At 47.6% G+C, this 143,757-nt stretch overlaps 2 protein-coding genes across 4 annotated transcripts in view; one reads left to right on the top strand and one right to left on the bottom strand.

Annotated features, from left to right (window-relative positions):
• The first annotated feature begins 68,352 nt into the window (after window positions 1-68,352).
• On the top strand, window positions 68,353-129,926 carry Rimbp2 (RIMS binding protein 2). 3 transcript variants are annotated; one of them, XM_035444395.1, is made up of 19 exons: window positions 68,353-68,454; window positions 74,498-74,548; window positions 76,096-76,116; window positions 83,439-83,643; window positions 86,516-86,652; window positions 88,108-88,184; window positions 89,754-89,863; window positions 93,226-94,038; window positions 100,006-100,157; window positions 101,463-101,918; window positions 103,241-103,387; window positions 104,807-104,965; window positions 109,364-109,481; window positions 116,536-116,720; window positions 117,273-117,441; window positions 119,119-119,222; window positions 120,690-120,761; window positions 129,298-129,432; window positions 129,900-129,926. In XM_035444395.1, exons 1-19 carry the CDS (start codon window positions 68,353-68,355, stop codon window positions 129,924-129,926), a joined length of 3,240 nt encoding a protein of 1,079 aa, XP_035300286.1. The 3 variants fall into 3 exon arrangements, with proteins under 3 accessions (XP_035300286.1, XP_035300287.1, XP_035300288.1); XM_035444396.1 differs by lacking the exon at window positions 76,096-76,116; XM_035444397.1 differs by lacking the exons at window positions 74,498-74,548; window positions 76,096-76,116; window positions 129,900-129,926 and having other exon boundaries at window positions 129,298-129,450.
• A 9,860-nt stretch (window positions 129,927-139,786) lies between these two features.
• Piwil1 (piwi like RNA-mediated gene silencing 1) overlaps window positions 139,787-143,757 on the bottom strand; it is a 16,761-nt gene continuing 12,790 nt past the window's right edge. Inside the window, exons 17-20 of the mRNA XM_027414227.2 lie at window positions 143,565-143,718; window positions 142,234-142,359; window positions 140,024-140,171; window positions 139,787-139,903 (exon numbers count right to left, since the gene is read on the bottom strand). Coding sequence (XP_027270028.1) covers window positions 139,787-139,903; window positions 140,024-140,171; window positions 142,234-142,359; window positions 143,565-143,718 — 545 coding nt within the window. The remainder of the gene's footprint in view (window positions 139,904-140,023; window positions 140,172-142,233; window positions 142,360-143,564; window positions 143,719-143,757) is intronic.

Raw genomic sequence — 143,757 nt, 5'->3', positions numbered from 1 at the left:
ATGAGTGGTTCTCTGGCAAGGACAGATTTGTCTTTCAGGGGAAAACCTGTCATGTGAGACAGAGAGCTGGTAGCATCTGGTTTTAGGGTTACTGCTCAATTGTCCACTCTGAGAATTATCTGCCTAGAATGTAGATAGGATGGTCAAGTTGTTGCCTTGCTCAAGCCAATAGTTAGCAATGAAGTTGTTGGCATGTAACATATTAGCTATAGACCCAGCCAGTGGCAGGGATTGCAGTTCTTCATTGCACAGCTTTTAAATTTTCTTTGGAGTTACTCATCCCCTCTCTTTTTAATTATGCCATCTTCAATCTACATATTAATACTCAATGCTTACACCATGCCTGGCAGAATGCAGCCTTCCCTCCTTAGACCCTCCCTAGATCTCTAGTACCCCTCTCCCAACCACATACAATTAAGATGGAATTGCATACAATTGGTTGGGATGAGTGGCTAGATGCTCAGGTGAGGGTCCCAGGACTCTCCCTTCAAGAGAACATCAAAAGTCGATGAGCCCAGCTGGTTGATCTTTTGTGAGCAGGTCCAGCTGAATTCCAGACCTTGCCCTGACACACACAAAAGTGTTGGCGATATCAGAAGGGTTTTCTCTTTTTCTTTTTCTTTTTTCACACCCACTTCTGCTTTGGATAGTTTGTGGAGGTCAGGGGACAGCTTTTGGGAGTTGGTTCTCTCCTTCCACCATGTGGGTCCCAGGGATGGAAATATCTCTTACCCACCCAATCGTATCCCTGAACCTTGACCTCTAGATGGGAGATTTGGTTTGAATGAAGTCTTTCCAGGGGGGGGTGGGGGGGCTGTTTGATCCTAAAAAGCTTTGTAGGTGTCAGAGGTAGGCTCAGTCTGGATGGCTGGAAGGGAACTGTGGAGGCTTCTGGGGATATGGTAGGGAGGCCTTTGCTCTGGATCAGCCATTTATCAACTTGGTATTTCCGGTTTTGTGCCTAAGTGAAGCTGCTCTGGGGTGGTATTCAAGAACAGGACACCTTCTGAGCCAGGAGGAACACCCACAGAAAGATTCATTTCTCTGTTTATTATATGGTGACCTCTTGTTGGCTCTGTCTGCTCCCTCTTCATCCGGAGTACTCTCATTAAGTATCTCCAGAAAGCAAGCCTTGCTCTCCTGTCTAGACAGTCTTCCCGAACGTCCTCCTTGTATATCCGCCTAATCTTATTAGAGTCCAGCCCCAGTTGAATTTATACATGAACATTCCACTCTTCTCCACCAGCCCCTAGTCCTGAAAAGACCAGATCTCATTCACCACTGGTCTTGGGACTGCCAGGGCAGAGGTGTGTGGCAAGAGCTTGCTTAATTGAAATAAATTGAATCTCAGCCACACAGATGGGTTTTCAATTCTGAAGTCTGAGATGAAGCCTGGCTGTCTTTGTTCTTTATGTCACTCACTCCATTTTAATTCCTGCCCTGGGTCACTTGTGTGCCTGCTGATGAGATCCAGGGCCATTCAAGTTGTCATCTTATCCCCTTGACTCTAGACAGTTGAAAATCTTGTTTTAGCAAAATAAAAGGGAAAAGAATGTCTCAGACTTTGTTTATCTCAATTAGAGGGTCTGGAGTGTAAACACAGAAACATAGCTCTATCTCAAAGGGAAAGAGATAGTTTATTCTGGAGCCAAATATGAGTGACCATGGCCTGGGAACAAAGACTCAGGTTACCGTAAGTTACTTGTTCCAACAAGCTCACAGTTTCATGAAGTTTTATAGTAACAAAGTCATAAAGCAAGTCGATTTTCAAACTCGCTGGTGAAAGCGGCAAAGCCAGAAAACCTCTACTGTGGGCCTTGGGAGAGACTGCATGGATGTCTCTCTTAGCCTTTTGGTTGGTAGAAAGGAGGGGTCTGTTTATATATTCCAAAGGATTTGCTAATGATTGCCATGATGTTAGCTCATGTATAGAGGTAGGTTATAAATGCTTGTTTATGAGGGGACTAAAGATAGACTAAGATAAATTGTAACTGGGCTCTGGACCTGCAACATTCCAACCTCCCCCCAATTATGGGGCTCTAATCAGTTAACCAGTCTTGCAGAAGGCCAGTGCAAGGTGTCCTTCTAGTCATGGGTGACACACAGACTTTCTGCTCTTTGATACCTGATGGGTAGGTAAATGGGCATTCCCTCATATTTGCTGGCTTTTCTGTTGGTTTTTATTTATTAATTTGGCTGATGGAAGTACTTTCTGGATGATCAGTCCTGTTTTGATAACAAGGGCCAAGAGTAGAGCAAGCCCCAAGTTGACTTCTACCCCCTTCCCCCAGCTGTCATCAGCCCTGTCTTGGAATGAGCCTAATGCTGGTTAGGTTTTTATTGCCAGCTTGCCATAATCTAGAGTCACCTAGGAAGAGGAGGCCCCAAGTGATTTGATCAGATTGGTCTGTAGGCATGTGAAACAAGTTTTTATTGATGATTAATGTGGGTGGGCCCATTGTGGGCAGTACTATCCCTAGGCAAGCGGGCCTAGGCTGTGCAAGAAAGCTTGCTGAGCATAAGCTTGTGAGTGAGCCAATGAGTGGTGTTCCTCCATGGCTTCTGCTCCAGTTCCTGTTACGATTTCCTTCAGTGTTGATGTCTTAGTTACTTTTCTATTGTTGTGACCATGACCAAGACAACTTATAGAGGAAAAACTTTATTTGGGGCTTACAGTTTCAGAGGGTCAGAGTCCATGACCATCATGGCAGGGAGCACGACAGCAGGCAGGTGGGTACAGCACTGGAGCAGCAATTGAGTACTTACATCTGATCCATAAGCAGGAGGTAGAGGGAATACACTGGGAATGGCACGAGCTTTTGAAATCTCACAGCCCACCCCTGATGACACTCCTTCTTCATCTCCACACCTCCTGATCCTTCCCAAATGGTTTCACTGATGGGAACCAAGCATTCAAACATATGAGCCTTGGGGGGGGCATTCTCATTAAATCACTACAGTTGGACTGTGACTTCAAAGTGTGAACCAGACAACCCTTTTCCTAAGTTGTCTTTGGCCATTTTTTTTTATTTTTATTTTTGTAAATCACAGCTAAGGAGAAGCAAACTAGAATAAGCCCTAAATACATTGCTCTTGTAGAGCCCCGAACCTGGAAGACTACTCAAGGGTCACGGAGGAGGGGCTAAGGGTGTGGCTTAGTTGGAATACTACTTGTGTAATATGCAACAGGTCTTGGGTTCAATCACTGGTACCACAGATACCGGGCTTGGAGGCACCTACCTACAATCTTAGTACTTGGGAGCTGGAGGTAGGAGGACCAGAAGTTCAAGGTTATCCTTGGATGCAGAGTGCATTCAAATCATCACAATCTACATGGGACCCTCCTGGGAAGGGCTATGGCTGGAGTATATGGTTTTTCATATTTAACAACCAGGAAATCTAGATGAAGAAAAAGAAAGTTCCAGACTGGGAGGACTATGAGTCAAGTCACTCAGCTGCTATTGATGCTGACAGAGTAGTGTCACCCCTGACTCCCCGGCCCTCAGGTATGGAGGAAGGTGGAAGAGACCGAAAGCTGACCGGAAGTGCTTCTGCCTGCAGAAACTCATGCGTGCTCTTTCCTGCTCTTTAGAAATGGCCTGGCACACCTGAAGACAGCAGGTGCTAAAGACCATTTGACAGATCTAACACCAGGAAGACTCCTACTGTATCCAGAGATAGGGAACCCAGCTGTAGTGCTTGGTGGTAAGTGGTCCTCTGGCCCTTCAGAAACTCTATCCTTCCTGTGTCATATAAGGGCTGTGACCAGTCTTCATGGTTCAATAGTTTAGTCAAGACAAATTTGTCATCTCAGTGCATGTCTTTTGTTTTGGAAGCTGGAGTGAAGAACACACTGAAGATGGTCAGTGCTCTTTCGAAGGTTGTATCCTGGGAGGTAGTAGTGCAAAGGTTCTGACGTTAGATGCATGGGGAGTGGTCTGTCTGGAACACCAATCACGGAAAAGTAGGCCAGACCAGTTTTTTTTGTTTTTGATTTGTTTTTGGTTTTGTTTTTTTTTTTTTTTAATTAGGACTTCAGAGTCTAGGTTAGGATGCTGATTGCAAGTCATGTTTTGTATCTGCTAAAATCACCCCATGCTCTGAGTGTTGTGTCAAGTCAGTGTGGAGCAAGGAACATTCACAGACAAGCATGGCCTCCAAGTGTTTGGCACAGGAATGTGTTGGGGAGTGGTGTTCCTCAGAATGAGTGAGAAGACTTGGGAAATTCGTGTTCAGGTCTGCACTGAAGTCCATTCTGACTCTCTGTGATTTCTCTGGGCGGTATTTAATTTGGAGCTTCCCATGCCAAAAGAGGTGTGGCTTGAACAAATGGAAGTTCACACTGTGACCAAGAGATGGAGTTAAGAGGTAAAAATGTCAGTAGCTTCTACTGCCACATGCAGGATGATGTGGTTGGCCAGGAACTGACTGCTATAATTGTTGCATTTGCATTTGGATTATGAAGCAGGAAGTGAGCCGGTGGAAGTTGATGTGCATGACATAGGGTGAGTGGCAGAATCAAATGGTGGTGAGCCTCAGACTCTAGGAAGTAGGATGTTAGGAGAGGTGATGATGTCACATGGTAGACATAGCAATTGCAGATGAGTAGGGGATGGCCATGGTGGGGGTGGTGATGATAATGACGGTGATTGATGGTAGTGGTGCTAATTGTGGCAGTATGAGGATGGTGATGATGGTGATGATATTGATAGTGATGATATTGATAGTGATGATGATGGAATGATGCTGGTGATATTAATACTGGTGATGGTGATGCTACTGATGAGATTGATGGTGATGGTATGATAATATTAGTAGTGATGGTGGCAATGATATTGATGGTGATGATGGTGACATTAATAGTGATAATGGTGGTGGTGACTGTGATAATTTTGATGGAAATGACAGTGATGGTGATGATGGTGCTGTTGAGGTAAGGACTCAGACAGTATGTTTTCTATACAATTGATTCCTCACCTAACCCTCCAATTTCTTTTGCCCAACAAGGAGGCAGAATGGTCCCTTATATGCCTAACAGCTGTTTTGGATATAGGATGTGTGCTTCGTAACCATTTAGCTCCCATGAAGAGAGAGCCACGAATCCTCACTGAAAAAGTAAAGGAGATATCCTCAGAGGAGGGAGCTGCCTGGAAATTACAGTGTAACTTTTAATTTTTAGCACTATCTATATAATGGCATCAAATTAATTCCACAGTGGATATCATTTATAGTGAGCAGCTGTTTGTCCTAAAAAGTCAGAAGGAGTCATGAAGAACGCTGTGGAGGAGGGCTTGGGGACTGAAGGAGGGGGTCATAATTTCTTCATGTTTTTTTTTTTCCAAGTGTGTCTATTACATGTCAGCTCCAAGACAAGATGTGTAACAGTTACCCTGTTATGTTATCTTAGGTATCGCAGAAGAGTCTTTTAAAGGCTCATTACTTTGGAATGTTTTTCAAATTCTGGTTGTTCTGGGGCTGAGAGCTATGGAATAGACTGCTAGCATGTATGAATTTTTGCTGTGTTTGGAATGGACTGATGTTTTTTGGGGGGGTGCCAGATTGTTGCCAGCTTGAACTGACCAAACACCAATAACAACTGGATCTACATTTAGCTCTTCTCTTACTTTGGGAGGGTATAATGTTTGAATTACTTAACCATGAAGGGAAAATGAGAAGAGAGATCTCCCAGCTCTTTGAAACAGGAGGTTTTGCCCATCGACCTAGAGTCCCAGAGAAAGGATGCTCAAGAGACTGAAGAGTGCCTCAGCCCCAGGGATGTCATAGACTGTCACCTTAAGCATGCCTTCAAGATCACTAGGCATTAAGGTCTCTCAAGGCAGAGTTTTATTAACTGTAAAGAACATGATTGTCAACACTGTTGTAAACATTCCTTCAAACAGAGATCAGGGCTCCCTGGTGGGTTGAAAAAAATGTTAAAATGTTTATTCACGGGCCTGAGCTGGAAAAGCTGTGGCATCCACAACCCTTTCACGGAAGTGGGATGTTTGTTGTGTGTCGGCAGCTTTAAATAATTTACCCTGTCTTATTTCAAAGGCAATAGATGCTCCAGAAAAAAAAATCATGTTTTATAGAGAGGCGTATGAAAGGAAATGTTAAAACGGCCCCAGATAACTTCCCGGTTGCTAATCCCACTGACTACCACATTTAGACTTTGGTATTTCTTTGCTGAAGTTGTAGCCCCAAAGGCACAAATATGCAAGTGGTATGGTTGGTGCTAGCTTCTAAAATGTGTGAGAGTTAATCTTTCAGGTTCCTGCTTGGACGTGTGGTGTACACAGTCTAACATCTGCTGGTGTGTGTTACAGGAGCTGGGCAAATATTTATTGAGATAGGGATCTCTGACGCCGGCAGGAAGGGCCTCCATCACTCTGTGCCTGAGAACCTTGAGGCACACCATCTGTTATTTTACCTTCTAGATAAGCCTTATAGAGTCAGTCTTCTGGCTTGGTAGACAGCCACTATCTGTGTGATTGTCATGAGCTATGCAAGCAGAGGTTAGATACAAGCATTGAGTTGTAGGGAGAGGGAGAAAGAGGGAGAAGAAAGGAGGAAGAAGGGAGGGAGAGATAGATAGATAGATAGATAGATAGATAGATAGATAGATAGATAGATATCATTTATTCTGTCTCTAGAGAATTTGAGGGTTTCATGTTTGGTGATGACATTGTGTATATCCATCCCTACAACCTGACATTTTCTGGAATGTTCTGCAGGCAACAAAAGAAACAACAGTGATTAACAAACTTCCTGTTGTGTTAATGGAGAAAAATATAATCCCTTCAATCATGGGGATGTGTTCTGAGCACCCCCCCACCCCCAGCAGAGGGTCATGGATTTCTGGACCCTACACACACCCTGTTTGTTCTGTGTTGGTCCATGACAAAACTTAATTTACAAATGAGTAACAGGAGCCCAGGTGCAGCTCAGTGGCCCAGCATTTGATCCCCGGCACCAAAACATATCAATTAATAAAGCCCAGTGAGAGACTAACAGCTGATGATAAAATGGAACCGCCGTGGGGCCGGAGAGATTGCTCAGTGGTTAAGAGCACTGGATGTTCTTCCAGAGTTCCTGAGTTCAATTCCCAGCAACCACATGGTGGCTCACAACCACCTTGAATGAGATCTGGTGCCCTCTGCTGGCGTGCAGGACGAAGATTGTATACATAATAAATTAAATATTAAAAAAATGGAACCCCGCCGTAATAACATACTACAGCAAATGTTATTTAAAGCTTTACTATTTCTAGGATTTTCCACCTAATATTTTTAAATTGTGGTGGATGTGAATAACTGGCTGTGTGGGGGAGGGGTGAGGGGCATGACTGTAGAATTATTTATTAGGAAAAATTCTAACCTTCTTGGGAGGTGGAGGAAGAGGATTGAGAGTTCAGGGTGATCCTTTGTTATGTGGCCAGCCTGAGCTATGCAAGACACAGTTTCTAAAGGCCAAAGTGTGTGTGTGTGTGTGTGTGTGTGTGTGTGTGTGTGTGTGTGTGTGTGTTGGGCATAGGGGGTGAGGAGGTAGAGAGTCCTAAGTAGCAAGCTAGCCAGTGTTTTCATCCAAACTTTCCTCTTTCCATTTATTTGCGTTTAGAAAGTATCTCATTAAACAAAGTGGCAGTTCCCAGTAGGCATGCTCCAGAAACTATGTCTGAGAAGAGGGAACCCTGTTTCTTCTGTTCTCAGAGATGGACCCTGTGATGCCTTGGGTTGCTTGGTACACGGTGGCTACTTCCTGAGACCCAGGACCACCAATCTAAGCTGAGTTCTTGGTGAGTGGTTTGATGAGAACCCCAGATCTTCCGGTCTGATTATAATGTTGTTTGGGCAGAAACATCTAGTTTAAGTGGCACTTTATCTCATTATTCTTCCTAGCTAAATCAATTATCCATTTCAAATCAGATTTTGTTTACTCCTTTTACTTAAGTAGGCAAGACAACATGGGGTGGCTGGGTATATATCAGAGACAGTGTTGGCCATAGGCAGATGGGTTGCTTGTGACTTCCTGTCAGGTCAAGTGCATGAAGTTGTCTGGCTTGCATGATCTGAGCCTGGGGTACTCATGGCTCCCTGTTTGCCTCAAGGACAGTAAAGAGTAAAGGGAGAGGGAAGGAGGAAGGGAGATATGCTGTTTTAGTAAGGTTTCTGTTGCTTTAATGAAACACCATGACCAAAAAGCAAGTTGGGGAGGAAGGAGTTTTGCTGTTTATCACTGAAGGAAGTCAAGACAGGAACTCAAGCAGGGCAAGAACCTGGAGGTAGGAGCTGATGCAGAGGCCATGTTAGAACTGGCTTGTTCTTCATGGCTTGCTCAGTCTGCTTTCTTATAGAACCAGGGACCACTAGCCCAGGAATGACATCACCCACCATGGGCTGGCCCTCCCCTACCAATCACTAATTAAGAAAATGCCCTACAGCCAGATATTATAGAGGCGTTTTCGTAATTGTGAGTCCCTCCTTTCAGATGACTCCAGCTTGTATGAAGTTGACATAAAACTAGCCAGGATGCATCCTGTGAAGAGAAAAATACGTGTTGGCAGGAATGGTGGCCAGGACTCTGAAGTTGGCAGAATACCATGGCAAGAGGTCTTTCTGTGCTTTGGAGATAGGTTCTCAAGTAACCCAGGCTGGCCTTGAACACATGACTCTCTTTGCCTCTACTGCCAAGTGCTGGGAGAACAGATGTGTGCTACCCCATCTGGTTTCATGTGGTGCTGGATGGAATCCAGGACTTTGTGTATCTAGTGCTAGGCAAGTACTCTACAGACCAAGCCACATCTCCAGCCCAAAAAGATCTTGATGTCATACTCTCCCACTTGCTCTTGACAAGGCAGATCCCAGGCCACGGATGACTGACTTGTTCTTCTTTGTTCTGTAGGCTAGAAAAAAAAATGAGGCTGCAGATTCAGCTGCATATTTAGGTTTCTGGAGTCACAACACCCAGTGACATGACCGATGTTAAGGGCTTTAGCTGGCTAATGGTGGGACACCTGCTCAAAAGTCCCCCAGGTAAGGACTGTAGGTGTGGGAGTTAATTGACTTCTTTAACTAAAGTGGGGGTTCTCTGGTTCAGGGAGAACTAAAGTGGGCTTGGTCCAGGAGCTCTAAGACTGTCTTAGAAAAGCAAACTCCTTCATTTTTCAGGCTGGCTTTGGTTTTAGTTAGATACCAATAACGAATTCTTTGCACACAGGCCAGGCACACTGTCACCTTCTGTTAACAGGCAGGGGAAAGGTACTATCATTGTGTGGTCTCCACAGTTGTCCTTCAAGGGACAATGTTCCCAATCTTAGCAGACATCTGTCAAAGATCTGTCCATGCAGAAACTCAGGCAAGTCAGAGTGTGAGACCATTGGTCAAAACCAGGGAGGCCATACTTCCCAGGGTGCCATGGGGGATGGGGAGCTCCTCCTCTGCTTCCTCTCTAAAGGTTATTCTATATCTTTATAAAACATGGCGTGTGTGTGTGTGTGTGTGTGTGTGTGTGTGTGTGTGTACACTGTGGCTCTTGCTCTTGCTCCAGGCTCTTGCTCTGGAGTTAGAGGACAACTCATGGGAGTTGGTTCTTTCCATAACACATATCTAGGGGTCACACTTAAGGGGTCATGCCTGGCAGCAAGCTCTCTTAACTGCTGAGTATCTTGCCAGCCCCTGGCTATCTGTCTTATGAAGGGAACTTGTTGAAGAATCCAGAAGGGCAAGTACCAGAGAAGCCTCCAGAGAGCCCTGTCAGCACAGGGACCTTCAGGGTGGTCCTGCAGGAGGGGCCTCCTACCACTTTCTGTCTTTGGGTCCTGCTGCTCAATGACTATGTTTAAAGGGGCCTAATTTAACTCAGGCATCCTCCTTGGGCTGGAGGAGGAGACCCGGCTGCATTGTCACCAGACCATCTCCAAGCCAAAGGAGTGAGCCAAGCCTCTGATGCTGCCTCCTGGATCCAGGAGCTGCATGCTCTTGTAGGATGCTATCTTAGTTAGGGTTACAGTCACTGTGATGAAACACCATGACTAAGAGCAACTTGGGGAGGAAAGGGTTTAGTCCGCTCACAGTCCCATATACCAGTTCATCATCAGAAACAGTGAGGACAGGAACTCAAGCAGGACAGGAACCTGGAGGCAGGAACTGATGCAGAGGGTATGGAGGAGTTCTGCTTACTGGCTTGCTTCCCATGGCTTGCTTAGTTGTACATGTATACATACATACATACAGCAGGCTGGTGGTGCTCTAAGGACATCTCTGGCCTACATGGCAGAGTGGAAGTCCCTTCATATGGTTGTGTGTATGGAGGGGGTGTGTGGGTGTGTGGGCTCGTGTCACATGGTTGATGAGTAGCCTACAGCACAGGCCTACATCCTGTTCTTAGAGAGGGTCCTGCATTCTGGGGCAGGAGTGTGCAGTTCAGAGGATGTGGGAAATGAGGAGGAGGGGCACATTTTTGCTGAGCTGTAGTCACCTTAGCCCTCTGATGCCCAGAGTCTGGTAACCTGAGGTTTGTAAACCTCCTTGCATAAGTGAGAGTGGCGGATGTCATCCTCCTGGCATCTGTGTACTTAGGGAATCTGTTAGGAGAGTCACAGGCAGCTCTCAGTAGGGAGCTTGCCATTTCCTAAACAGTAGCTTTGAGAAATGGGAGGCCGCATGGTAGCTGTGGCCTGGTCAGCTTCTCGCTCAGAGGCCTTATCCCTCAACAACTTTAGACCTCTGCTTCTGGGCATCACTGTCTTTATGCATTATTTAAAAAGGGTAATTAACACCGCCTGTGACATTTTAGGCTACTGTCTCTTAAAGACTTTGTGTTGATGGCATTCAACTGGAGGGAGTGTAATGTGGCTCCCTGAGGGCTGTAGGTGACAGAGACAAGGGCTTCTTAGACATGGACAGACAGGCTGGGTGCAGGGAAGGGGGAGGAGGATTCAGTTATCTTAGCAGTTGCAAAGTTGCTCTGGGAACCAGGGAACCTCCCAGGAGAGCCACACTGGGCACCTATCTTAGAGTTCTAAAATGACCAGGAAATCTGTAGCTCCACCCATCTGTTCTTGCAAGTCTTCCCAACAGTTGACCATATCTATAGGTCACAGAGACAGCTAAGCTCCTCCTGTTTGAAAGGTCATCGATACAGATTCAAGAATGACACTGAGTCCGGATATCGGAGTAGTTGATTAGAAAGAATAGTAGCATGACAGATGGATAAATAGCAGCATGGTGTGGGGGCTCCGAGGAGAGAAACCAGGGCCCTCGTGATGAAATGGGGGCTCTTCTAACTTCCCGAGGAAAAGGTTTCGCAGTAGGTGCCTGCAGTGAGGTTCTCTGATTCCCAGGCAGGAGACTGGGCAGGGGTGAGGAGCAGGTATTGTGTGACTACCAATACCTACTGTGATGTAAACTCACTTCCCCACGTGAGAGACCTGATGCTGGAAGTGTGATAGCTAAAGCTGCACAATTTCTCAGTGAGTGCCCGTGAGAGGGGAAGGGCTGCGGCAGGTATTGCAGCCTGAACAACAGCCTGATGCCGATACTACATTCTTTCACTGTTTGCCCAAAATAATGCAGAGCTGTTGCCTTGGAGGGTGCCAGACCAGGACATGCATGCACTCACTGGCCTTGCAAATTGCACCCCTCTCTTCAAGCCTCGTTGGAGCAGGACAGCTGTCTTCCTTGGTGAGGTTTTGTGTCTTCAGTGCCAGACATTACGGGTGGCAGAGGCCTATCTGTCACTTCTGGTCCCAGATGCAGCAGGGGGTTCTCAGAGCGGGCAGTGCCCTGTCTTTGCCCTAGGGCCACATATACTGGAAGACACTGGCAGTCAGAGTGAATGGTTTATAAAGCTGTTTTTTTTTTTTTTTTTTTAAACAGCCGTTGAGAGGTACAGGGAAATAGCTCTGTCCTGTGGTTGGCTTCCAAGTGCCATGCTTGCTTGCTTAAAGATTTATTTGATTTTAAATTACATGCATGTGTGCATGTTTCTGTGTGGGTATGAACACACGAGTGTAATTGCCCATGGAGTTCAGAAGAGGGTGCTGGACCCCCGAAAGTAGAGTTACAGGCAGTTGTGAGCTGTCTGACATGAATGCTTGGAACTGAACTCAGGTCTTTTGCAAGACATACTTTTAATTGCTGAGCCATTTCTCCAGCCCTAATAGCCATCTGGTTCCCTCATGACTCCAGAGGGTGGGTCTGGTACACCACCAGCCCAAGTTAGTACCCTGAAATTTCCTGTGGAGCTTCAGAGCTGGAAGGACTAAGGCCCACTAGGTTTTCATGAGGGCAGGAGGGTCCCTGCTTTCTCATCTGCTGAGGAACCATAATGAATGCCTGGTCCAGCATCCTTTGTGATTGTGGGGGTTAATGCCTGCCATGTGTCTGTTATAAATTGACACTATGTAAAATGTTCATTAAATAAAGAAATCTCTGGAAACCTTCTATGGCCAGAGGCAATGGAGGTGTAATAGACAGCACTCTCTTTAACCCCTCTCAAGTTATACACCATTTACTTAAGAGGAGAGCCATAAGCTTCTCTAGGGAATTATGCCACAGTTGTTTGCATTCTAAATGCATAGTAGCTGCTGAATTAGATGTTTAATTTAATTAATGAATATGCGTCTCTGAAGAACCTTTCTCTCAGCAATGGATTTGGCACCCCCATCTTTCTCTTTGAGCCTTGACTTGCTGGAGTGAGTCTTTGAAGATGTATATAGATCAATAACTGTTTCCATTACGTGTACACACAGAGAGCCAGGGTGGACTCAGAGTGACTCTGGAGATAAGCAGCCTGTGTGCTGGGAGCTAATTGCATGATAGAGCTTGCAAACCTCTTGCCCAACATTGAGGCCCGGCCTGGGCTGAGTCACAGCAGCTCAGTGCTACCCTCACAACAAACTCAATTAAGGCATCAAGCTAGAAGCCAGGCTAGGTAGTAAATTAATTTTTAATCTGTGGCCGTAGCTTGCTTTCAAGTACAATGGATGTCCTGTGGCCTAAAGGATGCCAATCCAACAAGAAATAAAGGAGATAAACATACTGGCCAGCTAGCAAGTTGGCCTTTGCTCTGGCCCTGACTGGTCCATCCAGAGAGTGCCTAACCTGGACTAGAGGCTTGAAGCCAGCTGATGAAATTTGTCTAGTTTCTGCAGACAGGAGTCCTGGTGGCCTGGACTGGTTCATCCCTGCCAGTGATCTTGATGGTGTTGCTGGTTAGATTTGCTGAATTGCACGGAGTTTACCTTGACATTGAGATTATAATCCCTTGTGAGCTTTCTCACTGTGAATAAGTGTGGTTCTGAGGAAGAGGTCTTTGTTTGGGGTCCTGGCAGGAAAAGTGGGCAGCCCTCTGGTGTGATTTGGTGGTGATGCTTGATTTGTAGAGATGTGGGCAGGGCTCAGGAGGTGGCGAGTCATCTAGGTCTGGCCACACAGGGAACTGATGTCAATCCAGTTCTTGAAGGGTTCAGCTCAGATGAGTGTCCATCTAATACTCTTAATAGTCTTTTACAAATACTGTTTTTCATCTGTTTTTTTTTTTTAAATTAAGTTTCTATGATTTTTTAATGCAAACAGTGTATTAGTCAGGGCTCTCAAGAGGTAGAACTTGATAGAATGAATCTATCTATATTAAAAAGGGTATTTATTAGAGTGGCTTACAAGCTTTGGTCCAGCTAGTCCAGCAATGGTTGTTTCCCAACTGACAGGTCAAGAATCTCAGTTGTTCCATCCAGGAGGCTGGGCATCTCAGCCAGTCTTCATTCTACATTGGACTCCAAAGAAGTGGATTTTAGTTCCAGTGAAGAAATGCCTCAGCATCAGGATAGATGAATTTGCCAACAGGAGTGAGGGCAAGCAAATGCAAATGCTTCCTTCTTCCATGTCTTTTTATGTGGGCTGCCACCAGAAGTTATGGTCTAGAGGTAGGGTGGGTCTTCCCACTTCAAATGATCCAATCAAGAAGTTCCCTCGAAGTTGCCTAGATACCTGGGATTTAGCTGATTACAGATGCAGTCAAGCTGATTAACCATTACAAACACACGTTTGAATGTCTTTTCCCAAGCCATGTGTGCTTCTTAACAGTTGCTATCCCAGTGCCCAGGAGGCTGAGGCAAGATGGTTTCCAAAAGTCAGATGCCAGCCTGGGCTACTCAGTATGACCCCACCTCAAAAAAATCCTTTCTTCAAGTAAAATGGTATTCCACTACTCAGTAAAAAAAATATTTGTTAAGAAACAAACCATGTGCATTTAAAGTATATAATTTAGGTATTGACACTTGCATGCATGTGTCTCTGGAACCATGCAGCGCAGGAAGATGAGGACTTTCAGACTGAATAAGTGTTGCTTCACACCCATCATGTGCATTTCTGGTCCCATCAGCAGGTGGCTGCGGCATCGCTCTTATTCTGTAGGGTGTATGTACACCCGTATTTTTGCAGACATGGAGTCCTCTGCATTATAGCCTACCCACTTGTGGGACACTTGTTTCAAGATTCCCCCAGGGTGGCAGGTATGAACAGCTTGTGGCATGCTTGCCCAGCAGTGTCCACTTATAAACATGTCCCCACTAGCAGAAACCTTCACCTGGGGAGGGACTCAGCTACAATGGATGAGCTGCTGGCAATGCAGTGCTGTGAATCCTCACCTGTAAGACTTCCAGCTCTCTAGATCAGTGGTTCTCAACCTTCCTAATGCTGCAGCCCTTCAATACAGTTCCTCATGTTGTGGTGGCCCCAACCATAAATTATTATTATTATTATTTTATATTAACCATAGAGTTTATTACAGGGCGGGAAAGGGAGAGCGAGAGAGGGAGAGCCAGATAGAGGGTAAGAATGAAGACCATAAAATTATTTTTGTTTCTACCTCATAACTGTAATTTTGTTACTGTCCTGAATCTTAATGTAAATATCTAGTATGCAAGATATCAGATAGGTGACCCCCCATGAAAAGGTCGTTCAACCTCAAAGGGGTCATGACCCACAGGTTGAGAAACAGTGCTCTAGGGTGAAAATCAGGAGTGAAATAGATTACTGGCCTGGGAGTTGTCTCCCTCCCACAGGTTTCGGGAATCTGCTGTGCATTTTCACCCAGGCCCTTCTTGCTCTAGGCCGACCCTCTCCCTCCCATAGATACCTTCTGGCAAGCTGTCCATGAAACACCTCAGCCAGTCATGGCCAGTTTGTTTTGTAGATGGGACTTCCAGCCTTGGCCTTTTCTGGTGGCTTTTAAAAAACACATGATGTGACGACGAGTCAATCCAAAGGTACAGTGAAGGCTGCATTTTCTCAGGGGCTCCTGGAGGAGGAGGTCTCCCAAAGTTATGGAGTGTGCTTTGGGGACCTGCAGGGAACCCATCCACAGACCTGTCTGGGTGAAAATCTGGTATCTTCTAAAAACATCTGTGGCTCCTCTTTAGCCAAGGGTTTCGATGTTTTTCCCAACTAAAGATAAGTATACTTCCCCTGATGGGTGGGGTTGGAGTTAAAAGAGAGCTGTGTGTAGTTTTGCCAGAGTTAATTTTGTAATGGAGTCTGAGGGATAGAGCGGGGTAAGGGAGAAAGAAGGCCTGTCTGGTGCCCTTGGTTCCTGACCATTGGGGAAAGAGGATGCCTAAGGAGGTGGGGGGGCAGTTGTGCACCTTGCCACTCAGCAGGAGCCTTGGCATCCGCCTTCCTCACGGTTAGTGCTTGGCAAGTGTTCTTCCACCAAGGCACACCTAAGCTCTAGTCCCACTCAAGCAGTCCTACATGCCTTTAAAAAACTTAATTGCACACAGTACTTGGGCATCAATTTCCTTACAGGGAACTGCTTCCAGGGGCCACTCAGTCATCCCTAACTTTCCTTTCTCTAGGAGTCAAGCAACAGCTACAGCTCATGTGTCTTTCCCCTCTCCTCTGGCCCTCCCTAGTCACAGGAGGCTCCAGAGACAGAAGGACAGGGGTTCTGGGCACAGTTATGGACATCTGGTTGGCATCCTTGCTCTGCCTGAAGTAGGTGTGTCTGTGTCTGAACCTCTGTAGGCCAGGTTTACTCCTCTAAGTGGGAAGCAAGGACAAGACCTGAGTCACAGATGGTGGTGAACATAGGGTGAGGGACAGTACAGAGACTGCCCTGAACACATGCCAGGCACCCAATGAGGGCTGTATCACTCTGTGCCTATGGGTCCTATGGCTGTACCCTGGAATGGTCATGATGGCACTTTTCTGAATGCTGCAGGCAGGTAGGGACTGAAATGCAGTCCTGTTGGAAGGGCACCGGAGGCTGTTCTTCCTATCAGAGAAAATGTACCCATTGTAGGGAGACACCGTAACCACGCCTCCTAAGGGCTGGCTACAGGTGTGCCTGACCACGCCTGTCAGGGCGTGGTCAAGGTGAGGTCAGGATGACTTGTGATGGGTTTTTAAGGGGCTGCAAGGCACAGTAGAGCCCTTCTCTCTGGCCTGCCTGTCTTGAGGTCCCTGGCACGCTCTGGCTTGCTTTTGGCTGGTGTTAAGATATCTGAATAAAGATATCTTAACCTTATGGACTACGGATCGGCTTTCGTTATAACCCACCTGTGGGTTTACCAAACACAGCTAGAAAGGACCACTTGTTTCCCCCTCCCTGTTTCCTTTCCTTCTTTCCCTCCCTCCCTCATTTCCTTCCTCCCTCTTTTTCTTCCTTATTCCCATCCCTTCTTCCTCCCCTCCCGCTTTCTTGTGGGGAGATGAAGCCTAGAGCCTCCTGAATGCTAGGCAAGAGCTCTCCATTTTTGGACCCCAGTTCTGAAGGAAGAATTGTGGGAATAGTGTTAAGCCATGCACCTAGGTTCTGGGCTTCTGGGGTTCTGAGATGTTGGTTCTTTTCCCTCCTGCACCCACTAGCTGGGTGCATTTGGCTGGCTGCTCTGCCCAAGGGTCCTCTGACTTAAGTCTTCGTCAGGGTCCTGGGATTCTTGGTATCTGAACACCAACAAACTCTAAGTCCGTCTTCTTCTTCTGCTGGCTCAACTTCTGCTTCAGCCTCCATGCTAATGAATTAGGCTATTGGGGGATATTGGTAGGGCTGACCTCACAGCAAGGGTCATGGAAGAATGTGGAGTCTGCAAGCATGCCTAGCACACCTTCATTACTGGTGTACATAGAGATTTGATATCTGGAGTTTTTTTTTTTTTTTTTGGCTTCAAACCCCGGGATCATTATATAAACAGAGCTGGGCTCAAGCACCTGTCATGCTAACTTGAAAAATAATTTGCTGTTGGATCCCATCTCTGGATCTTACACTGAAATAAATTCCAGATGGACTAAAGGTCAGAAGGAGCCGGGTAAAATGCTAAGCCCATAAAAAATGGTGAATGATTTACTGGGTGGGTGCCACAGGCCAAAAAAGGAGATGGGAGGGCTCAGGTTTTTATTTGGATGGACACTCACCAGAGAGACAGCCATCTAGGACTGGTGTCTCTCCATGATGGCTGCTGGTGAGACTGACCCAGTGGGGTGAGCACTGAAGCCTATTCAGGTGGAAGTTACTGCACTGCCACCAGAGTATTCACTGTGGGGTCGGTTCTGCTGTCCATGTGCCAGCAGCCATAATCCACAGCTTGTGTACTGTCCTGTCACTGACCCATACTGCAGCTGAGATTTCAAAGAAGACTTGTAGGAGAAATGACACTCATGGATGACAGACAGGGACAGGACCAGTTGAGAGCATGGATGGTCAGTTGCTACTCAAGGAGAGCTGGATCTCCAGTCAGCTTCTCATTTCAATCACAGGAAAAAACATTAGATAAGTAGGTGTATGCTGGTGAACACATGGGTGTGAGCAGGTGTGTGTATAGACATGTCTCGGTGAAAATCTTCCTTTTTTGCATGGGTGTCTGTTTGTATGTATGTGTGTTCATGTGTGCAGGTGCACAGGTGTACCTGTGAGTAGAGAATCCAAGGGACAATCTTGGGTGTCATTCCTTAGGTGCTACCCAACTTGTTTTGTATTTTAAGACAGTTTCTTACTGGGCTATAACTTGCCAAGTAAACTAGGCTAGTTGGCCCAGGGTTCTTCCATGTCTCTCTCCCCCTATCATAGGAGTTACACTCACATGCCATTATGCCTGGCTTTTCCTGTGAGCTCAAGGGATTGAATTCAGGTTATCTCACTGTCTGAGTGATCTCCCCACACCAATGTGAGAACCTCTCATTTAGCCACAGTCTTCTGGATAAGAATCAGTGGGGTGTGTTGCTATACTGTATGTGACTAGAATATTAAGATATATCCCAGGAGGTTTAGTGTATTGATCTTTTGGTCACAGGGTAGCAGGTGTGACCAGCATGGAGCCACCAGCTTTCTCAGAGGCCAGGACAGAAGACAATCTCCAGGCATCCAGCCCAGGGGCATTGGAGTCCTGGAGAGATTAATTTCAGAAGGAAATCCTGATTCTATCATTGCAGATCAAATCCTGATTCTATCATTGCAAATCCCCTCCGGGGGACTCATGGGCTGCAGGGAAGAATTTCAATTATGGCTATTTAATAGTGTCCACTGGATGAATATCCTTTATGAGCAGTGTTGATCAAGGGGCACCTTTGCAAACCCTTAGGGAAGATGCAAGCTGACTCTCATTTACAGAGAAAACAAAGAGTGCCTATTTCTTAAAGGGCTTTGAACACAACAGTCTAATATATTCTGGTGACAAGCATGAATTTGATGTATAGGAATATATCCCAGTGTGTTAGAATACATCAAATCCCAAGGTATCAACTTTCACTTTCCTAAGACCTCTGTCATGAGGGAGATGTACAGTATCTCTGTGGCCACCTGACAGAACTCTGCTTCTCTGCCCCTGTGTCTCAGCTCCGATAGCTCATGTGACAGCAGGTCCTAGTGACATACAGTGTCCAGCAGGACATGGTCTGTTCTGTTTGTGTTTTTATTTACTCTTTAGAAGGAGATGATACTGGTGGTCTGCCTCACTGTAGTAAAATTTAGGGTCCTTGAAGGTGAGTTTATCTGATACAATATTATAAGAACGTGAATTGATTTATGTAAAAGTATTCCTACATGAACAGAATAGTCAGGGTGTGGACTATTTGGCATTGGAGGGAGGGGAACCTGCTTATGTGAGGGTTGAGAGACCGAGCTGGGGAAGAGCTGGAGGCAGGACCAGGAAGAAAGACTTCTAGAGTAGGCAGGGCCCAAGCTGGGTTTTGAAGCTTGAAGAGGAGTAGGATGATGGCCTGGGAGGGAAGGCATTACAGGCAGGGTGGAGAAACGCTAGGAGTCAAGGTTAAGAGTGTGAATGGCCCCAGATGTTCTGAGGACTGAGGAGCCTGCACAGGTGGTGGAGGCTCGGTGGGGGTGTGGGGGCGCATGAGAAAGAGGAGGAGGGAGAAGGAGGGGAGAGATTCAACAAGGTGCTCCAGACCTCTGAGAAGCCTGAATTGAAAGCTGCCACCCAGCTCCATGGGACAGGGTGAAAGGGGAGGGAGTCTGTCCTCTGAGTTTTCATCCTAGTCTGCAAATTCCCCAGGGGCTAGACAGCAAGGAAATGCAGGGATAGTATGGGAGACCTGCCCACTGAGTGTTTCCTGATTGGTTACGAGGGCAGTCGGTCCAAGTAGCCACTCCTATACTTTGCTTGGGTCTTTTCTGGAGACCCTGTTCTTCGAATCTCAGGGCACAGGCTCAAATCCTATGGTGGAGAGGGAGCCATGAGGAAGACACACAGACTAGACAAGAAGAATGTGTCAGCTCGCAGGGCTACACTATTTGGTTTTAAACAGAAAACAGGAAGTAAGACTTGGGTAAAATCTATTTCCCAAAAAATGACTAGTTAATTAAAAACAAAACTCTCAACTTATAAATCAAAATGTGAGTGAATGCTGAGTTTATTATCTGGTTTTAAATGGAGGTGTATGACCTCTAGTTGTTCATATTGGGCCCAGCTACTAAAACAGGAAAGATAAGTCTCTCCACTACCCAATATTTTAAATAGATTTTTAACAAGGCACTACTTCACAGTGATGAAATTGATGGTGAAGATGGTGATGGTGATGACAGTGGTGATGATGTTATGGTGCAACTAATACTTTAAAAGTGCCTGATAGGGGGCTGGAGAGATGGCTCAGAGGTTAAGAGCACCGACTGCTCTTCCAGAGGTCCTGAGTTCAATTCCCAGCAACCACATGGTGGCTCACAACCATCTATCATGAGATCTGGTGCCCTCTTCTGGTGTGCAGATATGCATGGAAGCGGAATGTTATATACATAATAAATAAATTTTTAAAAAGTGCCTGATAGGTGCCAGGGACTTTCTGGGCAATATTCTGTCATTAACTCGTTGAATCCTACCAACAATCCAAAAAGGAGGGCCCCATTTTGCAAACCAGTAAAGCTGAAGGCAGGGGTGTTCTGTTCCTGACCACAAGGCACACTGTGTGGGTTTGGGACTTAGCATTGAAATCTGAACTAAATGGATGAGACACAGTTCCTCATCCTGCACAGCCCACTCAGCTTGTGTTCATATTTTGATGCAGAATACACATGATTAAGTGAGGTCCCAGTAGGACCCTGCTGGGATCATTGGTTATGAACCGTGTATACCTTATGTACCAGGTATTGTGAACCCATGATGGTATATGGGCTGTGATTGTGTTATTATCTGTGCCATGAAGAGAAAGTACAGAACAATGGTAGAGAGGGTGGCTGGGTGTCTGATGTGGAGGTAGGCCTCACTGAGAAGGTGACTGTGGCGTTGAGAAAGAACCCAGAAGGGACAAGGTCTCCAGAAAGAGCACTCAGGCAAATGAGAGGGGCTGAACAGAGGCCCTGGGGCCACTGTAAGGCTGTAGTACTTGAGAGATAGAATACAGGTGATGTGCTGGCCAGGGCTAGGAGAATGAGGGTAAACATGGCTGGAGACATGGGACAGGGGAGGATGGGGCAAAACTGTGTGATTTCAGAGGTTGGATAGGTTTGTAATTTCTACTGTTGTCAATGGGAGCCATTGAGGACCCTTAGAGAAGTGGCTCTGTAGGTGTGGTGGTTTGAATGTATTCGGCCCCCATAAGCTTATAGGGAGTGCCACTATTAGGAGGTGTGGCTTTGTTGAAGGAAGAGTAGTTTTGTTGGAGAAGGCTAGATAACACATGCCTTTAATCCAGACCTCGAGGCTGGAGGGCACACCTTGAATCTGGGCTACAGCTTCTGTTGGAAGTGTGTCACTGTGGGGGTGGGCTTTGAAGTCTTTTTCTCGAGCTTCACTCAGTGTGACAGTCAGTTGACTTCCTCTTGCCTCTGAGTCAAGATGCAGGACTCTCAGCTCCGGCACCACATCTGCCCGCATGTTGCCATGCTCCCCATCATTGATCATAATGGACTGAACCTCTGAAACTGTAAGCGAGCCACCCTCAATTAAATGTTTTCTTTGTAAGAGTTGCCTTGGTCATGGTGTCTCCTCATATAAGAAGCCAAACTAAGACAACAGGGATGCTTTAGAAAAATGGCTGTGACAAAAGGACAGGTTGAGAGGCTGGTAGCCATGAATGGGAAAACATGGCACCCCAATGCTGGCTGCCTTTATGGACCTACTCTTCTGACCTTCATCTGCTCACCCTTCCTGTTCTGTAATGGATACATAGACAATGAGCTGGGGGTGCTCCAGGGGGACAGTAGCTTTGTGTGAATGGCACAGGTGATTCCCTGTGGTGTGTGACACATTACCAGCATCCAGCTTGCTAGCACTAGGCTTCTACAGTACAAAAGTGACACCATTAGTGTCTCTGTTCCCTGTACAGTCATTCCTCCTTCCTCTGCCTTCCTTTCTCCCTTCCTCCTGTCCTTCTCTCTGCCTCTCTTCCTCTTTTATTTATTTCTTTTTGATAAAGAATCTCATTATAACCCAGTCTAGCCTGAACCTCACAGTGTAGCCCAAGCTGCCTAGGAGCATGTGGAAATTCCCCTGCCTCAGCCTCCCAAGCGCTGGAATTATAGGAGCCACCACCCTTGCCACACCATTTCTTTAAGGAAAGTGTCTGAAATCATCTTTGCCACTGGGAGAAGTTCAAATGGGATGTAGCTTCCAGTTCATGGTCCCTTTCAGTGTCTGGATTGTTTCTGATTATGACAACTATGATACTGAGACCAGCGATGGCCATTGCAGGCAGCTGTGGCCATAGCCAACATGAAGTACCACTTTCTAGTCTTTGTCTTCAGAATTCGAATCCAATCAAACCCATTGCTGCATCTGTCTCCAGAGTCAGGTGTGTCATTGTCCCTGTTTTATAGATGAGAAACAGAGTTGGGGCAATGCCCGGATGAGATGTCCCAGTACAATGTGGTGTTCAACAGGCCACAAAGACTGAGGTGCACTGTGGCCTATCCTGGCCTCCATGCCTGTAGAGTGGACCTCTCTCTCCTTCCTTAGAGGTTCACTAGTCACTTTTTTCTTTCTTAGACTTATTTTGTGTCTACGAGTGTTTAGCTGCATTGACTTCTGTGCACCTCATTCATACCTGGTGTCCGAGGAAGTGGTGAGCCTCCAGGTGGGTTCTGGGAACAAATGCAGGTCCTTTGTAAGAACAAGTGCTCTCAACCACTAAGCCAATTTCTCCAAGCCCCCATTAGTCACTTAAAAAAAATCTCCCCCCTCCTGCTTTCTTGATAGTCTCTCTCTAGCTCAGGCCAGTCCTGAACTGACTGTGTACTCAAGGCCGGTTTAGAGCTCATGGCTATCCTCCTGCCTCAGCCTCCGAAGGATGGGGATTTCAAGCCTGGCAGTCTACCTGGCTCATTCTTCAATCCACAGCTAGCTCATTCTTTAGTCTTTGGCCCTGGCAGAGCACAAAGTGCTTATTCTTTCCTCCTGGCTGTGGTGTCAGCTCTTTTCCAGGAAGGTCTCTGCATCTTGGCCCTGAGCCTGCCAGGCTGTGATGGAAACCCATCGTCTTGCAATTTCTCCCCTGGTGTGATGTGTTCAGGACTCGGGACTTCGTTTATGCCATGTGGTGCCTGCATCTGCCTAGGCAGCTCTGACTGCTGCCTCCAGCAGCTTGTGCTAAAGAGCTTGCGCCATCCTCTCATCCTGCCAGTGCCTCTCCTTGCCTTAATCCCCCTCTCTGCAGCTTTCCAGACCCAGCGGGACTCTTGGCCAGGAGGAGCAGCACTGTCTGGCTCGCTTCTCTTTTTTTCTTTTTGGGCGATGACTTCTGTCTGAGTATGAGCAAGTGCATGCGCACACACCCCAGGCACCATCTGCTTCTGCTGGAGGAGGTAAACACCTCCATTTTGCTTCAGAGACTTCACTACAGGGCTTGAGCCAGATGAGCTGCTCTTGGGACTTGGGAAATGATTTACTGAGACCACAGATTTGTGGGGTGTGGAAGCCACAGTACATAGTGGGCCCATGATAGTATCTGAAACCATTTCCTTTGTGGGTAGGTGCAATGGTCTTGTCCCCTGACACAAAGTCATAGCCTTCCTTTGCCTGCTGGCCCAGCCTCCCAGCCCCCTCCTTCCTCCCTCTCTCCCCTTTCCACTCCCTTCCCTCTTTTCTTTGTTATCTTACTTTGCTTTGGCCCTGTGGTATTCAAGTCTGCATTAAGAGACCCAGAAAGCTCAAAGAGACATGCTTAAAGTGAGATCCAAGGTTCTTAGCATATCCACAGGACACGCCCATCAGCAGCTCCTCCCTCTCCCCCATGATCCACCCCTAGGCTGTCTAGCCTAGTCACACCAGAGGTTCACTGTCTTCCAGTCTGTCTCCATTCCATGCCTTCATCAGCACCACTTCTGCCTCATCAGCTCCTTCCTTATCTCGCTTGGCTTCCATCTTCCCTGGCATGGTGTCCTGGTAAGCTGCCATCTGGGGGAGCAAGACACAGGAGGGTTATTTTCAACCACTAGACTCTCGTGGACCTGGGCCAGACAGAGACTGTTAAGGCCATCCATCCCCAGGGCTGATATGAGCTGATACAGGGTGGCCTTTGCTGCCCACCCATCTAACCCATTCTTTCGTCCCTCTTCCCTGTTCAGATTTTGCAGTGTTCCCCCCTGGCCTGAATGTTGTACCCACTATAGTTGGTTTCTTCCACACAACGAGAGTGGCACTTTTTCTCTAGTGTGGTGCTCAGTGCCTGGAACAGGCCTGGCAGTTGTGGGTATCCAGGGAATTCCAGACGATAGTTGCATATAGAGGCATCCAGTGCAGCAGTGTCTGTGATGGTGGCAGCAGATTGGGACAAGGGTGTGCCCATTACTTGGCACAGGACTCTGCTTCTGTTGTTTTCAGGGCTGTTGATTCTTGGATCTATCTGCACCACATATGGCATGCTGTGGTGATAAGTGACCCCCTGCCTCTGCTGCTTTCATAGCCCTGAGGAAGCTTGCTTCTCACTCCCACCACCTGTCCATTCTGATTGGCTGGAACCTATGCTCACTGCTGCTGCCCCACAGGGACCCAGGCTCATCTGCCATTTTTCACCAGGGGAGAGAGGCATTTAGATGACCTGTACTCCATATGGTCCATCCTGTGAAGGTGTCCCTGGTGAGTGGAAAGACCCAATCTAGGCTTTGCAACAGGGTGACTGTCACAGAGCCTGAGCTGAGTGTGAGGGTGGGGGTGCAGATGGAGCTGCTGGAGGCCACCAGGTGTCCCGTTCCACATCCAGCAGGAGAGATACTGGGGTCTTCCCTTGAGCCCAACAGCCACAGTCGTGTTTGTTAGAGATGAGTTCACTTCTGAAGCCCTCAGAGGCCTGCTGCTGGTGCCTGTGGCCCAAGACATTTGTGCTTTCCTGGAGGCCACCTATTCACAGTGTTCCTTGATATAAAACAAAAACAGCAATCATAGTAACTGCCTCTTTTTAAAAGGAAGCCACATCCCCGGAGTTTCCTTATCTTTTAGTCTTGGACTCTCTAGCCTGGAGTGTCACTAATGAGTCAGGGAGAAGCCTTCTTCCGCCTTAGTCTACAATTTGACACCATGGGTGCTTCTCCACGTGGGACTAGTTAACTTAGAACATGAGGAAATTCGCTGTGTGGCTGGGCTAGAAGACTGAGACAGGAGGCTAGTCTGGGGTTCAGGGTAAGTTCAAGGACACCTTGGGCAACCTTTCAAATCTGTTTCAAAATAAAAACAAATAGAGAATTTGAGATGTGCCTAGAATGCATGAGACCCTAGGTTCAATTCCCATTACCCCAAAAGAAAAAAAATAAAAAGACTAACGAATTTAGGAAGCCCATTCTCTCCCTGAGCTGGATCTCTATTAATCACACCTGGGAAGGTGGCACAAGGCTACTTGCTGTTTATAAGAAGAGTCAATCTGCTGAGATGGTGGTGGGATCAACTCAGATACGGTAATGTAGAGATTTGTACCCAACACCGAGCCATTATGCATTCGGAAGAGGTGGGCTGCAGCATAGACTTAAACAAACATTATGGAAAAGTTGATTCTTCTGGGGACCTGTCACAGCAAGGTGTTTGTTTAAACTTTCAAATGTTATTGGCACTGAACGAAAAGCCAACACAACCTCCATCCTGGATTGGGTCGACGCTTTCATAGGTCATTCCCCATGTACTTTGCCTCTTTCTGTCTTTGAAAGGCTTCATTAAGAGCTGGACAAAGGGGCTGAAGAGATGGCTTTGGTGGTTAAGAGTGTGTACTGTTTTTGTAGTAGACATTATGAGTTCAGCTCCTGGCACTAATGTTGGTAGATGCACAACTGCCTCTAGGGAATCTGATGCCCTCTTCTGGATGCCGTAGGCACTGCATGCACACATGCACTTCCTTATACACATAGTTAAAAATAAATCTTAAAAAAAATGAATTGGAGAGACTGAACCTTACCATAGTGACCTTTTCTTTAGATTAAAAAAGTGTTTTTTAATTATGTATGCCTGAGTACTATGAGCAGTGCCTGTTGGTGCCTGCAGAGGCAAGACAAAAGTATTCAGTTCCCTGGAATTGGAGTTAGAGGTGGTTGTGGGCCACCATGTGGTGACTGGGAATTAATTCAATTCCTCTAGAAGAACAGCCAGTTCTTTTAACTGCTGAGCCATTTTTCCAGCCTCTGACTGACCTCTGATCTGGTATTCAGGACCACTGACAATGAGGTACCCTTTTCTTTCACAATGGATTTTGCAAAGCCCTCAGACATAGGCCCAAACCCTGGACAGTGATGTTTCACTAGTAAGTTCCACATGGCACCAAAGACTGCCAGCTTCTGATTTTCCCTTTAGAATAAAGGATACAGGGAGTAGAGTGGACAGGACATGGGTCTGTGCCCACATCAGTCATGCTGACCCAGCTGTCACAGACTTCTGCTTGAATTATGTACAGGGCACAGGGAGTCTGTGCAAGCTCCACAATATTCCTGTCTTCCCCATTTCCTTCCTTTTTGGAAAGACCAAAGAGTTGTGACAAGCCATCACATGCAGACAGCTCCCCAGAGAGAAGACTCATGTTTACTGTGGCCATTGCCTTCTTTGCTCCTGTCCAGCAGAGTCCTATGTATTTTCAGACATCCGTCACTTTTCCAGGTCTCCATGTGTACTGAGAGTGGGGAGAAGAGGAGCCAGAATGTCCTTGAACAAAGGTTTTCTCTTTCTTCTCTGGGACCTTCCAGCACCAACCCAGCCCCTCACTTCACATATTTCCATGCAAAGATGCCTAGCTCTGCTGAACCCATTTAACTCCAGCCCAATTGTCAGTCTCATACATGGGCATGAGTAGAGGCTGGCCACTCCCTATTCCTGAGGCTGATCCTCTTTGGGTTCTTACAGCTATGTGTGTGATCACAATTCTCCTGGTATAAACTGATTTGTTGTTTGTCTCTTATGGGCTATTCCAAACTCCCTCAAGGGCTTAGTAGACATATAAGCACCCCAAGTTCCTTGGTGGGCAGCTTTGAAGTAATTTCATAGCCTTCCTTTTCAGGTTAGACACCCATTTGACTTCCTGAATACTCAAAGAAGACTGGGAGAATAAAAGACACATGCTTTAAGATCTAAGAAGGAAAAAAAAATCTAAGAAGTTTCACAAAGTGATGTTTCTTCTGCTCTATCTAATGATGCAAGTCAGAATGAACATTGCTCTAGCAGAGTCAGTAGAACAAGAAGAGGGTGGGCTTGATAGATGACTTGACGGGTAAAGGGGCTTGCTTGAAATGGATTTCTAACCTTTGGGAGGCAGCGCTTGGATGGATATTAGCCTTCAGGAATGCTGGAAGGTGTAGCCCATCTTGACTTCCTGTCTCACGCTCTCTGTTTCCTGTCTCTGAATAAGAGCACCTTCATACTCATCTGCCCTGAATGTGGTTATGTCTTTCCCACTAGGATGGACTGAACCCTTTGCACTGTGAGCCAGAGTAAACCCTTCCTCCCTCAAGTTGCTTATGTCAGATATTTTGTCATAGTGATGCAAAAGTAACTAATACTAACTGTGAGAACATCAACCCCAAACCTCCTTCTGGCACTGGTGGTAGCTGGCAATCTTGAGCAGTTCTTGCCTATGGAGTCCCACCCCAGTCTCTGTCTCAGTCCCCATACAGTCCTTTTGTGCTTTCAAACTGCCTTCTTTAATAAGGTCAGCATGTATATGGCTGCAGGCTATCTTCCCCCAGGGTGATCTCATTCTAACTTAGACTGGCCCAAAAGCAGCATAATGAGACTCTGGAATCTTGATGTAGGAATCTGGTGGTGTGGCACAATTCACCTCTCACATATACATATGATTATGAGGAACTTTTATTGGGTTCTTGGGTGCTAGGTGGGATAAGATAGTCTAGGTCCTAGGGGTCGATTCTTACCAGTGACTTACCCTTTCAGAAGCAGGTTTCCATTTGGTAAATAGTCACATATGACGTGAGTTGCTCTCCTGGCTCATTGTGTGGGTCATGGCAAAGAACAGACACACAGAAAAATCCTGTTGCTGTGTGTGTGTGTGTGTGTGTGTGTGTGTGTGTGTCCCCTGCCCAGGTTATTCCAGGTGAGATTGGGTTCTCAGAAAACCCCAGAGGACACTTGGCCATGCCTGGTAAAGGGTCTGGTTGCCACTGCTGGATGCAGCTAGGGACTTTGGTCAATATCCAAAGACTCATCCAGGCAGAAGTTCAAGGGGCTAGGGCTTGCAGAACCAAAGATAGAGACAGGCAGGACAGGTTAAGGAAGGGATTGATAGGAGTCATGGCCCAGAATCTGGAATGTACTGAGAAGAGCAGGGAAAGCAGAAAACCATCTGCCACAAAGCCTAGCCTTGGAACGACTTTCTGTCTTTGGGATCACTTTTTATCCTTATGGTAGTTGTCTTACTTGCCTTTCCCAGGAAGTGAAACCCTGGATTTGATACCTTATCGTCTCAGTCCCAGGGAGGGAGTGACCTCCTGTTTGCTGTGAGCAAATACTGCTTTTCGATAAGCCTATTTTTTTTTGTATTATAATTGGGGGGAGGGGTGGAAGACCAGTGAGCATTAAGGCTTTCTGCTAAGTGAGCTGTGAGGGGCTCACTTGGGAGGGGCATGGTATCACTCACTTGCCTGGAAAACTCAGAACCATAGAGCAGGTAGGAATGAGCTAGGAACCAGATGGCTGCATGGTGATGGGGTCGGACTTCGACTTGCAGTCTCCAGGGTGAAGTGGCCCATAGCTAGCATCCTCAGCTGCCATGCTGCAGCCTCCCCAGCTGACAGGCTGGAGGAACACCTGTGAAACAGGCACTGGAGCTGGTGCCCTGTGCAGTCTCAAACTACCTCTGACACTGAAAGAAAGCCAGCCTCAGGCCTTCCATAGCCATGCTCGCAAGTCATTTGGGTGATAGATGTTGTTAGCAGCAACATATAAAGTGACAGTTTCAGGAGGGAAAGTGTATCTTGGTAGCTCTTTAGGAATCCAAGGTCAAAGTTTAGGGCTGTAGCTCAGTGGTAGAGCACTTGCCTAGCATGCATGAGGCCATAGGTTCAGTTCTCATCATTACTGGGTAAAAAGAAACCCAGAGTCTTGGGATATCCCTGGACTTCAGAAATCAGCATTTTCCTTCCCATTTTGTCATCTGTCTAAGCTTCAGGAGTGCTGCCTCCAGCAACCTCTTAAAAAGGGCCACATGCCCTTGACTTTGAACCAGCCCATCCAGGTAAATTCTGGTTGACTACACTTTTGCCATCTCCCTTTGTTTGTAGGAGTCTCCCAGCTGGGCTAACAAGTGTCCTCCTCTGGGGTCCCAGGGATGGTACCCACTGTTGTCAGTTCTCATACATTCTGGAACTGGCTCATGTAGAGGGTGCCAGCGGTTGATGTGAGTCTGTCTCGGTCACTGGCGGAAGGAAACCAGCTCCCAGCAGCTGTGTTTGTTCACATGGGGAGGTGCGTCTGTTGGTGATCATAAAATATTATGATTCCATATGTCCCACCAATCACAACTGTGGAAGTGTCTGTTTCCACTTTCATCTGGTGCGCGTGTTGTCACCCTGTTAAGAGCTGTCCTCAGGGAGACAATGAGGGAGGGCTCGGTGGTGGGCTGACTCCTTTGGATAAGTGTTCAAGTGCAGCTGCAGGAAGCCTGGGCTGGTGTCTGGCTATTGCTGGTGAGCCTTATCCCTGGGTGATCTCTACTGTCGACATTGTGTTCAAGGACGATAGATGTGTTCTCCCCAGGCAGGTGCTCTGCACAGGGCACCCATGGTACATATGATGCAAGTATTGCCACCCCATGAGGCTGGTGCTCTGTCACGCTTACTTTACAAATAGGGAAGATGAGTCACAGGAGGTTAAACAGAAGCTTAGGTTTTAATCTTTCATTAAATAAAAAGGTGTGTGTGTGTGTGTGTGTGTGTGTGTGTGTGTGTGTGTGTGTGTGTGTGTCTGCCATAGCATACATGTGGAGGTGAGAAAAGAACATGTGGAGTTGGCTCTCTCTCTACCACATGGGTTTCAGGCATGGGTCTCAGGTTGTCAGGTTTGCCAGTGGTGCCTTTACCTGCTGAGATGTCTTGAGGCCTTCCTTAAACAGCTTGCTTACAGATGACTCTGGGGTACAGGAGCTGGAAGGAGGCAGTTTGGCTCAGCCCATGGGATTGTCCCTTTGGTATTATCCTTCCATGAAGGCAGAGGTGACAGTATTGTCTGTAGATAAGTCCTGGGAAAGGGGAGGGGCTTATGAATGATTAGTTATTATTCTTTAAAGACAACTGTGTCTGGTGCTATTTCCATGTCCTAAGTCACTCCAGGCTTGTGTCTTCATAGGATTCCCACTCCTTGTCCCTGTGGGTCAGGAGTAGTGACACCTTGAACAGGGCCTTGCTCTGGGTCTGATATAGGCTTATAGGCAAGGTGCCACCTGGAGTTGGCCGTGTCCTGAGGGGGTTCTGCTCAGAAGTGACCCACCTTCCACTCATATGGCTGTGGCAGCCCTGAACACTCAAGGCTGAGGTGTTGATTTCCTTACTGGCTCTGAGGGAGTGTTCCATCCCCTCATGGAACTTCCAGGGGTTGCTGGTTTGTAGACAGGTTGCCCATTCTCTAGCTGGTCTTTGTAGTGACTTACTGGCATGTGGTTATGTGTCTATGTCCAAATGTCCCTTTTGCAAGGAATCTTGGTGTATTTGGCGGCAGTGGGGTGAGGAGAGCTCTCTTGTAGGACTTTCATCTTAACAGTCACGTTTGCAGTGGCCTGACCTTCCAAATAAGGGTGGCTTCTGGGAGGTGGAGGCAGGGAACACAGCTCACCACACAGCAGGCCATGTCTGATCTGTGTGGATAAGGTCACAGAGTCTGACAAGATGACAGGCATCTCCTGGCCTCGTGGTCTGTCCTATCACTCAGGCATTGACCCTGTGTTTTCATCTCCACTCTTTGTCCTGAACCGTGCTTGTCCAACCTTGCCAGAGGCCCCACCGACCCTGTGGATGTTATCACTGCTTGCTCCAGCACTCTGCCTTCCGGGGGACATAGTCAGTGAGTGGCATCCTAGAGCTGGGATAGGAGAGAGCTGGTGGGAGTGCCTCTCCTTCCTTTCTAGGCGTATGGTCTGGAAAGATGCACTTTGCCACGGTCCTGTAGTGTACAGCCATACAACTCAGCTCATCCTATTTCCCAAGATTCTCCACCTTCCAAGCTCCTCACTCTCCCCAACTCTTCTCTCTTCTCTGTCTTCCTTCCCTGACTCTCCCCAGATTCTCACTCCTGGCTCATCCCTCATCCTAGCTCCTCTCTTTGTTCAGCTCTTCCCTCACCCAAGCCTACCCCTCACACCCCTTCCTCACACCAGCTCCTCTTGTCTTTGATCTTCTCTTACCCCAGCTACTCCTTCACTTCAGCTTCTCCCTCCCCCAAATCCCCCCACCCCATCCTCCCTGCTTCCAAGCATCCCTTACCTACTCACTCCTCCTCAGCCCCTTTGTGCTCAGCGGTGTAATCACTTTCCATAGTTGCTCAGCCAGGAATCTCTGGTACCTGCGCATTCCTGCTGGGACCTGAGCTCTGCCCACGCCCTTGAGAATAGCTCCTTCATTAACTGTCTGGAATCCCAGCTGCAAGTGCCATCTGTCCCTAGATGGCATCTTCGGATGCCACTTCCTGAATTCCTGTCATTTGTGGGAGACAAATGGCAAGAGGGATGTTTCACAGAGTAGCTCACAGGTCTCAGGGCTCTTGGGCGCCACCTGAGTCACTGGATATGGAGGTATTCTGAGCTTGTTCCTTGTGTTTTAGCTCTTAATGAAGGTCTGGCTACACAAAGAACATGATACCACGTGTTGCCAGAGGAGGCCTGCCATGGCATGATTCAAAAGGAAAGAAGTATTTGCTTTAAAAATGGAACTGTTTAAAGCCAAAACCCACGTGTAGCAGCATAGCCAGGGTGGGGAATCTAACTCCACATTACCACCTTGGAATCTTCTTTGCCCAAAGTACAGGACTGATAGGTGCACCTGCCTCGCCAAGTGGTTGTCATGACAACCATAGAGTTTCCTTTTGGATGCTGCTTAGCCTGGCTCGCCACCACCACCACATTTATAGAAGTGGCCTTCGTCTGTTGCCTTTTGTGGTTATTGTTCAGATTGCAAGTAGACACCAGTGAAGTTCTACCAGATATGAAGTATGCTATTTCCAGGGTCTCTGACAAAGTCTCTTCCATGGCTCTAGTGATTGACTTTGGTTGGCATGAGCTGTTTGGTAGAGCAATCTTCCCAAATCAGGGCCATAAAAATACTGCTAAAATTCCTTCTGCAAAGCAGAGGCCAACTTGGGGACCCACTATCCTCTATGGGTAGACCTTAGCTTTAGATTTTGAAAACCTCTGTATCATTTCTGAGAAGTGTTGTTCTCTGGCTTTTGTGAATCTCACAGAAAGTGTTTTCTCTAGTAGAGGTGCAGCCCTGCCTGCAGACGAATGCAGTATATGCACAGGAGCTGTGTATAGTTTTTGTTTGTTTTGGTTTTGGTGTTTTGAGACTGAGTTTCTCTGTGTAGCTTTCTAGAACAGGTTGGCCTTGAACTCACAGAGATCCGCCTGCCTCTGCCTCCCGAGTGCTGGGATTAAAGGCGTGCACCACCACCGCCCAGCCTGCTGTGTACAGTTCTTGACCACATAAGGTGCAGTTAATCTCAGAGGTCCAAAGATGAGGTAAGGTCGCTGTGTCCAATACAGCAAGAGGCAGGCATTGAGAAGTCTGGCTTGCCCCAGTCAGTTACTGCTGCTATGCAAGATGTGACGGTTGTGGAAATGCTTGTTTTCTTTAGAAGCTTTCACACTGCATCCTAGTGTTCAGTGGGTTGTACTTTCTGTGTTAGTAGAGAGAGAGGTCTCCAAGGGCATCTGGAGCACAGAGTAAATGGTTCCATGGGCAAGCTTTGGGGTCACAACACTTTTTTGAATACCGGCTCCACTGTCTCCTTCCTGTGTGACCCCAGCAAGTTAGTGAACTGTTCTACATTAGTTTTCTCTCTATCAAATGGGCGTGATGATGATGCTGGATCCATAGGGTCATTGCAGACTCTGAGCAAGTCAGAGTTGAAGAAATGCCTAGGGCCAGCAAGATGGCTTAGTGGGTAAAGGCATCTGCTGCTAAGCCTGACTGCCTGAGTTCGATCCCTGGGATCCACAAGGTGGAAGGAGTGAACCAGCTCCTGCAAGTTGTCCTCTGTCCTCCACACATGCACCACGATGTGCATATGTGCACATGCTTGCATGTGTGTGTGCATGTGCACACCCCCCCCCCACACACATTGTGCTTTTGCATTCCTTTATAGTCAGATTCCTTTGTATATGGCTCATTTGGTGTGTGTGCATGTGTGTGTGTGTGTGTGTGTGTGTGTGTGTGTGTGTGTGTGTGTGTGTACATGTGTATGCAGGTACAGATGCACCTGCATGTGGGGGTATATATGTATATGCAGGTATGTGGAAGTCAGAGGCCAATCTTAGTGTTATTTCATAGGTGCCATCTGCTTTAGATCCACTTTATATCTTGAGACGGAGTTCCTCACTGTCCTGAGACTCACCAAGTAGGCTATGATGACTGGTCAGAGAGTCCCAGGGGTCCCCCTTTTTTCTGCCTCTTTGGCTCTGGGATTATAAGCATGTGCCACCATGCTGGCTTTTTTTTTTTCATGGGTGCTGGGGATTGAACTCGGATCCTCCTGCCTACAAGGCAAGCAGCTCCATAATTGAGCCACCTACCAGTCCTTGGTTCTGGCCTTTATCTTCTTTTGACTGAGTACCTATTGGGCATGCTTGTGAGCTATTTGTGATGCTTGCAGGGGCATGCTAAGAGGGTTGTAGGTTTTAGTCACAACCATGAGATTTCACACACACCTCCTATCATCTCCCTACCTATTCTGCTGGCCTTGGCAGAATTGCTGAAGATTCTTCTGTAATGGGCAGGGTACTGATAACTTCTGGCATTTTTTTTTTCTGGGCACTTACTGTACTGTGAACTTAGCAAATCTGGATTACGCCACATTGTCTCTAGAAAAGCTCTGCAGGGTAAGTAAGACCTGTGGGAACTGAAGATCACAACAGAGTGATGGAGGAGCCCTTGGGTGGGGGCTGTTTTCCAGTCACCACTTAGACAGTGCCCAAGACTCAGTAAGTCTAGCATAGAGGTTCTTAACTTTCCCAATGCTACAACCCTTTAATACAGTTCCTCATGTTGCGATGACCCCCCCCCCAGTAACATTATTTTTGTTGCTACTTCATAACTGTAATTTTGTGACTGTTATGCATCATGGTATAGATATCTGATATGCAGGATAACTGATATGTGACCCCTGTGAAAGTGTCAGTCGAGCTTCTAAAAGGGTTGCTACCCTCAGGTTGAGAACCACTGCTCTAGGCACTTGCAGATCTACTAACCACTGTTAAGGGTCAGTGCAGACAGAAAGCTGACATTTGTCTACTGAAGTTTGTGCTGTTCGGTCTGAGTCACCAGGGAGAATTGCTCTATCCATGACCTCACTGTCTGACAATTTAGTCAGGACTGCGAATGAACTGCCCACTGCACTGTCAAGATGCCATCATGGACAGAGAGGACTCTCATTCCCAACTCTATGCTATGGACATCACCACTATCGTGGGAAGCTTCACTTATATTTTAGACAAGCCTTTATCTGAGAGTGATTTTATCGATGTCTTGAAACGGAGTTTTCTCTTAGGAGTATATTTACTTTTAGAAAGACAAGATGACTTGTGCCGAAGGTAGCTTGGCATTTATGGTGGGAACATTTGGCTTCTTTTTTGGTGGGCTCAAATGTCTACTGACAGGGCTGGAGAGATAGCTAAGTGGTTAAGAGCACTGGCTGTTCTTCTAGAGGACCCGGGTTCATTTCCCAGCATGGCAGCTTACAACTGTCTGTAATTCCAGCTCCAGGGGATCCAATACCCTCACAAAGACATACATGCAGGAAAAACACCAAGGCACATAAAATAAAAATAAATAATACATAAATCGTTTTTTTTTTAAAAGTCTGCTGACATTTACTCCTTGTAACCAAACAAATCCAGAGAATGTGGTCTCTGAGTCATTTGGCCCCACAGAGGCAGCAATGACATCTGTTACATTATATATGCAACTCTTTGAAATTTCACTCCATGGGCATGGCTTCTAATCACATGGGTCACGAGGAGAGAAGCAGGGATGGTTGGGTACAGGCCAGGCTGGGGCAACTTTTTTCAAATCTCACCTGTACCATGATGGATTCCCAGCATTAGTTTAATATCTAAAAAGATGTGTCTGTGTCTTGAGGACCCCATTTCAGGATACTGTGACAGCTTCATTTAGTAACTTCCCTTACCCTGGAGCAGAAGCCGTAATCCCCCTGCCTAGCTGCCCAGCCAGGAGCTTCTGTGGGCTTTGTTGTTTCTTGAGGACTTACACAGAAGCCTAAGTAGTTCCATTAAGAAATGTTGGTGTGAGACGAAAACCTTGGATGGACATAAATTGAGATTTATCTTCCTAAACAGTTCATACAGCCATGCCCAAGAGCCCCACCCCACCCCATAGCCCGACATCTTTATTTGGCCAGAAAACCAACTCCATTATGTAACACTAAAGGAATTCAGGGCTTGGAGGATGCTGCAGGGGCATACATGGGCATACATAGACATGCTTAAAAATGTAGGTTGCTGTCTTTACACAGAGCCTGGCTGCTCTGAGCTTCTGCTGCCTGAGGGGAGAGCAAACAGACCCTGCTCCCTCAAAGGCCTTGGCAGTGATGGCTTGGAAAAAAATGCAGAGTATTTACAGCCTGCACTCCAAGTCACTTTCTCTGCAAGAGCAGGTACAAGTAAATGTTTCTTCTACACATGGGACTCTCACAGCACACCACTCCTCAGTACCGTGGGACCAACATGGAATAGACAGTAGTTCTCACCTTCCTAATGTTGTGACCCTCATGTTATGGTGACCCCAACCATAAAATTATTTCATTGGTACTTCATAACTATAATTTTGATACTGTTATGAATCATAATATAAGTATATGATATGTGACCCCCCCAAGGGGGTTATGACACACAGGTTGAGAACCACTGGAATTGAAGCAGTGTGGGCCTCCAGGGCTCCCTCTTTTCTAACAGAGATTACTGGACTGGGGAACATTGAGGTGGCTGGCACTTTCAGTTCCCCTGGAGTGGCCATGTTATCTTGTTTTGGAGTGTGGGCTAATAAATTAAGTACCGAAGGAATCTTTTACACCAGTCATCATGGTGTGTGTGTATGTGTGTGTGTGTGTGTGTGTGTGTGTGTGTGTGTGTGTGTGTGTATGCTCAGGTACAGCTATGGCCACACACAGATAGTTTTGCCATGCGTGAAGATTGCCTCTGGAGCAGAATAAAAAGACAAAAACCAAACATTCTGAGACACACATTTAATCCTGTCACTCAGGAGGCAGAGGCAGGCAGATCTCTGTGAGTTTGAGGCCAGCTTGGTCTACATAGGGAGTTCTAGACCAGACAGGGATACGTAGTAAGACACTGCATCCCTGAAAAAACACAACAAATATGAAAATAAGAAAGTTGGCAGGAAGAAACCAACTGTGATTCTGTGAGTGATTAATGTTGTCCCCAAAGGGGACAGCCCTATTCTATGAGGAAAATATTTGGTGTGAATGCTTCCCGTCCCCTCCCCCTCCTCCCTTCATTTTCTCTTCCTCTCTTACCCCTTATTTTTTGAGATAGTGTTTCTCTGTGTATCCCAGGCTGCCTTGTGCTTGTGACTCTCTTTCCTCATTAGGAGTGCTGGGATTATAGGTGTTCAAAACCATGTCTGACTCAATTTCTTTATATAAACTTGTTTAATTTTTTCTTCTTAAAATTGTCTTTCATAATTTGGAAAAGTCTATTATATTTTAAGCCCTGTGCGTTTATTTATAATGTGTATGTAGCATGTGCATACATGTCATAGGTTATGTGTGGAGGTCAGAGGACAACTTTTGGGAGTTTGTTCTCTTCTTCCACCTTGTGGGTTCTGGGGATTGGACTTAAGCTTGGTGGCAGGAACTTTTACCCGCTGAGCCACGTATTGACCCCCCTAACTCTTTTTGCTAAACCCCAAACCTGTGGCTTTCTGTTTCTTCCCAAGAGCATGAAGCAGGTAAGAACCACAGAGCTGCAGAGTATGACACCCCTAATGTCTGCATAAAAAGGAGCTAGATGTGACACACTGCTAAGGCTGGATACTGCTTGGCACCATGGCTCAGGGATCCAAGGACTCTCTGGGTCACACCATCTCTCCCTGCCAGCTCTCCACCTGTCCGCACTGAGCTCAAGCACCCGGCAGACAGAGCAGCCTCACCCCTCTCCCTCCAGTCCTCTCAGTGTGCTGCCAGAACAAAGGACTCTGTTTATATCAGAATTGAACTCCTCAGACTGGAACACTACCTGCTTTGGTCTGAGACGCTCAGGAGTGAGCAGCATGCTAAGGGGCTGAGAAAAGAGAAGGGAGGGGAGGGAGAGAGGATCCCCAAGGCAGGCTTTCTGTCGGGTCAGCTGGGCTCGTCATAGCTCACTACCTATGAGAATTCTGCACCAGCTTGTCAATGGCATCCAAGGAAGCAGCAAGGTCACTACTGTGAGCCTGTCACTGACCATGCAACTGGACATCCCAGGGTGGCAGTATCATGGAGTCCCAGATAAAACACATAGCATGTCCTCACTGCAAGGACTTGGAGGGTCTGGTGTGAGGTAGACAGTCAGTGAAGGAGATTGGGTTAAAAGAGGAAGGAAACAGGATGGAAAGGCAAAGGAGTAGCCAAGCTTCCTAGATGGCTAGAACCAGCATGGCAGGTTTTCCTGGTGTTCTTTGAGGACTTCAAGATGAGTGGTAGGTCAGCAGGTGGTTTGACAACAAAGCAAACTCTAGGTCATGACAACCTTGGCAGGTTTCTCTGTCTTGAGAAATGTTCTAGAAAAATACACTGATTGATAAACAATGACAGTTTCTAGAGTCCAAGGGCTATGAAACTGTTTGCCTTTGTGGTCATATTGGCAATAAGGATGGCATGCCATCCTCTTTTATTAAAGATTTATTTTATTTTTGATTATGTGTATGGGTGTCTGTGTGTGGATATGTGAATATTGGGTGCAGGTACTCATGGAGGCCAGAAGAGGGCACTATAGCTGGAATTACAAGTGATTGTGAGCCGCCCAATGTGACTGGTAGAAACCAAACTCAGGTCTTTGGCAAGAGCAGTTTGCTCTCTTAGCCACAGAGCTATAACTACAGCCACCACTTCTTCCAAGAGGCCCCACTGTCAGGAACCCTTGAGGATAAAAGTGTGACTTGCTTATCTCAGTTTTCACTTTTAGCAAACTTTGTGAGACTCTACTATGTTGTCTACTTGGGGGGGGGTGTCCCAAGACCTTGGAAATGGGGAGACCTTTATTTAAAAGACTATAAATTCCTCCTTGTTCAGTGTGGGGTGAGCCTTTTTTCTCTGTAAGCTCATGGTCTCTTCACCTATTGCTGGTGTCTTTGCATCCTAGTCCTATTTCTCAGCAATGTGGTTGCATGTTCTCTGATGTGCAATGGCAACCCCATTTCCTTTCTGCAAACTAGTAATGCAAACTTTTGAAGGTGCCTCTTCTCATAAGACAGTTCCCCCAAAGCAGAAATGATAAATGTATGGGCACTTGGCTGATAAAAGTCTGAAAAATTTCAAACTTATAAATACTAGAAATTAATTACATCAACAGGATAATGCTTTCTGTGTCTACAATGTAAAACTTTTGGTGTTGGCAAAGGTGTGGGAAAATATGGAGCTTCTGAGAGAGAGCAGGTGGAATCATTCTGCTGGAACTCCAAATAGCCTACACCTCCCACGGGGCGGAAGACTGAAGAACAGCCCCAGGGGTGGGAGACAGTAGTGAGAACCCTGAGGGACAGAAAGACTAAATCATCTGGGCTTCATTGAACATATGGCTGAGTTTTTAAATTTTATTTTTTATTTAAATTCTTAAGTTAATATACAAAGTTGTGGATGTCATCATGACATTTTCATACACACATGCCATTATATTTTGTTTTTATTTGTCCCCTTTGCCATCCCTTCTGCCCTCCCCTTGCTGGCTCCCTTCCTCTTTCCAAACAGCCCCCCTCCACTTTTGTGCTATATAGATCTCATTATCTCCCCACTTTTCTATTTTTTTAAAGTTTTGTTTTATTTTCTGAATGCCAGAGTGAAGGCCCAGTGGTTAAGAGCACATACTGCTCTTGCAGAGGACCCCAGTTTTGTTCCTAGCACATATCTCTGTCTGTCTGTCTGTCTGTCTGTCTGTCTGTCTGTCTGTCTGTCTGTCTCTCTCTCTCTCTCTCTCTCTCTCTCTCTCTCTCTGTGAGTGTGTGTGTGTACATGTACATATATGAATGCAGTTGTACACATAGACCAGCAGAGGGCATCAGATTACTGATAGCTGCAGTCGAAGGCAGTTGTGATCTTCCCTGTGAAGGTGCTGAGAACTGAACCTCAGTCTTTGGAAGAGCAGTACATGCTCTTAACCACTGAACTGTCTCTTTTACCTTTCAGAAGGGGAGGCGTAGTGCAGGTCTTTAATTCCAGCACTCAGGAGGCAGAGGCAGGCAGATCTCTGAGTTCAAGTTCAGCCTAGTGTATTGAGCGAGTTCCAGGACAGTCAGAGAAACTGTGTCTTGAAAACAACAAAACAAACAAAAGAGGTTGCCCTTCAGATCCTTTCTTCCTTTTCATGGCTTTCTTTCTACTTTGACCACACACATAGGCACCCCTTGTCATCCCGAATCTGGTTTATTTTCCTTGCATCTGAATCCCTCCAGTTCCATCTGTTTCCCCACAAGTGCCATGATTCCTTTCTTTTCTATGTATCAAACTTCACCACAAACCCACCTACACTGTCTTCATCCTTCATACCCACTGGTTGGACATCACCTCACAGGTCAGTCCCACAGGCATCTTCCCAGACCCACATAGTGTTGCCTTAAGGGGATGATGAAGAACAAGGGCAGGACCACCAAGGTTGTGCATTCTCACCTTCCTTATACAAGCTGTTGACTCCTGTCTGCCACAAGATCCCAATGAATGAGCCTTGAATGACAGCCCTGGGCCAGTTAAATGTGGTCACTAGCTGGGATGGCTGCTGAATGAATGAGAATGTGGGCTGTGGCCTCGGATCTGAGCATTGCCACATAGAGAAAATGGATCCCATATATATAAAGAGGCTCATTCCTCATTCCTTTAGTAATTACTTGAAACTGTGGAGTTCAAGGACTCTTTCTTGCCTACCACCCTCTTTTCTCAAATCCATTTTCTATTTTATTTTCTGAAGAGGAGGATTAGGTTGTTCTAAAACAAGGGGATTAAACAGATCCACAGTGATGGAGACCCACGTGGGCTTCTGAGCTGGGACTCTGAGATGGCGGCAGTGTGAGGCTGAGCAGAGGCTTGCAGAGTTGAGGTGATGTCTCAGGTCCTGTCTTCCCCGGAGCTCAGTTCTTCAGGAAAGGGACTGTACCTGGGGAAAAAAATCAGGCTTCTGAGCCCCAGTAAAGCTACAGTATCAGAGAGAAAGACTCCAACTGGGTGCATGGAGGGACTGTAGCTCCCAAGGTGGCAGCTCACTTTGTCACTGTCTCTAGCTGGGGGATGCTGTGGCTCCCCATGAAGCCATGCATTTTGCCTGATGCTTCATTCTGGGTCTCAGCTGTGACCAGTGGCATCCTGGTTGTCACTACATTGCCTTTCTGATCATCAGTTAAAGCTTCACCTGCCTCCAATTCTCCAAGAACCCCTGCTCTCATTTCCTTGGGGCCCCTGCTCTTGATACAGCCATGGACTCTTTTTGCTTGCCCGGCTTAGTTCATGTCATATCCCCAGACAGTCCTGCTCTCTCACTTTTTATTATTTTGATTTGTTTTTTCCTAAAACCTAATCCGTCTGTCAAACTGTGGTCCTTTGTATGTCTCCCCAACTAGGATACAACCTACAAGAGCAGGATTTGTCTTGGGGTTCCTTGGGATGCCTCAGTACTGTATTTGGGGTTTCTGAGAAGATTGGTATAGTCACAGAGTCACTGACAAGATATTGGGACACTTCCTTACCAATAAGAGAATCTTCAGTTTGCACAGAGCATCCCGAGACAGGCACCTTGTAAGCATCTAAGCGTTTGTTAGACTCATGACGTACACAACAGCCCAAAGGCGGGTCTGAGGCACGGTTTGGTCCTTGGCACACTGTGTCCAGAGGCACAATGTGATTCACCAGCAAGAAGGGACACTAATAAGACATCCGTTAAGATAAGCCTTATAAAATATATAGATAGATTTATGATAATTAAGACTGAGCTAACAGATGAGAAATCCTAGTCATTGGTCAAGCAGCATTGTACCTAATACAAGCTTCTGTGTATTCATTTGGGCCTAACTCGGGCGGGTGGCTGGCGTAAAGCGCACACATGGCAGTGGGGCCCGGCGGCTTTTGGTGGAAAGATTTATTGTAACAGGAAGCAGGTGGGCCCTTCTGAGCACTGGTGAAGTTTTCTCTGGTAATGAGGATGGCATCATATACCACATCACCTCCTCAGGGTCAGTTTGCCACATCAGCATCCTTACCCACTGGTGTGCCTGAAACAGCCATCTTGGGGAATTTTCAAGGCAATGCTGGAGGCTCAGGGCTTGAAGGAGAGTGAGGGGGAGGCTGGTGGAGTCTTAATGGAGAATGTCATCATTTCCGAACCATTAATCAATCCTCTCTGCAAGAAGCAGCACCTTTTAAAAAAATCACTTAATGTCTTCATGGCCTTGTTATCTGTGGAGAAACGCATGGAGGCTCATCTTTTACAGCAACAGATATAATTGATGCGCCTTCCTTCCTGCATTAGTGGCTAGTATGCTCTGAGCTTAGCTGTGCCATGTAGCAGCCAGTCAATATTCTAGGTGTGGGATTCCAGCTGTACGATTTCCTACACATTGTCCCCTTCCTTCTCTCAGCTTACTGTCCCAATGAGCCATATTTCATGACCATTTTATTAAAGGTACTCTTCAATCCTTTTTAGGAGTTTGGGATAGTTCATGTGTTCTTGTGTGCAGTTCAGACTGACAGCCTATGGGGTCACATTTCCTGCAGGGATACAAATGCAAGTCCACAAGTCATGCTGAGGTCACAATGAGTGAAAAATAACCCGGAAGTTCTCTCAGGCACTAGAGTCTCAGAGGGGCTAAGCACCAAGGGTCTCAGAGGGGTTCTTGGCCAGCTTTCCCAGGCATCTATCAGCATCAGAGGCTCTTCATCTCTATGGAAACATACACCTGCTGTGAATTTTTAATATGAGTGGAATTAAACAATGCATGACTTTTGGGGCCCAGCTTCTTTCATGTAGCAGCATGCTATTGAGAATTTTCTCAGAGTAGAAGGAAATGGGGGCTTAGCATTGCCTCCCCTCCCCATCATTCTGGGAAGGCAGACGGTAGCTAGGGCCACAATCCCCTCACTCGTATAATGGTATTTCATATTCAAATGCTCGCACAAAACTCACCAAGAATTGAAGGTTAAATGATTTTTCCTAATCAAACTTGGAATGGTTGGGGCTAGACTTCCAGACCAGGCTCTTTGAGTTGTGATTACCCAGATTATCTTGCAGGCAGCAAATTAGCTGGCTGTCATGGTATCAACTCTACTAGGCAGATGTGGCTGGAAATGGTCAGAACCCTGGACAGAGCAGACTTTCCCTTCTGTTTGGCTTTTTTTTTTTTTTTTTTTGAGAATTTCGAGTGTCACATATTTTATTTACATCACATTTCCACCCCTCCCACTGCTCCAATGCTCCCCACTCCCTCTCAAATTCATAACCTCTTTTTTCTTTAATTCTTATTGTTATGTACATTATATATAAATAAAACCTTATTGTTGCTCATTTGTACTTGTGTTTAGGGCTCACTATTTGGGACTGGATAATCCATCAGGGGGCTTGTCCCCGGGGAAGAGTGATTCTCTCTCTCTCTCTCTCTTTCTCTCTCTCTCTCTCTCTCTCTCTCTCTCTCTCTCTCTCTCTCTCGGCAGCCATTAATTGCCTGTAGCTCTTCAGCTAAGGGTGGGGCCTTTGGAGATTTCTCCCACCCACCCTGGCAAGTCAGCTGGTGCTGTTGTTGTGAAGGTCATGTTAAGGCAACCATACTATTGAGATTTTTTTGGGCGTAGCTTCCTTGTCACATAGAGAAGACAGTCTCACAGTAGCCATCTTGTCCTGGTCCTCTGGCTCTTATAATCTTTCTGTCCCGTCTTCCTCTTTGTTCTCTGAGCTTTAGATGGAGGGGATTTGTTGGATGCAGCAACTGAGGGCGAGCACCAGCACCACAGGGTTAGCTGATTTGTTCTCTGAAGTTTGGCCAGCTATAGCTTTCTGTGATGGTCTCCCATCTGCTTTAAAAAGAGACTTCATCATGAGGGGTGAGAGTTACACTTATCTGTGTATACAAGGATAAGTGTTAGGAATGCAATTGGGAATTACACAGGTTTCTCCATTGTTCATTCCTTTGCAAATTGTACATTTCTCTACCTCCAATATATCTTCAAGACCCCTTCTCCTTGCAGCAACTCCATCCTCCCTGTCAATGTCACCAGGCTGGCACCACTTGCAAAGTCTTCCTAGAAAGAATGAGATAACAAGCACACCCAGTGTTGGCTTATTTTGTCATTGATGGTATTATTCTTGTATGGCAATATTAGACTAGACTTCATGTAATAACACAGTCTTTATTTGAACCCAGTGCTGTTGTTCTTTATCACTTGTAAACCTTTACACATGTCCAAATATGAGAGTGAGTTTAAAACTTCTGCAGCTTTTCTCAGATGAAAAACCAAAGTGAATGACTCATAAACAATTTCACAAAACTAACCAAGTTCAGAATGCAAACTTATACTCCTTTGGTATGTCATTACAATCCTTAAATCAAGTTTCCCTTTGGAGATAAAGAAGTCACAGTCAGGGTTGGGCCAATGGTTCAATTGGTAAAGGGCTTGCTGTATTGGTAAAGGAGCCGAATTTGATTCCTGGAACCTACATAAGAAGCCAGACTCAGAAGAGTGAATCTGTAATCCCAGCACTGAGGACGCTGTGGCAGGCAGATCCCAGGGACTCTCTGGTCAGCCAGCATAGCTGATTAAAGAATTTTAGGTTTAATGAGAGAAACTGCCTCAAAAAAAGAGATGGCACTCAATGCAACCTCTGCTTTCTCCACCCCCATGCGTGCACACATGTATACGACAGACACCCACAGCACATACATGCATATGACAGACACCCTCAGCACACACATGCATATGACAGACACCCACAGCACACACACACACACCCCCTACACACACGGACAAGCACACTCACATACATCCTTCCACAAAAATGTTGAATTTGAAAGTTTACATTGCTGTGGTTGGCCTCTTTCAGGCTCCTGCTGAATCTTTGCTGCTTAAACCCTTGTAAAGTCATTTTTTTAAACAAAATCACTGTTGAGACTTGGCCTGGCTGTTAACCCTGGACAGCCAATGTAGCAGTTGCTTGAGTCCGTGAAGTAGGCAGGCATCAGCTCTATGTGGAGTTTGGTAGTGTGTATGTATGTCTGTTTTGTGATTTCGTGGAAATGAAGGTTCCCCCTGAGATCCCCAGGTTGTGCCTGCAAGTCCCTAGCTTGGGAGTAACTGTGCAGCCTTCTAGAACCTTCTGGTCAGAGACACTTCTGGGCTTGCCACGTAGGAGCCTGTGGTATGGCAAGAATAGGTATGTCGGGGTGTGGGGGGCTGGGCGGGGAGATCTATACTGCCTGGCTCAAACCCTGACTGTTGCTTACTATGTAGAGGCTTCTTTCTCAGGCTGTTAATGAACCCCTCCTTGTGCCTTAGATTCTGCATAAGGCAAGAGAGGTGCCACCCTGCAGTGCTGACCTGGCAAAGGTTTGGAGGACTGGGGAGATTTTTACCAAGCAGAGGGTTAAAGTAGCCTGCTCAGACAGTACAGCTGTTACAGAGTGACGCTTTCTGGGCACCTGGCTCTCAGTGTCTCCCTAGAGGCTAAGAACACAGTCTCTCCATCTCTGGTATCTTCAGCAACCCCTTTTGTTCTGTCTTCAGCAGCAGATATCTATGAGAAGTATCTTTTGGGTCGGTAAGTGCTGCTGGGAGCCTGGCATTTGGGTTTCCCATGGTGTGTGTGATGTGAGGTCCCTGAGATAGAGGCACCATGAGACCTTCCACAAGCTCCTATTTTTGTGTCCTTACTCTGAGGGACTCTCATTTGTCTCTCACTCCACATTTCCCTAGGTTGCCCATGATTGCCTTATTTCTGCTTCTGTTGATGTTTTATGTGCCCTATCTTGTCTTCCTTTCTCACTAGGCCGGGGATGGGGGCCATGTCTAGAACACACGTCTGTCGGGCACCCACTGAGGCCACAGCATGGAGGAAGCAGAACATACAAGTTCTCCATACAATTCTTTCCCTCTTGCTTTAGTTTTCCCTTTTTCCCATCTTCCCACTGAAAAGTGGTTATGGTGAGCATTCATGGGGGGTGGGAGACATCCAAAGGGCTGGTTCATTCCTTGTCAACTTCTTGACACACTTGTGCTCTTTGGGAATTAGGAAAACCCGGCTTACCTCTCAGTGCTGCGGCAAGGTGATAGACCAGCCTGGGAGCCCTAGGCTGGGCGCTCTGAATGACAGATACTCCAGGAGACTGAACTCCAAGGTCAAGGAGCTGGCTAGTGCTATACTATTGCAGTTCCCTTTATGCTTGCAGGAGGCTTTGTCTTTACTTGGCAATGTGTATGAGAGGGGTAGAAGAAAGAGGGAAAGGGAATGTGTTACCTTTATAGCATCATTTAACTTTACGAATCTCCCAAGAGCTCTGTCTAAAAATTGCCATGTTGAGGCTCCAGGATATAAATGTAGACTGAATACAGTTTCACCCGCAGAAAGTGCATATGGTCTCACCAGTCTCAGAGCTGCCCAGCACCCTGCATCGCCTGCTTTCTCCCTGCACAAAGGGAACTCCTACCCAGCAGATCTCTATGCCCTCACTTGCCAGGATTTGGATTCTACATCCGCCTGACTTCTCTAATGAAGAGTCTCACTTTCAAGCCCGAGGAACCTGTTGATGTGTCTATTTTGGGAACAAGTATACTATGCCGTTTTTTGTTTTGTTTTGTTTGTTTTTGTTTTTGTTTTTGAGTCACTGGACCATACATCAAAACAGGAGTAATGGAGAGAGAAAGCCATGTCGACAACTGCTGAAGGCACAGCAGCTCCGGTGATGCTGGGTACCCTTCTTCCCGTGTGGCTTCTACACTTGGGTCTGTGCTGCAGCTGCGTCTGTGCTGACTGAAGTGGGCACATTCCATTCACCATCAGTCTAGAATGTTCTTGCATCTGGGCCCATTGGCCAGGTGTATCGCTTACTCTGGAGTGGGTCTTTCCTTCCTCCTCCATCCTCATTGGAATTTTTTCGTCCATAATTCTGCTTGACATGTCAGAAAATCAATCCAGGCTTTTCTTAGTGTATCAGTGAATATTGAAGGCTTGATAAAGCCTTATATACTAGACTTTCTGCTTTGGCCCAAGATTTCAGGATTGCATTCCCAGGAGATCTCAAGTCTGGTCCTGGGACCTTCTGGTCACTTGGCTGTAGCTACCCCTCATGGCTGTGTGTCCATCTGCAGGGTGTAAGTAGATGGTGCTTTCCTGTCTGCTGTGTAGACCTGGGACTTCACATACTCACTTGTGTCAAATGGATGTGCTGTTTCTTAGGCATCCTCAGCCTGGTGATCCTGATCCCTGTTCCTTTGCTGGGCTTTGGAACTGCAAGATCAAAGTCTGCAACTACATGCATCACTTAAGAGTTAACTATCCCAGGGCTAGGGAAATGGATCAAGGGTAGAGTACTTGCTGTGCAAGTGTGAGGTTCCAAGTTTGATTTCCAGAACCTGCATTTAAAACAAGCCAGCTATATACTCTGGAGAGGTAGAGACAGGAGGTTCCTTTAGACTTGCTGGTCAGACCAGACCATTAACAAACTACAGTTTAGTGAAACATGCTGCCTCAGAAAAACAAACTGATGATGTCTGATGTGTGACAGTTTCAGTCATTCTCTGGCTTCTACATGCATGTACACATGTGTGTAAACACAGGTGTACAGGTTTAATGATCTGAGGCAGCAAGGAAGTCTGTGCAAGCCAGATTGCCTGTTTTTGCAATGCTATTCCAGGCCAGAAGAGACTGGGAAGGAGGGACCCTGTTCCCCGAATCACTCCTCAACATAGTTGTGACAATAAGTGAGTCACAGTCTCCCTATCTCTAGGCTGTGGGCGTGTGTCACGGAGCTTAATTACTGAGCCCTCAGATGCGGTCAGCAGTCAGTGGTATCCACCTCCACAAGGGTCCTGCTCTGACACAGAGGAGAGTCACATGATCTATGTGTTGGGTGCCCAGGACCTCAGACTGTAGAAATACTGTATCAGTCTGTGTCAAATCCCCAGTCCTCCCTGCCATGTCCTTTTGTCTATCCTTAGCTTGGTTGCCACCTGTGCTGGCTGGTAGAGATGAATTTGTCATGTTGCGGCTGCAAACCCACACATTCTAGAGGCCTTCTGGTCTCAAGCACGCACTCGGTATATATACAGGCATCTTTGTTTGGCATTTCTTAAATGGGGATTGTTAATGTTGCCTATGATGCCTCTTAGGGTGCATCTCGCCATCTATGAGTTTGGTAGGATAAGGGTGAGCGCTGAGTACTTGCTGGGTTGTCCCCGTGTGCAAACCGCATGTGTGCTCTGCTTAAGCAGCCACATTGAAGTCATAACCAGGGCACCTCCCTCATTCACTCCTATCTGTCACTGGCCAGGTTCTTCAATATCACTACCCAGGACTACAATCTTGTCTGGTCTATTGGTTATTCCCATCACCTCTTTCTGTGACTGACTCCTTGCCATGGGGACTGATGTCGTAAGTAGCCCCTAAGTGCTGTTCATGATTGGACTGTTTGGACTGATTTGGAAACACGGCAATAGTAGGAAGAGGAGGTGACATGTCTTTCTCTTTGCCTGGAGCTGTCTTGTAGTTGTGTCTCCTGCCTTGAATTAGGCAGCCTGTTTTTGTTTTTGCCCCCTGGCAACACCAACTGTAGCCACTGAACTCAGTGAAATGGAATTTAATAAGGGAAATAAATTTGACCTTTCTATAGCTGCTAAAAGATTGATGGCAGAACCTTGCCACCTCAGTACTAAAAGCAGCTCCATGTTCACATGACATCACAGTACAGGTCACCAGTCCTATTCTGCAACTGGGGAAATGCATGGCTTAGAAAAAAAGATGGGGTCCCACCTGGCTGAGGTTCCAGAATCAGCACCAAGCCTAGATCTGTCTCTAATCCAGAACTTGGTGTCCCCAGGCTCTGCCTCATCTCACCATGCCCTTTCCTTCTTTTCCAGAAAGATGAACTGAAGGTTGATGTGTAGAGGGAGCATCAACTGAGGCCCCTGGAAAGGCCTTCCCTGGAGGGCACAGCAGCATGGCCAGGTAATAATGACACTGTTAACCCACCTTGGGATACCTCAGGAGGGCCTGGGAGGGGCCACAAGGAAGGGAGAGCATGTGGAATGGACAGACTCTACCAGCCAAATTGGCCTGAGACTCCAGTCTGCTATATCACCCAACAGTGTCTCTCCAATATGAGCCTCTACCTAGACATCTACCAGACACTAAGTCAGGAGCCCAAACCAGAGTGTGATGGCCCATCCTGAATTCTGCCTGGTCCTCTATCCTATGCCTTTCTTTCTCTTCTATGCTGTGGGGATGCTGGCCACGCCCCAGCTCTCCACCTGGCTTCCAGAGCTGCTGGTATTCATGCCAGGCTACTGTTTTTGTTTATCCAGATGCAAAAATGGTTTCTTAATTAGACTCTCTTCGTACTTGCTATCCTATCATGATCCCCATGGCAGATGGGGTGATCTTGGCTTCCTCAATGCACTCCCTTCTGTGCCTCCCATAAATACATGCAGTTCTGGTGACCTTTGTGACCTTGGTATCTGCTACTCTACCTCATTCACCAAGCTTCAGCCACCCCAACTTTTTTTGCAATTTGGAACCTCAATTTGGTCTCAGCTCCATATAGTTTCTGGGCTCAGAATGCCCTACTTCCCCTTCTTCCCCAAACCGCATAAAGCCCCAAATCCTTCCCATAAAGCTGCCTGCCACCACCAGTCTGAAGGCTCACTTCTCCTCTCCTTCTATGGGATCTTATCTTATCTGGTTTTTATGTCTTTAGTCTGTCAGTCCTTTCTTGGTTTCCCATATCCTCACTGCTGTGTCTGTCTGTCTGTCTCCTCTGGTCTGGTCTTAGTCGTCACCTCCATTGAGGAGCCTCCAGCATGTGGAATGCAGAGATTCCTTTAGTATTAGCTGAGTAGTGGATTAGTGCTTTTGGATTTTGTTTTTTTAGAGCGCATGTTTCATTATGTACATCAGATGGTTCTAGAACTCCCTGACTCATGGTTTGGCCTCCTGAGATATAGAATGACAGGCCTGTCCCACTGGGGCAGACTTTAAAAATTCTTTGTTTTCCCTTTCAGTTTGGGGAACTGAGCCATGTACATGGGGCCACATGGCCAGTGCCTAGTCCCAGCTAGATGGTTTTGAGCTGCCGATGTCACAGCTTCACCTAAGTATATGACAAGGAATAGCCAAACTCTAGCCATTTGGCATCTATGTCCCAGCTTTTCCATATAGCATCTTTTTTAAATTAGGATTTTGGATTAAGGATATAGCTCTATGGTAGAACACTTGTGTGTAAAAGGCTCTCAAAAGGAGAAAAAAAAGTTTGGGACCAGAGAGATGGCTCAGTGATTAAAAGTGTGAACTGAGTAAGGACCGGAGTTTCGTTTTCAGCACTGTCTGGCTCACAGCCTGCAACTCCATCCAGTTCCAGAGGATCTGTCTTCCCCTTCTAGTCTTTTTGTTTGTTTGTTTGTTTGTTTTTCGAGATAGGGTTTCTCTGTGTAGCTTTGGAGCCTGTCCTGCCACTCGCTCTGGAGACCAGGCTGGCCTCGAACTCACAGAGACCCACCTGCCTCTGCCTCCCGAGTGCTGGGATTAAAGGCGTGCGCCACCACCGCCCGGCACCCTTCTGGTCTTGATGGACATTGCACTCACATGTACAGCCTCCCTATGCTTGTAAACACATAATTAAAAATCTTAAAAATGTGAGGTTTTTTTTCTCCTGTTAATAAATTGCAGTGTCAATGAGAGTAGGACCCATAAGTATTTCCGGTGGGAAGTGGACAGCCACTGGGAAAAGCAGGCTGGAGGTCTTTCCAGAATTTAGCTAGGGCTATGCATGATCCAGCAATCCCACTTGGGATCTATGTTAGCTCCTTTAATTGCTGCTGTGGTGAAATACTGTGACAAAAGCACTTAAGGGAGACAGGGTCCCCTTTTATGGTCCACCATGGCACGAGGAGACAGAGGCAGGAGTCTGGGGTAACTGGTCATATTGCATCCATAGTCAGGTAGCAGAGAGCAAGGGATGATGGCATGCTAGGGTCCAGCTCACTTTCTCCATCGCACATAGACCAGGGTCTGCCCGTACAATAGTCCTGGTCTATGTAAGTCCCAGCTGTAATCAAGATGAATTTTCCTACATTAGTTAACTAAATCAGGTCACCTGCCCATAGGCATACACAGAGGCTGGTCTCCCAGGTGAGTCTAGATTCTGTCAAGTTGACAGTTAACACTGTCACAGCCAAACAAATCAAAAGCAGGGCCCCAGACCTGGGTTTGTGTGCCCATGGTGTAAGCTTACAGTGGCCCAAAGCTAGAAGAAACCTATGTATCCCTGAAGATAGACAGACACACGAGGAACTCACAGGTAACCCAGCTTGACTTTTTCTAAGACCAGAAATGTCTGCTCCTGCTGCCTGCTCTCCCTGCTCTTTTAAACAGGCTTTTGGGTACCCAGTGATTGTACCCCCTCCCCCACTTTGCAGGGGTGCCAGGGGAGCCTGGTGACTCACAGGGTACAGACGGTAACAGCTCACTGGCAGGGGTGTGCCCAGACCCTTTCCCACCCCCACACAGCCTGGCTGGGCTCTGTTTTGTGCTCATCCGTAATGAGAGGCCATTCCAATACGATCTGTGGCATGGGTAGACCTTGGGGACATCAGGAGAAGCCGGGAACAAAACAATGGATACTGAACAATTGAACTTTTTATCTGTCTCTTATTTGAAGTCTGGGGGTGGAACCAAGGACCTTGTGCATGCCAGGTAAGCATCTACTACTGAGCCATACCACTCGCTCTCTTTTTACTTTTCATCTTGAGACAGGTTCTCAAGTTGCCCAAGGTGGCCTTGTCCTTGTTCTGTCACCAGGCAGACTTTGAGCCACCAACCCCCTGACTAAGTTTCTTGAATAGCTGCCATTATAGGCCTGGCTTTGATTGTACTTAAATGAGGTACCTGGAATAGCCAAAGGTGAGACAGAAAATGGAGCGGTGGGTGCCTGGGGCCAAGGGAGCAGAGGTTGGGAGTCATTGCTTAAGGGGACAGAGTTCTAGACATGGGTGGCAATCATGGGGGTGGGGAGAAGCAAGCTTGATTAGTATCACTGGACTTGAAACTAATTGAGGTGGCATCGTGCATAGTTTAATTATGTCTTAAAAATGGATGTGCTTTTCAGTGCCCCTTTCCCTGTTCCCATCAGCCTCTCTTCTTCAAAGCAGCTCTAGGGGAGACTAAGAAACTCAGGCATGCACACACCAAGGATGCACACAGGAGGAGAAGCTCTGCGACCTTCTCAGCCCAGGAGTCACATTTATTGATGGTGACATTTGTTTTACATGCCCGATATAGAATGATTGGGCTGGTGGGGACCTGGGCCATGGGATAGCCTTCTTCCTCCTTTTCAAGTCACTTCCCACCCCCGCTTGGTGTGATGGGGTGGGTTTCTGGCCAAGCCAGTGCTCCCCCAGAAGCAGGTACAGTCTCAGCTCTGAGGCAGCCTCTTTGCTCAGCCTCTGAGATGCACTTGACATCCTTATTTCTGAAGTGTAGGATCTAATTCAGTTTTGTGTTTTCCTTAAGGCCCGAGACTTATGGGCCCTTTCCCAGCATTCCCTGTCAAACAGGCTGTTAGGGGCCTAGAAAGATGACTCAGAGATTAAGAGCACTTAATGCTCTTGTAGAGGACCTGAGTTCAGTTCCCAGCATCCATATCAGGCAGCTTACAAACACCTGTTACTCCAGCTTCCAAGTGATATCTCATGCCTCTGGTATCTGGGGATACCTGCACTCATGTGTATAGTCTCACACACAAATAGACACACATACACATAATTAAAATTATATAAAAAATAAATCTTTGGGTAGGTTTCTGAGTGCTGAGGGAGAGTGCCTCCCCTCTGCTTTGCAGGGATGTCAGAGGAGCCTGGTGACTCACAGGGCCCAGACAGGAACAGCAGGCTGACAGAGATGTTCCCAGATCTGTCCCGCCCCCTTGCCAGCCTGGACGGGCTCTGTTCTCTTCCCAGTTCTGGGTGAGCTAGCTTGCAGACTTAGAGCCTTCCACAGAAGACAGAAGCTCACCAGACTGCCCGTGGGCTGAGCATCTTGTGTCCTCGAGTAGCTGGGAAGTCCCAGGACAACAGTGAATGTTACATCTGATTCACAGCAGGCAGGGGCTTGTCAATACAAACCTGGCTCCCGGGAAGACTTCAGGGGTCCACTTTTTTCCTTCTTCAATTCTTGCCTGGAGTTGCAATCTGCTTTTTAGTAGTCCTCATGAAGAGAGCAATGTTAATTATGGATGAGAGGGGATGTGTGGCCTCACTCTTCCTAAGCTTGAGCAAAGGCAATAGATATTGAGACCCAGATGTGGTCCAGACTAATAAGCACTGCACTGAAGTCCCTCTGGCAGTCAGTCTTGTGGAGGAGCATTGAGCCTGCAAATCTGGTATGTGGTACAGAAAATGTCCCCAGTGCCTTGAGGCTTGCAAAGTCACCTGTTTCCTGATCTCACAAACTAATTCTAATGTCTTCATTGGCTGAGCTAGACAAAGCTGTGAGCTGCCCCCAGGCGGGACAGATGTCCCATGGCAGGTTGAGATTTGAGGCTTTATTTGCTTCCGGTAGAAGTGTTGTGTCCTTCTCCCTGCCAGGCACCTTGTGGCTCCCCCTAGAATCAGCTGTGAACTGGAAATGTTCGAGCAGATACCTGGCAGCTAGTGTTGCTGAGTGAGTGTTGCCTGATGGGACAGCATGCAAGCCTGGAGGTGCCAAATCCCCAAGCTGGGTGTTGTATCAGTGAATCTATAGCCCAAGGACTTTTGAGCTGCAACTTGTAAATCCAGTGACCCTGTTGGCAGAGTTCACATCCAACTATAAATGCCAGTATGAAAAATGGCGGCATTAATTTAATTAAGAACATGATGGAAGTTTGTGGGGATTTAGGATTTGATAGGCTAAGCAAAGGAAAGCACATGACCAACCCCAGTTTTTATTTCCAATTTTGTTCCAAAGATATTTGCATACATGCAGGGACCTCAAGGCATCATTATGTTTGGGACAAAGGAGAGCGGCATGGCCTTGTCCTTTGGCCATCTGGATCCTGTACTGTCTGTCCTGGGGAGGTCTCTTTGGGTGCCTTGTGGCTTTGAGTACTTCTCTTTTGCAAGAAGCAGCTTGGCTCAGTTCCCAGGAGAACTTTCGAGGCCAAGTACATCTCTGACAGCAACATGGAGAGTTTTAAGGTGTGCTTTATGGTCATAGGAACATGGGCTGTGAGCCTCACATCTTTGTGCAGAAACACACCTGTTCTTCCTTCCATCCCCACCTACCCCCATGTGCTGGGGTCTTCTGGGACCCGTGAGCCAAAGTGCTAGGTTCCTGGTATGTGCTGGGCTCTTGCCAGTTGTGCCACTTCCACTCACTGGGCCCCAAGGTGGTAGCAGGGTTCAGAGTGCTTGCATGGAGAGACAACAGGTCCCTCCCATGAAACCAACGGTCACTTGATAGAGCCCTTCTCTGGCCTGTCAGCTCCAGTGCCCCTCCCCATCTTTACCCAGTAGAAACAGGAGTCAGCCCTCTGAGTAAGGCAGTGAGTTCATGGGTGCATTTGAGAGGAGTGTCCTGGGTGGGAATACCAGCTAGAGAGGGACATGAATGCAAGTTGAGCCCTGCTGAGCTCTGCCCTGCATGGACAATGGCTTCTGGGACATGGTTACAGGGCACTGTATCCTCAGTATGGCTGAAGAGGACAAGCCAGCACCTTCCTTACATTTTTTTTTCAAAGCAGTCATTGTCACTGGCCACCAGTGTCACTGCGGATTGTGTCACATGGATTTCTGAGTCCTAGCTGTAGGGTGAAGCAGAGTCCCATCACTCAATAAAAGCAATGGAGGAGATGGAGTCAGGGCCCTTATGAAGAATGGGTGGTTACAGGACAGAGGGTCAATAGCTGTGGGATGGGAGTTGGGGGTATGTTAGCAGTTGGGGTACAGCCTTCAGAAGTAGCAACAGGGATGAGGCTGGGTAAGATCCCACCCGAGGACAGGAGCCCACATGGGCAGTAAGCTGTGTCTCCATGAGTACGATCTATGATAGCTGGCCCTGCAAGGTCTGATATAGGATGCTGTCTGGGGACAAGCTGAAGAAGCAAAACAGGGTGCTTTCTGGGGACAGTTCCAATGACATTCACCAGGAGTCAGCTTCCGTGCAGGATCATCACCCACATTGCAAAGGCCTGGAAAAAAGAAGTGTGGTAAATTGGCAGTGGGTGGAGACAGGTGGCAGGATGAGGCTTTCATTCCCTTCTGTGGGCAGGGCAGCCTGCCAGAGGGGCTCTGCCCCATAACAGGGCTGGACCGGGATGGGGGCGGTGCAGGATGGGTAGGTGATCACTACAGGTAATGGAGTCCCTAAGTGAAAAAGCTCAGGGGTGGGAATGGGCTTGATTTGTTTAGGGAACAGAGGCCAATGTATCCTCAGCATGTGACATTCCAGGCCAGGCTAGCAGAAGAGAGGTAGATCTTGTAGAAGCTAGTTCTCCTAAGGAGTTTGGATTTTATTTTGATTTCTATGGAAACCCCAGACAGTTTCTAGCAGGCTCTAGCAGGGAGGGACTGGGCTTGAAAACACTTCATAAAGCTGTACGAGGCTCCAAATGAGACCAACTTCTGAGTGCTCAGAGTGGGCCCCCCTCCATCTCTCTTGACAAGTGGGAACATGAGACATGGCAGCTTCCAGCAAACCTCTGCTTTGGGGTTGAGGCTCAAGAGTGAGGACCGTTTGACTGAAATAGACAATGACATCTTCTTCTGAGTCTGTTGCCAAAGGCCTCAGGTGGCGACAAGATGACTTGCATGAGCTCCTGCATACCAGACAACCCCATGACCCCCAGTAGTAGCCCCTGTAGCCACCAGGAGTGCCACATGCCTGCCCCCTTTTGCTTGGAGTCAGGGAAAATGTCTAGTATAGCTCACAAAATCTCTGAGGCAACAAGGACTTTAGAGGTGGAAAACACAGCATTGTGACAGTCTGTTCTAACATCTGGGGAGGAGGGAAAGAAGCTAGAAGTTGGCCTTTGGCTTGGAATATATTGTTTCCTCCTAAGAATTAATAGGAGCTCAGTGCAGGGTCTTCTCTCATCAATGGCAAGCCCTGACCTGCTTTAGAGAAACAAGAGAGACAAACAAGGGCGTGTGTGTGTGCGCACATGCCATTTTCATCCAATATCAATACTAATCAAATATTTTAGACAGAAGAATTAGTACTTTCAGACAGTCTGGGTAGCACTTTCTTATCTATTAGGATTCTCATGGTATAAGGGGCAGAAATGACTCCAGTTGGCCCAAGTAACCTTTGATAGAAAGACAAACAGCTTCAGGTACAGCTGGATCTAGGTGCCCAAGCCTTTTCCCTCTGTGTGTCTTGGTCCTGTGTCCTTCTCATTGACTCCAAGACCAGTTCTTCTCTTGTGGCAGCAAATTACACAGTCGCTATAGCCCTTCCCCTCAATTTACCAGGCCCACTGAGAAGAGAGTCCCCTTTTTATTAAATTCATACACAAGGGTCACAGGACTTCTCCAGCCAATGACTACATCTAGGGAATAGAGTATTGCCCATCTGCCAGGACTGGGTCTCATTCCAAGTTGGAACCAATCACTATGGGTGTGGTGATGGTGGGAGGGGGCAGGAGGGATGTCACCTCTGGGTGCCTGATGGCCCTGACTTGTATGAACAGCTGCAGACATTCTGTCCAGAAAAACTCAATGCTCTTTATTATTCCAGAAGAGATTGCACAGGTGCTGGAGTGGACCAGTGTGGTACCTTTCCCATTCCAAGCAGATCCTAATGGCCTCCATGTCTCCTGTCCTGCTCACAGGTGAAGGCTGAACATGCCTGGCTCCCCGTGGTGACCTGAGAGGAGAGTTTGATTCACCGTGAGGGAGAAACGCCAGCTCCAAGCCAAACTGGAGAACTTGGAACAGGTCCTGAAGGTAGGATGGCTTCATGTGCTGTGATGACCCTTCTGGAGCAACAACGGGGTGGGGTGGGGACTGTTGTAGAGGCTCAGAAAACCTCTTCAAAATTCAGGGCTCTTGGGGTCACAGTAACTCCATCTCTGGTGTAAATGTAACAGCCGAAGATCATGTCTCTGGAAGCCACCCTGACTATGCATTCCACTTCTGAGGTTGCTAAACACAGCCTAGTACCCTGAAGGTGGGAATGGGGATGCTTTAGCTAAGACCAGAGGCATCTTCCCAGGTTTCTAATCTCCATGAATTTCCTATTGTTCTGGGAGGTTTGTAAGGGATGGTCTGTAACCGCTGTTTCGATGGTTAGAACAGCAGCATCCTTTCTGCTGATGCAGATCAACACCAACTGGGTGCTGCCTGCAAATTCCTGATATGGACAGAGACCCCTCTGTAACTAATAGGAGGACGGCTTTGCTATTGTCCCAGAATGACACTGAGTGAATTCTTTATCTTTTTATTGCTTTTGTGATGTTCAAAATATATTTACTTCTGATCACAAGATGTTAGAAGGATACTATGCTGGCTAGTTTTGTGTCGTCTTGACACAAGCTAGAGTTTTTTGAAACTCTATTGAGAAAATGCCTCTGTAAGGTCCAGCTATAGGACATTTTCTTAAGTAGTGATTGATGGGGGAGGGCCCAGCCCATTATGGGTGGGGCCACCCCTGGGCTCTATGAGAAAGCAGGCTGACCAAACCATGGTGAGCAAGCCAGTAAGCAGCATCCCTTCATGGCCTCTGCATCAGCTCCTGCCTCCAGGTTCCTGCCCTGTTTCAGTTCCTGTCCTGACTTCTTTTAATGATGAACAACAATATGGAACTGTAAGGCAAATAAACTCTTTTCTCTCTAGCTTGCTTTTTGGTCATGGTGTTTTGACATAGCAATAGAAACCCTAACTAAGTCAGAAACATAGGGTGGAACACCTCCAACCCTACTGGCCTTTTGGTCATTTGCTCCTTTTCTGGTATGGCCCTCACCGCCACACTTCAGATCCAAGCAGCACCTTGAAACCAGTGCTAATGCATTTGGAGACTCACAAGAAGCATATGCCCACACAGCACTTTGATGGAGACATACCCAAGCTACTCTGGGGAGCTGGCTGTTCTGTGGGCTTCCAGTTCAGGAGGCTCTGAAGACAGAGAGTATCACATCAATCATTAAGTCACTGCCTCCACCAACTAGGTACTCTTCAGGACACAAGCTGCCCACCCCCTGGCTCACCTCTCTTTGTAACTAAGAATGTGGTATATTTCATAGAGGGTAAACCTTGAATCCTGGCTATCTGGAGCTCACTCATGAAGTGACCAGGAGGGAAAGTTTAGATTGATCATTCTTGGAAGATCTCAGGAGTCATTTGGTGATGCCAGAGGTACATTAATTGATATAGGAAAGGGAGCCACTAATGGTATGCGAAACCTCCTCTCATACAGATGAGGACTCAATAGCAAAGAATTGTCCCACACCAAATGCTGGCAGTACTGAGACAGGCCTGTTCCTAGATACCATCTGTGTCAGCCAAGGAACTGGAAGTAATGGTTAGAGGGACACCTGGATCCCCATACCACATCCTCTACTGTTTAAACATATGGTTGTCAAAACTGAATCTTCATGAAGCCAACATGACCAAAATGGGAAGGTGGGGCTGGGGACACAGTTTCCGTGAGACTCCAGTGAGAATAACACAAAATGGATTGGAGTCCTTCTTGTGGGTCAGGCCAGTCAGGTAGACTTCTCTTTGGCCTGGGTCCCTCTTAATTCCTATGCTTTTAAGATAATAAAATCTGGGTCTGGAGAATGGCTTATCAATTAAGACCAATTGCTGCTTTTGCAGAGGACCCAGGTTTGGTTCTCAGCACCCAAGTCCATGTCACTTAAAACACCATGAGATGCTGTCCATTTTCCTTTGGGGACAGTAGCTTGTTTAAGGAGACTGTTTACCTACCCTTTCTTTCAGGGAATGCAGGGTCCTTAGTGTCCTTGTCAAAGTGATAGAACCATTGCAGTGCTTCTGAATGGGATCCACACAATAAGATTTCTCAGTGGTACCATGCATGTCCTGTGAGGGTACTGTGTGACCACTCCCAGATGCCACCAGGCAGTGACTATCACCTACGCACTGTAATTAGTAGGCTGACCAAGAACCTGGGACACAGAGTCTCCCTTGGTGATGGGTGATGGTGCCATGAAGAAAAGCCCACGGGTAGGTAGGGTGATGAGATGCATCTTAAAAATGTGCTTGGGACCTTCATCTGCAGAGGGAGATGTTTCCAAGTGAATCGAGAGAGGGTCTTGTCAACATCAACAGGATAGCACTCCCATGAAGAAGTGTGGGGAGCCTGAGACATTTAGATCTTGTCCTCAAAGTCTTAGGACACCAAGGATGCTTTTTACTATTACTATGCAATGCACTGTCCTCAGGCTTGGTGACTTAAAGCAATTAATTGTTCAGCTACTCATTGTTGCTCTCCAGTCCAGGTGGGCGAAACTGCTTTTCAGCACGTTTGGGCTTGGCTGGAGGACCTCACTGTCCAGCCAAGGTTCCTACTCATGTCTGGGGGCAGTTGGGCAAGATGGCTTTGCTTTAATGACCAATTAGCTCCTATATGGCTCCTGGTCCCCTGTCCTCCAGAGGACTAAGCAGGGCAGGAACAGTCATGTTCCCCACAGGGACAAGCTTGAGTCTGGCACAAGGCTGGCTCTGACACCATAGTCTGGAGCCCGAAGCAGGTTCCAGGCTGGCAAGGTTCCAAAGAATGTGAGAGGACATCCTTATCACCAGGTATACAGGTGCTGTGGCATCTGAGCACCTTCAACATTGTCACAGCTGCTCCTGAGGGCTGAGTGGATGCAAGGTCTCTCTGACGTCAGCTGGCAAAGAAATCAGGGATCAGGCATGATGGGCAGTCCAGTCAGGAAATGGTGGCAGTGCCCATCAGGATGAGAGGAGGCCATGTTCCGGATCTCAGTTCAAGCTGAAGACTACATGAGCTGCTCATGGCTGGAGGTGGCAGTAGGAGTCAGGGAGGAGTTAGGATGTTACAAGGCTTGGGCATGGGGTTTTGCTGAATTTAGAGACCGTGCCCTGTGACAGGAATCCTAGGGATGGACAGCTGGACCAGACAGTCACTTTGTGTTAGCAACTGTTCATGGTGACCACGGGGTCCTCGGTGCAGAGGACTCTAGGCTCACATGCTGGGACATCCTCACTAACCACAGGAAGATGTCTTCATGCCCTGCTGAGTGGAGCATAAGGAGGAACTGAGCCCAATGCTGGGAAGCTGATGGCAGGGGCGGGGTGGGCATTTATGTCTGTTAATGTGACTTATCCACCAGGTGTCTGGTGGTCACGATTGTCTGAATCCTATAGCCGTACAGCTCACAGTGCCTTCCGAGTGTGATGGTGTAAACCTGATGTTCAGTAAGTGAAGGATACCATCTTATGTTTTATTGTTTGACATCAGTCTGTGGCTAATTATTCCAATGGCCGCGTTCACACACTGGCTTTTGTGTTAACTCTGATCATTTAATTTAGCTGAAGACACTAGATACTGCTTCCCTGATGGCTTCCCTGATTGATTAGTGGAGCAAATAAGAAAAACCAAGGCCAGAGAAGAGTGTCCCCTATGCTAGAGCATACAGCTGGCTAATGTGCTTCAAGTGGCATTTGAAGGCAGTCTGGCTCACTTTGCCTCCCTCTCCACAATTCCTGGTCTCTGTCCCTGGGCCTGGGGCTTGGGAACCACTGATGTGGGATGTGAATTGTATTGAGAAGAGCTTTTCCATACTTGTGAGTGATGGTTACGCTATCCCTGGTTTTCAGGGTCCATTGGGGGATAGATGGAACAGAGAAATGCTGGGCAAAAGAGTGGCTGGCAAAGCACAGAGATTTTGTTTTAATTTTCCCACCTTACTTTATTGTATTATGTATGTTTGTATGTGTATGAACTCATGTGCCATGGGGAGCACGTGGCATCAGAGGACAATTTGGTGGGAGTTGATTCTCTTCTTCTACCATGTGGGTTTCAGAAATTGAATCCAGGTCATCAGTCTTGGTGGCACATGCCTTTATCTGATGAACCATCCCAGCAGCCCACAGGGTGACTCTTAAGGGTCCCTACCTATTTCCTTCCCCTCAGTTTGAGATACTAAGCTACTTTTGGTGAAAATCGATTCCAATTTCTAGAACTCTCGTGACTCTCATTGTGGTGAGTAAATCTGATGTATAGATGGGACAGGAAGTCATGCACACTGAACACAAATAGCCTGATGTGTTCCCTCCCATGTCTGCAGATGCAGACTCAGAACCTGTGTATGCATGCGCATTTGCACAAAAAATGATCCCCCCAATTCATTACCATATGGTATGACACTGGTCCCCAGTGTGGCTTTCCAAACCATCACATTGAAGATCCGCCAAGGGGAACTGTGTTTCCTTCATGCCTCTGCTCAAGCAGGCCCTTGATTCCTAAGGAGGAGAGGAGGGGACAGCTCAGCTACCTCTGTGTCTGCTCCTTATGGCAGCCATGCTTCCTCAGGAGGTCACCCTTGACATTTGTAGGCAATTTAAGCTTCCTGGTTAATGCTGACATCCAGCTATAAATACCATTGCTTTAAAAATAAATCCTGCCACAGGCAGGCTGGAAAATGGTGATTTTTGTCCCTGTATGGTGTGTAAGGTTTTTGGATCATAAGGTTTTCTCACTGTGTAGCACAAGGCCTTGGGATTGAGGTATGGCACTGGGTAGATACCACCTTGGGGGGGGGCAGGGCTTTTAGTTGTCCTTCAAGGGGCCTTCACCTTGTGTGTTCAGGGACAGCCAGCATTGTTACCATGTGGACACTGTATTAGTTACTTCTCTATTGCTGTGGTAAAGCACAAGGCAACTTACAGAAGGAAACCTTTGCTTGGGTTTATTGTTCCAAAGGGTTTAAGAGTCCATGATGGCTTCAGGAATGGCAACTGAACACTTATGTCTTGAATCCGTGCATGAAGCAGAGAAACCAAACTTAAAATGGTGAGAGTCTTCACATTATCAAAGCCTACCTCTAGTGATATAATACTTCCAATAAGCCTACACCCCAAGCCTTCCAACTGGAGACTAGGTATCCAAATACCTGAGACTATGTGGGACACCTCATTTAAACCAGCATGGGTGCCGTTTGTGCGACAGTGAGAACCACTTGGTGAGATTCCGTGGCTATCAGTTTGGCCACTCTGCATGCTCCACAAGAGGAGATGCTTGGTGGTCTGGGATAGTCTAAACTTTTCCTAAGCTGGGTGGTGGCTACTGAACCATTTCTGTGAGGGGAAGAAGATGGCTTGACTGGGAACTGTCTCTCAGTGACCACAGAAGGAGAGACTCTGGGAAGAGCTGAGTCTAGGCTTTGTTGACTCCGAGAGGCTCAGAAGTAACCCCTGGCAATAAATAGAGGGAGAAGATTCTTCTGGAAGCCAAGCATACAAGTGGCAATAAGGATGGGGAAGCAGCTCAATTCACCTAGAAATGACAGGAGCAGAGCTGTGGCCATTCCCATTGTTATGGACCCACAGGAGCAGCAGGAACCCCACAGATAGATGTCCAGGGACTGTGTCCAGCATGGGGTCACCTCTGTTGTTATATCTGTGGGGGATTCCAGGTAAAGGATTTAGGAAGAGAAATGATGGGGAGAGTTCTCAGTGGGTGTGTGAGTAGAATCCATTCTTTCTGGAGGTTCTATGACCAAGGAGCCAAGTATGAATCAGTACTGAGGGGACCTGGGTTGGCTGGAGAGGGGGACACTGAAGCAAGGACAGTTACCAGCTAGCCACTTAGCCACTTCCCTCAGCTGCTTATAAAAAGGTCACAGTCTATTGTCCTTTGGGGATGTATTTTCTACCTCATCTGTGTGTGTGTGTGTGTGTGTGTGTGTGTGTGTGTGTGTGTGTGTGTGTGAAGAGACACCATGACCACGGCAGCTCTTATAAAGGAAAACATTTAATTGGGTCCAGCTTACAGTTTCAGAGGTTTAGTCCATTATCTCCATGGCAGTAAACATGGTGGCATGCAGGCAGATGTGGTTTTGGAGAAGGAACTGAGAGTTCTACATCTTGATTGCAGGCAGTGGAAGTGAATTGTGAACCACTAGGAAGGCTTGAGTTTCTGAGACATCAAAGCCCACCCCCACAGTGATACACTTCCTCCATCAAGCTCACACCTACTTCAACAAGGCCACACCTCCTAATAGGGCCACTCCCTAAGGACCAAACAGTCAAACACATAAGCCTATGGGGGCCATTCCTACTCTAGCTACCACACTAGTTCTCTTTGCCTGCTCTTGCTCTTGCTGGCAAGTCTATTCCTTCACTGGCATTAGAGCCTGATTCTTTGGGATTCCAGCATATACTGAAGATCAGCTGAGCCTTCCAGTCTCATGGACTGAACAGCTACTGGGTTCTTGGACCTTCCTTTGGTAGACAGCCATTGTTGGATTAGCTGGACCACAGTCTGTAAGCCATTCTAACAAATCCCCTTTCTATATATCCATAGATTCATTCTGTAAGTTCTGTTCCTCTAGAGAGCCCCGAGTAATACAGGCATTGCCCCCCACTTTTTTTTTTTGGTTTGAGACAGGGTCTTTAACTCATCTGGAGCTCTCTGATTAGTCTAGGCTGGTCAGCAAGCCCTAGTGCTGGCATTATATGCAAACACCACTGTACTTGGCTTTTTAATGGGGGTTTTGGGGTTTGAACTCAAGTCCTCAGGCTTTCGAGGCAAGCATTTTACTGCTAGAATCATCTCCCTAACATGAGGGAGGTGAAAGTGACTTATGTCAGTTTTGCACCTCCCAGCAGGAAGCCGATGCGTCTGTTTCCCCTGCAACCTCTGAGGACTCACAGTCTGCAGCCCCACATCTGGAGTTGTGTGTGCATTTGGCTAATATGTCTTCTGCATCCTCGTGAGGAGTGTGGTCTCCTCCTCTTCACTAATCACTTCCTTCCTGGCACTAAATAAAGAGTGCCCAGGCTGCATTTAGCAGCTCTCACTTCCAAAATAAACAGAAGCACAGAAATTAGCTGGGATAATAGAGCAATTAAACAGCTGCAAGGAGGCGGCTGCTGCACAGGGTCCATGGCATGGGAGGAAGCCCACCTGCCCCTCTTGGAGTTTGGACATGGCCATGGTGGCAGTCAGGGATGCACTAGCTTTGTACTTGGACATTCTTGGTGGTATCCAGGCTCTACCATGTTCTAGCTGTGTGGTGTTAGGCAACAAACTTGGCCTCTCTGAGACTATTGAAGAGTAGCCACCACAATGGCACTGGACTCGGCATCAAGTTGGTATAATGCTGGCATGTGGCTGGTCCAGCCTGTGTCTCACTTCCCATCATTATCTTACCAAGACCACTGTGGTTACTCATAGGACTAGTGGCGGGGCCCCTGATCACCTCACTAGTCAATATTTGGGGGGTGCCCTGGGTTGGAAGTGAAATATCCCTCTCAGGATCATATGCTTGAACCATTGATCCCCAGATGGTGTTTTGGGACATCGTGGAGCTGTTTGTTAAGTTCCACTACTTGGTGGCAGTGTGCCACTGTGGGCCTTGGAAGGTTACAGTGTCACCTTGCTTCTGTTCCTGCTCACTATGGATAGAGTCACCTGCTACTTTGCATTCCCCTCTGTGAGAGTCTGATGTCTTTGAAACCAGGATCTAGGCTAAACCCTCCCATCCTTAAGCATTCTATTAGGAAGTGGTGATGGATATAAAGGGTCCCAACGCTCCCTAGGAACCCAGAGAATTCTGATGGATGTGTCCAGGGACTCTGCTTGTGTGGGATGGGGGATCTGCCATACCTTGTGTCCTAAGAATTCATTATGCTTTGTGCTGCTGGTCTGTAAAATTGTACTGAAGCGGAGGGGAAGTGAAGGCTGCAGTAGTTATGGTTAGGTATCTCCAGGCTCTACTGGGAGCCACAGCCAGGCAGAACCAAACAAACATACACACACTGACAGACAGAAGGACTCCATGAAGACACACCTACCTGGCCTCCACCCCCAGGAAGTCAAATCCGAAGGACTCAACATTAGAGCAGGCAGCAAGGGTCCAGATGGCACACTGCCTATGAGTCTCCTGTCCAAGGATTCAGCCAATATGGATGGAGACAATCTGAAAAGCATGCACCTGTACCAGAGTGCAGCCCTTTCCTCTTGTTCCCTTAACACAATGTGACTGTTTACACAGCATCAAGTGTTCTATGTCATCCAGAGATGGTGGGAAGGATGTGGAGGAAGTGTGCGTCAACACTGCCTTGGTGTGTGAGGGGTCTGAGAAGCTAGGGTTGGGTGTCCCTGAGGTTTTGGAAAAATCCACAGGGTACCTCTCATGGCTGCCTGGTGGTCCTCTATCTGCCTTGTTTTTAGCCAGATGGAATGACCTAGCCCAGTCCCAGTGTGAGCAGGTTATAGTAACTGTTTTATGGGATTGTGTTCATATCTTGGGGAGTTCTGTTTTCCCAGCATCCTGAGTTCCTGTGAGCATTTCCATAGCAACAGTGAAACCGTCACTTTTGTCTGCAGAGGTGCAGGATAATTACAGCTCTGGAGTTCCCTGGGAGTGACTTATGGAGACAGTAAAGGGGATGAAGAGGTCATGGTGCCTGAACACTGCACCCGGGGAAGACTTTACTTTTCCAGGCTGAAAAACAGCCAGCTGAAATCCTGTGTCCATTGAAAACAGAGGCTTAGCCCAGGCCAAAGGCTTGGCTCAGTGGTAGAGTGTGTGCCTAGAATCCACGAGTGAGGGGCTAAGGGTGTGGCTTAGTGGTAGACAACTTGCTTAGAAACCTCCCAGTAAGGGGCAGGAGGCTTAACTCGGCAGTAAAACACCTGCCTAGAATTCCCCAGTGAGGGGCTTGAGAGTATGGCTCAGTGGTAGAGCCTAGAATCTCCCAGTGAGGGGCTGGAGATGTGGCTCAGGACTAGAGAACTTGTCTAATATACATGTTAGATTCTGTCAACTTGACACAAACTAGAGTTCAAAGTATCAATCAAGGAACTGCTTCCATTGGATCAGCATATGGACAGGTCTATGGGAATTTTCTTGACTGATTCCTGATGTGGGAGGACCCAGTCCACTATGGACAGTGCTACTCCTGGAAAGGTGGTCTTGGTTTTTTTTTTTTTTTTTTTTTAAAAAGCAGGCTGAGCAAGCCATGGGGAGCAAGCCAGAAAGCAGTATTCCTCATGGCTTATCTTCAGTTCTTGCCTTGAGTTCTGATAGACTGTAACCTATAAATCAAACAAACCCTTCCCTTCCCAAGTTGGTTTTAGTATACTTCATAATAGCAACAGAGAAGCAAACTACAACACCTAGAATCACCAGTGAGGGGCTGGGGTGTGGCTCAGTGGTAGAGCACCTGCCTAGAATCCCCCAGTCAGGTGCTGGGGACATGGCTCAGTGGTAGAGCCCCTGCCTAGAATCCCCCAGTGAGGGGCTTGAGTGTGGCTCAGTGGTAGAGCACCTGCCTAGAATCCCCCAGTGAGATGCTGGGGGCATGGCTCAGTGGTAGAGCACCTGCCTAGAATCCCCCAGTGAGGGGCTGAGGGTGCAGCTCAGAGGTCTACAGTGCACTATGGCAAACAGGGTCCACAATGTTTCTGAGGAGAATGGATCTTTTAGTACCATGAGAAGGAGATGTTCAGGGAACAGTGTCAATTGCCTTCTCCCAGAGACATGTCTCTCATTTCATGATATAACTTTAAAACATCAGGGAATGGGGGTATATAGCTTAGTTGGTAGGGTATATGCCATCATGCATGGGTCTCGGATTCAACTCTAAGTAATTCATGAATCAAGTGTGATGGTTTACACTTGCATCTTAGCACTGGGGAGGTGGAAGCAGGAGGATTAGAAATTTAAAGTCATCCTCAGCTACATAGCTGATTCCAGGCCAGCCTGATACCAAACTGTCATGGTACAACATGTGTATAATATGAGCACTCTGGAAGCTGAGGTAGGAGGCTCACAATTTCATGGCCAGCCTGGCTACCTATCAATCCTATCATCAATCAGTCCATCCATCCATAAATCAATCAATCATCAATCCAAAACCAACTAAATAAAGACAGTAAAACAAAACAACAACCAAAGCCCAAGACTCAATAAAATTGCCAGATTAAAAATAAATTACAATAAACCATCAACTAGTTCAAGCAAAAGAGGCAGGCAGCCATGCTGAGCCTCTGTCCCAGGTGCCAGGGTTCCCCTTCATCACACACGTAAGTCAGAGGATGCCTGGGAGGAGGGTAGCCGCTCTTCAGGGTCTTTGTGGGGATGCAAAGTCACCACATGCCTGTGTTTGAGGGAGCACTTGCACTTGCTTCTGCCTCCAGTACCCAGGTGGTATTGTTGAAACCTTCCTGCTTGGGAAGGAACCCAGACTTACAAGTAAAGGATTTAGACTTTAAGGGATTAGCTCAGTGGAGAGAGTGCCTTCAGTGCAAGTATGAGGACTTGAGTTCAGATCTTGAACACCCAGAAAAAGCCAGGCATGGCTGTAATCCCAGTCTTGGGGTTTAGGGTGGGGAGCAGATACAGAAGGATCCTGAGGACTTCCTGGTCAGATAGCCTAGCCAATCAGTGAGTTCCAAGTTGATGAGAGACCTTGTCTCAAAAAATAATGTGGAGAGTTATACAGGGAGTCACCCAGTGTCATCCTCTGCTCTCTGAGGGTACATGCAAAGGTGTAAGCACCTGCATATACATACTACATCTCTCTCTCTCTCTCTCTCTCTCTCTCTCTCTCTCACACACACACACACACACACACACACACACACACAGCACACGCGCACATGCACACATGTATGAAATTTAAACTTTGGAAAAGTTTGTCATAGATGTTTTTATTATGTTTTATTATGTATTTATTATGTTATTATTATTATTATTATTATTATTATTATTATTATTATTATTATTATCAGGAAGGAAGGAAAGAAGGAAGGAAGGACAAATTAAATGTGAATGTTTTGTTCCTGGCAACCTCCATGCTGGGAAGCATCTCACATATGAGGTTCTTCACTCACATATGTGCTGCTGTGGCCAGGCTGGTGGTTGGTCAAAGTGACGGTGCTTGGGTTCTGTAGCTTCTGACATTCTTGTTGATCCTCATGACTGGGATGATCAGAGGTCAAAGGCAAGCATCAACCCCTGAGTTCTTGAACTCGTCTTTCTAATGAAGATTGCTTGGCGGTCCCCAGGCAAATGAGAAGCTATCTCATGCATTGGGACCATCTCTGGAGGACATACTGGAGGACAGAGCTAGCAGTGAGTGTAAATTGGGACTCTGAGGTTTGTGGTAGGCGTGAACTCTGGTGTTGATCCTGGAGAGATATGTACTTTACCTGTTGTGTGAGACCATGCCTCAGTTTCCCCATGGTCAAAAAAAGGAGAGTTATAGCACTCTCCTCCAGTGTTAGTGGAGGGTCATGTGATTTTGATGCAGGTAAGAAGCTGGAAGCAGTGCAGGATGGGCAGGAGAAGAAAGGAGCCTTGTCTGGTGTTTGCAAAATACCTGAGCTAAAGCAGAGGAAGAGGAGCGAACGCCTTCCCACGCCACACTGGGGGAAGAGGAGGTTCCCTCTGCCTGAGCCGCAGCTCTGCCAGATCTCCTGTGCTGTGAATATAGACAGCCAAAGCAGGGGAGGGTGCCTGGGGACCAGGGTTTCCCAATCTCTCTGCCTCCCAGTGAAAAAGCCTGGGAGAGGAGGCGGGTGTGTCGTGCAGCTCCTCGGGGTGGGGGCAGAGAAAGCCTGCTGTCCGTGCATGGTGGTGGGCAGCAGGTGCTCAGGGGCCTCCCTGTCCCCACAGCATATGCGAGAGGCTGCTGAACGGCGGCAACAGCTGGAGTTGGAGCATGAGCAAGCCCTGGCTATCCTCAATGCCAAGCAGCAGGAGATCCAGCTTCTGCAGCAGGTGAGCCCAGGAGTGTGTGTGTGTGTGTGTGTGTGTGTGTGTGTGTGTGTGTGTGAGAGAGAGAGAGAGAGAGAGAGAGAGAGAGAGAGAGAGAGAGAGAGAGAGAGAGAGAGAGTATCTGCATGTCTCTCTGTGTATCTGTGTGTGCTTGGCTGGGTGGGGTATATGTATGTGCTAGACCTGGGAGCTTAAAGTACGTGTATGTGTATGCATGCCTGCTGCACCTGGGGAGGTTTTTGTAACTGTGTACCAGGCTGTGTCTTGGGGGCTGCAGAACCCTTTTGTGGCATTTAGTCCACTCTGGGCCCTGGTTTCCCTTAGGCTTCCTCTAGGCTCTATCTTGTAACATGCAAAGCTGTCCCATCAGATGCTGGGCTGTGGCAGGAAAAGCATGCAGACAGTTCCTGCCAGGGGCGTGTCATGCTTTAGCTTTGGGGAAGCAGGTTGCACACTGATTTCATCCTGGCCTGGGATGAAATCCTGTCCCTGGGAAAGGCAAAGGTCAGACATGTGGTGGAGGGAAGGGAACCTAGGCTGTGACTGTGAGTTTGGCACATTCCTGTTGTGGCCTGTTATGACATCACTGGATGGAAGGATTTGAGTTCATAGCTGCTGTTGTTATTAAGTGGTATTATTACCTGTGTTATTAAGTGGTAAACCTGGGTATATTTATGGCAGATTCCATTAAGGGGGTGGGTAAGGGATGGGTGAGAGATGCAGGGCCAGATGATTCAGGGTATGGCTTCCACACTGTGATGGGTGAGGCTGAGGAAGCCCACACCTACCTCAGTCCAAGCTTGCTTTGCTAGCCTGTCTCTTTTCCAGGTAGGAAGATCCCTATTGCAAGAACAGGGGCCAGGAAGGAGGGGCATGAAGAATTAGAATATGGAGACCAGAGACTGGCTGTCATCTCTTTCTTCTCTTTCCTGAAGCCCAGGGTCCCCATCTTCCTTGTCTCTCATTCTCTTAGCAGGGCAGTTGGCCCCTGCAGGCAGAGCTTATCCACTGTGTGTCAGGGGTATGACATCACCCACACCTGAGCTTCTATGGGATTAGAGGCTAGGCTGTGGGCATGGGCTCTGGGTGTTTGAGTCCTGGTTCAGTGCCGGCCAGGATGGGTAGTAGGTGACTCCTGTGCCTTCTGTATGGTCCCATGCCCATCTGATGATCGTCATGGGTCTTTGATCTTACAGGGACACTTAGTTGCTTGACCCAACTGGTTGGTGATAAAAATCTGTCTGCTTTACCCAATCAGGGTTATCAGCCAGAGGCAACAGGTAGCTGAATTTTGAAGCCCATTTTTGTAGTCAATATCGGAGACCTTGCATTAGGTATAGATTTCATTAAGCTACTGTTCATGGGGACTGTCACAACCATACTATTGTCTGTCAAAACAAGTTGGCCAGCACACTGAGAAACAATATTTTGTCAGGATATTATTCTTATCTTCCTCCCCAGGGCTGGGAGGAGCAGGATGCTGTTCTCATCTATTCATTACAACTTGAAAGCGGCATCCCCAGGCCGGGTCCATCTGAGACAGATAAAGAGTCTGCAGACATACACATAATATCTAATAAGGGTGACAGGATATGGCTTCTCCACAGATGGCTCCCTGGGAGCCTGGGGTCATATTGACAGAGTAGCTATCTGATTAGAAAAGGAACAAGCTCCACCTGTTTGCTCATCTTTTGTCTGTCATCCAATTTCCCCTGATCCTTTTGTCCCTTCATCATGCTCTTTATTTTGGACATATGGACACTTCTCCATTTGTGAGGACAGAGGAAAAGTAACTGTATAAAATCAAATGCCAATTTCTGTAATTTCTTAGAAACAACAGCTCAAATGTAAAAGCATTAGGGAGGTTTCAGAAGGTGGACTGGAATGAGACAATGAACTCTTCCCCAAGTTCATGGTCCATTTTGTCTTCTCTGGATGGCACAGTCTGAGCACTGCCCATGCTGACCCCTGCCTTCCACCCAGAGTTGGTTCTTTTGTCAGACACTGAGCCAATCCAAAGTGGCAGATATGGTGTCCGGGGAGCCCCAGACTCTGCCATCTCAGGATGGAGGTAAATGAAGAACTAAGTGACAAAACAAATCAGACTCCATGATGACTAACACCTTGAAGGTACTCAGAACCTCTCAGGGTCCCCAGGCCATTTCATGTTGCATAACTGTCATGTTGTGTGAGTTTGCTCCTAGCCAAACTACACTGTAGGTACCACATGGGACAGTATCGAGATGTGTCTGCTTGTTGGTTTGGGAGCATCAGGGTTCGAGGAAAGGTCATCTTGTAGTGGGTACTCAGTGATGACTGGGTGAACTCAAGAGCTGGGGATCCAGGTTAGCACAAAGAATAGGTCAGATGCTGTCCCAATGCAGCCTTCATCACAGTGCCTCTGTGAGACAGAGGTGGTGAGTTCTTGCCATTGCACACCCCGTCACATCCCGGTAGCATCTGCTGAGTGACTTGTGACCATGGCAATCAGCCCCCCTGAGCCCTGGGGTATGGAGTCCTCTCTTCTACAGCTACAATCAAGGAGCTTGGGGTTGCAAATGGGCTAGAGGTCCTGGCATGTAAGTCTGATCCCATGATGACCTCTTCAGAGCTATTCTGTGATCCTAGAATACCACTTCCGTGGCTACAGACTTTCAGAGTCTCAGGCCATCTGTGTCCTTGCTCCACAACACAACAATCTATTATATATACAAAGGTGGGGCCATGTGAGGCCTTTGTGCTTTGGAGTGACAGCTTTCAATCCTGGGTCTGCTTCTGAAGTGGGAGGTGCAGAAGAGCCAGTGTGCTACAGGGCATATTTTTTGTTGATTTCTTCACTTTGAGTGGAGTCAAGACTTTGTTATATGTAGAGATTAGGGTATGCACAGACTAACACTACACATAGACTCAGGACAGCATGGGCCCTGCTGTTGTTTGTGCTTCTGGGGATGGAAGCCAGGACTTTGTACATGCTCATGCTAGGCAAATGTTCTGTCACTGAGAAGTACCTGAAGCTTCGGCATCATGCTTCCATTTTCCTAGACATGTCTCGGGGATGTGGTCATGTGTTTGTCAACATCTCAGCCGTGATGGAAGTCAGCTCAGGGCTCCTGTTGGAGGCCTTGCAGCTCCAATAGTTACAAGAGGCTCATTTAAACTAATTTAAATAACAGCAATAAAGATGACTCTGCTCAGCTCCATGCCACGCCAATTGCCCTGGCAGAGGATGGCTCCTGGACCGAATGTCCTATGCCTGTGTTATGAATCCCTCCTGAGTGCATGTCTGTCTTGAATCTATCGCCACAGCTGTAAACTGTCCCTCTCTCTTATACATCTGACCCTGCAGGTGATAGGTCCCTTCTGTTCTGCAGAGCGTCGTAGGCATCATGGGAGCCATAAGTCTTCCTCCCTGCTTCTCCATCTGCAGGCATCCTGTCTCCACGAAGGTCACACTTCCCCCATGTTGGCAGTGGCCCCAAAATGAGCCTCGCTTGAGTTACTGCTGAGATTTTTTTCAAGACTCTGGAGCTGCCAACATGGAGTGTTAAATTTAACAATCTATTCCAATCGCCCAAATGGCCCAGCTTGGAAGTGGCCTATGAAAATGAACTCCTGATCAGCATCCAGAGGCAGAGATGGAGTCACTGCTGCCAAGTTGGCCCGGCCTCCCGGGCCTGCCTGAGTGCTTTGTTGATTGAATCCTGACAGTTGAAAATTGTCTTTGACTCGATGACAGAAATTTATAAAAATCTCTCTGCTTCCTGGATGTTCTTCTCCCTCCCCTCCTGCCCCATTTTGTTATTTCTTCTGTCATTGTTGATGTTTTGTTTTGAAAGGAACAATTTCAAGTGTCAATTCGTGAGTGGAATTCAATAACTGTGTGATTAGTGGGCCGGGTTCTAGTGGCTGGCCTGGCTCTTACACCCTCATTGGGAATCTGTGTAAATGAGATACGTGGTGAATGTTCTTCTCAGAAATCTTGGGCTTAGTCTCCTTTGAGTCCATGCAATGGAGCTGAGTTCTTGCCTCGACCCAGCCCACACACAATCTCATAGCGGAGGAGATGAGGTAATGTTCCCTTCTCACCCGCAACAGTGCAAAGTCCAGGCTGATACTCTCCGGAAATGGAAAACCCAGTGTGAGCCCTGATGGACACGTGGCTTCTTAATTAGAGCAGGTGATGAGGCAGGAGACTGGAGTGCCCAGAAACAAACTGATTCACAAGCTAAAGAATGAGGCATTGGGGATGTACCTCAGTTGGTACAGCACTTGCCTAGCATGCATGAGGCTAGGTCCACCCTTGGTATGGCAGACATTTGCTGTGACAGTATGTGCCTGTCACCCCAGCACATGGGAAGTAGAAGGAGAAAGATCCCTAGTTTATCTTTAGCTACATGGTGAGTTGGAGGCCAGCCTGGGCTACACAAAACCTAATCTCAAAACAAACAATAAATGAAGCTAAAGAATGCTTGGGGCCACTGATGAGCCCAGCTTAACCAGACACACAGCCTGGTAAGGCAGAGGCCTGGGCTCTCTCTTCACTCCATCTCATGATGCAACCTTAGGCCCCCTAAAGCTCAGTTTATCCACTTTTGGTGGGAGCACCATTCTTACCAGTGGGTAGCATTTATTCTGGGAAGTTTATCTGCCTATATTACTACAGTCTGACTTTGGGTATAGTCAGGCCCAGGACCTTAAGCAGCTGCTTCAGGCACAGCTGAAACTCAAATGCCATCATAATTCATTTCTCTCTGCCTTCCTCTGGGCCAGCTTCACCTTTAGTTTTAATGTGTAGACCTGTGGCCATTCTAGCCTTTCCCCTCATGGTGGTAAGATGGCTGCAGTTGCTCCAACTTCTCATCTCTAGTCCCAAAGGAAAGGGCCCCCCTATTTGCCCAGCATCCACCAGCAGAGCTCCTGGCTGGAACTGGGCACTGTGGTCATAAATAATTGGAGAGAGTCTGGGATTATATTTAATCTCTTCCTTCAGTAGTTCAACTCCAGGCACTCTCCTCAGGTGATGAGGCCACAAAGACAAATATGACGTGGACTGTCACTGTACTGGGACCTCAGGAGGCGTGGGGACAGGAAACAATGAGATTGCATTTAAATTTTCTGTGTAAACTGCCTTTTGCCAGACAGGGGCTCTCATGCAAAATTTCTTCAGTAAAACTCGAACATGTCTTCTTCTGTGTGGTGTGGGACTTAACTATGGGAAAGGGGCAGGCCCCTGCCACAGGCTGAGAGTATGGGACTCTATGCACCACAGTGCCTCCTTCAGGCCAGGGTGACCTAAGGAGGACCTGGAGCGTAAACAGGATAGTACCACATTTCCCAAGCAGGAGGATGGATGAGAAGACAGTGCTCTTCAGGCTTAGCATGGAGATCCCATTGCTCTGGTTCAAACTCACATGGTTCCTTCTAGCTGCAGGGTCAGAGCCATCTCGGTGTAGCCCTGGCTGTCCTGGAACTCACTCTGTAGACCAGGCTGGCCTCAAACTCACTGAGACCTGCCTGTCTCTGCCTCTCCTCTGCTACACTATTGATGCTGGGCCCTCATTGGAACTCCTTTGAGATATCCTGTTGTTGCCCTGTGTTATGGAGATCCTGGAGCTTTGGGTCTGCAGGACCGGCTCCTTCACATGCTCCAGCAGATGGTAGATGGGGTGGGCCAACCCATAACCCTGGTTCTTGGTCTTGGTGGTTGCTGGGTTGGTCAGCCCACCAGCTCTCCCCAATCCTTACCACCAGGGTGAGCTCTCCAGCATTGCCCTGACTAGTTCACACCTTTCAGGGATGAACAAGGGGCGGGGCCAGTTCTCCTTCCAGCTGCCATTCTTAAGTGTCCATCCTTTCTCTGACTGACTGCCCGAAGATCATCAGAACCAACCGAATCCTCACACCTGGTGCAGCTCAGGGGAAGACCTGCAGAATCTACCCTCGTATTGGGAAACCAGGACCCACGAGCACACTCTGGTCATGCAGCTTCCAACCCGAGTCTCTCCTCTCCTTCCTAAATACTCTTTTCTTTCTCCACCATGAACAGGCTCAGGTTGAAGCTAAGAAGGAGCATGAAGGTGCTGTGCAGCTGTTAGAGGTGAGCAGGGTGGGTGGGTGAGGCTGGGAGGACTATAGAGTTGTCAGAAAATAAATGGTATCCATTGCATGTCAGAAACTAGACATGACCACAGCACCCCCTCACTCACATTGTCCTTGCAAGTTTGCTCTCTCCTAGGAACTGTCACCATTTCTATCCCTACCACTGAGGTAACAGCACAGAGAGGTGAATCAACTTTTTCTCAGTCACACAGCCCGGGTCAGAGCTGTATGTCTCAGTGGGCTGTGCCTTTTGGCTAGCTGCTCTCAATGAGAAATAAGGAGGGGTTTCTTCTAGGATCAGTGTTGGGTTATATTCCCGGTGGCTCCATCCTCTGAGGGATGGCATAGGGGACATTGCTGAAACTTTGTATTCTTGCTGGAGAGACATTTGCGGGATCAGAGAAGGGAGGGTCTAGGACATTGGTTCTTAAGCTTCCTAATTATGTGACCCTTTAGTATAGTTCATCATGTGGTGATCCCAATTCTAAAATTCTCTCATTGACACTTCATAACTGTAATTTCTGCTGACATGAGTTGTAATGTGAATATGTGACATGCAGGACATCTGATTGTGACCCTCAAAGGGCTCGAGACGCACAGGTTGAAGACACTGATCTAGGAATGAAGTGTTTAATGCCACACCAGCCACTTCGGGGATCACTGTCGCCATGGAAGCGGCCATCTTAGTCACATGCAGACCTTCCTCAGTGGTCCTGAGGGTGTGGAAGCAAAACATCCACCAGTTCCCATCATCTGGGATGGCACACTGGGAGTGACCACCCCTGGTCTGTGGCTTTGGTCCTGTGTCAGTCTTCTTAGAGAATGACAGACAAGTAGAAAGAAATTGAGCTCTTGGTGTCCTTAGGAGCCTTTGCCATTCATTCCTAGTGCATAGTGACCACTTAGCCAGTGGCCACACTGTGATTGGCATAGTGGCGAATTGTACTGACTGTGTGGTTCCCCAGACTGCCTGTTACCAGGGAAGGGGAGCTTTCCAAGTAATTGCAGGATGTCCCCTTCCCTGGGGGAGTAGCTGCTACTGAATACAGAGCATGTGCTCCTCTTGTGTCATCCTCTAGAATCTATCCCTCCCACAGGGAAGGTCCTCTGGCCACTCTCCTATGTATTAACGTTGGTCTTTGGAAAGTTTCCGTTAGTTAGTATCAGAAGGGACATGTGTATGTTGCAGGACAGAAAGATACACATCATGGGAAAATGGGAACAGGGTACCTCCAGATGGACATCCACCTCCCTGGGGAACAGTTTAGTCTGACCTCCCCTGGTTAGGAATGAGTCCCTTTCTTCATTTTCCTGGAAGCTTACAGACTTGGTCGCCCATGTCATTTCCATCTCCTCCTGAGTTGTCATTGCAGCCTGTTACAGCACTGCTGGGTAGCCTGTGCTTTTGAGCTATGCTAACATCCATGACACAACATCCCTTTGTTCAGAAGCTGGGGAAGGCCGCTTGGCCATGGGCTGCACTGGGCGCTGTCCACTTCATTCATGCCGTCTTTCTGTAATTGTCTTGTCTGGCTCTCCACCCAGAACACTCTGGAGTGCATGCAGGTATTCAGTGTAGCTTTCCCATCCCCAAGTGTACCCTGTGGTGCTTTCCCTATGTGGGCAGTTCTGAGCCCTGGGTCTGCTCCTCCTCCTCCTCCTACAAAGCACCCTGAGGATCTGACCCTGCACAGGTGCCTGGTATGGGTGTGGATCAGGGCTCCTCAGGCTGGTGCCAGCTGAGGAGTGGGCAGAGGAATACACAAACACTTTCTTGCAGTGCTGAGCTGGCCCTGTGCACACGTCTTCCTGTTGCTTGCCAGTGCTGTGAATTCAGATGATCGTGGACAAAAGGCTGGGACTGATGTTCTTGGGATTGGTGCACGGATGGGAGGGCCTGTAAATAGGCCTAGAATTCCATTATGGGTCATCAGAATTCACTGTGTGACCCCTATATGCTTGCCCTCTTATCCCATCCATCTAGAGCCAACAGCAAGCTCCTTCCACAGGGGACAGGTTACTCTGCTCTTTCTTTCTAACTTCCCCTGATGTGGTCCCTGGCTCAGACCAAGGACTGATAGATAATAAAGTCAGAGAGGGGTAGCCTTCCTCACTTGGAGGTGAGGGGCTCTCAAGAGGGATCCTTAGACTGACCATCATGGCATACATCTCTGGGAGCTTGTTATAAATATTGATCCCCAGGCCCAGGAAAGGCACAGATGGAAGTCTGTTTTATGCAGCCCTTCAGGGTCTCAGGTGGCTGGGACTGAGCCACGTGTCAGAGGAGGCATCAGGCTATCTGATGAGAAAGAGAGGCACTTGAAGTCTTGACCAATGCACATTCAGACATTATAACTGAGAACTCCTGCTCTTTGCAGTCCCCCCAACCCCACCCTAGCTCTGTGGAGAGACAGGGAGGCAAATCCCACACACTGGTTGTTGGGATACCTTCTAAGGGTGGTGATCTTTGGAATATGTGGAACACCCTAGATGTCACCTGGGTGACTGTCTTTAGGCAGAAACCTGCTAAGAAAAGTGGTCTGCATCCCTGTGGCATCAGCAATATAGCCACTAGAGGAGGCTGAGTTGGGACATGTTGCAGCAAAGCTGTCTGCATATCCACCGGCTCCACAGATATTTGTAATTCCCAGCGGGTGCATGGTCAGTAATTGGGGTGAGGAGGCTGCTGCCCAAGACACCCAAGAGAATGCCAGTTTCAGGAGTTGATCAGAAACACAGTGAGCATCCTTTAGTGGGGACCCCAAGGTTAAAAGGTTGAGTCCCCAGCACATAGCTACATCCCTCTCTCTATAGAGCAGGTGAGGTGGGGACAGCTGTCCTGCTGAGTTGCAGGGGGGGCGGGCTTTAGAGAATGCTGGCCCTTAGCCCGTGTGCCCATTTGTTCCTGAGAGAAGGGAAGAGTGTGCCTGGTGACATCACCTCTCTGCCACTGAGAAAAGTCTCAGCCAGGAAAATGCATGGTGGAGACCACCATGATTGTGGGCAATGTCAGGATGAGAGCAAGGGGTCTGGGCCTTGAGGGCAGGGCAATTTCCACAAGATCTGTTCCTGTGGCAACCATGATGGATGCATGGGACTCCATGTGCTTGTGGGTGACTCTGCAGGTGACTTCTGCGTGTCCCATTGTCTTTAATTAGAGAAGTGTCCTTTACCTTCAAAGCTACCTTAATTTGGACACAAGCCCAGCATGCAGCCCCACACCATGGGAAACAAAAGTCAGAGAAACTCTTGTGGAGGCGGCAGGGAAGCCGGCAGTCACGTCTTCGGATATTTGCCTCTGGCTTTTAAATGCTCTGCCTGCATTTGTAAGCTGCTGCACTTAGTCCAATTATAGAACACTTTGCCATCTGCCACAGCCATGGTCGTGGTCACAGCACAGACCCCTCCAGCCCCCGCCTGCAGGTGGTTGTTCTCTGAGAGGCTTGGGCTGGGCCAGCAGAGAAGAGTGGGTGGGTATACCCATGAGGCTGAGTGAACACACACAGGCAGGGTTCCCACCATGCAACAGAGACTCTACAATGCTCTAGATAAACTGAAGTAAACACCACAGAATCAAAGCAGTAGCCAGGAGCAGAACTGCTGTTCCTGGGAAGTGTCCTGGAAGTGGGTGACTTCAAGCTAACCAATGAGTGGTCCAGACACTCAGCAGCTACAGCCAGGGAAGACTGGGGGCCATGGTCATAGAGGCTCCTGAGGAAGGACCAACAGGGGCACCTAGGCATTTGAGGCTGCTGTGGGCCCTTTCTTGCTGTTGGAAGTTGCTGAGGCCTGAGTGGGTATCTCATCTTTCAAAGCTGTTTTCTCGGATGTTTGAGGAGATGCCAGCCAAGGGGTTGGAAAGAAAGTGTTTGTCAGGGGGTGGCCGGGCCTAGAACTCAGATTCTCTGTAGTAACCTTGAAGACCACGCTCTACCCACTGCTACCTTTCAGTTCACTGTGAGTCACCCTCAAAACTAGGCACACTGCAGCGCCCCCTTGTGGACATACTTTATAAAGCAAACAGTTACTGACAGCACAAGAGGGGCCATTGGCCTGCATGCCTCATGCCAAGAAGCCCCAGGCCTCTTGATCATGCACATGTCTGCCATCATCTCCCTGTATGCTTACTGGAGGGAAAGCTGCAAGCCCAACATATTCCCAGGCAACTGGGTGCTTGGAGCATTGTCTAGACACAAGAATATTAAAAATCCCAACCTTGGCCACTAACTCAAGGACAGAAAGCTTTCATCTTCCTGTTTCTTACTTATTCACTTATGGGACAGTGCTTAGGTATATGAGCTAACTCCATGTTTAAATACTTTAATTATTTTATGTGCATGGGTGTTTTGCCTGTATATATACGCACCATGTACATGCTGTGCCCACAGAGGCCAGAAGAGGGCGTTGGACTGACTGGAACTCAAGTAACAAACAGTTGTGAGTTTCCATATAGGTACTGGGAATCGAACCTGGGTCCTCTAGAAGAGCAGCCAATGCTCTAAACCACCGAGCTCTAGCCCCATGTTCATATACTTCCATTTTCACTAACCAACACCATCTTTTCCCATTCCTCACACTTGGGAAAAAGTTAGTATGGCTGTAACTCTGGCATACAAACTACTCCACTTGACTCTGGGATCTCTGAACTGGCTGGTGGTGGCCTCTAGGGGCCAGGGAGGACATAGACCTGGAGAGGCAGGCTCAGATGGTCTGAGCTGGTCATGCTCCTTGGATGCAGAACCCCAGTCAGTGCTCTCTGACTACACCTCACTTTGGTTCAGTGAATCAGGTGTTCATGTATGAGGTCATAGCTCCTGTCATATCTGAACAACACTGATGTCAACCTTTTTATTCAGTAATAGTTTTGGACTTGCATAGCTACAAGCAGATGTATGGAGTCTGCTGCCACCTGAGGACATATGCTCATGTTGTCCTTGAATATTCACACCCTCTCCCAAGCTGAAGGCTAACAAGCACTGGCTAGATCCCTAATGCATAGTGTTGACATTTTGTATGTGGATGGAGAGTCCTTTTGTCTCTCCTTAGTTAGGTCTGGTTGTTGTGCAAGATGCTCGATGCTTTTCAGAATGTAGGATTATTCAAATACTGTTTCCTGCTCAACCTCACACACAGGGGACCTCACTCACCTCTGTAGGTACCCATGGCACATTTGATAATTCAAGTGATCTGATGGCTTTTCCCTCATCAGGACATTTGGTGCTGGTTCCTCTGATGACCCTGATGTCACCATCCCACACATGGATTCTGCTCTTGAGGTCATACCTGTCCTGGCTCATGAATCTCCCTATGTTCTCCATAGCCCACTGTGCTGCAGAGCCCAGAGGTTTGGTCCCTTGCCTTCCTTTGAGGTGAAGGCTGTCTCAGCCAACCTCATTCAGCTTTTAAAAAGAGGAACCCTGCTGATTTTTTTAATGAATTGAAGAAATTAATTATAGGCTTGGGATCCATTGCAGTTATTTTTAGAAACCCGTGATCACAGACATAAATAGCACTCTGTTCTGGATGAAAGAGCTGGGATACTTAATGCTTATGGCATGAGGAAGAGGGAGAGGAGGTAGAGGAGGAGGGGGAGTGAGAGAAGGGGAAGGAGGTGGGAGGAGAGAAAGAAGAAGGGGGAAGGAGAAGGAAGGGGGGAAGGAGAAGGAAGCGGGGAAGGAGAAGGAAGGGGGGAAGGAGAAGGAAGGGGGGAAGGAGAAGGAAGCGGGGAAGGAGAAGGAAGCGGGGAAGGAGAAGGAAGCGGGGAAGGAGAAGGAAGCGGGGAAGGAGAAGGAAGCGGGGAAGGAGAAGGAAGCGGGGAAGGAGAAGGAAGCGGGGAAGGAGAAGGAAGCGGGGAAGGAGAAGGAAGCGGGGAAGGAGAAGGAAGCGGGGAAGGAGAAGGAAGCGGGGAAGGAGAAGGAAGCGGGGAAGGAGAAGGAAGCGGGGAAGGAGAAGGAAGCGGGGAAGGAGAAGGAAGCGGGGAAGGAGAAGGAAGCGGGGGAAGGAGAAGGAAGCGGGGAAGGAGAAGGAAGCGGGGAAGGAGAAGGAAGCGGGGAAGGAGAAGGAAGCGGGGAAGGAGAAGGAAGGGGGGAAGGAGAAGGAAGGGGGGAAGGAGAAGGAAGCGGGGAAGGAGAAGGAAGCGGGGAAGGAGAAGGAAGCGGGGAAGGAGAAGGAAGCGGGGAAGGAGAAGGAAGCGGGGAAGGAGAAGGAAGCGGGGAAGGAGAAGGAAGGGGGGAAGGAGAAGGAAGCGGGGAAGGAGAAGGAAGCGGGGAAGGAGAAGGAAGCGGGGAAGGAGAAGGAAGGGGGGAAGGAGAAGGAAGCGGGGAAGGAGAAGGAAGGGGGGAAGGAGAAGGAAGCGGGGAAGGAGAAGGAAGCGGGGAAGGAGAAGGAAGCGGGGAAGGAGAAGGAAGCGGGGAAGGAGAAGGAAGCGGGGAAGGAGAAGGAAGCGGGGAAGGAGAAGGAAGCGGGGAAGGAGAAGGAAGCGGGGAAGGAGAAGGAAGCGGGGAAGGAGAAGGAAGCGGGGAAGGAGAAGGAAGCGGGGAAGGAGAAGGAAGCGGGGAAGGAGAAGGAAGCGGGGAAGGAGAAGGAAGCGGGGAAGGAGAAGGAAGCGGGGAAGGAGAAGGAAGCGGGGAAGGAGAAGGAAGCGGGGAAGGAGAAGGAAGCGGGGAAGGAGAAGGAAGCGGGGAAGGAGAAGGAAGCGGGGAAGGAGAAGGAAGCGGGGAAGGAGAAGGAAGCGGGGAAGGAGAAGGAAGCGGGGAAGGAGAAGGAAGCGGGGAAGGAGAAGGAAGCGGGGAAGGAGAAGGAAGCGGGGAAGGAGAAGGAAGCGGGGAAGGAGAAGGAAGCGGGGAAGGAGAAGGAAGCGGGGAAGGAGAAGGAAGCGGGGAAGGAGAAGGAAGCGGGGAAGGAGAAGGAAGCGGGGAAGGAGAAGGAAGCGGGGAAGGAGAAGGAAGCGGGGAAGGAGAAGGAAGCGGGGAAGGAGAAGGAAGCGGGGAAGGAGAAGGAAGCGGGGAAGGAGAAGGAAGCGGGGAAGGAGAAGGAAGCGGGGAAGGAGAAGGAAGCGGGGAAGGAGAAGGAAGCGGGGAAGGAGAAGGAAGCGGGGAAGGAGAAGGAAGCGGGGAAGGAGAAGGAAGCGGGGAAGGAGAAGGAAGCGGGGAAGGAGAAGGAAGCGGGGAAGGAGAAGGAAGCGGGGAAGGAGAAGGAAGCGGGGAAGGAGAAGGAAGCGGGGAAGGAGAAGGAAGCGGGGAAGGAGAAGGAAGCGGGGAAGGAGAAGGAAGCGGGGAAGGAGAAGGAAGCGGGGAAGGAGAAGGAAGGGGGGAAGGAGAAGGAAGCGGGGAAGGAGAAGGAAGCGGGGAAGGAGAAGGAAGCGGGGAAGGAGAAGGAAGCGGGGAAGGAGAAGGAAGCGGGGAAGGAGAAGGAAGCGGGGAAGGAGAAGGAAGCGGGGAAGGAGAAGGAAGCGGGGAAGGAGAAGGAAGCGGGGAAGGAGAAGGAAGGGGGAAGGAGAAGGAAGCGGGGAAGGAGAAGGAAGCGGGGAAGGAGAAGGAAGAAGGAGAAGGAAGGGGGGAAGGAGAAGGAAGCGGGGAAGGAGAAGGAAGCGGGGAAGGAGAAGGAAGCGGGGAAGGAGAAGGAAGCGGGGAAGGAGAAGGAAGGGGGAAGGAGAAGGAAGCGGGGAAGGAGAAGGAAGAAGGGGGAAGGAGAAGGAAGGGGGGAAGGAGAAGGAAGGGGGGAAGGAGAAGGAAGGGGGGAAGGAGAAGGAAGTACAGGATGAGGAAGTGGTAGAAGAAGAGGCGGAGGAGGATGGGGAGGAGGAGGAAGAGAAAGAAGAGGAGGTAAAGAAGGAGGAGGAAGGAAAGGATGCGCAACTCTGCAAGAGGAGAAAGAGGAGGTAGAGGAGGAAAAGAAATGAAAGGAGACGAAGGAAGATGATGGAAGGGAGGAGAGACCGAGGAGGAGGTGGAGGAGGCAAAGGAGGCATAGGTGGAGGAGGATTGTCCACTCATGAGCCCCGATCATGCCAGGTGACAGACTGACTCACAGCCGTTTTCCTACATTCCCGCATGCCTGTAATAAACAAGACTCTATTGAACACCCATTAGGTGCTTAGGTCAGGGTCAAGTTCTCGGGGAGCAACAGGAAGTGCACAGATTAAACCCTTCCCTCACTACATGCTGCTGAAATTCCAATAGAGAGCCCCACAGCACTCAGGAGCAAACTACCACACCTGTCCTGCCCAAGGAGGGAGCTTGCTGGTCACCCTTTTCTTCCATGTGTTTTCCTGGGAGGTCCTTGTCTTTCCCTAGGTGTCTTGGTGGTGTTGGTTAATGACAGTGGTGTTTCTAACCCAATAGCAAGTAGAATTTCCCTGGTGCTGCTGCAAGCCATGTTCTTTGGGGGTCTGCAGGCCCATGGGATAGGCACCCATTGAGATGGTATTGCATGATGGGTTGGCAGCTGGGCTGTTCCCTAGTCAGTGCTGTTTCAGCCTCATCCTCCAAATATCAAACAAGTGTGCCAACCACAAAGTGCCCAGGCTGCACGCAGAGCCTGGAACAATCCACGCTTGGCTGGGAGCTGAGCGATGGCAAGATTTCTTGGCACCTGTTGTTCCCCATGGTGGCCAGCAGCCAGGCTGCCTGTGAGGCTGGGCTACCAGACACTGCTGTTCTGTGGAGGTGGAAGCAGCCCCTGCCATACACAGGCACACAGCTTGTGTGTGTGTGTGTGTGTGTGTGCGCGCGCACGCGTGCGCATGCACACACACACACACACACACACACACACACACACACACACACACACACACATACACACTCTTAAAAGACGCATGTGCCCCCCTGCACATCTGCACCACTGAATACTCCTCTTTGACCACTTGTCCTGCCTCTGCTGTGCAGTCCAAGGTCCGAGAGCTGGAAGAGAAATGTCGCGTGCAGAGTGAGCAGTTTAACCTTTTGTCCCGGGACCTGGAGAAGTTCCGGCAACACACTGGGAGTATTGACTTGCTGGGCAGCAGCCCAGTGGCCTTGCTGGATGTCCCGTTGGCCCCTGGCAAGCCTTTCCCACAGTACATGAATGGACTAGCCACCTCCATACACAAAGGTAAGTGGCAGATGTTTGCAACAGCTGGGGAAGGGGGCCTGTGGTGGAGAGTATGAAGACCTACTACAGCAGGACTAAGGACAGCCCAGGCTGCTATGTCCTTATCCATTCATAGAGTGGCTTGAATACTCTAGTATTCGGGTGAACTGGTTTGTGTGGGTACAGGTGCACATGAATGTGTGGGTGCATGTGTGTAGAGGACAGAGGTCAATCTTTGATGGTGTTCCTCAGGAACTGTCCACCCTGCTTTTGAGACAGGGTCTTGCTTTGGCCCAGGGTTTGTGGATTAGCCTAGGATGGCTGGCAAGTGAGCTCCAGGGATCTGCTTGTCTCCATGGCTCTAACACTGGCATTCTGAGAAGTGCTGCCATGTCTAGCTTTTTGCATAGATGCTAGGGATGGAACTCAGTTCCTCATGCTGGTGTGGCAGACACTACCAACTAAATTATCCCCCAGCCCTTCCCTCCAGATTACAGGCTTCATACCTTGATAAGCCAATGCCAGAGAATTGCAACTACTTCTTAAACAGCCTTGGCCATAGTGCAAAACAAAACAAATCCCCAACTTGTTGATATATTTCAATTAGGGGAGCAATTAGGGAGCTGAATGCTAGATTTCCTTTTGTAACAATGTTAAGACAATTTCCAAACTCTCCTGGTTCTTATCAAAATGGAGTGGTATCCCTGGTAATTTTTTTTTAAATTATAAAAACAAGGCAGTGCTCATCCCTCTGTGTCAATGGAGTTCTCTCCCCCAGCTCCTCAGCTATTATTTCTTTCCTTCTAGCTCTCAAATTGCAGGAACTGACAGACAGCACCAGTGACTGTTGCTATGAGAAACAAGATGGAAGGGATGGGGCTGCCCAAGGCCTTCTGACTGTTTACTGTTTACTGGCTGTTACAGGAGGTGTCTGGGTGCCAAGGTTGTGATGTCTGTTAGATGTCAGGGTCATGTAGTAAGTCCTTCTCAGATGCAAGAGATCAGATAGGCTTCAAGGTAACCTCTGGCCCAGATCGATGCTTGCAGATAGATGGTGAGGTAGAAAGAGGCTGGGGCTGTTCTAGAAGGGGTGGTTGGGCTCAATATTCAAGCCGTGAAAGGCACAAGACAGCTTCTGTTCTCTCCAGAGAACTTGCAGCTTCCTGCTTTGCATCCTAGCTGCAAGGGAATCACATAGATCACCCCCTCAGCATGGCAAAATCCTAGGACGCCACCTAAGGCAGAGCTGAAAGTTTCTTTGGGGGAGGGGTGGTTACACAGCTACCTCTGCCTGGCATGTGTCTAGTTCTGACTCCAAAGGAATGCAAGTGTTTGGCACCAGCCACAGGTGTGCACCGCTCTTCTCAGGCATGAAGTGGCTGGTGCTCTCTTGAACTTTCAGCAGCTATGATCATCTATAGGAGAGAGCTGCACAAGATTGGGGCCATTAATTTCTTGCCATGAATGGGCTCATGAGGCCCTGCCTCTCTCTGAGGCTTTATAGACAGTTCATGGCTGCTGTGGAAGGGGCTTATGAGGCCCCATCTCATTTGGGAGACACTTTCTTTTCTGGTGTAGCTGCTTGTGAGCACCCCCGGCTCTTCTAGTTAGCTCTATTTAAACCAATCTAGATAGTCCCTTAGAGATGTGCTCGTGTGCCATGGGACCCAGAGCATATGCTTCCTGACTGTGTTTGGGAACAATATAGTATGACACACTGTAGATGAAGTATTAAATACCAAGACCTAAACCTATTCACCTTGAAGCCCAGGACTTCGCCACTAATGTTTCTGTACCATCCTGCTTCCTTGGCCAGCTGGCCACCACTTTCCCTCTCTGCTTCTAGAACTCTGGCATCATCAGAGTCCACATGTGACTGACCATTGTGGTCTGCATCTTCTGGTGCCCAGATTATTTTATTTTGAATAAGGCACTCCAAGTACTTCCATGCTGGTGGGAGCAGCAGGATTTTCCTCTTTATTTAAGGCATTTTCTGGGTCGCTAATTGCATTGGCTTTAGTCCCTTTTTATTTCCTGACTTGGTCTTGGGGGTCTCCTGTCCCCCAGTAAGGCAACTGGAAGTTGGGGAAGTTCAGGAAGAGGCTGGATGCCCCAGACAAGAGGTATGCTGACCTGAAAGCAGCAGAGGGTGCCAGGGAAGGCCAGGCCATACTTTACGTTTAGAATCAGATTTGAAAGAGTGTGGTTTCAGAGTTCAGATCAGGCCATCCTGGGTCAGTGTGCTCCAGGCCTGGCCTCAGTAACATCCTGTGAGGATAGGGTGCAGGGACCTGCCTTGGTATTGAGAAACCTATGAAATCATTTCTAGCCAGAAACTTGGTAACTGGACAATTGGGACTTTTTTTTTGGTCAGATTGACAACAGATTTCAATGTAAACCAGTACGAGTAGTAAGGTCATTGTCATCCAAGAGGGGAAGAGCTGGAGCGTAGCTTCAGGTACAGCTCCACTCAGGGACCTTTGATGATGTCATAGAAGATCCAGGCTCTGCCTCTCCATATTATAGTGCCCAGCTCTGTGGGCCCACTGGGTACTTTCTATCCCCATCAGAAAGGCTGTAGGGTCACTGGGCCTAACAGCCTCCTGATTTCAAGCCAACAGAAGGAAAAGACCCCATGCTCTGGATGCGCCAACCCTCCCTGATTGGACCTTCTTGTGCCTCATATCACATGTCACCACCAAACCTTCAGTACAACTAGCCTGTATGCTACCCATGATGATCTAGTCCAGGGCTACAGTGAGCCATGAGGGAGGAGGACATGGGTGAACCTCACGTGGACAACGGAGAGAGCAGAGTACAGGGAAGGAAAAAAGCTAGCATGCTGATCCAAGGACCTGTCTCCTTCCCTCATCTGCTCCTGTGTCCTGGCCAGGTCACGAGGGCCCCGCTGGACACTACTCTGTGATTGGTGACTATATCCCATTGTCTGGGGACAAGCTGGAGTCTCCGTGTGTGACACCCTCCTTCCTGTTACGATCCAGCAGCCCAAGATGCAGATTTGAGTCCGAGGTGAGTGCCACTTAGCCAGCTCCAGATTGAATCTGGTGGGATGGATGTCTACACCCCACCCCTTCATCCTTCTTTCCATGCCCCCCTCCTTTCTCCCACCCACCCAGGTCCTGTTTCATTCCATTAATTTTCTACATCCATCACCATGGGTCAGGAATTAGGGACCTACTGTTTACAGGCAGAGGAGACCCTGGATATTATGAGGAGGCAGGGGATACAGGCAGTGGGAGGACTCAGCAGCCCATCAGTATCTGGACAGCCAAGTGCTGTGAGGGTTCTACAGACAGCAGAACTGGCTACATGGACTTCTGATCAGACAGGAAGGGGCTGTGAAACCAGGAGGTTCCTCAATTGGTGTTACTGTATACCTGAGAAGCCAGGCATTTGGTTGACTGAGTACAGCTGGGAGGTGGTGGGGTGGGGATAGGTGTGGCTTTGATCCCTTGAACAGCACTAGTCTCTGTGTAAGTCACACAGGGTGGTGCTGGAGGACTCCCAGGAAGGAGTGGCATGAAGGAACACTCTGCCTTCCACACACACAGGATGGGAGGGGAACTTGCCTTCTCTAGGGCACTATTACTCAGTCTCCCTTTTATCTGAGATGAGTGATAGTAGGTCCTTATCTCAGAGGCATATCGCCACATGCCCCGGGATTGTTGCAACAGGGACTCTGGTGGCAGTGTCCTTAAATTCTGTGGATGCCGAGACCCCAGGGTGAAAGAGGGGAAATGAGGTGTTTAGGTGGGAGCTCTGCTTTGGCCCCACCTCTCTCTCTCTCCAGGCCTACCCCCTGAGAAAGCCTGCCAAGCAGTGGCCATTACCCCCCAGATGCTCAAGACCACGCCTACAGTGTATTTAAGACCAGGCCCATAGTCCTGCCACGTGATTTCTCTCCTGCCTTCTTCCCCTGAGAATCACCCAGGAGTTGCTTTGCACAGATTAAACCTGGTTTTATTAATTCGGCTGGATTTGGCTCACTGCACTAGCAGAGAAACCTACAACTGGGGATTTTTCAAAATACTTATCAAGAGGGTTCCTACTTTTTCTTTTCCCAGGGGTCTCTGGGCTTACTGAATGCCACTGGAGATGGCAAATGGGGTCCTCCCTAGCAAGAGCCCTCTGGAAGCAAAGGGTGTGGTCACCTCTGTCTTCCACAAGCTACTTGGCATGGCATTCAGGTGTCTCAGGCTATAGTACTTGGGGAGGGCACCCAAGTCTCTGTTGATGTTCAGGCTAGGGTTCCAGAAAAGGTCTGTGGAGGTGGTTCCCATTTTATGAGAGTTTCAAAGACTGGGCTTCTTTCCCAATGAAGCCCAGTGAAGCTGTGGGCAGATTTCCTGAATGTCACCATGGATGGTGTTATGTCACTGTATGTGGGGGGGTGCACATACGGGGGTGTGGGGACATGAAACCTTTAGTATCACTAACTGAAAACCACCATCACTGTCTTCACAGATGGACAATGACCGGAATTCTAACAACTCCAAGCAAAGCAGTTCTGGGAAGGTGCACCTGTGTGTTGCCCGCTACAGGTAGGGTTACCACACCACATTCCCCACCCTGAGCGCTGGGGCAGAAGAAGCAGGTGAGAGGCAGGGGGTGCACAGGATGAGATCACACTTTGTGTGAGCCTCTGTGACCCAGTGTCTCAAGCTGAGCACCCAAGGGCTTGCTCCCTCACACTCTGGAGGTCAGCAGCCAAATTAAGGTGCCCCATGGTCATGGCCCTAGGAAGACTCTGGGGGAGAGTCTCAGGTCTTCCTCAGGTTCTGGCGGCCCCAGTGGCGTTGGTTTACAGCTGCATCTCTCTAGTTTATGTCTCCACCTTCTCATGGTCTCCTCTTCTGTGTGTGTTCCTGTGTCTCATGCATTAATGTTCACCTTGGCCAGTGTGATATTTTCTCACCTGGGTGACATGTGCAGGGACAGACTTCTTGGCAAATGAGGACACATTCAGAGAGATCAGGAGCTGAGATTTGTGACAGATCTTTTGGGGGGACATCATTTAATCCACAACAGGTGGCAAACAGAATGTCACAGGGGAGACTGTGCCCAGAGCCTCCATCGACACCTCCCATTCCCCACCCTCTATTATTTTGCTGAAATCTCAGGCATTGTGTCTTGGAAGTACTCAGTAGGGCATACAGTTGATCAAACACAGTTTCTGGATTTTTTTCTTTGTGAAAGTGTGCAAAGATATATCATAAGGACATTTAATAGGACACTGAATACATAAGCCAGGAGTTAGAAGTGGTGTCTAATCTGATATTAGAAAAACAATTCCATATAGTTTGGTGACCTAGACAGTGGAATATTATACTAAAACTAAAAAAGCAATGGCAGACTTCATGAGGTAGAAATACAGTATCCTACATTGCAAGGTTAAAAGAAAAAAAAAGGTAAGTAACATGTATAATGCTGTTCTACCTCAGTTAGTTAATACATACTCAGAGGCAATATAATTGGGCTGGAGAGATGACTTAGTTGTCAAAAGTCCTCAATGTCCTTCCAGAGGATGTAGGTTCAATTCCAAGCACCCACAGCTCACAATTGCCTGCAACTCCAGCTCAAAGGGACTCAGTGCCCTCTTCTGGCTTCTACAGACACTGCGCACACATGTGCACATATATGCACCCAGACACATAAAGAAATAAATCGTAACAAATAAAAGCAACAGTGTTCACTTTGTTCGTAGTAGATATTGGAGTTCAAGCTGAAGATCAGAAAAGCAAAGCAGCCAGCTACTAGAGCTCTTTCATCTACAAAATCTTCAGACTGAAAAGAGAGAGTTCCTGTCTCAGCCCACCTTATATTCCTCTCTAATGTCGGGATTAAAGGTGTGTGCCACCACTGCCTGGCCTATATGACTGACTAGTGTGGCTAGCTTTGCACTCTGAACTTCAGGTAAGCTTTATTAGTTAGACCATAAACAAAATATTACCTTTAACCATTGGTGTGAGCTAGCCAGAGGAGGCTTGAGAGGAGACATAGGATCTCACTAACATGTGCTATGGCACCATTTGAGATGTAATAGCTGTGAGGGCCACATGCTGGCAGACCATGGCCAGGGCCACTAACATGCAAACTGCTTCTTCCCACAGTTACAACCCTTTTGATGGGCCCAATGAGAACCCGGAAGCCGAGCTGCCTCTCACGGCGGGAAAGTACCTCTACGTCTATGGGGACATGGATGAGGATGGGTTCTATGAAGGTCTGTGGATGTGCTGCGGTTGATGGGCACTTGTTCCAGGCAGAAGACCAGCCTGCCCGGGCCCTGGGAGATGCACCAGGTTCCCACATGTTCCTGGCTGCTAGCCCTCTGTTCTGTCCCTCCCTATCCCTAAAGGTCCCAGTCTCCCTCTGTGATGATTGCCAGGACAGTGGAGCTGGCTTCCCGAGTGTTAATGGCAATAGATGGCTGGCACTTGGGAGCCTCGAGTGTTCATCTTGGCAGAGCTCCTGGGCAGCTGTGTGCTGACATTGATGCTGATGGATGCTCTACAGTCACCTCTCGTTATCCATGGGGAACAGGTCAACACTCAACCTTAAGGATGCTTGAGTCCCTTTTAAAATCATGAGGTGTTTGCACATAGCCTGGGTGCCTCCTCCTGTGCACTGGAACTCCTTCCTAGATGGCTTCTAACACACAATGAAAGTACTTCCCAATGACAATTAGACTGTAGACAGACTCTGTACATGTTCTATACAGATAAAGTTATTTTTCATTAATTTTTTATTAATTTTATATACCAGTCACAGTTTCCCCTCCCTCCTCACCTCCCAATCCCTCCCCCAACCTCCTTTCTACCTCTATCCACTCCCCAGAAAGAGTAAGTCCTCCCATGGTTAGTCAATAACACCTGGCATACCAAGTTAAGGCAGGACCAAGCTCCTCCCTGCTGTATCAAGGCTAAGCAAGGCATCCCACCATAGGGAATAAGTTCCAAAGAGCCAGCTCATGTGCCAAGGACAGATCATGGTCCCACTGTTAGGGGCCCCACAAACAGACCAAGCTATGTAACTGTCACCCACACACAGAGGATCTGGGTCGGTCCCATGCAGATTCCCTAGGTGTTGATCTGGAGTCCATGAGCTCCCCTGAGCTTGTGTCAGGTGTCTCTGTGGGTTTCCATGTCATGATCTGGATCCCAAACTTATTTTTTTAAATCTTTTCCATATTTTGAGGCCTGGGGACTGGTGGATAATAAGGACCACTGTGTTCCCCAAAGTGCCCATCTGTGGACCCATCACATGACCTGACTGGGTGTGACTTTCCTGTTCTTGGGGGCCTTGAGACTCTTGTTAGCTCAGAAGTTCAGCCTCATTCCCTGACATCCCCTTCCCATTCTACTCGCCCTTAGAGTTTACAGAAAGGAACTGGGCTCCATCTACCCAGAAGGCCTCAGCTTTATTGCTTTTTAGCCTAACAACAATGCTACTGCCCACAATCAGCTTTCTGGTTTTATTTCATTTGTATTTTATATGTATGGGTGTTTTACCTGCATGTATGTCTGTGCCTCACATGTGTGCAGTGCCTCGGGAGGCCTGAAGAGGGCATCAGATCCCCTGAAACTGGAGTTGCTGGTAGTTGTGAGTCATGGTGTGGGTGCTAAGAATTGAACCCAGGTCCCCTGGATGCTCTTAAGCACTGAGCCATCTCTCCAGACACTGCTTCCTGATTCTAGATGGAGTTGTCCATCTCATGGCCCTTCTGCTCTATGGGAAAGCCTGGTCTTGTCCTAGTCTCCTGAGCAGGAGGGATGTTTGTTGAATTAGTTTTCTCTTGAATGAGCTTGGATTGCTTCTCAGAGTACATGGGAGCGTTGGGATTCATTTCCTGGATGCCCACTTATAAGAGTTGCATTGCTCCTGTGACATCTATAAGCTGAGGCCAAGTGAGTGGGCAGCCCTCTCCCTGGATGTGCAGCCCCAGGAGATCTCACCTTAGGGTCAACAGAATGCCTAGCTCCACCGCCAGATGACTTCGTTGAAGTCCCTGAAACTTTCCCATCATGCATTGTGCCCACCTAAAGGCTCCAAGGGCCTCACTCAAAGGGGTTCCAAACTCAGGCTTTGATGGTGTGTGTGACAGTGGGACTTGTTTCTGTTCTCTGTGCCTCCATCTTTCCCATTGCAGGATGGCAATAACAATAGCACTCACTGTTCTCAATGTCTGCAAAATGGGTTGGATGCTAGGAAGTGCTTGGAACATAGCCTTGTACATGGTCATTCCTCAGTAAATATTAGATACTGTCATCACTATCCCCATCATCACCTCTGTCTCCAATACCTTCACCATCATAGTTCCCATCACCATCACCATCACCACTATCATAATCACCATCACTGTTATCAATCACCATTATCATCACCAGCACCATCATTATCATTATTAAATCATCATTACCACCGCTATCATTATTACCATCATCACCAGCACCACCATTATCATCACCAATGTTACCATATCACCATCACTACCATACTATCAATATTACCACCACCACCGTCATCATCACCACTGATACTATTACCTCCATCATTATTATTACCAACTTCACTACCATCATCACTTCCATGTGCCAGACTGTCTTTGGTGCAAAGGATTGACTGCCTTAAGACCCATACCCTAAGTAGAGGTTAGGAATAGAATACAAATCCTAATTTGCTCTCTGCATGCCATGTCACAGATCCCCAAGGCAGGGGGATCTGGGTAGGGAAAAAAATCCAATGGTCATGGTACCACAGCCTCCTGGGGTCACCTGGCCTCTCTTGGAAGGTATGCTATGATAAATGGTCGTGTGTGTGTGTGTGTGTGTGTGTGTGTGTGTGTGTGTGTGTGTGTGTTGGAGTTCCTAGCTTCTGTACATAGTCTCTTTTGGCAATGCTAGCATCCATTTGAGTCCCATTAATCCAAGAGAGCACACACACACACACACACACACACACACACACACACACACACACACACACAGAATTCAGCTTCTCTCTAGAATAAAAAAGGCCACCCACCTCAACAAAAGCTAGGAAGTGCTTGGAACATATAGCATTTGCTTATGTCACACAACTTAATGGCAACTCTAATTGTCTCTGACACTTTGGCAACCAATCCAGTGTTTTTATTTCACATCAGGTGGATACTAGGGACATAGGTGCTCTGGTGATTTACCCAGTAGGGAGCCACCTTTAAATCCCTATTAACATGATCCTATGGTCAAAAAATGATAGTCATTTGCTAATCTCCAAAACCTATGGCTTTGATGTGTTTGTTCATCTTGACATTTATTGAGCACCAACTGTGTGCTGGAGTTTTCCAGTGCTGGGCACGCAGTCAATATGAGCTTTAAATCCCTATTGAACAGCTTCCATGTTACCAGCATGTGCTTGTTGTGCACAGCCAGATTCTCATAGGACTGACTGAGGAAATCAGACTTGGTGGTGGATGGGGCTATTGCAGTCAGAGGGTATGGAGGGGACAGGTATGTGAATTTCTACGATGCTTTGCTTTGTGCAGTGCTGTGGGGCCCAGGGTCCTGAGGGATGGTGAGTAACATCTGTTCTTGTATCCAACAGGGGAGCTGCTGGATGGGCAGAGGGGCTTGGTGCCCTCCAATTTTGTGGATTTCATCCAGGACAATGAGTCACGGTTGGCTGGTACTCTGGGGAGTGAGCAGGACCAGAACTTTTTCAACCACTCTGGCATCAGCCTGGAGCATGACAGTATCCTTCATCTTCACTCCCCAACTCAAGTGGACTCGGGCATCACCAACAATGGTGGGGGGACTCTGGACATGAGCATTGATGACATCGGAGAAGACATTGTGCCTTACCCTAGGAAAATCACCCTTATCAAACAGCTTGCCAAAAGTGTCATTGTGGGCTGGGAGCCTCCTGCTGTTCCACCTGGCTGGGGCACGGTGAGCAGTTATAATGTGCTGGTAGACAAGGAGACACGCATGAGCCTTGCCCTGGGTAGGAGAACCAAGGCATTAATCGAGAAACTTAACACAGCTGCCTGCACCTACCGCATCTCCGTGCAGTGCGTCACAAGCCGGGGTAACTCGGATGAGCTGCAGTGCACACTGCTGGTGGGCAAGGACGTAGTAGTGGCACCGTCCCAGCTGCGTGTGGACAACATCACACAGATCTCTGCCCAGCTCTCATGGCTGCCTACCAACAGTAACTACAGCCATGTCATCTTCCTCAATGAGGAGGAACTGGACATCGTGAAGGCAGCCAGGTACAAGTATCAATTCTTCAACCTCAGACCTAACATGGCTTACAAGGTGAAGGTCTTGGCCCAGCCCCACCAGATGCCCTGGCAGCTGCCGCTGGAGCAGAGGGAGAAGAAGGAGGCCTGTGTGGAGTTCTCCACACTGCCTGCAGGTGAGCCATATCCTCGGCGGGGTGGGGGGTGGGGATGGGGTGAGGGGGAGTGTCTATGAGGAAAGGATGCTAGAGCTCACCCTGTATTGGTAGGAAAAGGCAAGAGGAAGTGATCATAGGAAGTCTGTGCTATTCTTGAAATCCCTCAGATCCTCTGGGAAGTTCAGAGCATGGGTGTCTCTTCATGGGTTTAGAGTTGGCTCTTGGATAATATTTGGGGATGTACCCTTAGCACTTGATCTGTCAGAGGCTGTCCTATAATAGACAGGAGGGGAATGAGGTCACCATTGGGACTGGAAAGCCACACTCTACACCTCATACCTCCTCAAACAACACAAGGGGAATCATGAGTTGAAGAGCCCACTCTTCTTTATAATGCTGTCCCTTCTGTCTTGGTTTTGGATATAAACATTTACCGATGGACCATGCAAAAGATGAAGTAGTCCACCAAAGCTGCCACAGGGCAAACCTGTCTCTCCTCTGCTTTCTTGACTGTAACTGGGAGAGAGTGTGCCCTCTTTCACCCTCTCCAATACTCTTGGGGACAGGGCATGTCAGGCTTCTGGAGGTCTCCTGGTATAGATAGGATCCTGTGCTCCTATGTCAGTGAGTTGCCTCTTCAGTGTCCCTGAGTGTTTGTGATATTGGTGGCTGCTGTGTGCATCCTAGTAGGTTTGTGAGGCAGAGGCAGCCCACACAAGTGCAGGGCACACACATGTATATATACACTCAATGGTGATTTTATGTGCAAGAGAAGGATAAAAGATTAGATGGTGCCCTGCCTCCTGACTATCCTCAGGAAGAAGATGAGAGCAAAACTAAAATATGTCATGAAAACTGTGGAATTGTTTATTGTTGGCCATTGGTCACAGGAACTCTGTAACAATGTGGTCCAGTTAACTTTAACTGTCAATGTGACACAGCCCAGAAGTCATGCAGGAGAAGAGCCTTGAGGAGTTGTTTAGATCACATTGGCCTATGGGCATGTCAGTGGGAGATTATCTTGGTTGTTAATTGATATAAGAGGGCCCAGCCCACTGTAGGAGGCACCATTCCCTAGGCAGGTAGCCATAGGCTATGTAAGAAAGCTAGCTGAATATGAGCCAAAGAGCCAGCCAGTAATCAGTGTTCCTTCATGACTTTTACAGCAAGTTCCTGCTTGAGTTCCTGCATGACTTCCCTCAGAGATGGAATGTGACCCAGAAGTATAAGTCAAATAAACCCTTTCCTGACCCCAAGCTGGGTATTTTTTTTTGTCAGTGTTTTATTACAACCATAGAAATGAAACTAGAACACTGTTCTTCATCAGGGTTTGATGCTTCCTTTCTATCCCCAGTGTGCCAGACTTTTATCAAGATTGAGTTATTTTTCAATCTTGATAATCTCTCCTTCTGTCAAGTCATGATTATACTTTAATGTGGTAATTATGCTACTTTTGAATATTCAGCAACGTCATACTTCTAGGGTTCAACTTGGTGTTTATGGGTGGATGATCCTTGTTTTTAAATGATTTATTTTATTTTCAATTATGAATGCATGTGTTTGTGCACGTGTGTGTGTGCATGTGCACATATTGTGTGTTAGTATAGGTATGTGAGCCGTGCATGCAGTTACCGAAGGAAGTTAGAAGAGGGCATCAGATGCCCAGAAGCTGGTATTATAAGTGTTTGAGAGCCACCTGCTGTGGTTATGGGAACTGGATTTAGGTTGCTCTTAACCCTGAGCCATCTCTCCAACCTCACTGGGGAGTTTTCCATCTATGTTTATGAAGGATATTCATGTACAGTTTTCTTATAATGGAAGCCATGCAGATCAGTTGTTTTCTTTGAAGAGATATTGAAAGTTTCAGGTTTAAGACATAGGGTTATTTAGCTCTTGTATCTTCTCAGTTGTCAGTTTGGGTTAAGTACATCTTTTTCTTTAGGTTTATAATACAATTACATCACCCATCCCTTCCTTATCCTTCCTCATACACCCATCCCTGCTCTTTTTCAAATTTATGGCCTCTATTTACCATTAATTGCTATTACATGCTACATATTATGCACACACAGAGACACATATATACATATATATGTGCAAGTGTGCTCGAACACACACACTAAATGCAACCTGCTCGGTCTATATAATGTTACTTGTATGTATGTTTTCAGGGCTGACTATTGGTATTGGGTGTGCTCTTCTCTGGGGAAGACTATTCCTCCCACTCCTGGCAACCCTTAGTTACCTGTAGTTCTTTGTGTAGACTTGAGACCTCATGGGCTGAGTGTGGTATTTCAAGGAATTTCCCTACAGGTTCTCACTAAATAGCTGGCCTGGAACTCACAGAGATCCTCCAGCCTCTGCTTCTCTAGTGTTGGGATTAAAGGTGCGTGCCACCATGCTCAGCTATGTTATCCTTTAACTGTCCTTAGATCCATAGTCATGTCTCCTCTTGAATTCCTGTTGGAAATTTATGCTGTCTCACTGTTGTGATGGGAACGGTGATGTTTGTTACTTCATTGGTGGATTCAAAGCTGAAACTTTTGTCCTGGATCAGTTCTGTTTTTCATAGTTTTATATAACATTGTCCTCCTTTTTCTGTTGGCTTTGGGTTTCACCTTGATCTTCTGTTTTTGATTCATGTTTTTGAGCTAAGATTGAGATAACTAATTGAAAACTATTGTTTTCTAAAATAAATATTTAGACACATAAAGTTTTTTGTTATTTACCCACAGCTCTCAACATGTTCTTTTTCGTTATTGTTAAATATATTCTGATTATCCAGGGAAAATATTCATAACCCTCATTATGACTAGACTGGCTAGTTTTCCAAATATTTGGTGATTAAAAGAAAAAACATGCTGCTGTTATTGGTTTCCAGTTTCATTGTTTCAGGGTTGGGCACAGTTTCTTCTGTGAGTCCAGAGGTACTGAAACCTGTTGTATGGATATTGTCCACCTTGGTGAATATTCCTGGTATATTTTACAGCAATATGTGCCCCATGCTCCCAGGGAACACTGGTAACAGTGAAATTACCTAGAAGAGCTTTTTCAGCACTCCGTGTCCTCACTGGGTTTTATTTGTTTGACCTATCAGTTACAGATAAGAATTGTTTTTAACTTTGGTTTTTGCTTTGTGTATCTTGGGGTTTATGTATTAGTTCCATATGTATTTGAAAGTGTGACCTCTCTCCAATGACATTTTCTCACAACCAACAATCCTCTCTATCCCTGATGATCTTTACGTCTATTTCATCTGATGTTCATGGGATTATTAGCTTTCTTGAGCTAGAATCTACACGTTCTATTTCCCAGCATTTACTTTCAACTTCTTGGAGTCCTTATACTTTAAGCCTGCCTCTTATAAGTAGCATGAGGTAGGATCTTTGCATTGCCATAGCCTGATAATCTGTGCTTCTTAACTGGAATGTCTGTCTGTTTAATTTTTCATCATAGATAAGACTTAAGTCTACATTTCTGCTCTTCTGCAACCGTTCTGTCTGCTCTTTATGTCATTGATGACCCCTTCTTGCTTTCTTTTGAGTTCATCATTTTTAAAACATATTTAGTATTTATTCTTTCATCAATGTGTACAATATGTTCAAATTCACCCCAGCCACTCCCCCACCACACACAACACAGTGCTTTCCAGACACAGGTTGACTATTTTTATACTTTGTTCTCTTTCTACAATTGACTTTTTTTTGGGGGGGGGGATATAACGCACGGTCTTACTTTTAGCGATTAATTTCATGCATGTGTACATGGCATACTATAAACTGCCTTAAATTGCAACGTAATTCCTGTTGTCCTCTTTTAATTTTGTTTTCATATGCTGTACTTTCACAATGCTGTGAATACCTATTCTGTACAGTCTGTAGAAAAATTACCATAGCTGCATGTTCAGTTTTGAATGAGTTTGTTAAGCATATAGCCAGCAGATAGAGAGAAGCACAGACAGGTAGAATACATCATCAAACTGGACATTTAGGACATCCAGCCAAGGTGACTGGAGTAGCCGGACTGAGGGAAGAACAAGCAAAAGTAAGTTCATCAAACCAATTTGGGCTTGCAAGCATCCAGCAGAAATCAGCAGGGGAAACTGAAGCAGCTGGCTGGAGTTTCAGGCTAAGTTTTTTTCTCTGTGTTTGAGCTCTGCCCCTTGGACATTTCGTTATTGTAGGATAAGCAGTAAACATTGCTGAAATGATTTATCCTCTACCTGTTCACAAGGCACAGTGCCTTTAACCCCTTAGCTATTTGCAGTTTTTCTCCTTGTTATAGATCCTGGCCAGCCTGATCCATAGGGGGAGTTTTAAGGAGCTCTTGACCAAGCATGCTTACATCTAAGATAGTGAGGGGCAACCCCACCTCCAGAACCTAGCTCAAACAGCTCATGACACTTCACAGCCCCCTAATACATTGCTTTTCTCTTCATTCAAATAATGATTTCTTTGAAGAATTTTAGCAAATGCCCTTTCTCATTTTCTAATGCAACTGCCACTTACACTGCCCTTTGGTCTTCCAATTTGCAGCCCAAGTTCCCACTTATTGTCATCTCTTTTTAACCCCGATGAGTTTCCTTTAGAATTCCTTATGTTTTTGTTTATCTAAAATAACCCACTATTTACCTTCATTGTTCAAATATATCTTCTTACGGAATTGAGTTCTGGATGCTTTGTTTCTCTGAGGGTGCCATTCCACCTTTGTTTGACCTGTTACCCCTACTGTTACCTTCAGGGTACTTCTCAGAGAAGGGCTTTGGCTTTTGAAGCACATTCTGAACACACCTTTCTTAGACAAAGGTCACATATGAGCCTCCAGGGAAAGGACTCTGATCCAGGCTGAGTTTTGTCACAGTAGAGTAACGTGGATCTGTGCCATCATGCCACAGGTACATGCTGGAGTGAAGGATCTAGCTTCTAACCCTGGGCAGCAGAGTGGATTTTCTGAGCCTTGGTTTCTTCATTTACAAAATGATGTTGGAGACATCATTTATAATATCATTATGAAATGATGTGGAGAAGTCCTTGGACTCTGGTGATGGCCAGAGTCCTACAAAGTAGACTCTGAGTAATACAAAGCATGCAAAGTGCATAGGATGGCTGGCATGAAGAATTCCCCAGTGAGTGGTATCCTCTTCTGGAATGCCTTGGTCAGGTCTGTGACATGTATGGTTTTCCTCTTGAGCTCATGAGTACGCTCCTTCCAAAATGAAGCCATCTGGACTCTCAGTCAAGAAGAGGTGGGAAATTCTACCCCAAGTTTGAAGGCATATAGTCTATCTCACAGCCACTGGAATGGCTTGGAGACCTGGGAAATATTTCCCTATTACCTGAATAAGTGGCTCTGAACACATTTTCCCCCCTAAGACCCAGTGAGCATGGTTCACATGATGTCCTGGTTCACATGATGTCAGACCACATCTAGACTGGAAGCCACCAGTCTAGACCCTTGCAATATCTGGGTCAGGCTTGACTCTTGACATGAGTTTTTCCAGTTCCATAGAATGATCTGATGGGTGGTGTGAGGTCAAAGGTTGCTGTCTCCAGAGTTTGGTGATGAACATGAAGATGGAGGGGTTGGGCAAAATCCAGATGAAGAAGTAAGAAAGGTGGGAAGAGGGGTGTGTCGGAGGTCTCTTTCCTCCAGAACCATCCAAGGCTGCTTGGCTTCCAAGTCCCTTGGCAGAAGGAGCTCCATTCAATTGACACATAGAGCAGGTTTCTCAGAGGCAAAGTGGGGTCCCTCCCTGGATGCAGGTGAATAAATGCCAGGTCTGGGAAGCAGCACATCTTCCATGGGCATCCAGCTGAATGCTTGTCTTTGCTACCTACAGTCTCTTTTTAGCATTCTCCTCTCTACTTTCCTCTCTTCTCTTCCTTGTTAACCATATGGACAGCTCCATTTCCAGGTGTGACAGAGCAAGTGAAGAAGGGCCCAAGAACCATGCTCTGACAGCATCTGTCCCTTCTCTCCTTTCAGGCCCCCCGGCCCCACCGCAAGATGTCACTGTCCAAGCTGGAGCTACAGCCACCACTGTTCAGGTCTCCTGGAAGCCCCCTGCACTGACTCCCACTGGGTTGTCCAATGGAGCAAATGTCACAGGATACGGCGTGTATGCCAAAGGGCAAAGGGTGAGCATGGGCTGTGAGCCTCTCTACCCTGCAGGGGCAGGCTTAGGGAGGGAGGAGGGGGACAAATTCTCAGGGGAGAATTTGAGGATCTTCCAGCTCCAAGACTCCACCAGCCTTCATAAGACCCAAGTTGGGCCTTCACTCTGGGATCTACCTGCCACAAGTCTGAGAGTGAGGAAGTCCCGTTCCCTTTTGCTTCCCAGCTGGGTCCAGTGTCCTCTCTGCCCTCACCACTGCCCTGCTCCACCCAAAACTGATACATCTGATTTCACCAGCATCAGGATCCCAGGCGGTAACTGGCTTGCCAGTTTTAACAGACTCTGTGTTAGCAAGTTAAGACACATGTAGGCAATCTTCCATTTGCATGTGACCAGACCTGGACTCTGAGAAATAGTTGTATTTTTGGTGTTGCTGAGTGGAGAACCTACCTGCTTAGCCTGTCACCCCTATCCTGGCACATGAAGCAGAAATTTTACCCCAAGGAAGTCTGTAGAAAGCTTCTCTTTATCTGTTCACTGGTGTCTTAGTTAGGGTTTTTGTTGTTGTGAAGAGACACCGTGACTACTGAAACTCTTGTAAGTGAAAGCATTTAATTGGGGCTGGCTTACATTCAGATGTTTAGTACATTATCCCATCTGGAGGCACACAGCAGATGTGGTACTGGAGAAGTAGCTGAGAGTTCTACAGGAAGAGAGGGATACCACTGGGTCTGGCTTGAGCATCTGAAACCCCCAAACTCACCCTTCATGACACGCTTCCTCCAACAAGACCACACCTCCTAATAGTACCACTCTCTGGTGACTAAACATTCAAATATACAAGCCTATGGAGGCCATTCCTATTCCAGCCACCACTACTGTTGCCACCCCATTTCCCTCTCTGGTGACAGATGGGGCTGCTGGACTTGGGTGTTAGGCATCCAGCCATTTCTCCCATGATTCACCTCTTGCAGGCTGTAGGTTCTCCTGGTAGAAGTTCCATGAACTCTAAGGGCAGGTTTCATGAGCAGACAGGAAGCCCACTTGTTCTACCCCCTCCTCCCCTCCCTACAACTGTAGCAGTAAACAAGGTCACATTCAGATCCCTGTGGAACCCTGCATCTGGTCTAGAGATGGAAGAAGACGGCTCTGCTTCATTGATCTCATAGCTACCTGGGTCCTTTGGTTTTGCTAACTCTTAGAGTGACTTGAGCTAGATGTTGGGCTCAAGATATTGGGTTTTTCTGCCAGACATCTGGCTTCGGGAGAGGCCACTCCTGGGTCAACATGTGCTGACAGCTTGTGACATGGCTTTCTTTGTGTGCAGGTGGCTGAGGTCATCGCCCCCACAGCAGACAGCATCGCAGTAGAGCTGGTCCGGCTTCGAAGCCTGGAGGCCAAGGCCGTGAGTGTGCGCACCCTGTCTGCACAGGGAGAATCCATGGATTCTGCTCTCGCTGCCATCCCCCCTGACCTCCTGGTGCCTCCAGCCCCCCATCCAAGGACTGCTCCCCCACCAAAGCCATTAGCAAGTGACCTGGATACCAAAGACCAACACCTGGGTCACCATGTCAAAATAGACGAGTCCTGGGAGCAGAGCCAGCCACCAGGCCCTGCACATGGCCACATGCTAGAACCACCTGACATGCATAGTGCTGGCCCAGGCAGAAGGTCACCCTCACCCAGCCGGATCCTCCCTCAGCCCCAAGGAGCCCCTGTGTCCACCACCGTCGCCAAGGCCATGGCCCGTGAGGCTGCACAGAGGGTTGCTGAAAGCAGCAGGGTAAGTTGTGTCTTCCTAGAGGGGTTTTGTCCCCATACTCTTGGGGTGGGGTATGACCTGTCCGTGTGCCTAACAGATAGAAGCCAATATACCAGAGAATCTAGACCTCAGCCTAGGACTGTTGTCTTGAACTGGGCAGGGCCCATTTTTTCACTGGAACATTCCTACTGGAGTATTTCTGTATGTTGGGGGGAGGGGCTATTGTGACTGTGAAGATGGAGTGAGGTTAGGACATGTGCTCAAAGTAAGTAATAAAATGTGCATTAATAAGTCACCTGTAGGGTGCACCTCCCCACCAGGGGGAATAGGACCCAGGAATGAACAGGCCCAGGACCTTCCTACCTCTCCCAGGTATCCACCTATCAGATGCCTAGATGTTTGGGGCAAGCTCAAGTTTCTCTACCAAGGTGTCAGTGGGACCTACTGGCAGGGACCCTCTTAGTGTCCAGTTGTTTTATGGGTCTCACCAGGATGGTGACCCTTGGGAATGTCTGCCAAGGCTAGGGCATCCTTCTCCCAGGGTCTAGGTCAGGAGAGTGAGTATACATGACCAAGGGTCAGCACCAGAGTTGCAGGTGCCTGAGAGGATGTTTCTAACACATGTTTAGCTCCATGTATTCCCATGAGGGCACAGAGCTACCCTGACTCCAGGGCCCTAGAACCTTTTAGAAAACTGTTTGTGAAATCTGGTTTGCTCAACAGTGGCCACTGATACTTACAATACTTACTCATGAACTTGGGGCCTCTGTTCAAAGGGTGCTCCGGGGCTCAGTGAAGCTGAAGCCAGGCCTGCACTGGGGTCACTGGGTGATGCTTATGGCCAAGGGGCGGAGGAGCCCAGTGCAGCCTCAGAGCAGATCCAGGAGAACCCAGCAGCTGCTAGGCTGGGTCAGAGACCCTTTCTGGGCTCCTGCTTCAATGCTATGGTCACTGTTTAAATGAAAGCCTGGCGAAGCAAGCAACAGAGGAAGAAGTTTCCCACTGAGGTCTAAGGTTCCCTCCAGTGACACTCAGAGTGATTCAGGCCCCCGCAGAGAGGAAAGGCGAAGGGAATAGCTGGCCCCGGGAGCCTGGACCTCATGGGACCCACTCTCCAGCAGCAGCTTAGAGCGCATGTTAAGGGGTCACAGCCCAGAATATTCCATGCATCTGCCCTGAAGGCTCTGCAGGGCTCAGTGTGGGAGGGGCCTCTCTAGGATACCTCTGGGGATCTCCTTGCCCTTCTCAGCACTTGGGGGGAGGATAACACAGTGTGTGTTCCTGGGGTCCCCTCTAGCCCTTTCCCACAAGGCCACTCATCTTTGTCCCTTTCTCTTTCCAAGTTAGAGAAAAGGAGCCTCTTTCTAGAGCGAAGTGGTGCTGGGCAGTATGCCAACTCAGACGAGGAGGATGGCTATGCCTCCCCTGAGGTCAAGAGGAGAGGGACATCTGTGGATGACTTCCTGAAAGGGTCAGAGCTGGGCAAGCAGGTGAGAGTGTGTACCCCTGCATCAGCCCTTGACTGGTGGCAGCTTTAGCTGGAGGCATAGGAGTTGAGTTGTGAAGACAGCGCCCTAACCTGCCTTATGCATGTGTGTGCCCATGTGCCCATAAACACATTTGTGTTTATGTATGTACGTGCGTTTGTGTATGTACTTGTGCTTATTTGATATGTGCGTGTGGATACAAGTGTATGTGCCTGTGTTGTGAGTGTGTATGGTGTGTGTATGTTCCTGTTTGTGTATGCTTCTGTGTGTGTGTGTGTGTGTGTGCCTCTGTGTGTACCTTTTACACGAATATGTACATGTATGTGTGTTTGTGTGTGGATGTGTAAAAATGTGTCCCTGTGTGTTTCCGTGGGTGTACATGTGTGTGTGTTTTATGTGTGTCTGTGTATGCTTGTGTATGTGTGTGCATGTGCATTTCTATTTGTCTGTTTGGTAAATATGTGCATGAGTATGTTTATTTATGCACTCATATATGGTACCTGTGCACATGTGCTCATATGTAAGTACATGTGACCAAATGATTGAATTCCTGTGTGTCATTGTGTACATGTTTATGTGTGTGTATGTGGACATGTATATACACATCAGCATGTGTTTCTATGCATCTGTGTGTCACTGTGTGCATTGAGTATGTGCATGTGTACTGTGATGAGTGTGCATATAAACGTGTTCCTATGTGTGTTCTCATATGAGGACACATATATGTTTTTTTTTTTTTAAAGTCTCAGCATCACCCCATGTGATCACTCACCCTGTCATGTGCTCTTATGTAACACTGTATAGCTATGTACACATGGGTGCTCTGGCTCTCAGCCGTCTGAAATGGCAGTGTTGGGCTTGAGCCTCTGTTCAGCTGGTGAAGTACAGAAGTGACAGATTGGAAGTTGAGTGTCATATGATGTGACTTAGCAATACTGCTTGCTCTATCTCCTCCAGAGTCTAGGGTCCTCATGACTGTCATAGTGGGGTGACCTGTGCTGTCCTCTCTCTGCTGCTTAGACACAGTTGTGTCAGGCTTCGTTTTCTTCACCAAGATGAGTGGAGCATACACCGTGCCCCGCATGCCTTCTTACATGGGCTCTACCAGTTGGCAAACATGGGTCCAGGACCTGGGAGCCTGTGGCATGTCCATGATGTCCCATCAGGAGCTGAAGGTAGCTTGGTAGTTTAGGATAGCTCTTTCAGAAGATCCAGGTTTGATTCCCAGCACCCGCATGGTGGCTCACAACTGTTTGCAACTCCAGTTCCAGGGGAGCCAGTCTTCTTCTGGTCTCCCACAGGCACTAGGCACACATGCAGTGTACAGACATACATGCAGGCAAAAATACCCAATACACATAAAAATAAAAATGAATAAATAAGAAAGAAAAAAGTCCCATCTGTGCGCCTTTTTGACCACAGCCCCACTGTTGCCATGGAGATGATTACCACACAGAAAGCAGTCGGGGGTCAGACCTGTCAGACATCATGGAAGAGGATGAGGAGGAACTGTACACAGAGATGCAGCTGGAGGATGGGGGCCGGCGCCGGCCTAGTGGCACCTCTCACAATGCCCTCAAGGTGAGCACTGAGTTCATGACAGGGTACCCCAAATCTGGGGGCTGCTCCCTTCTGCCCCTTTGCCAGGATTGTTTTATGATTGCATTCAGGAGTTCCCTGCTGCTCCTGTCTGCTTTGCCAAGAAGTCTGGAATTTGGGGATCCATTTTTGGAACCCCCGGACACAGCCAGCACTGTAGTGGAAATAGAATTACAAACAAGAAAACTAGCCCAAGCCTTACATGCTCATTCAGTGGGTGCAGCTTCTGGGTTAGCACTAAACTGGCACTGCAGGGCTGGGCGGAGGAATCCATGCAGGCTAGAGCCATGCAGCTGAGGCCAGAGGAGGCCTAGGACGGACAGCACATTCATGGGTCCATCACCCGAGAGCCCCATACCAGGAGAGAGTCCATATCATCCACCCCTGGAGATCCAATACAGATGTGCAGTATTCTGCATTATGGTAGACAGAAGACAACATGCATCGCAGCTGTCTGCTCAGGGCCTCTATGGGGACCCTATGGATGTTTTGCCCATAAAGGTCCTTGCAGGGGCTTTGGGGACCTCCATGTGGCCCTGCATGGTATGGCTCACATGGTTCCCTGTGCCCCTCCCCTAGTGGGTCCCACACAGATCTCTTCTGAAGACTCCTGGTCTGAGACTCCTACCTGTCCTAGGCTATGTTCCAGAGCAAGAGCTACCTTGAAATGGCTCATGGGTGGGTCAGGGAAAGGCATACACCTGTGCTTTCCACCTTCTAGACACTTCTCTGGACAGGGGAAGATGTTAGAAACTGCCTCCCAAGAACTGCTTAACAAAGGAAGGGCCAACAAGGGTGTTGTGAAGCAGCAGTGTCCCCCAACCTCTCTCCCTCTTATAAACAGCCCAATAGTATCCTAGGGGAAGTAGGATCAGGGTAGCCATGGGTATGTGCCACTCACCCACTGGGCTTCTTATGGGTGTGGGTTTCAAGAGTCTCCTAATAAACTGCCAGGGACAGTTAGGAGCTGTGGCCACGCTAGACCCACAGTTCCACATGGCAGTGACTGGCTAAGCCAAACCAGGTTTCCTGGAGGGACCAGGGCACATGACCCTTCATCTCCAACTGGCCCAGCTCACCTGCCTGCCCTGTGTTACCCTCTTTTTTATCTATCGTCCCTCATCCTTCACCTTCATAGAGCTTAACACACCTGAGCCAAACATCCGTGAATGTTGCACTATGAAGGAGAAAGACACATGAGTTATCAGATCCTGTGCCCACCTACTCGTGGGCAGTGGCAGAGCATATAGTAGACTATACTAGGAAACAACCCCTGCTCCCCATGGACCGAGGTGTCCACAGACCAGTGGGGACAGCTGGCAAGGCCATCACAGGCAACATGCCAGAGCCCCAGCAGGCATGCTGCAAGTCCCCAGATCTCAGCAGGGGATGGGAGCAGCTTTCCTAGAGTCAGTCAGCTCTCCCCAAAGGAGGGTATAAAGCAGTGGTTGGCACCAAAAAATGCCCTTCAGAAAGAGAAAGAGGCTGAGGGCCAGAGCTGGCAGGGAATGGTGCACATGGAGACATAGGCTAAAGCTGGAATGAAGAGGGTTTGTGAAGCAACCTCAAGAATGGCCAGCTCTGTGCCAGCTGCTGAGCCCAGATGGGCCAGATGTGGAAGATAAATATCAGGTGCAGACACAGAGGACATGGTCCTTGGTCCTTTGTAGGCACCAAGTAGGCAATAGGTCTGTTAAGGCAACATTATCAGAACACTGATGGTTCACTTGAAAGGAATGTGGCTATTGCTTTAGCTAAGGGAGAGGTGGATGCTCAGCTGGGGTGGTAAGTGCTGGGAAGGCAATGGTCCATAGGACCAAGGACACTGTGGGGCCACCTCCAGTTACGATGGGCATTCAATGGCAGCTGTTCCTGGGCTGCAGGGAATCAGCCACTGTGACAGACAAATTCCACTACTTTGATAACTCATCATCATAGAGGCAGGCAAGGGCCTGGGAGCATTGTTTCCTCCCATCTGGGCCACCCTTTTTTCCCTCTGGCTCACCCGCATGGAGTCTGCTCCTGACGTCCGCTGGCTCGTCTGTGTGCTGTCCCTCACCTTCTGCTCTGCGCCTACCACGTGGCCCATTTGCTCCATCCCAGAGCCCCAGCAGGCATGCTGCAGGTCCCCCACAAGCAGAGGCTGCCTCACGCTGTCCGCCCCCACGCCTCCCTGCCAAGACTAATTCTGTGTGTGTTTTCTCTCCTTCCTCCACCGCCTCATGTCTGGTCATACACCGCTCTCTCACACATGCTGTCCCCAAGGAATGCCATAAGGCTAGGAGCTTGGAAGGCGCTTTCCTGGAGCAGCCCGAGTTTCCCCAACAGCCCCACCGCAGTAAGAGACTGTTCAGTATCCCCGAGGTAGCTGAGGAGGACACGGAGCATGGCGAGCCGCTGCTCAGGCAGGGCATGGGGTCCTCGAGAGCCAGGGCCTTGTTGGCCATGGAGCGTGGGCCAGCGCGGTCCTGTTGGGGACATCCAGTCCTACAGGGTTCCTGGCTCCCTGCAGAGCACAGGGGCCCGGGCATCCATATGGAGGATCTGTTTCTGGAAGACAGAGGCTGTCGGTTCAGCCGCTCGGCCACCAGGAGCCCGGACAGTGGTTTGGACTGCGGCAGTGAGGAGGAGGAGTCTCGATTTAGTTTCAGGAGCACCTCGGCCAAGTGCAGTCCAGGCCCTGGTCACTGTCCCTGTAGGAGAAGCCCGAGGCCCCTGCTGGCCCGGAGGCGGACGCTGACCCGACAGAGCAGCATCGAAGAGGACTTTGGGGAGCAGGTGGACCCCAGTGACGTCATCAGGAGCGATGACACCCAGCTCAGCCCGGAGAGGCCTGTGCCCAGGAGGGATGGCTGGGACGAGGCCAGCGACCACGAAGATTTTCGGGGTGTCTGGAGGAAAAGCCCAGCCATGCCCAACAGTAGGGCAGCTGAGCGTCTCGCACAGCCTCCTCCCCGAGTGGCTGACGGCCCTTTGGTGTGTCAAGTAACCATCCTCCCCACACGCTTGCCAAACCAATCCGTGCTCTCATCCTTTTGTTGGTTTTTGCCTTTGGTTCGGGTTTTGGAGTGCATCGGGGACTCTCTGGGCCGCTCTCTTTGGTTCTCCCTGCATCTTTGATTTCTTCAGTCCCATTGCTTCCCAGTTGCTTGACCATCCCGAAGGTTTTCTTGCTTTGGAGTAACAATCTCCCCACAGAATCAGCGATGGTTACGGCTGCTTTACTTAAAGGACAACTGAATCTAAGTTTTAATTAAGGGTTAGCTGAACTGCTGAGTATCTAGAACTCGGGAAACACACATCCCCCACACCCTAAAATGATCCTTAGGGACTCAAGGAGGACTGCTGGTATGATCAAAGGCTTTTTGCCCTTGTTGTTTTGGCTTTTTAAGTTTTTCTTTTTCCTTTTGGCTTTCATCTATAACTGTTTAAAAATATGAAGAATAACCAGGGAAGAAACTAATTTTTGTAAATTGTTCCCAAGGTCTTCCTCACCCCCAGTCTTTTCCCCTCTGTGTCTACCACACAGCAGGGGGTCAGCCAAGGCTTCCTACATCTCTGTAATTGTATCCTTTCTACATCATCTGTCCCCTCCGTGCTCAACTGTCATTGGGCACACAGGTGGGCATCAGAACAGTGGCAAGCCTCCTTCTGAGCTGTGCACTCTGTGATGTGTCCACTCTAGTGCCAGGCACTGCCTGCACCCCTTGGTGCCTGCCCAGTCTCACCCAGGGCTGTAGGCTCAGACACCTTGACTTCTGTGTCCTTGGGATGGCCGCCATTAGCCCGATTCCTAGTGATCTGGTCTCCTTCAGTCAGTTCTGACTCCCAGTCCGAATGAGAGGTAGACATCTCTAGACTGGAGGCCTGCTCAGGCCCAGGTTAACCCCGGAGCAAGATTAAAGCAGATTAAAGCACACAGATACTGCCCCCAAGTGTCCAGAGCCCTCCATACCCCTCTGTCTGTGATGAACTTTGGGAACTATGGCAGCGTATCTCTGCTAGTGTGACTCCTGGGGATGGGACAACAAAACCAGGAGAAGACTTACCTGAAATGGAGCCTGAGCTGTAAAACAAACCATAGTTAATTTGCTGCAGAGGATTTGGCTTCAGGAGCAATAGCATCAACCAAAAGCTTCCTCCTATGACTCATTTTTACCACCAGCCCCACTGTGGTATGTCCGGAAGGGACTCTGATATAGAAAGCAGGTTCCTGGGCCTGGCTGGCTTCTCCCCCAGGTCACTCAGCTAACCTTTCAGTTAAAAGCTACGTTTAGTTGCCTTTAGTGCTTCTGCTTCCAATCCGGATTGATTTGGCTGTAACTCCTCCTTTTCTTCCAAGGCCAGCCATGCCTAACTACAGTGTTCTTTTGGGTCTAGATTTTAGGAAACCCTGCTTTGATGGGGCGAGCCGACCGAATGGATCATGGGAGCCGAAGGTATTCTCACAGTGGTGGAGGTCCTCAGAGGCACCGACCGACAATGGCGCCATCCATTGGTTAGTGGCCTGATCAATATCATTCACTTTCTGTCCACCGCCTTCTTAAAAACAATTCAGGGATCACACATGAGGTCTCTGGTCCCCGTGAAAATGTCTGAGAAAAACAACTGAAGGACACGAGGACTCATAGTATCAGGGTTCAGTCTATCGTGGCAGGGAGGGTGTGGGCGGAGAGTAGCTCACCTTATGACAGCCATCAGTGTGGGAGGGGAGACACAGAGACAGTGGGGAGAGGAGGAGCAGAAGGGGAGAGAACAAAATGCTACATTTATTGGATTTATCCTTTCCCTTCCTGCGCCATCAACCCCAGCCCCTGGTGGCTTCCACATTCCCACACGGAGGACACAGTTCCTCCTGCTAAATCCTTTCTGTACCCACCCTCAGAGACATACTCAGAGATGTGCTTTAGGGATTTCCTGAGGGGGGAGAGACAGAGACTGAGACAGACAGACAGAGCCCGAGATGCTGAGTTGACTCTATACCCCAGATATCACGATGAGCTCTGGGTGAGTTGAGTTGCATGAGTGTATAGGCCACATTGGTGCAGGTCTTGGGAACACTTGGAAGCTGGAAGTGTCCCCAGGACGTGTGCTCCCTTCCCTATTCACCACTGGCCCTTCCCCTCATCCATCCATGTTATGATAAATCTTTCCACCATAAGCTGCCTGAGCCCCGCCGCCACGTATGTGCTTTACGCCAGCCGCCTGCCTGAGTTAGGCCCAAATGAATACACAGAAACTTGTGTTAGGTTCAATGCTGCTTGGCCAATGACTAGGATTCCTCATCTGTTAGCTCAGTCTTAATTATCATAAATCTATATTTTTTATAAGACTTATCTTATTGGATGCCTTAATGGCATCCCTCCTTGTCGGTGGATCACATTGTGCCACAGGAGCAGGAGTGGAGGGGAAAGAGGGCCCTTCCTGTTTCTCCTTCGCTTAAATATGAGTCTCCTTGCTATGTCACTTCCTGCCTGGATCAGCACTTCTCTACTACATTTCCCAGAATCCTCTTTGACTCCTAGTCCTGTCTACTTGCTGTCTCATTGGCCAAACAGTATTTTATTTAACAATGAAAAAGGTAAACATACACAGAAGTACTTCCCCCATCACATCCCAATCGAATTCTCTCCACCCACTTCATGACAGCTGGGCTTCCTTTTTTTACAGACCATTTGGGATTCAACCAATGGTGCCCAAAGCTATCATTTGGTTATTGTCACCAACCCATGTTAAGGGTGGCTGCAGATATGGGGGGGGGATACTGCTGCCATTGGCACGGAATCATGGGGGCAGTAATCTTATGCAAGGTGTGTCTGGATTCTTAAGGTGAAGAACTCAGGAGGCTGCAGGCATGTCACTGGCCCCAAAGACAGAAAGGCTGTGTAACAAACATCACATCTTTCATCCTAAAACTTGAAAGAGCATGAGCCCATGACAGCTCCCTTGCCTTTTCTTAGTTCTTATAGCCACCCAAGAACCTGTGTGAAAAAGGTTATTTAAACCCAGCACTTTGCATGGTTGCCCATGTATAGAAGGACAAACCTAAGTGCCTGTGAACACCTCAGAAGAAAACATCCATGTGATAGGTCTGCCACTCACCAAACACAGGCAGGTGGGCCAAGGAGTCAGTGACTGACAACCAGGGGTCAGAGGTCAGAGAACCCATTCCTCTGGTCCTTAATTCTCTTTGCATGTTAAAATAGTAGTGATTAGGGTCTGGAGCGATGGCTCAGTGGTTAAGAGCAGTTGCTGCTCTTGCAGAAGACCTGGGTTCATTTTCCAGCACCCATATAGCAACTCACAACCTGTTGTAACTCCAGTTCCAGGGGATCTGGCAGCCTCTTCTGGTCTCCACAGACATATAGTGCACATGCATACACATAAAATAAAAGGAAAAAATTTTAAAAATTAGCAATTAGAATTTTAGAAACCCACATCAGAAAGCATCAGTTTTTCTTTTCCAGAGGTAATGAAGTCTTCATATCATATTTTCCTGGGCATATTTTTAGCAGACAGTGGAGCCACAACTAAGTAAAATATGGTGGCTATTAATATTCTGATTTCTAGAACTAATATTAAATGAACCATGTTCTGCATGATTTTAAAGGACAGGCTCCTTGCTCCCTGTCTAATGACACCGGGTTCCTTAATTGGCTCCCTGTTTCCAAAGACATTTAGTTGTGCTCAATTTTTTCCTCAGGAATTTTTGTCCTTTGGGTTAATCTTACCCATCAAATGCAAGACCCGGGGGGATCACCTTTCTGAAAATGAATGTCCTCCCTCATCCAACTGTTATGGAGTCTGTCTTAATAATCAACTTGAACTCTCCCTCATTGTTTCACATTCTCCTGGTGGTTTGGGGGAACACAGCACATCCTATGTCCACAGGAAATGTTGACAATTGAAAACTAGTTGGGCAAAGTCTAGTCCTTCAGAAGAGCGAATCCATCCCTGACAAGAAAATGTTGCACACTGTAGACAACGTCAGACATTTAGGTGAGATCAGGTACATAAGCTGTTCCTGAGGGAAGGCACCTCTGTGTACCCTGGAGGACTTAATGGTCATGCCCAGGGGAAGCTGACCATAGGCCTCCATCCTTAGGCTCACACTCAGCTCCTGACCAAAGAGGCTTGCTATCCACAGAGGTGCCACATAACTCAACCCAGAGAAGCACAAAGAACTGACAGACATCAAATGTTGGTCAAGACCACATCCACAAGTTCCAACCCCAGACTTACCTTTCTTCCTTCCTTCCTTCCTTCCTTCCTTCCTTCTTTCCTTCCTTCCTTCTTTCCTTCTTCTTTCTTTCTTTCTTTCTTTCTTTCTTTCTTTCTTTCTTTCTTCTTCCTGCCTTCCTTTCTTTCTCTTCTTTTCTTTTTTTCGAGACAGGGTTTCTCTGTGTAGCTTTGGAGCCTATCCTAGAACTCGCTCTGTAGACCAGGGTGGCCTGGAACTCACAGAGATCTGCCTGCTTCTGCCTCCCGAGTGCTGTTTCCATAGCTGGAACTTCTTCACCCAGGTCACATGACAGGGAGCTAAACCCCTCATGCCTACCCCAGCTAGATCCAAAGTGGGGCCTCACAGCTGCCCTGGGTTTCACACAGCATCCTGTGAGAGTGACTGAGGGAGTTCTCAGGCTGCTACCTGCCAAAACCACAATGAAGAAATTAACAGATCAGGCTGTAGAAAATTTTATTCCAAGCAAAAGTTAAAGGACATTTTGTTTTTTGTATTTTGTGTTTTAAAAGATACTGAATATGAATATGAATATGTATGTGTATGGACACATACATACACACCATGTTTTTTTATTTAAATTAGAAACAAGCTTGTTTTACATGTCAATCCCAGTTCCCTCTCCCTCCCCTCCTCCCCTGTCCCCCAACGACCTATGCCCTTTCTGCTCCCCAGGGAGGGTGAGGCCTTCCATGGGGGATCTTCAAAGTCTGTCATATCATTTGGAGCAGGGCCTAGGCCCTACCCCATGTGTTTAGGCTGAGAGAGCATCCCTCTATGTGGAATGGTCTCCCAAAGTCCATTCTCTTGCTAGGGATAAATACTGATCCACTACCAGAGGCCCCATAGATTGCTGATGCCTCCTCACTGACACATTTGGGGGTCTGGATCAGTCCTATGATGGTTTCCCAGCTATCAGTCTGGGGTCCATGAGCTCCCCCTTGTTCAGGTCAGCTGTTTCTGTGGGTTTCTCCAGCCTGGTCTTGACCCATTTGCTCATCACTCCTCCCTCTCTGTGACTGGATTCCAGAGTTCGGCTCAGTGGTTATCTGTGGGTGTCTTATTCTGCTTCCATCAGCTACTGGATGAAGGCTCTAGGATGGCATATAAGTTAGTCATCAATCTCATATTCAGGGGAGGGCATTTAAGGTAGCCTCTCCTCTGTTGCTTAGCTTGTTAATTGGGGTCAACCTTGTAGATCTCTGGACATTTCCCTAATGCCAGATTTCTCTTTAAACCTATAATGGCTCCCTCTATTATGGTATCTCTTTTCTTGATCTCCTCTATTCTTCCCCTGACTCGATCTTCTTGCTCCCTCATTTCCTTCTCTCCTCTCCTCTTCTCCCCTTCTCTTTCTCCTAACTCCCTCTCCCCTCCCCCCATGCTCCCAATTAGCTCAGGAGATCTTGTCCCTTTCTCCTACTCCGGGGAACCATGTATGTCTCTCTTAAGGTCCTCCTTGTTTCCTAGCTTCTCTGGTAATGTGGACTGTAAGCTGGTAATACTTTACTCTATGTCTAAAATCCATATATGAGTGAGTACATACCATGTTTGTCTTTTTTGTGACTGGGTTACCTAACTCAGGATGGTTTCTTTGAGTTCCATCCATTTGCCTGCAAATTTCAAGATTCCATTTTTTTCTCGCTGAGTAGTGCTCCATTGTGTAAATGTACCACATCTTTTCCATCCATTCTTCAGTTGAGGGGCATCTAGGTTGCTTCCAGGTTCTGGCTATTACAAATAATGCTGCTATGAACATGGTTGAGAAGATGTCCTTGTTGAATGAATGTGCATCTTTTGGGTATATGCCTATGAGTGGAATTGCTGGATCTTGTGGTAGACTGATTCCCATTTTCCTGAGGAAACCCCATACTGATTTCCAAAGTGTCTATACATGTTGGCACTCCCACCAGCAATGGAGGAGTGTTCCTCTTTCTCTACATCCTCTCCAGCATAAACTGTCACTGGAGTTTTTGATTTTAGCCATTCTGACAGGAGTAAGATGGTACTCAGGGTTGTTTTGGGTTGCATTTCCCTGATGGCTAAGGATGTTGAGCACTTTCTTATGGGTCTTTCAGCCATTTTAGATTCCTCTATTGAGAATTCTGTATTTAGTTCTGAACCCCACTTTTAAACTGGATTATTTGGTGTTTTGGTGACTAGCTTCTTGAGTTCTTTGTATAATTTGGAAACCAGCCCTCTGTCAGATGTGGGGTTGGTGAATACCTTTTCTCATTTTGTGGGTTGCCATTTCATCTTGTTGACTGACACATCATTTTTTAAATTAAGATTTGTCTTTATGTGTATTATTACCATTCATCTGCATATATGCCTGTGCTCTGTATACATGCAGTGGCTATGTAGGCCAGAAGGGGGCACAAGATTCCCCCAAGGAACAGAAGTTTCAGGTTGTTGGGAACTGCTGTGTGGGTGCTGGAAACTGAACCTAGGTCCTCTGCAAAAGCAGCCAGCGCTCTTAACCTCTGAGCCATCTCTCCAGCCCTCGAGGCATGTTCATAATACATGAACAAGAAAGGAACAGGTGCCAGGACAAGAAGGCAGCAGTATAAATGGTTTGTACCCTAAGGTACAAATGGCTTTTAGAGAAATAAAGACAAGGGAGATACTATGATGTGGGGGTTTCTTATTTAACCTCATTTTAAAATCTGGAATATTTCTCTTCTTTTCCCCTTAAATTTTCTGACAGCGGACAGGTGAATGTTACATATATTTGGGGTCTAGGAGATGGTGCAGGATGATGGGGTGATGTTTAAGCATGGTGACCACTTCATAGAGCAGGTGTGCATCTTTAAATCATTAATATTTAATGAGTAAAAGAAGCTGCCTCTTTGGTGTTCTCTGTCCACTGATGTCATCCCCTGATCACAGGCTAGAGATAGTTGTCAGGCCAGGCTGATCTCCCAAACCTCTCTTCCTCCTGCCAATTTCAGCTTCTGATCAGCTCACAGGATCAGGAGATTACCTAGCCACAGATCCTATTGCAGCAGTTCTCAGCTTGTGGTTGTGACCCCAGGATAGGGAGTGAATGACCCTTTCATCGGGTTACATATCAGATATCCTGCATATCAATAACAGCAGAAAAATCACAGTTATAAGTAGCAATGAAATAATTTTATGGTTGGGAGTCACCACAACATGAGGAACTGAATTAAAGGGTTGCAGCATTAGGAAGGTGAGAACCACTGTTTTATTGTCTCCCTTTCTATGAAATGCATGCCCATCTACATGTGCATACATGTGCATACATGTGTATACAATTGGCCTCTGTATTTCAGGTTTCACATGCTCAGATTTGACCAACTAGACATAGAAAGTATCTGAAGGATACTTTCACCTTACCCAAATATACACAGACTTTTATTTCTTGTCACAACTCTCTAAACTGTGGAATAGCCAAGCATTCCATGGAATAGCCAACATCCCATACTGGGAGTGCCCTGGAGCCAATTAAAGTGTCTAAGATGGGTGGGGGTAGGGGGATGGCTAGAGAGGTGGCTCAATAGTTAAGAACATGTATTGCTCTTGCGGTAGACATTTGACTCCAGAAACTCAAAACCACCTGTAACTCCAGCTCCTAGAGGACCCGACTCCTCCAGCCTCTGAGGCACCTGCACTCATATGCACATACCTATACATAATTAAAAATACATCCTTTTAAAAGAGTGCCAATGTGGGATATACAAAGGTTCTATCTGCCATCTTTTTAAGGGGCAGCAGGATCATTGTGGAGTTTAGAGTCTGCATGAGTGGAGTCTGCAATGAGCATCTTGCAGGTATAGCTAGAGAACCACACACCTCATGGTATCAGGTGGCACATTAGGATCCAACAGAAAATCACCATTAGATACTGAAAAAAGCATTAGTTCCCATCCATGGAGGGTGTATCTGCTGATTGTTCAGAGCTGGCAGAACAGCACTGTCAGCCATGTTGAACTCTGAGATGTGAGTGAGTGGTGAGTAAACTTATAGTTAGCCTTGTGTTCTGCTGAGGACCCAGAAAGCAAGGGTCACATCTGCACTCTCAGGGGACCAAGCACCTATTCTGGCAGAGCCACTGACTCAAGGCTTCTTGCTACCAGGGCTTTCGCTCACAGTATGGCTTAGGTTGGAGTGAGGTCCTGCTCTGAAGCAATCACCTGCTTCCACAGACCACCTCTGAGGGATTTCTGGTCCCATGCTGAGCCCAAACAGACAAAGATAAGCACTCAGGGCTGCCCTTTCCACAGATGCACCCCTGAGTTGTTCCACAGGTGTCACATGATCCCTGTGATCTGTCCACTGCATGCTCCAGATGAATACACTGGGAGAGATCGCCTTTCTCCAGACTTTTATGATGAGTCGGAAACTGACCCTGGTGCTGAGGAGCTCCCAGCCCGCATCTTCGTGGCACTGTTTGACTATGACCCACTCACCATGTCCCCAAACCCTGATGCTGCAGAAGAAGAACTTCCCTTCAAAGAAGGACAGATCATCAAGGTAGTGATGGTTGCTGTGTCATGGGACAGGGGACAGAGACTGGCAGCGGGGATGGAGTGGTGCTCGTGTGAACATGGAAAGTAATAGACTTTTAGCCTCAACAGCTGTTGAAGGAGAAGGCTCAGGGGCTGTGAAAGCCTTGAATGTAGAGCAGGCATTGCCTCTACTCCACCCAGGAAAAGGGTCCCTGCCTTCACCTGTCTGCCTGATAGGGTTGTGCAAATACCCATGCTTATGTACCTGCATGCCTCAGTGTGTCCTGTGTACTAATGTGCAACCAGAGCCTAAATTACAGACCCCGAATTTGAAAAGCAGAGGTTTTCCATGTCCTGTACCTAAACTTCAAGTAGGCACACCAATGCCGGGGGTGGGGGGGTGCACAAGAGGAGCCATGGTCACTGGGCCAGTGAACCTGTGACTGATGCAGGTGAAGGGTGGGCTTTGAAAAGTGTTTTCTAAGCAGTTTGGACTTTAGGTGATTCTGCTGTCAGTGGGGTGGATGTATGGCTGAGCTGACCTACCAAAACGATCTGTTGGTCCCTATGGTTCCAGGTATATGGAGACAAAGACGCAGATGGCTTCTATCGTGGGGAGACCTGCGCCCGGCTAGGCCTCATTCCTTGTAACATGGTCTCCGAGATCCATGCAGATGATGAGGAGATGATGGACCAGCTGCTGAGACAAGGCTTCCTCCCCCTGAACACACCTGTGGAGAAAATAGGTGAGTGCAGTCCCCCAGGCTCTGCTGTGCTTACACTTTGCAGTAGTCCATAGAGGGTGGGGGAGCTACAGCCCCCAGAAGCACAGGCCATACAGTACCTCTGAGTGCCCAATTCTTGGGAGGATTTGCTACCCCTTCCCTTCTTGTTGGGTAAAATTCACTAATTCATTCTGCAATTCAGTACTGCAATACACCTGCATGCTTTAGGAGCATTCACATATCCTAATATCTCATGTGCATGAACACACACACACACACACACACACACACACACACACACACACACACACACACACACAGCCCTGATGGGGGAAGTACAGCCAAAAGTCTTCTTGTTCTTGTTTGCTTTCTGTTGTGATAAAACATTCCCACCAAAAAAATGACTTGGGGAGGAAAGGTTTTATTTCACCTTACAGTCTGCAGTCCAGCGTTGAAGGAAGCTATGGTGAGACCTGAGGAACAGACCATAGTAGACTGCTACTTACTGGCTTGCTCAGCCTGCTTTCTTTACAACCTAGTAGGCAGGGGTGTCACTGCCCACAGAGGGCTGTTCCCCACCCATATATTAATCATCAGTCAAAACAGATGCCCCCACAGACTTGCTCATAGGCCAATCTGATAGAGGTAAATCCTCAGTTGAGGTTCCCTCTACCCAGTGTACAGTTACATTAATAAACTGGGAAGGACAGGAGGAAAGATGACAGTAAAGCTGGTCAGTATCATAACATGGCCCTTCCTTGTGGGACCAGCCTTCCATCCATCTATCATCTATCATCTATCTATCCATCCATCTAGCTAGCTATCATCTGTCTATCTATTTATCATCCATCCATCCGTTTATTTGCCTTCCCTTTATTCAAGGGGGCTCTGGATCTGTAATTAGCTCTGGAAACTGGTTGATAGGCTGCGATTCTCTCATTAGTATGATCCAATATAAGCCTTCCTTTCATTTGTTTTTGAAATTCGCTGCTTATACAGATGAACAGAAGCTGGGTGGGCTTATCTATTTTGTTCCAAGAAACACCATGATTAATTAGCCTATCCCCAAAGTCAGACCATTGTAGGCATTGCTTTGCCTGTGCTGTCCATTATGGTAACTGTGTTTACCTTGCCTTTGGTGATTTGATGCTGCCACCTGGCCATGCTACTCTCAGTGACTCAAAGACATCACTGCCAGCATATGTGATGACTCACCAGAACTGCAATTCTAGAGCCCCTGCATAGCTAGCAGGTGACTCTTCCAAGAGTCTTGTTAACTAGCAATTATTCACAGCTTTAGAAGCTTGGGGAGAGGCCTTGTGAGTCTTGTAAACTTCCAAGTGTTCTGAGCCTTGTAAGTTTCCTTAGCTTTGTGGAAGGTTTCAATTCAAGGGACAGATGTGGCTTTTTCCCAGAGCAATGGTCAGAACCCCAAGGTGCCTACTAGGCTTTGCCAAGTCACAGCCACCTGGTACCTATGGGAGGAGGGTCCCCTACCTCATGGAGCCCCTGTGGTGTGGTAGACACAAGGGAGAATGTCACTGTGAGGGTAAATAGTCTAGAAGAAACATTAAGCACTGGAGAGTGAGCCAGTTCTCTCAAGCTAGGGACATTAGCAGCTTACATACACCCTTTGGGCACTAAGTGGAGTCACCACTGATTTGGGGATCTTCACAGCTAGATCTTACGGTTTTGCAGAGAGAAGTAGAAGAAGTGGCCGGGGTCACTCTGTGCCCACACGAAGAATGGTGGCTCTCTATGACTATGACCCGAGGGAAAGCTCCCCCAACGTGGATGTTGAGGTACCAACCTAGACTTCTTTCATGATGACCTGGAACTACTACCAATACCTTCCTGCCTAAGCTTCCCATGGGCACCATCCTTAGGCCATGTGCCTTTAGGTCTCACTCTTGTCTGAGCATTGTAGAAAGGGAGGCTCAGTAACAAGCCACTCCTGAGATGATGGCAGTCACATTCTCTGGCTCACAGCCAGCTACAGAACACAGGTCCATGTTTTCAGTAACCCATGGATAGCCGAGGTCCAAGGATGCCAGTGGAAACTCCAGAAATCAATGAAAAGTGAGCAAATGGCCATTCTTAGCCACACCCACAAATTTCCCCACCCCATTCTACCCAGCTGATAGTCACCCTAATCCAACATGGTGCACGGGTTTGCTGCTGAGAATGCAGACATGCTCAGCCTATCCAGAGAATGGTACACTTGCTCCATTGTACTCTAAGTTCTACTCATCTACTGAGGTGTCTAGTTCATAATCTGTGTCATGCAGATATATGCCTAAAATACACTTAACCTACATGCAGCATGGCGGTCACTGGGTATGACTCAAGTGTTGGATGTCATAAGGACAGTTATAGTGGCAAATTCTTGTCCCTACAGCCCAAGTCTCCCAGCATATGTATTGAAAGAGTGACCCATGTCCCACACTTATTGGGCATGGCAATATGGAGTCCCTTTTAGTGAGAGGCTGATGATGATCCCGCATGTACATTTGAAAGATGAGAGGGAGGGCTGGTGTTCTCGGTGTCTGGGGTAGCCGGGCACCCCCTGGCACACAGGCAGAACATGATCAGAAATAAGAAAAAAAAAAACAACTCAGAAATAAGGCTGAGGTCTTTGCCTCGAGAGTCACCTGTCCCCAAACCAGATTGATCTGTATTCCTACCCACAGCTTTGCTTATCAGCCGCTGGCTGGGGAACCTTATCAATTCACTCTTATTAGAGACACAGCCATATTTGTATTTATCCCCAGCTAACTTTGTTTCTCCCTTCTGCTGGGCTCTATGGTCTGAAGAAGGGTCTAAGGACAGTTTGACTCCTGGACACAGGGGCTTGTGTTCACCACTCTCTGTTCTCCCCAGACTGGGATCTGACACTTGACAGATGGGTGTTGAATTGATGGTGGGGTTGGGCGATTTTCTTGGTGCTGAGAGGGTGTTTACCAATAGTCCTCACTCTCCAGGAATGTTCCCCAATCTTCCAGGTGTGTAGAGTTACCATGTGTCTAGATTTCCTGTGCATTACCAGGAGGTTGCAGTGACCTTTTATCTACTGTGTTTCTCTTGGGCTTAGAACAGACCCTTACCCAGCTTTGAGCACACTCCCCATCCCCATCCCTCAGCATTATACCCCATGTCTTGACTTAGTTGAAAGTCAGGTTAATTCCCGAAAAGTGGGAAGAATCCAGGCTCTTGTGGTAGAATACCTATCTTGTTGCAACATTCTCTTAGCTCTATCTTCTGTTTTGCAGGCTGAACTTCCATTCTGCACGGGAGACATTATTACTGTTTTTGGTGAAATCGATGAAGATGGATTTTATTATGTAAGTTTTGGGAACATCAAGAAATGCTGTTCATCTTGTGGGTCCCATGCCCTTGTTTACTCCCTCTTAAATTAACACATAAGCTGTGATCTGTATATGTCATGTTCTGAAGCACTTGCCTGGCTTGCTGCCTCTCTGAGCTGAGTTCTCTACTGTATATGATATAGAAGTTTGGGGGCCAAAATGACACATGGCTGTAATCCTGGTACTTGGGAGGATGAGTCAGGAGGATTATAAGTTCAAGGCAAGGCTGGACTGTATAGCTAGATCCTGTTTCAAAACCAGAAGAGGCATAGGGGAGGAGGGAACAATGCGAGAAAAGAAGGAAGGGGGAGGGAGGGAAGGAAGCTAGCATTGTGGTCTCTTGTTGTTCTCTACTAATTATAGTATTTTCTGTGTCTACAAACCGTAGACAAAGCAAACACAAAATTGCCACCATCCAAACATTTACAAAACAATTTGATTTTCTAGTTTATTTACGGCCTGGGTTGTGGGGTTTCTTTCGTGGAGAATAGGATGTAGAAACAAAGCAAACAGGTGGAGCAGCTCCAGCTTCACCTGCCTCCCCACAACTCCCCTCACTCATAGCCAAACCCTCAGGTGGACCAGCCCTGGCTTTGTAACAGCCCCTTCACCCACAGCTAGCCCAGCCAGACACCAGAGAGTCACCCCCTTCCTGCTCATTCCCTGTGCCAGCCATGCTGCCGCCTTCCTGTTCTACAGCTATCTAATGAAAGGTGGAGTTAACTTCCTGCCTCTGTAACTGGATGTCCTCTTCATGCCACCCCCACCCCTGTGGCCACGCTGTGTGGCTGCTCCCCATCCCCCTCTATGGCCTCCTGAACATACTTGGAAGTCTTGCTTTTCCATGCAGTGGTGGATGGCCCCAGAGGTCCCCCTCCACAGCCTGAGGTGTGCAGGGTTTTAGAGCTATGACCCTTTGAACCACCAAGATTTCACAGCAGGTTTTGGTGGGATAGCCACATGGCCCTGTAGATTTTGGTGAACTTTCCATGCCCCTGTGTGGGATTTGGCAGGAGAGCCTTGCACAGAGTGACAATGTCTTTCTATAGGTTATGGTGTCTACTTGTTAGCTTTTCATTGTGAGAACAGCTTTGTTCTATCGCTTTGTATGAGGTCACAGTTCATTGTCTTTGTGGACGGTGTGTCGAAGGCTCATCACAGTGAGTTAGTTAATCTTACTTCTTCAGTTCTGTGCTTAGTCCTCACATGCTAACATGGGGCTATGTTCAGTTTTTTCTGAGTTAGAGCATTATAAAGATGATTTCTATAATAACCTGTCCTGTAGCTGGAGAGCTGGCTCAGAGGTTATCATACCTGCTTCTCTTGAAGAGGACCCAGGTTTGGTTACAAGCACCCTAGCCTGGTGGCTCACAACTGCCTGGAACTCCAGCTCCCTCTTTTACTCTCCTTCATTGGCATTGCATATACTCACAAAAATACATCCATATCATATATGCTGAATTCAAGTTTTATGGAGGATTACAAAGACTGCAGTTCTTGGCTCTGCTCTTTCAAACTCTGTATTTTTATAACACATTTTATAATATATTCAGGGGAATAATTTTGTAGTGAGCCTTGCCCCTCCAGCAAACCCTTATGCCTCTGTTTAGTGAAAGCATATGCCATATTTAGGATAGGTTCAGGGGAAACTGTCATGTCAGTCTGACAGAGAATACACTTCCTGTCATCTAGCAAAAGATTCAGAAATTTTTACTCCTTTTGAAAATGTGTCTTTAAATCATTAAGAATGTATGGATCTTACTGCTGTTCTCTACCCTTGAGCCACATCCCCGGGCTTTAGTTTGCTTTTTTCATTTTGAGACACAGTCTCCCTCTGCTGTTCAGACTGGCCTCCTGAGTGGCTCTGTCACAGACTTGTGCCTCCAAGCCTGGCTGCAGATGACTGTGGCAGCACTGAATCCCTCTTGGGGATGTGTGTATTCTTCATGAACTACTGTCTTGAGTGCATATCTGTTGTCATCAGCTGATTCTCTTGAGTGCTCCAAACGTTGACTGTTAGTCTCTGATGCTCATAGCTGTCACTTCTACTTGCTGTCTGACTGTCATTCATAACAATGTTGAATAACACTTCAGTAGCAGATGCATCTACCCAAGGTAGACGTCCATCTTCCTGATACAGTCCTGATTTAGTTTACTAAATTCTTTTCATCATTAACCCATTGACTATGGAGTATATAGCACATATAGGAATATATGCATATATATATGCATGTATGCTGAACAGGCTTGTTTTCCTGATTTCTTAGTACACTCCTCACTATTGTATGGGAAGGCTACTAACTTTTGTATTTCAATTTGCATTCTGCCACTCTTCTGGTGGTGCTTATCAACTTTAGAGAGTTTCTTGTTGGAGTCCTGGGGTCTCTCACATACAGGATCATGACATCTGCCACAGAGACACTCTGACCTCTTCTTTCCAAAACCTTTGTTTCCTTGTCTCATTGCTCTAGCTAAGACTTTCAACACTATCTGGAATGGAGAAATGGACACTCTTGGCCTGTTCCTGGTCTTAATGAAAAAACACTTTGAAGTTTTTCCCATTTAATATAATGCTGACTATAGGTTATCTACAGGTTTTATTATGTTGAGACATTTGTCTTTTATTCCGAGTGTCTCCAGGACTTAACATGTAAGGTGTTATACTTTCTCAAAAGCTTTTTCTACATCTATTGAAATAACCATGTGATTCCTCTCCTTGACAATATCTACTTAATGTAACTTATGTTTATTAATTTATATATATCGAACAGTCCCTGCATCTCTGGAACAAACCCAACTTAGTCATGGTAAATGATCTTTTTTATTAACTGATTAACTATGGGATATATATGTGCATATATGTATATATGTGTACATATATACATGCATATACATACTAAATGGGGCTGTTTTTCTGATTTCTTTCTTCATACACTCCTCATTAGCATATAAGAAGGCTCTTGAATTTGGTTTGCAAACATTTTGTTAAGAATTTTAGCATTTGCCAGGCATTGGTGGCACACACCTTTAATCCCAGCACCTGGAGGCAGAGGCAGGCAGATCTCTATGAGTTCAAGGCCAGCCTGGTCTACAGAGCAAGTTCCAGGACAGGCTCCAAAACAATACAGAGAAACCCTGTCTCAAAAGCCCCCCCCCCAAAAAAAAGGAATTTTAGCATTTGTATTCATCAGAGAAATTGTACTGCAATTTTCCTTTGCATTGCATATTTTTCTGCTTTTGATATATCTGTCACACTAGCTTTGTTAAAAGACCTTGGTAATGTCCCTTTTCTATTTTAAGGAATAGTTTGAGAAATGTTGGTCTTACTCTTCTTTGAAGGTCTTGTAAGATTCACCAGTGAATCCACCTGGGCCTGAACTTTTTTATGTTGGGAGATTTTAATCACTGCTTCAGTCTCATTGTTACAGATCTAATGAAATTGTTTACTTAATCCTGGTTTATTCTGATGGGTCATAATGTCTAGAAGTTCATCCATTTCTTTTAGATTTTCAGTTTATTGGAATATATGGTTTTTAAGGTACTACTCAATTTTCTGATGCTCATTGGTATCTATCATAATGGCTCCCTTCTCATCTCTAATTTGGGTCTTTCCTTGCTTTCTGTTGGCTAAGGGTTTGTGAATCTTGCTTCTCTCTTCAAAGAACCAACTCTCTGGTCGTTGACTCTGTATCTTTTTCCATTTCATTAGTTGCTGCTCTGATCTAATTATTTCTTTACATTTGCTGATTTGGCTTGCTCCTTTTCTGGAGTTTTCAGGTGTCTTATTAAGGTATTTACTTAGATCTCTCTGATTTCTTGATGTAAGCCTAAATGTAGCTATAAACTGCCTTGCTAAGACTGCCTTTGTTGTATATCAGAGCTGCTGGTATGTTTTCATTTTCATTTGATTTTAGGGATGCTTTTATTTCCATTTTGATTTTTTATTCATCATTCAATTGTATGTTGTTTAATCTTCATGAGTTTGTGTATGCTCTACGGTTTATCTTGCTGTTAATCTGTATAGTCTTATTCTAATGTGATCAGAGAGGATACAAGGAATTACTTCAGTTTTTCTGTATTGAGACTTGCATTGTGTGATATGTTTTAAACAAAGTTTTATGGGTTTCTGAGAACAATATGCATTCTACAGTGTCAATTAAGTCCATTTGATCTATGGCGTCATTTAATTCAGATGTTTTTCTATCAGAATGAACTGTCAGCCACCGTTACTGTGCTTGCTTATGAACTTGGATGCTCCTGTGTTCAGGAATGTGTAAATGGTGCCGTCCTCTTGAAGAATTGCTTCCTTAATGTGAAGTCACCTTCACTATCTTACTAGTTTGGTTCACAACTATTTTGTCAGATGTTAGAGCAGCAATAACTGTTTTTGTTTTGTTTTTTTTCTAGTCCCCATTTGTTTGGACCATTGTTTCCATCCTTTTGCCCTAAGGCAGAATTGGCCTTTTTTGATGAGGTGCATTTTTTTTTGAGGCAACAAATAGATGCTTCATGTGTTGTTTCAATCCAATTTACTAGTCTGTGTCTTTTGATTGAATTCTAATGGTCTCAGTTCCCCCAGAGTTGTTGAAAGCTGTGTACATATTCCTGCCATTTTGCTGATTTTTCAGTGCTTGGTTTTTCTTATATTATTTCAGTGTGGTTGGTTCTTGTTCAAAGTCTCATGGTGGATTTGTTTCTCTCTTCAGTCTGAATGATTCCTTCAAATATTATCTGTAGTGTTGGCTTAGTGGTCACAAATTCCTTCAGTCTTTATTGGGGAAACTGTAATCATGACAGATCCCCCTACTGTGTATAGGAGTCTGGGTTGGCCAAGTTGCCTTTCAGAACCTGAAATGCATTTTCCAGACCAATTCTAAGATGTCAATTGCCACGTCTGCTATTACTCTGATGGGCCTGTTTCATTTGTGACTTGGTGTTTCTCTTGAACGTCCCTTTTTTGTGCTGTATATTTAGTGCTGTATAATCATGTTTTGATTAAAACATGAGGTTCTCTGGTCTATGTGGTCTGGATGGGCCTCTCTCCCCAACTCTGGAGAACTGTCAGTTTTGAAAATGTTTTCTGTACCTTTAGAACCAGATTTTCTTCTTCCTGTGCCTATAATCCAAAGGTTTGGTCTCCTAAGAGTGTCGCTTATATCTTAAAATTCCCACTTAGGATAGACTGTGTAGCTCAGTATTTTATCATTGTCCTTGCTGGATAGTTCCATTTCTTCTACCTTGTCTTCTGGCTCAGATATTCTGTCCTTCATCTGTTCTGTCATTGAGACTTTCCATGGCATTTTTTCAACTTCCGGTACTTCAGACGGAGTTTTCTTCAGCATTTCTCTTTGTTGAATCCTCTTTCACACTGTCCATCACCTTATTTTCTCTAGTTGTTTGGGTTTTGAACATCCTTATGATTGTTATGTTGAGCTCTGTGTCTGGGATTTCATTTAACTCATTCTTACTAGATGCCACTGCTGCAGGATTAGTAATCTCTGGAGGGGTTCTGTGTCTTAGTTTTTCATGTTTCTTATGTCACCATGATGGGATTTATGCATCTTATTTTTGTTGCTTGGTTCTTTCAAATTTGCTATTTTCTTTTAGTTGCTGTATTTTTAACATGCAAGATTGGTACAGTTGTTTGTGTAGTTCATAAAATAACTCCTCGGTCTAGGAACTCTGAATGCTTCGGTAGGCTGTGTATTAATTATTCCCTGGGTGGCATGTTAAACAGGAAAACCACCATAGCTACTGGGTATTGCTACCCTACAGCTATCAGACTCTCCAGTTAACAGGGGCCCTTGAGATGTCAACAACTGTTAGAAGATAACCATGGAGTATGGAGTGTACATAGGTTCATTTAATGAGATTGGGAGTGTGAGGGCCTTATGGTAAGAAGGAAAATGATTAAGTATTAAGTTGACGTTGGAAAAAAATGAGATTGACAAAGTGGCAAGAGGGAGAAGCTGGCATATTGTTAGGGTTTACAGACCTTAGAGATTGTTAAATCTAAAAAGTAAAAAGGGGAGAAAAAAAGATGTAAGGGGAGTGTGAGGAATATAGTAAAAAATAGTAAACTTGGGTGGGGGGATGTAAAATAGACGTCTTCAAATATAAGCATAAAAACAAAAGCAAAGCCATGTATATGTATATGCAAGGTTAGAAATTATGTAATAGAAAATAACAGAACATTTATAGTCTGCCTTGCTGGCACAGTTGTGCTGAGTTGAAAGGGGAAGTTCTCTGATCCCTCTGGCTCTAGAAGGCTTCCGTTGCTGTGTGCAGGAGGGACCTGTGGGAGCCAGCCATCTCTGTAGCCTCAGTGTTCTGGTTGAGGAACGGGAACTTGTAAGTCCTTTCTTGGCAGTTCTCTTGGACCCTTGGGCCCACCCAGGCCTCTTCTGTCCCTGAAGATGGGATGTATTCAGGGAGCAGTTTTTTTCCTTGCAATTTGTGCTGCTGTCTCCAGGGCAACTTGATTGGCAGGGAGGCTGATGTAAAGAGGGCTTCCAGCTGAGCTCTGATTCCCCACCGGGATCTCCCTGGCTTACCAAGATCCTTGTCTCTTCCAGGAGGGCACACTGAGCACTAGCTCTTTTATTTTGTCAGGTTTTGGTGGTAAGACTTCCAGCCTAGCAGCTTACCCAGAAATCCTTGAAGAATCACAGCATGCCACGGTTGTGTCAGGATGGAGTGTTACTCTTTAAGTCTATGCCGTGAAATGCCTATGTTGATCCGTTCATCCACGGTAGACACGTTGGATGCATCTGGCTTTTGGCTGGTGCAGACAATGTAGGCATAAACAGTGTGTGGCTCTCAGAGACCCCTCTCCAGGTTTTGAGGTACACACCCTGAGGTGGAGCTGTGGATCACACGATAGCTTTGTGCTGCACAGCAGCTACACCACTGCATTCCCACTCATCTTCAATGTTTGTTTTCTGGTTTGGGGAGCTCCCAGGAAGTTCTTGACCATACTCATCCTGATGGTGTAAGATTTCATGAATGTAAATTTTACTTTTTGTATCTGCAGGGGTAGGGTGGGCGGTAGGTGCCATGTGGAGGTCAGAGACAACTTGGTGGCATTGGTTCTTTACCCAGTGGGTTCAGAGATTGAACTCTGGTTGTCATGCTGATGGCAGGCACCTTACCTGCTGATCCACCCTGTAGTATAATCTGTGTTTGCCCTGTGACCAGTGGTGTTGTAATCTTCCCAAATGGCTTTTGGCTGTTTGTCTACCCATTTGAAGAAATGCCCATTTTTAGAGGTCTTTTGTTTGGCAGTTGTTTTTTACATATTCCGGTTAATAACCTCTAGCAGAAAAAACAATATAACTACATATCCCTCCCTTGGGTCTATCATTATGCACAACATTGGTTGTAATGCATGAGAGCTCTTTCTTTGATGAGGTAGGCAATTGGAGTGCTAGACCATCAATGAAGAAACACAACCCCGTGTTGTCAGGACCAACCAGATTTTTTTGTTTTGGAGCCAGGACTATGTTGTTTTTTCCCAGGCTAGTCTCAAGCAGTCCTCCTGCTGCAGCCTCCCAAGTAGCTGGGATTACAAGCATGAGGTGCCATACCAGCCAATTTTGAACTTGGTGTGAGCACTTGTAGGCAGGTTAGTGTTGGGAGCCCTGGGGATGGAGTGGTGTGACTGCTGGGGAACAACGCTCACAGAACTCACAGAACTCCACCTTAACCTGGTATGTGTGCAGGTGTGTGAGCACAGCTGCAAGGGTTTCTACCATCTTAAGCAGAAATCGGCTGGGGTGAACATTCATCTTTGTCTTGTTGATTCAGTTTTTACAGTAATGACACACTCATACATAAGGAAAACCACAGGATTGATGACACGAGCCAGATCTGACCTTCTTTGCCCTTTTGGATCCCTGGCTCCCAAATTCTCCATGGAGTGGCATTTGCTGGGGTCACCGCTGTCACAAGCTGCCACTATCTTAACGCCCTCAGACATTTTGATTTTGATACAGGATCTCGCCAAGTTGCTGAGGTTGGCCTTGAACTCCCTCGGTATCCTAACCTGGCTCAATGGAATGCAGACACCAGGCAAGCGCTTCACCACTGAGTCATTCTCTAGCCCTAGAGGATGGTGGGCTTAAGAACCAAGGAACAGCTCCAAGCAGAGTTGAAGATCTACTCCTCAGTCCTAAAATGCACTGCACTCGATAGGCCAGAACAAGACCTGTAGAAGACTGTTCCCAGGAGGGCTGTGAGTTCAAGGCTGGCCTGGGCAACTCAGTGAGACCCTGTTTCAAAATAAGTGAGAAGAGGGCTGGGGAAGTGGCTCAGCTCAGCAGAATGCTGGCCTAGGAAGTGCAAGGCCCTGAATTCATACCTTGTGCGTGGTCCAGACTCTCAGGAGAGTGTTTACACACCCAATATTCCTTCAAGCCCTGCCATTTTTAGTCAATCAACTGGTCACATACGTCCTCTTAGGGTGTCCGTATGGGAGAAGTAGGCTGACTCTTCTCCCACCCTTTGTTTCCAGGGAGAACTGAATGGGCAGAAAGGCCTCGTGCCTTCCAACTTCCTGGAAGAAGTGCCTGATGATGTGGAGGTCCACCTTTCTGATGCTCCGTCCCACTACTCCCACGACCCACCCCTGCGCTCCAAGGCCAAAAGGGTAAGCCAGCCCCCTTAGCCTGCCTGCCTCCCTCCCTCTTCCCCTCTCTGAGGTTTGGTGCAATCTTTGCATTGCTGCTTTCATGACTTGGGCCCCCCAGCATCTGCCCTGATTTTCCTCCTTCTTTGGGCATTGTGCCCGCAAATGCTTAGCTCCATCTTCTAAGTTGGTGTCCCACAGAAGGACCCTTTGGTTTCAGTCAGTCTGCCTGACTCCAAGGCCTTCCTTGGCCTCCACAATAGGTGCACAGTTTTCAGATGACAGTGAGAGTGTGAGGTTCGGGGACCCAAATGCCACTGGCTTCCCCCTTAGGGTTGTAGATGGCAGGGCTTCTGTAGCATAGCTCGCCCGCCTGAGACTGCATTCTCTTGAGTGTCTCATCTTTACGTTTCGCCATCACTGCGAGTTCTTATCTGTTGTATTTTACGTATATGTTTTTATCTCTTCGCTCATCTGCTTGGACATAGAAGAAGAGTGTTCATTTCACACCCTAATCAGGCATGTAGCCTTCACGTAAGTGAGCAACTGAAGACACCTTAGAGAGATACCGGCTTAAGCTACCCTAAGCGGACAGCGTGGTAGTCTTAAGACTTCAATGTGGGCTTAAAGAAAGAGAGAGAGAAAAGAAATATGTCTCAAAAACCCATTGGACCTAAAGTATTATAGGCTATCTCACCTGGTCTCAGTTGCCAGACAACTGGATTCATAGTGAAACGAATCATCTCGAACAATCATTTTTAAATATGTCCATTGAGAATATGGGAAAGGCCAACCTTGGGAACATATTTCTTAAAGCCGTTTGTTTACACAGAGTGCGCCAGCGTGTACTCACAAGGAAAGCTGCCTATTGCATTGTTAGCCACCCTCAGTAAAAGCACAACCCGATCCATGTGTTTACTGTAAGCAAGTTTGACTCAGACTAATAGCCAAGACAAAACTTTGATCCCAGATCAAGCCCTGAGGGGCAGCCTTGGCTCTGGGAATGCCAAAGCTGGCCGGAACACCCAGCTACAGCACCTTGGCCTTAGGAGCAGGTGTTCCCTCTCCTCAAAGCACAACCATTCAGAGCTCATGGAGGTGAGAGAGGCGCTGGCATGCCAATGCAATACTGTCTCCCGACTTGGCAGCTCCCATGATTGCACTAGCTGGCCCCATGGTATCTTCAGGTGTGCTTTGGGGTGCGCCCTAGGTGTTTTCCATTAGAGTTAGACCTTGATTTTAAATCCAAGCAAGCTTGGGGCCCCTTTGTCTTGTATGGTCTATATGCCCATGGAGGGCCCAGCTCTCACTTGCCAAGTTTTGCTCTGGGGAGTTAAGAGAACCAGAGGCCTGGTGATTACTGGCCATGCTCAGGTGTGGGCCTAGCTGCAGAGTCAAGTAAAATTGGTACTCTGTTCCTGAATCAAATTCCACCCCTCCAAAGCACAACATGTTTTTTTTTTCCACTTAAAAGTCTCTCAAAACTCACCATGTGCTGGGGAAAACACACTGTTCTATTTGGAAATGGTCAGAGTGTTCAAGAAGGGCCTTTGAGCTTCCTTAGATTGTGATTAAGGTTCATTTCAGTTTTTTTTTCTTTCAAACAGTGTGCCACCCCCAAAGTTTCTGTAGGACTCTACCTGACCCAAGGGCTCACTCCACCATGGCAGGGTCTTATCGACTCATCTAGTTCATGACCCATCCAAATTCCCATTGAGAGCTTTTGCTTTACGATAATTGATGGGTACTCGGCCACCTTGCCTAATCCATGTGATTGACAATAACTCCCCTGCTTTTAGTCTGAATTTTCAGAGTAAATTATGACCTGGCTTTCTTTGCCAAAGCGATGGCCACCCTGTCTCCCAAGACAAAGACAGCGAAAGCCCATGGAGGCCAGCCTCTCTCTCAGAGGGGCCTTGGGAGCGGGCGTGTGCTTCTCATGGCATACTTTAAAAATTGAAAGAAGAAACGAACCACCCACCCTTTCCCCTGGCTGGCGGGAGATGGGGCAGTATGCGCGTTACCGAGTGAATTGTTGTTGGCACTGACACACTCAATAAAACTGTCGCAATGTACCTACTAGGTTCCTCCCGAGGGTTCAGGGACAGCAAGGAGAGCTCCATCCCCCACAGCCCATCTCCATTCGGGGTCACCTACGTCATCTATGGGTTCTGGTAGTCCTGGGAGAGGCAGGGAAATGTCCTCGAAAAAGAAAAAAGGGCTGCTCTCCAGAGGCAAGAAACTGCTGAAAAGGCTGGGTGCGGTGAAGTGACCTGTGAGCCTCCGGACAATTCCAAATCCATGTCACTTGCTTTAATTCCAAACTAGGGCTTTCATGACTCCCAAAACCCAACCTTGACCTCCCCCACCCCCTGCCAAAGCAGTAGAGAGATGCACTCTTACACTATCATACACATAATACCATTGGAGAGAGAAGGGAGAGGCTGCATTGTGGTCCCCTCCTTCTCCACTCCCAAGGTTCTATTCAAGGTCTGGGGCGGGAGGTGGGAGGGGCAGCTGGCTGAGCAGCAGGGGAGGGTGGGCTCTCTACAGCGCCCCCTACCTGCAGTTCCAGCCTGTACACACTTGACATCAGCTCTTACAGGATTTCTGACCTCCCCCACTTCTCAAGATGCTTGCCTCGTTATGCATTACTGTCATTTCCACTCTGGTCTTGAAATTCCTAGTTTAATTCGCCTTGATGTTCTGCCTTATAACTGCACAGTGGTTTGTACTGTCGAATAAAAACACCGTGTGTACTTCGCATGTGTTGTGCATTCCTGGGCTTCATCCTCACTGACATAGTGGCTTCACATCACAGTGGCCCGGGCCCTACATTTTCAGATGCCTGCCTTGGTCTTTCAAAGCCAGCCAGCACCACACAGGACATGTTTACTTATCCCACCACACAAAAGAGCCAAGGAGAGCCGGAGAGACTGGCAGCATGCATGTACCCTAGCCAGCCAGAGAGCTGACAATCTTTGCGTTCAGTGTCCCATCCTGTGGCTTTTAGATTTCTGTTACTTTCACTGTTTGTTGAAATGCTTTGCCCTGATACACCACCAACAGCACACATAGCAAAGCCACCACACGCTTCATTAGCCAGACCAGGCTAGCCTAAATTGAAATCTCACAAACACAGCCCCACACTCACCTTCATCATTAGCCTTGAACAGCAGACCTCCTGAGATGCTGGCAGGTGTGTGACAGTCACTACTTTGTAATTCCTGTCCACTGTAAACTGTTTTTACTCTTTATACACACTTTTCAGACTGCCTTTCTTTTGTAATTTCTGGAAGGTTTATAAATGAATGAAAAGCTTTCCCCATTGTGTCTTCAAAAGCTATATTGTAAATTGTAATATAATTATATGTGGTAGATTGATTAAAAGGCTGTTCCTCAGTGTGTGAAGTGCTGTGTGGATGTGTGCATGTGTACAGTTAGGGTGACATATTTTCTAGAAATAAACTTTGTTATTTTGTACAACACCATGAATTCTGCATCTTTATTTTAAATACGCTTACCATGGCAGGGGAACAGAATTCCCTTCTGCCCCATGTCCATAAAGAACTCCATGGGCTTGGATTTTCTGGAACTAATTAAAAATATGACCTTAAGGGGCTGGAGAGATGGCTCAGCAGTTAAGAGCACTGACTGTCCTTCCAAAGGTCTCTTGTTCAGTTCCCACATGGAAGCTCACAACTGTCTGTAACTCCAAGATCTTACATAGACAAAAATACCAATGCAAATAAAATAAAAATAAAAAATATGACCTTAAACCTTCTTCTAAGGAGTCATTTATATGACACTATTGGTGGCAATCTTCATGGGAAAACAGCAGTAATTAGTGTTACTAGAGACATGCACACAGAGACCACAGGTATCTGTTGAACTTTGGATTCAAACCAACTGCTTAGCAGCACCCCCTTACATTTTCTAATAAAGAACAGTTCTGACTCAACACAGTGAAATGAAGCCTGACTTACCACATAGCTCTGTAGGGGTCTTCCTTGCAGGCTCCAATCTGTTGGCCACATTTTTCCTGGGATGTGGTGAGATGGAAGGGTATGGTAGAGAAAAGGCTTCTCTCCTCAGTGTGGCCAGAAAGCAGAAGCACAGGAAACCAGTGGACAGGCACTCCCCACAAAGCCATGTTCCTGTGGACCCACTTTCCCCAGCCAGGTCCTGGCTCCTAAGGGCCTGTTTAGTTATGAACTGACTGGAAACTTTCACCCTTCCCATCCAGTCACTTCCCAAGAGCCCCTCAGATGGCAGTCAAGCACTGAACACATGAGACAACTTTAGGTTCAATCCTCACTGTTCAGAGTAGGAGAGAAAACCAGGCTGTTTATGGCAAGATGAAAATAACAGTTCAAATCCATCACTTTAAATTTGACCACACAATTATGTAATTACAGCCACTGCTGCAATGTTATTTATGTAGAATTACACTGTTACTTACTGCATTTAAACAAAATTCTCAAAATAGGGAAAACCAGCCAAGACCACTAGGATAAATGTTCTCTGTGCTGGTGACTTTCCATGCTGCTCTAAAGGGTTTTCTCTGGCCACAGCCTAGGGGAGCATCCATGGTGAGGCAGCTGGTCACGCCATGCTACATCCCGTTGTGCTACAGAGAGACAATGCTATTCCTCATCCTCAGCCCATGAGATGGTTCTGCCCAGCTTAGGGCAGGTCTCTTCTCCTAACACCATCACCAACAGGTCCACAAGCATTTCCATGGAGAGTTCGAATCCCTTCAGGTCCACGAGGGAGGGGAACCATCATACTTACTCAACCTTTTGATAACATTTATAACCCATCCCCCCCCAAAAAAAACAGACAAATCAAAGGTGATAATGAGCTAGATTGAACTTTCTCTCCCAACCTCTTGCTTGAGTTTCTCATGATCGAGGCTCCTCCCTGCCTAAAACAAAGGGGCTTCCACCACAACTTCACTGGGCTAAAAGTCTAAAGCCAGTATCCTTTTTGGGAGATGCCATACATAGAAATGCCTTTCCTACAGCTTTAAGCGTCATCAAAATTTATCAAAAATGAGTTCATAAAATACAGACAACAGATGCTCCCACATCACTGGTTGAAGGAAGGAACACAAACTGTAACTGCACCTTCTAGCTCAGAGTCACTCAGACAAGGACAGAGGCTCCTGCAGGGCCAAGCTGCTGGCTTGACATAATACAAACCTAACAAGTGTGCATGCCCTCTAAATGAACTGTGTTTCCAGGACCTCAGCTCAGGAAAGGAGAGGTGTGATCAAGGGTGGATAAACGAGACACTTCCCATGACATAGAGCGTCCACTTTCCCACGCACAGTCCTGGGAGAAGCGGGGTCCTGAGGTGCAGGACCCATTGGAGGGCCACAAACCATGCCAGCTCTGGGGGACATTATCATCTGTCTCTCCTCCTGCCCCTTCCCTAATAGCCCAGCCCTACTTGGCCTCCTTGGCCATTCACAATAGCTGATGTCTGACTCCCCCAGACTACCTAGGAAATATGCAAATAAAGGGTGATGCTGCCCTCCCTTACTCAGACACCACCTCCTGTGTGTCCCTCAGAGGCTCAGTAGCCACAATAATGCAGTTCATTTTCCCACCTTGCAAAGTAGGGCTTCAGCCTAGATACAAAGGGATGGTTTTTATATCTCAGTATTTCCTGGCCCCCTGAACTCCTCTTGGCTGGGTTCTTTGTGGAGGTAAAATCCTGTGTGTCTACTATCACCCCCTCCCTGGATTCTGGGTCCCATTGGTTAGGGATGCAAAGCCTTATCTTATATCCTGGGGCTTGAGAGTCCTTCCTATTCAAATAGTGTGTTCTGCCTGCAACTTTTCAACCCAGGATGTACTAAAAGGCCCAGACAAGCACGCAGCAGCTGCCCGCTGGGGAAGACAGGAGTCCAGTGCCTCCTGCTTGTCTGATTGTCTGATGAGCTCTGAATGTACCTGATCCCAGAAGTGGACCATAATAATCTGTTTCTTGCAGTAGGGAGAGGGTGGAGAAGGCTGAGTCTCAGGGCACCCTACCTTTGTGCTCAGATCTGAGCCTCCCAGAGAGTCCTCCCAAGGACTGCTGAATTCATGTCACATTTGGGTAACAAGTTCTGTCTCAAGAGCCTGGCAGCCTCTGGTGACAATCTGCTCCCCTTGGAGACAGTTTCCTCAGAAAGAAGGTATCACCCTGGTCACAGATGCAGCAGCCGCTCTGCCTCTGGCCAGAGCTCTGTGTCTGTTTCTGTCAGTGTCTGACTCCATCATACCCATGACTTCTGGGTACAGCATGGAGCGAGGGGAGAGATGGGCTGTCTGAAGCAATGGCCACCAGGAGTGACAGGCTAGAAGAGAGGGGCTCGGTCCCCAGGATGTATTTCCCCTCTGTACCCTTCCCTGCAGGGCACAAGAGCTAGCAGGAAAAGGAAGGGTGTGTTGGGGGTCATCTGTACATATCAGGTAAGAAGAATCTAGTCGGCCCACAGAAGACAGAGAACAGACCAAGCCAGTACACAGTGTTGTCGGTGACAAGAGCATTACAGAGCCTTAGCTTGTGAGAGTCGAATAAAAGGGTGGGGGTTCGGGGAGAGCAGTGAGAGAATTAAGGCCCACTCCCTAGGAGGGAGTCCTTGCCTGGTATTATAGGCTGACTGCTGCCTCTTCCCTAAACAGACATAATTCTTAACTACATTCTAAATGCTTACCCATATCTCCACAGATAAGTGTAGCTCTCACCCCCCCTTTTTTTGAGCAGACAAACTATTACAGAAAGCCACAACTGATCAAAATGCAGAGAACAAATGACCGTGGGGTACCTGAACCCCAGTTATCTACAACACAGCCTCTATACCCAAGGCTCAGAGAACATCAAGAAAGTGGGTGGGGTGGAAAGATTTCAAGAGCCAGAGAACCAGGACATCTGCTGTGAGACGGTGTCTTCTATATACGACAGGGAAGCTGTCACCTAAATAAGACCTGTATGACGACATCTCCAGGTGACATGCCAGTGTGCATGGGGAAAGCTCACAGGCACCACCCCTAGATGAAAAACTACAAGTAATCATTGGCTGCTCAGAGAGGGAGAGGGGTCTTCTCCAGGAACAATCCAATCCCGATTATCCAATCCCAAGGGACCAGCCCTAAACACACGCAGTCATGAAGAACCCTTTCCTACCAGGTATTGAGAGCTAGGAAACAGTAATTCAAACCAGATGCCAATATACCAGAGCATACTGTCTGACCAGTGTTACCCCATCATGGGAGGCCGGTGTGAAGCTGAGGCAGAATCACGGGTCAGTGGAATTGGCATGCTGGTGGGAAGGATGTGCTGACTGCAACAGTGTAAAGCTGCATCCCTGGGTGATTGTAGGTTGGTTGTGATGTGTCATGAGATTCCAGCTACTACACCTTCCTGACCCCCAGGATGCACGTTATTTGTGGGGTGCTACACCTAGTGCAGAGATGACAGATGGCTAACTGGGGCTGGGACTCCACTGAGCAATTGTGATGAGCCATCACCATGCTGGGAGAGCTTCAGGTGATGCAGCTGCCTTTGAGTCACCCGTTCCCACCTGTAAGTAACACCAATACACACCCTGGCTCACCCGTGGACCCAGATGGAATGGCTTCCTTGGTCTGTTAATGGCCTTTGGGGAATGAACAGGTGTTCTGTGTGTGGCCCCAGAAATACATGTAGCAATCCCTGCTTGAGACCATACAAAAAGTCAAGGACTTGTTTTTGTTTGGAGCACAGGTCTGGGCTAGCTTTGGACTCATAGCAAATCTTCATAGCCTCAGCTTCCCCACAGCTGGCATTTCAGATATAAACCTCACATCTGGTTAAAAGTAAAAGAAAAAAAACTAACTACAAAAGAAAACAATGGAACCCTGGAAACCAGAATTTGTCTAGGGAGTCTCATGGTGGGGGAAGGAGAAGGATAGGACCCAGGTGCCAGCCAGCGGGGAGCTTGTGGCCTGGAAAGAGATTTCATGATGTTCTGAAAACCTGTCCGAATACCTTGCAGGAAGAATGAGGCCCAGGCAATGGTGGGGGCGACACTCTGACCACACAAGCTTAGCTATGCAAACCTCTTGCCCTCTATTTGAACATAAACCTTACTTCCAGATCCTGTGTCTGACACCCTGAGGATGGCTTCTGGTACTGGCTCTTTCCTTTCCTGAGTGGCCATACTGAGTAATTTGCCCTTTTGTGGTTTTTCACTGTAACTTGCCTATTTCATTGGTCTTTGGGGATGTGACTGAGCCTAGCTTGTCAGGGCTGGTAAAGATCTACCCTCTGTCTCTGACAATTATGGTAACTGAAGGGCAGAGTCTCCTGTTAAACATGGAGAACCCCTCTGGGAGGGGCCCTGCAGCAGGGCCCCACCATGGAGCCAAGGCAGGGTGGCCCTCTCTGGGTGGCTGTGCTACTCTGGGAGTTTGGTTCCCCGGGGAAACCTCCAGGTTGGCTCTCCCACCCTACTGAAGGGCTATTCTCTTGGGGTGAGGCTGACTACCTTGTACCTTATGTGAGGGGTCCACCTACACCAAAGGCAAAGGCAAGACAGGCCAGACCCTATATACCAGGCCAGTCAGCCCCTGCCCCATTATCTCTGGACAAATCAGCTGTGCCTGTCCAAGTCCTGATTCCTAGTATAACCCAGAGCCAAGGGACAACAGCAGGTGACACTGGGTAGGGCATCAGAGAGGGATGACGGCCAGACATCTTTGAGAACCACCTGAGCACCTACAAGCCATGACATTATGACATTACTGGAAATGGTAATCAGAGTATGTTGTAGCTCTGAGGACACTGTAGCCTTCCCTCCAATCCGCAGAGAATGAAACTGTGCTGGCCTGTCAGGCACCCAGATCTGATTTTGACTCTAATACTGTCCTTCCCTTCTGAGGGCCTGACAGTCGGAGTGTCCCCCTCTGATGTCAGACATAGGGTGAATTGATTAAGTGGCCACATGCCATGAGCCCAGATGGTGGCTCAGGAGCTGGCTTTGAGAACTGCAAGGAAACAAAATGCTTTTCATTTACAGAGCATCAATAAGGCCAGTTCTGAGAGGCATCGCAGAGAAAGTGAGACGGAAACTTTATTGAGCTGTGTCAGGGGCACACACATCACCGATGATTAAAACTCATCACACGGTAGCCGCACTTCAAGCTGCTCTCACGACATACATAACTCCAAGCCTCCTCTTTGCAAAAGAGCCAGACAAATGGATGTGGTCACACCTCGTGTGGGACCTGCCTGTCCCACCAGCTGCAGCCCTACAGACCCTAGGGACAGAGGCAGCTCTCACTCCCAAAGGTTCATGCAGACACTGGCACCCATAACTCATCCTACTCTATTTTTCTTTTGGTGAAGGTCTCACTATGTAGCCTAGGCTGACTGTGAACATAGGGCTCTCCTGCTTCACTTCCCGAGTGCTGAGATCACAGGCATGTGCCACCACTTTGACACATTTACGTTCAGGGTGGAATTTTACCCCTGAGGGATCTCTAGTAGTTCAAAAACAAAGAAAGTGGAAGTGTTCAAAAACTAAAAACTAGCCAGGAGTGGTGGCACACACCTTTAATCCCAGTACTCGGGAGGCAGAGGCAGGCAGATCTCTGTGAGTTCGAGGCCAGCCTGGTCTACAGAGTGAGTTCCAGGACAGTCAAAGATACACAGAGAAACCCTGTCTCAAAAAAATAAAAAAAAAGAAAAGAAAAAAACCTAAAAACTACCCTGTTAAATAAAGTGATGGGCTCTAATTTTACTTGATAAGAAAATTGCAAAACAAAACAAATAACAACATTCACTACTTTATCACCAGTCTTGTCAGCCTCTTCCATGGAGAAAAGTTTAAAGCTTTTCAACATTCTTTTCATTCTTTATGGCCTAACTTGTAAAAGAAATAATGAAAGGCACTCCACCCCAGCCTTTACCTGTAAGCCCTGAGGTGTCAGAGACCCACATAGCACCTGCCTACGATGCTTTGGGCATTCTTGCCTTATGTCTTTTCCTCCTTTAAACTCAAACATGCACAAAACAAAGTTAGCAGTGTATGGTAGGACGTGCTCCCAGGAACACCTCTGAGAACCTGCTGACACAGCTGCTGTAGGAAAGTCTATCTGTGGTACCAAGGGCCTTGCCACACTGCTCTGCCAAGCAAGTTGTCCCAACACACTACGAGAAACAATGCAAACATCAAACCTTAGCTAAATCTATAGCTGCTACATACCAACACTAGAAACAAAACTGTGGCTCCCCAACCCCCTCCCCAACATCCCGCTAGAAGAATAATTGTTTGAAAAGTAGAAGTGGAAGGATTGGCAGAGTTCCTGTAGGAAGCCAGCACGCAGGCCCTTGCTGTTGGTTAGAGGTAGTAGAGGCGGTTGGACAGGGAGAGGTTCGGTTCTCTGTGGATGCTCTGGCCCACAAGGAAGGCCAGCTTATGTGCATACTGGCAGGGTGCAGGGACTCGGATGACTCCCTGTGGGGAGAAAAAGGGCCGTCACTGGTTTGAGCTGGGTGGGACTCCCAAGGTCCCTACCACAGCAGGCTCATCAAGGCAGGTGGTCCTGAATAGGGCCCCAAACAGTTGTGCACTCACAGGCCAATTGTAGTACACATGGCAGAGCTTGTAAGTCAGTCGCTGGATGTGGTCAGGCTTCAGGCCACTGCTGTCATAGATGACATTGTAGTGTGTTGGGGACACACTCCCACTCCTTACTGCCTGGCTCACGATGAAAAAGTCATACCTGGAAAGGCAGGAAGAGCCAGGCAAGGCAAGGACATGCACTTTTTATGAGGAAAAACCTTGTGTTCTAAACGACCTCATTTTTCCTCCAGCCCTAGTGTGTCTGCAATGTCCAGGACAGGATCCTCATGAGCCACCGTGGCAGCGTGTACAGAAGACTGTAATGGTAAGAATGTTTCCATATGTGTCACCAAGCCAATGCCCCAGAGTATGCTGTCCACACTCGTGGGCCTTGTGTCCCTGCATGCTGCAGAGAGGGAGGGAACTCCCACACATGGACACACGGCAGTGGCACAGAGAAGGGCAGAGCCAGTTTCCTCCCTGCTGTGCCCATCTTAGTAACAGCAATGCAACAAATGTAATCACTAAGGACTCAGAACACATGTGCAAGAGTCAGAGGCAGAGCAACTGTACACAGTAGAGGACCCAAGCTAAGGCCAAAGCTAAACTGCACACTAGGGAATAACCAGACATCCAGAGAGTTCTTTGTTCCCTGGCACCCACGAAAGAGAGCCAGTCAGGAGGCTCCTATGATATGGATCTATTGGAAGAAGGAAATTAACCCTGCAATCCTGACGTAACCTAACCAGATAACCAGAAACTAGAAGTAGTCTACACTGAGTCTGTCTGGGAGAGAATGAGAGTCAGAGACGTTCAGTGATGTGCCCACCAGCAACAGAGGAGCTCTGACTAAGAGGGAGGTCTATGTGTGTAGCATCGAAACTGCCACCTTCAAAGGTCCCTGCCATTGGCTCCAAGGACCTGAGTGGCTCTCACAGATGCAGAACTTGAGTGGCATCTGGTGAGAACACATGTCTTCTATCTTAATTCACATAGGTGTTGTCCTTGAGCTCATGGGCTACCAACCCTCTTCTTGCCTAGTGGCCTGAACACTAGGTGGCAATACCAGGTTCTGTGAAGAGTGAGAGAGGCCTCAGACAAAGTTTGGCCCTTCCTGGGCATCGACCTTATCTGTTTGCCCCTCTTCTCTCCCGAAGTCACAGAACTCTCCTCCAGAGCCAATTCCATAGGCAACCTCTGAGCAAAAGAAAAACCCAAACCAGGTGGTGGTGGCGCATGCTGCACTGGGGATGCAGAGGCAGGCAGATTTCTGTGAGTTCGAGACCAGCCTGGTCTACAGAGTGAGTTTCAGTACAGCTTCCAAAGCCACAGAGAAACCCTGTCTCAAAAAACAAAAACAAAAAAAGAAAAACCCAAAAATTGTGTATTTCAAAATAAACCCCCTAATTCAATCATATAGCTCAGAAGAGAGCACCAAAACATTTTGTGGCCATTTCTGTCTCTGGGATGCCAGGGTCCACAAACACTTCAGAGTTCAGATTTTGGAGCATGTGCCTAACCCTGTAGAGTTAAGCACCCAAATTGGTTTTCTGATCCATGATTCTCTACCGTTAACAGCAGCTCACCCACCCAAGTCAGGGAACATATTAAGGGGGTTCCTAGCCCTCACCTGCAATGCTGGAAGCCTTCTATAGCCTCATACTCTAGAGCAAAGGGGGTTTCAGACTAGGTGGTGAACTGCTATGCCCCAGGGACAAAGCTTACCTGCTTGGACAGCCATCCCAACCCCAGAAGAGAGCTGGTAAGGAGGTCACCAGCGATGCACATCTGTCTACCTATATGGTTGAACCTGCATGCTGTGACAAGCCTAGCTCCCTCTTGCTTTCTTACTTTGGAGTCAGTTGCAGGCTACAGAGCTGCTGACACATAGATCCTTTCATCACCTTGGCCCCTGGAGGACTGTGCAAGCATCACAGATCTAAAGATCTAGTAGGAACAATCTATGGATGGATTATATATCTCAAAGTATAGATGCTGCCTGCAGAAGGGTCCAAGAGTCTGAAATGCCACACACAAAAACCTTTCAACTATCAAGGAGCCAGTCAGAGGGTGTTGCCTCCCGGGGTCTCAACACTGAGAATCCTGGCCTTTAGGGAGCATGTCAGACCAGCTTAGCTGAAGAATTTGGACTTTAAGAAACAGTGTCAGGAACTGGAAAACAAACAAGCTAACAGTGATAGTCATGAGACCCCAGAACTTACCACTCTGGCCTAGTGACCTCCACATCGATGACTGTCCCCGGAAGAGGGTTCTGGAGTCTTCCCCCAGACTGAGCAAAAAACCTGGCATTGACACGCTTCTTCACCACAATCACAGTCAGTCTTGGGCTAAGGAAAAAGGAGGAACATGGCCACACTGAGTTGGTGGCCTGTCTAGGTAGGAAGTCACATGCTCTCACATCCCTCAAGGAAGAGCCCCCACCCCCCTGACACATCATCTCCCTGCATGCTGGAGGAGGGTCAGCACCTGTCTCCAAGACAGACCAAAGGCCAGGAGTGACCTGGAAGTGGACAACCATATGTCTCTTGTGGGCCCCATGACAGGCTACTCAAATAAGGGCACAGACCGAATCTACTATGCTTGTCACATCAGAACACTGGCTCTGGTGTGTCCTTGGTGTCCATACTACAACAGGCATTTTCTACTGTGAGACCTGTCTAGGAGAGTGGGTTCAAAGGCATGCGCACACCACCGCCAACCTCCTCTGCATTTCTCACAGCCAGAACACGAGGCCTGGAGGCATTTCTTCTCCCTAGGGGCAGTGAGTAGTCTTTCAGAAGACTCACCACCTCAGTCTCCAACCTCTTGAGATGCTCCTCTTGAATTCCTTGGGACCATCATTTGTGCATATACAATCCACATGGAAGTCAGTAAATCAGACCTCAGAATGAGACTGCATCCACCATGATTGGCAGCCCTGATTCAGATAACATCAGTTCCTCACAAGCTCAGACATGGCTGACTCCCATTCTCAGGCAAAGTGGGGTCCTAAGAGCATACTACTCAGTAAGCTATTCCTGAGGACTTGGGCATGAGGCTCATGTGGCCCACACTGGGGGCTTCTCTTTCACAACAGCAGGCAAAGACTTTAAAGGGAGAAGCAGGGCCGTGCCAGAGATGTCACCAGCTGCCTGTGAAGCCTTGCTGTTGGCAAGCCCTGCCAGCTGCCTGCAGCTCTGGGTAGAACACAGATGTAGCTGGGTCCTGGGTCCATGTGTTGTGAGCCGCAGGGCTCTGTTTCAAAAGTATCTGCCTGATTAGACTGGACTCACATTAGGAGGCCCAGGGTGGTGTGTTGGCAGGGGCTGCAGAGGAGCACAGAAAATGCTCTACCCTGAGTGAACCATAGGAGGTGAGCAGTGACGAGCTATAACTTAGCCAGAACCCAGTGTCAGGGAACAGGAAGGCTGCCCCGGCTGTCTGTGCCCTCACTACCTTCAGCCCAATTGCTATGAAGTCCATGTATCTTTCTCCTCGCCATTGAGTGGCACTGACTTCGGAGTGGGCATCCATGTCTGACCCATGAACTTACTTGTAACCTCTCCCGACTGACTTGAGACAGTCCAGGAACTGTGGGACCTCATAATTGACCAGGGTCTTCAGCTGTCCATCCCCTACGCCGTCTCGGTACACAATGACACGGCTGGGCATATATTCATTGCAGCTACTCCAAGCCCTCAGAGCAGCTGTAAAAAAAGGGGGGGGGGATTTTGTGTTCATTCACA

This window comes from Cricetulus griseus, chromosome 4 (genome assembly GCF_003668045.3).
Source record: "Cricetulus griseus strain 17A/GY chromosome 4, alternate assembly CriGri-PICRH-1.0, whole genome shotgun sequence".
Lineage (NCBI taxonomy): Eukaryota > Metazoa > Chordata > Mammalia > Rodentia > Cricetidae > Cricetulus > Cricetulus griseus.
Note: the sequence above shows the minus strand (reverse complement) of the source record. Positions and strands in the feature narration are given on the sequence as shown.

Coding starts and splice junctions, on each gene's coding strand:
- Rimbp2 (XM_035444395.1), top strand. CDS start 68,353: ATGCGAGAGGCTGCTGAACGGCGGCAACAGCTGGAGTTGGAGCATGAG. Junction 89,864..93,225: donor TGAGGATGGGTTCTATGAAG/GTCTGTGGATGT, acceptor TGTATCCAACAG/GGGAGCTGCTGGATGGGCAG. Junction 94,039..100,005: donor GTTCTCCACACTGCCTGCAG/GTGAGCCATATC, acceptor CTCTCCTTTCAG/GCCCCCCGGCCCCACCGCAA.